Below are 140,840 nucleotides of genomic sequence, written 5' to 3' on the forward strand. Positions count from 1 at the left end.
AACCCCAACCCCAACCCCAACCCCAACCCCAACCCCAACCCCAACCCCAACCCCAACCCCAACCCCAACCCCAACCCCAACCCCAACCCCAACCCCAACCCCAACCCCAACCCCAACCCCAACCCCAACCCCAACCCCAACCCCAACCCCAACCCCAACCCCAACCCCAACCCCAACCCCAACCCCAACCCCAACCCCAACCCCAACCCCAACCCCAACCCCAACCCCAACCCCAACCCCAACCCCAACCCCCATTAATTTTTATAAAAAATAAACTTATAATTTTTAGATTTATATTAAATAAAAATGGTAATCTCATAAAATAGTAGCTAGGTATATGAGATTTAATCTAATATACTACAAACAAAAGATCCATAGAAATATTTAGAAATTCAGAAGATTTATTTTTTATTTATGAATTTAGAAAAATAATTTTAAATTTACAGTGGTATTTTTAAAAAAAAGTTTAAAAAATTAAAAACAATTCTTAAACGTAAATTTTAATTCTAACTTTTTTATTAGCAACGAAATATCTGAAAATAAATTTAGTAAATAAAAATTTTAATGGTATTTTATTCAAGTTTAAGATACTTCTTATTTATTTTATTTGTATTTTTCAATTTTATTAATTATATTATTTCTCTATTAGTAAAACTCCAAAATACACATACATACATGTAAAAAATTTTATGTGATTTTATGATAATTATTTTTTTAGGCATATCTATTTTTTTTAAAGTAATAGGAATCTTCACCTTTTTTGATTATATAACAATTTTCTTCAATTATTTAAATAAACAGTATTTAATTTAATGTAAAATTTATATTGATTGTGGTGAGATTGATATCTACCTAATAACTCTATCTAATATCTTTAAAACTCTACTGATTTTATTTATCTTCGCCAAAATGTATAATAATTATAATAATAATACATTTCAGAATTACCTAAAACATCAAAAACTAAAAATAAGCATTAGTAATGTCTGAAGTTAATTAACCTTTACTCAATTAAGATCGTGGTTAGATATCTTCTTCCCATAGATATCCCATTAAAAAGGAGGAATTAAGCGATTTTTTCTAATTTGATAACATTAGAGATGGGTCATCACTTTAAAAGATTGAAAAGCTTGGATCAATTAATGGTCTTAGTTAAGCTTTAAAAACTGACTTAAAACAAGGTATAGCTAATGAATCTATTGTAGAAAGAATCTAAACCTATGGAGCAAACGAAAGAATTGAAAAGCAGCCAAAAACATTTTTCGAGTTAGTAGTTGAGTGCTTAGAAGATGATACTTTAAGACTCTTATGCGGAGCTTCCTTTGTATCCTTAGTGATTGGCTGCATCAGGGAAGGCTTAGCTGAAGGATGGATTGATGGTATAGGCATATTTATAGCTGTGTTTATTATTGTTACAATTACATCAGTAAACAATTACATGAAAGAATAGTAATTTAGGAGATTAAATTAAATTGTTGCGTAAAGGAGCGTGGCTGTTATCAGAAATGGAGAGATTTCCCATATATCTATATATTCTCTGCTGGTAGGTGATATAATGCTCTTTGAAACAGGAGAAGTGTTTCCTGTTGATGGAATTCTCGTAAAAAGCAATAATTTAGTATGTGATGAATCAAGCATCACAGGAGAATCAGATCCAATCAAAAAGTATCCCATAGGAATATAAGATTGCAATCCTGCTCCTTTCCTCATTTCTGGATCATAAGTAACAGAAGGTAGTGGAGAAATGATAGTCCTTGCAGTCGGATAGTCGAGTACAATTGGCAAGCAATAAGCTTTGATGAATGAAGAGGAAGAAGAAGAAAAGAGGACACCATTGCAATATAAATTAGATGTTTTTGTAGAATAATTAGGTAGTATTGGTTTTAAATGGGCTATTCTAACTTTCTTTGTAATGTTTGCTAATTTGATGTACACCATTTATTCTAGCAACGACCCAAATGTTAAACTATTCTCTCTTGATACTGTGTCAGAAATATTAGACTATTTTATTGTTGGTATTACAGTTGTCGTTATAGCTGTCCCTGAAGGCCTACCATTAGCAGTTACTTTATCACTTGCTTATGCTGTTAGCAGAATGATGGTAGAAAATAATTTAGTAAGAAATCTCATTTCTTGTGAAATTATGGGAGGAGCTGATACCATTTGTAGTGATAAAACAGGAACTTTAACAGAAAATTAAATGAAAGTCAAAAAACTGTATGCTTTAGACTAAACCTACACAGATTTTGAGAGACAGTAATTTGATTCTAAATTCCTTAATTTATTAACAGAAGGCATATGTGTTAATACTAATGCTCATATTTCATATGAAAAATATGGTATAGTTTAGAATGGAAATAAGACTGAATGTGCTCTCCTTGAGCTAGCTATGGATTTGAATGTCTCTTATACTGATTTCAGACCTTCAGATAACATCATTAAAATTATTCCATTTTCATCAAGTAGGAAAAGAATGAGTACAGTCTATATCCCAAAAGATAATAATAACATAGTACGTGTATACTCGAAAGGTGCACCAGAAATTATGTTTTAATACTGTAATAGATACATGACTAAAAATGGGTAAGTTGAACAGATTGATTAAACCTTCTTAAAAAAGTTGTCAGAAGTATAAAACCAATTTGCAAACGATTGCTTGAGAACACTACTTCTTACTTATAATGAATTACCTTCTTTAAATGCAAATTAATTATCAAAAGAAGAGGAGTTAGAAAAGAATTTGATTGTTTTGGGTATGATTGGAATTTAAGATCCTCTAAGGAAAGGTATTCGCTAATCTGTAGCTGTTTGCACTGAGGCAGGAGTAACTGTGAGAATGGTTACTGGAGATAATTTAAATACAGCAGTCGCTATTGCTAAGGAAGCTGGTATAATAAGCTAAGATTATGTTCCTAGAGCTAATGACTATACTGTTATGGAAGGAAAGTAATTTAGAGAAAAAGTAGGAGGATTATAGTAAATTAAAGGAGATTAAGGATAAATAGTGAGATATGAGGTAGGTAATATGCCAGCTTTCAAAGAAGTTAGCAAGTAATTGAGAGTATTAGCAAGAAGTGCTCCTGAAGATAAATTCTTGTTAGTTACAGGACTTTAAAAGTGTGATTCTATTGTTGCAGTTACTGGAGATGGTACTAATGATGCTCCTGCTCTCAAAAAAGCAGATATTGGCTTTGCTATGGGTATTACAGGTACTGAGGTTGCAAAAGAAGCTGCTGGTATTATATTGCTTGATGATAACTTCTCAAGTACTGTTACAGCAATTAAATGGGGTAGAAATATTTTTGACTGTATCAGAAAATTCTTATGTTTCTAATTAACTATAAATGTTGTTGCCTTGTTTATGGCCTTTTTGGGAGGTGCTACTGTGAGAGAATCTCCATTGAATACAATTCAAATTTTATGGGTAAACTTAATGTAAGATACTATGGCTGCCTTAGCACTTGCTACCGAACCTCCTTCTGAAGAATTGCTTAAAAGAAAACCTGTTAAGCGTACTGAAGTTGTTATTACTCCATCAATGTGGAAGTTCATTTTACTTCAAAGTATCTATTAAATATTTGTCTTGATAATTGTTTTGTTCTATGGAGATTTGATATTTGGAGTTGAATATGGTATTAACAATAAGACCTGGACTGAATAAAATGGTATTCATCTTACTATGTTCTTTAACATATTTGTTTTCTTGTCTGTTTTTAATGAAGTTAATTGTAGAAAACTCAAGGCATCAGAAGTAAATGTATTTGAAAATTTCTTCAATAATCCTCTTTTCATTTTTATTATTGTTTCTACAATTGGAATCTAAATGCTTATGGTAGAATATGGCGGCAGAGCTGCTAAATGTTCCCCTTTAACTTTGTAACAAAACCTCATTTGTGTTGCCATCGGAGCTTCTTCTGTAGCTGCAGGTATTTTGATTAAACTTTTACCTCCTTCTGTTGATGAATTCTTAAGCTGCACAAACCCATTCAAAGAGAGAACTTAAGCTGTTGAAGAAGAAGAACCTCAAGGTGATTAGAAAAAAACATAATGATTATTATTGAACGTTATTTTCATTTCTAAACAAGAAACTCTTATTTAAACATTTTTGAAAAAAAAATATATAGGTGAAAGTATAATTTGAAAGATAATGTATTTAATTGGTATTTTATGTTAGTTAATACCAAACAAAATATTCATTTAATATCTTGTATTTTCTTCATCAATATTTGTTTTGATTACTTTTTAGGATATAATTATACTATGAAATACAAATTTAATTTTACATAAAATCTAAATAGCTTGTTTGTATACATAAAAACTTAAAATTGTAATTAATAAAAATTAAAAAATTTTGAGCAATATATTTATAAAATTATAAATATTTTAATACTAAAAAAAGCCTGTTTTAGATATATTTTAATTTCAAAATGTTATCAAAATAAAAATAGCAATTTTTATTCCCTATCTTTTATCTTTTAATAGTTAACAAAAAAAAAATAATATTTTTTGTAAAATTTAAAAAAATAAATTTTTAAATTAAATTATTTTATTTAAAAAAATAATATAAAAAAATGATTTTACATTACATCATATTTATTACTTTTTTATTAAGTATTTAATTGTAAATTTGTTTTTGAATTAAAAAATAAAATTTTCAATCACAAATATTTATTTCAAGTTGTTTTTATTAAATCATTTAATATTTTGGTTATTTTTATTTAAGTAAAAAATAAGCTTTTATGCCTGAAATTAGATTTTTACATGTAAAGTTTGAAGCGATTTTTTCTTTATTTATTCTAAATTCTTTTAAAATAATCAAATTTTTTACAGTTTTAATAAATAAAATTTATACAAAATTATAATTTTTTAAACATAATTCACCATTAATTAGCAATCTATTCAGCTGTATTTTATGTATTTATAATTCATAATGCAAAAACTTCTTCATGTACATCTAAGCGTACTTTAGAGTTAGATACTGAACTAGATTTTTCTTAAACTGATCTAATAAGAGCAGAAGGACCACATACCATAACTCCAACTCTACTTTCATCATTTTGTTTTGCTATTTCCTGAATAGTTTTCAAATATTGTTTAATATCAGGTCTTTACAAAATAAACTTTCCATCTTCAGTATTCAATTTTACTTCAGTTTAATTTTCTGAGGTATCATTAACATTATTTTATTCTTTCTTATTATTACTACTGGTAGATAAATGATAGAATCTTTCTACCAGATTTTTTTGTTTGTCTTCTAAAGATAAAATAGATTCAATATATTATTCTGATAAGAGATCTTCGTGCCTTTCTTTGCTTCTAGTAGTCCATATTAAGTAAATTTTAGTAATAGGTCTACCTTTTGTTCTTTCTTCAAGGAGTTATTTACAAACACTAATAATAGGAGTGATTCCAATACCTCCTCCAATTAAAACAAAAGTCTTGTAGTAATCACTTGCAATATCTATACTAGGAAATCCATAAGGACCACATAAATAAGCTTTAGTTTACTCACCATTAAGCTTTTCAGCAAGAACTAGCAAATCTCTTGTCCAATTACCAGATTTTTTAATAAATATTTCTATCTTTTTCTCACCAAAAGAAGATTATATGCTAAAGGGATGCCACTAAAAATATGATAATTTAGGTATACATATACATAAATATTATCCACCTTAATAATTAATTTTATTGTCTAGTATAGTAATCTTTGCCATATCAGAGGTCACTTTTTCAATTTTAATTTAGTGGGCATTCTTTAAGTGGCGATATATTACTGCTTATCTATTTATTAATAATTTATAAAGAATAGTTATTTCATCTTAAATATTTCAATTTTAAAGGAATATCCTTAATTAATTATAAATATTTATTACTTTATTAAAAAGTCTAGTCCCCAGTAACCTAGACCATATATAGCAATATCAACTCCATGGAGAATAATTCCAACAATTACAACTATAAAACCTATCCAATGAAGTCTAATAAATATTTCATAAAGAAAATATCGAATAGGCCAAAGACTTACGCCTAACATTCCAAATAAACTTCCTAGCATAAACCATCCATCCCATTGGTAATCAGTACTCAAAAAATGAAGTACTCCACCTAAAACAGCTAACCAACCAAATACTTTATGCCAAAATATTCCTCTTTCGTATGAAAGCCCACAAAGGAAAGTTAAAATAGAATTTTTTACTGTAAAAACTATGCAAACCACTAATTGTTATTAAATAATACTAAATTATTAATTAATTAATTTGTTTGTAAATATTTACAAAGATTTATCCCTGCAGCACTACCAGAATTATTTTTATTGCCATAGCTAAGACCCATATTAACACCAAGACCTGCAAGAGCACCTAGAAAAACTATTATTTCTCCAATAGACATAGAAAAATTAAATATAGCATATGTCCTTCTGTTAAATATTTATTAAAATTTCCCTCTGAAAACTTTAATGAATCTTGGTAAAGCTATGTACGTAGCAAAGTATTCTTCTTCTGAATAACTTAGCCACTGCTTAGTTACAATACTTTCTAAATCTTAGTTTTCTTCTGTTGTCATTTTAGTCGAAGTTAAATCTTTAAATAATTAATTAATTTATGAATTATTTGATAATAATAGTTACTAATTTAAAATTTATAGATACACCAAGGTTTAGATATTTTTTTTACCTTACATTATTTTTTAATTATTGCGTAATTAAATCAACACCTCAGATTTATTTAATGGTTTTATTTGATTTTAATAACAATCAAGTTACAATTAAGCAAGTCAAATCAACTTCAATTTCACTTGAATCATATTAGGATTGATTAGATCAGGGAAAAATTAAATAGGCAGAACTCAAATTTTAAATTTCAAAAAATTCTTTTACAAATAAAGAGTATTAATTATTAATTGACATCATAATAAATGGTATCTGTAATAACTTTGTATTAAATAAAAACATATTATTAATCAAATTAATATAAACGGCTATTAGTTTTCTTAATTCAACACAAATTAATAATACTATTTAATTAAGTTTTATGATGAATTTGTTTAAGTAAATAAATAAAAAATAAATAATTTCTTTTTAGATATATTAATTATGGATTAAATAAATAATTATTTTATTTATCAGTATGTGTAAATATTAGGAATAATCTATGATAATTTTTGATTTAACTTTTTATTTATACTATAAATATAACTATTCTTTTTGTTTTATCATTTGTTTTAGTAATTAAACATAAATTGAAAATACTTTTTAATTTAGTTTTGTAATTAATTTATTTATTAAATGTATAATTTTATTATTGAAAGATATGTATAAAAACTATGGATAATTTATGATAATTTTTGACTTAATTAACAATTTTTTAAATTTAATTGACTTTTTAATTCCAAAATAAATTAATTTTTGTAAAAAAAATAAATTTAAGCTTTTTTTTTGAAGAAAAATTTTTAAAAAAGGCTAAATTTAAAAATTTAATAGAAAAATCATAAAGATTGATATAAATTAAAATTATTAATATTATTAATTAAATTCTATTATAAAATTATTTATTTTTATATAAATCATATTCAAAGGCATCAACCATTCAAAAAAATAGTGATCTCAATTCACTAAATTTTTGAATGGCATTTTGCTATACTTAAATGTATATGACTAATTTTATTTTTATTTAACATTAATAATTAACAAGTAATATATATTTCTAAGAAATAAGTTATTTTATAAATATTTTATAGCCTAATAAATATAATTATTAATTTAATAACCTAATATAAATAAATATTTTCACAATTTAGTAAAATAAGTAATAATTGAGGAAAAATAATATTTGTTATTCTTTCATAATTACTTCATTGATAAGGTTTTTTATGAATGAGTTACTTATTTATAAGAAAGTTAAGATTTTAATTAAATATGAACAGGATTTCTTTTAAATTGGATATTTGGATACACTGCATCTCTCTTTCTTTTGGAAACAGTATAGTTAGTTTATTTATCATAGAAAAGACCTATTTAATAGAAAAGAAATTCAACAAGTAAATCTACAGCTATAAGTATTATTTCCATTAATTCAGGAATAAACCCAAAAACAGATTAGTATTCACCAGTTCCAAGTGTAGCAGCAATAAAAGAATCATTATCATAACTATATGTGGGTTAGAATATAAGGAAACCTCCAATTCTGCACATTATCCAGCATCCAAAAATGTAAGATGATCCTCGTATTATTGCATGATAGTAGTTCATAAAGAGCTCTGAATTTTTTAGAGGAAAAATTATGTAATAAATAATAAACAAAATATGAATTGTCCCAAAGAGAGCATTAGTGCATACAATTTTTGTAAAGTAGTCTCCAAGCATGCCTGATAGCTAATACTTAGAACTATCTGATAGTATTGGGGTGTTATTGTTTATAACTGTCACACCCAAGCATGGGCTTAGGACGCAATAGTAAAAAAAATTAAACAGTTAATAATGACTATAATAAATAAAGCTGAATTCTAAGTAACTTATTATTTAACAGTGGAAAAGATATCTATTATATGGTTTTAACAATCCATTTTAATAATTTTAGTATATTGTGTACAAATCTAATCTCCATACATGAATAATGCGAATAATTAATATAAAGATCATGCTTAGAAAGCTTAAAAAGGCAAAAAAGAAAAAGGCAGTCGATCTCAAAACTTCAATTATTTATAGTTAATTAGTTGTACTCATAAATTAAAGATTGTCTAAACAACCATAGACTTAAATAGTTTGCAAATAATTAATATCATAATTCAGCAATTATTGTTAATTGGTTGTTATTATACTTGCAAGTTGGTTTTAATTGCTTCCATTTTAATAACTCATTTAAATTATCTTCATGTTACCTCTTACAAATATAGCACTCCATGAATTAGCCATATTGTTCCTATAAAATCTTTTAATTTATTTGTTAAAATTTAAATATATTTAAAGGATTTAATAATTTATGAAATTAAAAAAATCAATATTTTTTTCTTTTTTGAAGTTTTAAAATATTAATTTGAATTTATTAAAAATAGCTATCAAGATATTAAATAATAATTTTAAATAATGTTTTAATTAATTACACTGTCAGAAATAGTAAAATAAATAGTAGGGCTTTTATCAATTTTCTGAGCAAGCTAAGCTTGTTTCCTCCAGTTGTTTTACTTGGGACTAATCTTATAACTTCTTCTTCTTATTTTTCGTTGTATCGGAGAAGTATGTTTGGTTGTGGTTTTATTGTGCCTTACTCTTATTGAGAAATAACTTATTTATTTTCTCTAAATTTTTTATTATCAGTTAACTAAATTTAATCTATATAATCATAATCGTCCTCTTATTTTAAAATTCTACTGTTGTTGTTGAAGTTTGCTTTTGAAGGACTACGTGATTAGCTTTTATCGTACAAATTATTTGATTTATTTTCAACTTATTCAGTTTTTATCTAAATAAGGTTCTCATTATCTGCATTTGTATTGTTAACTTAATACATCTGCGTATGTTAGGATGTATTTTCAACATTTTATTCAATATTATTCAGCTAATTGTTATTATTTTCCAAATCTTCATTATGATGATATTTATTGTTTTCATAATCAATTATTTTGTACTTGCTATCATTTAGCATCGAATTATTTACAGATTAGTTTACTTAATGATAATCCAAGTTATTTGTTGTTCCATGTATATCGTCTTCCTCGTTTTCTACATTTGTCTTTATGCCAGTTTGATCAAGTCTATTTTTTTCTATTGTATTATCATCGTTGTCATAGAAACTTCCTTTTTTCTATTAAAATTAATTAGAACTCTCATTATCATCAACAGCTTTCTCTTGCTGTGATTTTTAAAAAAATCTTCCTTTTTTTTATTAGTTGTTATTATTCAAATTAGATTCTACATTCACTTTTGAGAGCATGTTTTTCATTTTGTATTTTTCACTTAAACCTTTATGCTCATACGGCACTATATCATCATTAATCTAATTTTCAAGTTTCAGTGACTCATTTGTTAAAGGTAAAGGCTTAATAGTTAAATCATATTATTATTCAATTTATTCCTCCTACATAGACTAAGTAATATCTGGCCATTCAGCCCTTTAATCTACATTTATAAGTAAGCAAAGTCGAATAATATTTCTAACACGCTCGCTGATATACTAATTACTAGATTAAGAGAATATGGGCTTTTGATTTAAGTCAAAAATAGGAATATCTCCAAACACCATCTTATAAAAAATCATACCGAAACTCCAAATATCTACCTTATGTAAATCTGCTCTTGGATCATAAATTCCAACATCTTACTTGTATTCTGGAGCAAAGTAATCAAATATTTCTCTATTTTCTTAAAATTTTTATTCTGTAATACTGCTTATAATTAAAGGTTCACCAATTTTTATCATTCCCTAATCTAAGTACAAATTTTTCATATGAAAAGCTCCATGAAAGTTAAGGACTCTGCATATTTTAGTCATAGTATTGAGAAGACGGTGCATAACTAATGTAGCATCGATTTCATAAACACTTTTTTAATTTGTGTTTTTACGTTTAATAAAATATTCATTTAAGTTTCCTTGATTACAGTAATCCTATGCTATAATCACTTATCCTAAAGGATTATTCAATTAACCAGGAAGAAGATAAACAATTTCATAAATTCTAACGATTTCACTTCTTCCAGCTGCATCAAATAATTCTAATTGTTAAAACTTTTCAACATTTTCAAGAAATCTATCAACTTTCTAATGGGGAAAGTTTCCAACAACTTTAAGTCTGATCAAAGACTTGTCATATTGCTTAATGTTTGAAGTTTAATTTTAATGTGGCTTTAGCATTACACCAAAATATAGATCTTCAACCATATAGCCATCGATATCATTTCTAATTCTACTTTCTCTAAAAAATGTGTATTGTGCTCCTATTTAAGAATTTTGTAAATTAGGAGGAAGGTTCATAAGTAAGTCACCTCCGTATTTTTTTATATTTGAAATGCTCGATTAATCATTTTTTCCTATTATTTTTACTACTTCTAATAAAGAGTTGTTAAGAACTTCAGAAATAGTAGGACGATCATCTGGATTCTTAGCAAGCATCTTTCCCAAAAAAAACTAGCACTATCTTGAAATTTAAATAGGGAAATCCCCTTCACGCTTATCAAATTCATCAAGCCAACTTTTCATTATAGTTTTATGAGCAGTGATCTAATTGTATATTTCTTCTCTAGTTTTACCCCCATAAAAATATCTTCCTCTTAAAAGCCTAAAAAATAATATACCAAGAGCCCAAATATCAGATTTCATAGTTTTTTATGCTGTAATATTAGCTAATATCTCTGGTGATAAATAATAATTGCTCTCAACTTCCTATTATTGAGTTTAATGAGTAATTTTGCTAAATTAACCTCCAGGTATTGATAAGCACGTTAAAGAAAAAGCCATTTCATCAACCTAAATATTATCAAGACATATTGCTCCATGAACTATTTGTTAATTGTGAAGCTCTTATAAGCCTAATGCTACCTATTTAAAGATAAGAAGAGCATCATATTCCTCTAAGTAGTTATTTCTCTATAAATACTCATTCAAAGTACCAAATTTGCTACCTTAAAGTATCACAGCAATTTAACTGGATTAAATTTCTAATACATCTAGCACTTATGGTGAGAACTAGCGACTTTAGTTTGTATTTGCTAGCTGAGTAAACATTTCAATTTGTTACTTTTTAATCTCAATGCCTGTCTTAAAAATGATATCCTTTTCTTACTAATTCGTTTGCCTATCGAACATATTAAAGGCTTTTTCGTCTACTATTTTAACATATATAGGCTGTTAATTTCTCATGTCTAAGCCCTCATAGACCTAAATATGATTTGATTCGTGTATCAAATTGTTGTTTGAATAAACAAATCTATCATCTAACTAGCAATTATACATTTCTGTTAAAACTATTTTAGGTTATTCTAAATTTTATATAACTTTAAATAGCTAAAAAATATTCTATTTTTATTTGGTAAGTCCCTATTTCTAAATTTGGTCTCAACTACTTTAGAATTTCCTATATAATTTTAGAGAAGAAAAGTAGTTATTTCCTTTCTATTATTATGTACTCTTTGATTGTATTTTATATTTTAATAAAGTGGAATTTATTAATAAAGAATATAAGCTTTTACAGAATTAAATTTTCTTACTTCAAAATTTGTAAATAAATGGCTGTAGAAAAATACTTTTTTTTTAAGTTAATATTAATTGACTTAACAAGCTCTAATTTTATTTACATATGATATTCAATTATAATTATAGTTTTTACCAATAAAAGTATATGAAATAAATAATTCAGGTTGATAATTTAATATATATTAAGAATTCTTTGATTTATGAAGATGCAGTATAAAATTAAAAATCTTTTCTTTAACTGTATTGTATTTGAGCCATCAATTCAATAATTAACTATATTCAAAAATTGAGAAAAGATTTGATGCTATTTAGATTACACTTCTTAAAAAATCTATTTTTAATCTTTGTAGACATTTCAGATAGATTTAATTTTATTTACATGATAGATTTATTTTATGAAATTCATAAACAAATAAAAAATATTTGCCAACTACTTTTTTTTTGAAATTTATTTTTTAAAGTCAAATACATTTTTCATCATTTAATCACAATGTAAATTAAACTGAAAAGCGAAATTCTTCTTAAAATTTATTTATGAGAAGAACTAATTCGAATTAATTTCGAGACTAGAATAAATTTAATTTTTCTATTTCATAAAACCACAAATCTAAAAGTGGTAAATATTAAAAGTGGCCTATTGATAAAAAAAGGATGCCATCTTTAACAAATATAAAATAAATATTATTATTTTTTATATATAAATATTTTAGTAAAATAAAAATACTCATTAAGTGTAATAAACTTTAGCCAAATCTACAACTTCTTAAATATTCTTGAACTAATTTCTATTAACCATAAGAGATCTAGCAAACTTTATAGCTGCTATTTCGCATTTAGAACGAACATCAAGATCTGATATGGAATCTAAATCTTCTACGTGTGCTATTCCAATGATTCTTCTGATCATCTTTGCAGCAGCAAATCCTAGTGTGTCTTAGAAAATATTTTTTAAGTATTTTATTTAAATTGCTATCTTGATGTTATTATTTTTGTTAATTAAGTTTGGAGGGAAATCACCACCATTTTAAACATTTGATTTGGTATTCCAGATATTTAAGAACTCTTCTTCGTATTAAGTATAGAAACTAACTGTAGTATCTAAAAGCCATTGAGAGTATTCTGAAATTTAATTTACTTCATTTTCATGTTATTTTTAACTAAAGAAATTCAAGAATAGATTAGCAACAAAAGCGCCAGTGTCGAATCCTATTGGACCATAAAAAGCAAATTCAGGGTCAATAACTCTAGTTTCATTCTCTGTGACCATTATACTTCCTGTATGTAGATCACCGTGAATAAGAGCTTCCTTAGATGTTATAAATTTATGACGAAGCTCAGAAATAGCTACTATTAATTCATCATCTGCAATTTTTATAGTTTTAACTATATCGTCTAATTGAGGTGTTGTCCATTTGTTATAGTGAGAGTCTACATAAGGATCTGAGAAGATAACTTATTCTGTCAAAGCACACAATTCTGTATTTTCACTCCAAAAACTAACCTTTTCACGATAAGTTTTGTTATCTAAATGTAATGGGCTACTGTAAAAATGTGTTTTAGCAGAGAACATAGCTATATCTTTTGCTAATTTTGGATATTTTATGCGTTGAATTAAACCTTTTCTAAGAATAATATAAGGAGGAGCTAAATATTCCATAACTATTAAGGAGTTATCTTTGTCGAAAAAGAGAGGCTTTGGAATCAATTCAGGAGCTACTTAGTTATGGAATTTTAGTGCTTCGTATTCAAAGAAAGCTCTATTGAGAGGAAAAGGCCAAGTAGGTCCTACACAACGAACATAAGGTAAAGCTTGCTTGACTATTACTTGCTTAAGATCAGTAGAAACAATAAAAACTAAATTCAAGTTTCCATCTCCAATTTCAGAAACCTAAAGAGAACTCTCTTCAGCTTATGAAAATACATTATATTTGTTAATTAGGTTACTTTTTAAAGATTATGCATCCATCTATTTCCAATTTCCTTAACTTCTATCACACTCATATTCGCCACCCTCATGGAAAATACGTTTGATGAGAGAGCTTGGAGTTACATCAAATGATGGATTCCAAACTTCAATTTCTGTAGGGGCAATTTAAACTCCCATCACATGAGTTAGTTCATTCTTAGGGCGCTATTCAATATGGATATCTGCTCCACATAAAGTATTTTCATCAATAGTTTGGGTGGGAAGGGCAACATAGAAATTAACATCATGGTGCTTTGCTAAAACTGCAAAAGTGTATGTTCCTAAAATAAAAGAAATTATTAATACGTTTTTAATTAAATATAAAATAAGTGTTTTTTATAATTAAACAGAAGCAATAAATAAATATCTTTTTGTCTCTTTTTAAATTTGTTTAGTAATTCATTTTACTTTGTATAAAATCAAGGTTATAAAAACTGTTGTATTTATAAAAATAATTTTCAATTTTACCTATCTTATTAGCAGTATCTCCATTTTTAGCTACTCTGTCAGCTCCTGCAACAACAAAATCGATGTTACCTTATTGCATCAAAAAACCTGCCATGCTGTCTGTAATTAAAGTTGCTGGAAGTTTATCTAAAACAGCTTCAGATGCTGTTAAACGAGCTCCTTGGTTATAAGGTCTAGTCTCAGCTATGTAAAGCCTCTCTAAACGCCCACGTCTATGTAACTCTCTAACAATACCTAATGCTGTACCATCACCAGGAGTAGCAAGCTTACCAGTATTGCAAATGGTTAAAACTTTTAGCTTTGCATTTTAACCTGCTTATTCAGGGTGCTTTTCTTCAAAGTCTTTGATTATAGCATCAACTCCAAGAATAGACATTTGTCTACATGCATCGATGTATTGCTAATTGAAAGAGTCTATCAACTAAAATAATTGTTACTTTAATTATTACAATTATGAAATTTCTTCAACACTTTGCTGTAAGCTGAAATCTATGACAGTTTACCTTACTCTTTCTGTATCGTTCTACAAATTGACTGCAGTTGGGCGAGAAGTACGGAGATACTCAACTGCTTATAAAACATATTTTCTTAGCTCTTCGACACTCTTGAAGTCTCTATTAAATAGTTCGTTACGTAAACCCTAAGTAGCAACTACAGCAATCAGAGGAGCACCACGAACATTCATATCTTTAATAACCTTCCAAGCATCTTCGATTGTGTTAATACGGATCTCTTCAATTGTTAAAGGTAATTTAAGCTAATCAAGAACATAAAAGTGGTCATCTACCTCTCTTCTAAATGTTTGGAATTTTTCCATTTTTAAAAATTTAAACCTATTGATAATATATTTTGATGTGATGATTCTTTTTAATATAAATCAGAAAAGGAATTAGCAATTATTTATTTATTTAGAAATAAATTATAAATCCAAAAATTAATTGATTGATTTATAGCTTGGTAGAGGTAACTTGGTATTTAATAATTAATTTAATATATTTGCAAAGATATTTGTTTATTTTGTTTGGCATATTTTTTATTTTCCTAATTTTTTTGAAAATCCTAAATAATAAGAAGAAGTATTATTAAAAAGAATATCTAAAGAATTTTTAAAGAAATATCATGGAAAAATTATGTTTTTAGTTTATCTATGGATTTTAGATAAGTCAAATTTATTTATTATTTTTAAAGAACAAATTTCGTCAAAAATAATAAATTGTGACAGAAATTTTGTTTTCTTTGTTAAATGCACGCAGTAAAATAATAAGTTTAATCTTTTATTATAATTTTAATTAAAAATAATCATTTTATAAAAGTAAAAGATTTAAATTAAAATATCTGTTTTTAACTTTTATAAATATATATATCAATTTAACTTCTTAATAAAACAAAATTTGATATTATTTAAAATTACAACTAAAATTTTAAATAATATTTAAAGAGTTTTTCAATTAGTGTTAGATTAAAATAGTTTTTCTCTTAACATAATAATTAAAGAGAGAAAAATAATAAATAAATTCTAGCTTTAAATTTATTATATATATCAATATATTAACTGTTTAAACTGAAAAACATTAATTTTTGTAAATCTTTTATTGAAATTAATTGTATAACTATGGTATAAAATAAATTAAATTAAATTTGTTTGTTGATATTTACTATTATAAGTTTGAATTGTTATTTTGTTGAATAAGAATTTAATTTTATATTTTTTTAATGAATGAATAGTCGTTATGTTAATTCTATAAAACTAAATTAAAAGAATTTATTATTTTATTCAATCTCATAACTGTTATTGAAGTATTTCGTTTATTTTCTCAGTAACATAAGAAGGGTGAGGACGATTTTCATAAGAAGTGCATTTTTCAATTAGCTTAATTATTTCGGGATTTATATGTTGCGTTTCTTGCTATGATACTTAGCTTTAATAATGAAGCCATAGGCTTTGCTTATTCTCAAGCGCTTTTCTTACATCTTATAGATTTTTAATACCCTTCCATGGTTCATTTCCAGTTATCATTTCAAAAAGAAGACACCCAAAGCTCCATACATCAGTAGTGGGTGTTAATCTTTCCATATCAAAGTGCTCAAGAGGGCAATATCGAGGTGTAAAACCAAGTATATTTGTATCATGCGTGTATGGTTTGTTGTTAAACTTAGAAGTACCAAAATCAATAATTTTAATGTTTTAATTTGAGTCTAACAATATATTTTAAGGCTTCAAATCTGAATGGATAATATTATTATTGTATAATGTTTCTATGCCTTCAGCAATTTATAATGATAACTCAATACATTTTTTTATGTAATTAGGTTTTGTTCTTGTTGAATTTATGAATTTTTTTAAGTCACATGTTATAAATCTATTTTTATCGTAAGTTCCTATTAATTCCATAAATATTGCAAATATAAATTGGTCTCTTCCTGACATTTCATTACGACGAATATCAAATGAGATACCAAACAAACGAATAAATTATTAGTTACTAAAAGTGTTGACTTTAAGCAAAATTTTAATTTCGTTAAAAATACCTTCTAGAGTTTCTGCCATTATTGAAGAACACTCATCTAAATCATATTCGAATACCTTTTATGCCATCTCTTTTTCACCAACTTTCGACTTAAAAACAGCACAAAATCCTCCTTTTCCCAACCGTTGAGAATGGTCAAATTTAATTAAGTGAGGAGGATAAAATCTAATCGGTGGTTACAGCTGATATTAAATTCCCTTTTAGCTGTTATTGTAAGTGGTAGATTCTCTAATACTTTCAATATGTTGCTTCATATTTTTGAATTGATTTTCTATTTCTTCAACTTAGCTTTCAAAAGAGTTGGCTCTTGAATTCTTCATCAATCTTTCACACAAAGCGTCAAATTACATGTATAATTCATCATACTATAAGTTAATATTTTGAATAAGAATACCTTATAGTTCTTATTTATCTACAAAAGGGTTTTAATTCATTTTTTCTTATTCCATTCTTTTTATTTTATTTAAAAGATCTTATTTTTCTTGCCTAAGCTACTAAATATCCTCTTTAAATCTTTAAATGTTCTTGATATAACTGTCTTATTGTATTTCCTTTTCAATTATTAAATTTGTATAGTTCTGTAGTAATTTAGAATCATTGTTTTCACTCTTATCTTATTAAACCATAGGATCGATACTACTCTTAGTCTTTTTTGACCCAGTTCTTAACAAAAATTTTCTATTTTAGTTTTAAAAGAAATAATTCTAATTTGGAGGTTATTATTATGATTGAGATTAAGTCTGAGTAGAAAACGGGACCTTTATTTTAGGTTAAAATGGGGATGAAGCAATATTATTTAATATAATGTTTTCTGAAATATAGCTCGTTTTTTTGGCAATATTGTCTTGAGGTAAATTATCTTTTTCTTCAAATATTGGTTAAAGTTATCTTGCTGTCATTATATTTTTTGAAGAAATCTTTTTATTTAATTCTGGAGTTTCTGGATTTCCCGAAGACAAAGAAGAAAATTGCATAAGTTAAATCTATGATAATTCGCTTAGTTGTTCATTATCTTATAAATAATATTGTGATGCGCTTGTGCTAAAATTAATATTCTTTGTTGAAGAGTTATTCAAATTCATATTCTATTTAGATGATGGTCTCACAGATAACAATTGATAAGAAGATGTTGGTGAAATTTATGTATTTTAATTTTATTGAAGCTATTGGTATTATAGTGGTGTCAGAACTGGTATCCTATCCTATCTTTGAGAAAGAGCCTAGTTGGGCATATTTATGAAATTGCTATTTAAAAAATTTAATTTTGGAATCTATTGAGAATTGTATTCACTTAACTTTCTTTACTTTGACCCACTTTAAAGGTTCCTATTAAGCTAGGCACTCTTCATAGAATGTTTAAATCTTTTATTAGGAAATTATTCAAATCCGCTATTGTTAAACTAGCCTTTGCTACTATTCATATTTTATGAAAATAACTAAAGAGAAGTTTTTAATAAACTATCTTGCGAAGTTTTTATTCTCCGATGCTCTAACATTGGTGAAAGACTTCTTGGGTTTCTGGCTACCTTTTAATCACTATCTTAAAGCTTAGGAAGGACAATGGCAGGCTTATTCTTTTCAGGAAAGTTGTATCCACTGGCTTAAATTATAAGTTTTGGTTAATTTAATTTAGATTTTTGAATTGCACTCATTTTTAAAGTGTTATTCCGAATAGGTATGAACAATATTCACTTAAATTAAATTTTTTTTACCTACTCTATTATCTATTTGGTATAGACAAAATTTTTGTTTTTAATTAATATTTAAAAACTTGATAAAAGCTAAATACGAGTTAATCCGTCCATATAAACAAACATTAAATCTCCAAATACATTAATAAACAAAAAATTTTGATTATTATTTGGTATTCATCACCACCAATCATCAAAAATTGATAATAAAAAAATATATATGATATGATATCTATTTGCAATTATCATTTTGAGTGAGTTTTTATTTAAACTTAAAAAATATTTATAAAACAACTTGAAATGACTTGTAATTATTTAAAATGTTGTGGATTTTATACAACTATTATAAACACTAAAAAGTTGATACTTTAAATAAGTTAAATTTGAAATATATCAAAAAAAAAGTGAAAAAAAAAAAAATTTCTATTTAAAAAAAGTCTAATAATACTTCTACCTTTAAATAAATTAAAAAAATTAATTTTTTGATAAATTAAAAATGTGTTTTTTCTATTTTTTTATAATTATCATTTAAATAAATAAATTATTCTTTAGAGTGTTTGACATATTTGAAAGTTAATTTATTTTTAAAAATATTAACTAACTTATTAAAAAATTTATTTGTCTATACTATTAATATTAAACTCAAATTTTTTTAGAAAATTCAATTTAATTGTTGATTTTTATTTTTCTTTTAAATTATTATTAGATTTTTATTTAATTTTAATTATTTTTTCTAATAAAATATTCTATTTTTAAAATATTTAATTTATTGAAGATACTATTGAGAATCATTAGAAATAGATCTCCAAATTACAATTTGAAGAATAGCCTTTAAAAAATTTAAGATATTTATATCATAATTATTTTGAAAATGTTACCATTTATTGCAATTTTTGAGTTAAAAAATTTCTGTAATTTAAAAAAAAATGTGAATAAACTATTATAGAAATTATTTAATCAATATAATATCTTATAATATATTTTAAATATAAAGATCTTAGAAACCTACAAACATACACTTTAATAGGCCATATTTACTAACAAAAGATATTTATATTTGATCCATTAAAGAAAAAATAAGTTGTGATTACAATATTTTTATTTCAAATTTTACTTCAATAAAAAATGATTTAAAAACATAAAATATTTATTTAATTTGATTGTCCCTCTTTATATCTACTTGTGAAGCTCTATTACTTCAAAAAAAAATAAATTTAGATTACTATTTTGATATTTAATTTTAAGCTCTTAAATTAAGCAGTATGTAGTATGTGTGAATGAAAAGATAAACTCAAATAAAAGGTTAAATATATATTAATAATTTTTTTTACTTTATTTTTTATTTATATTTTTAATTTAAATTAATATTATAAAATTATTTTTATTAATAAATTTTAAGATTTAAAAATACTTTATCATTATAAAAATAATATTCTAATTTTGTTTTTTATTTTATAAATTAAAATTTTGGTTTATCTACTAATTGGTTGTTATATTATTATCTATTCTATTAATTATTTTTTGTACAAAAAGTCTTAAGAATAGATAAAAATATTTACTTGAAAAATCTATAAATAGTAAAATATTACTTTTTTTGTTTATTAATTTATTTGTTGTAGTTGCATAGTTTATTACTTAATTTAAAATAGATAATCATTTTTTTCTGATCATTAGAAATTAAAAATACATTATTTTTAATGTAATAGACTACTTCTAAGATTTTCTTTAAAAAAGATATTCTGTTTTCTATCTTTTTTCAATAATTTAATTTTATTCATTTTAAATCACAAAATATTTTTAAAAATGACCGAAATTTAGCAGGTAAAAGCTTGATAAATTTAGATTAAATTGATTTAATTTTTAGATTATATTAGAAATCTCATCTTTTGAGGATATCCATAAGATATAAAATGATAAACCTTCATCTTTATCAGTTTATTTTGAGTAAAATTATATTGAAATAATATGATCTTAAAAATGTGTTAAGTACTCAATATTTAGGGCCTGAAAAGGTAACTGAGTTAAGCGGATTGATATAAGAATAAACATAGCTGAAAGATTTGACTTTAATTTTGAAGTAATTAAATATTTATTTACTTTTTTTATTTATTTATCTATCATTTTTAGTTATAATTAAATGGAAGACATAGGTGCAATTAAATTAGGGTAAAGTCTATCAAATTTAAAGGAACTACAAAATTTAAATTTACAACTAAGGTAAAAGTTAATATAAAGAAAATTAAAGATTTAAAGAAATAACTAATGTTTATAATTTAGAGGAAACCATATAGGAAATTAAGGAGCTATAGGTTTATCTGAAGGATTCAGTGAGTTGAAAAATCTTTAAAAATTAAATTTGAATATTGTGTAAACATCATTCATTCATTACATATAAAATTCTTTGCTAAATTAAATCTTTTAAAAATGCAGATAAAATGAAATTTAATAGGAGCAGTATTTTTGTTTGCTTTCAAGCTTATCAAAAATGATGAGATTAACAGAAATCAAAATTGTTTTATAGTATGCATTATAAGGTTTACATTCTTTAATTTAATCAATTTAATAAAAGAGAAATCAAAAGTGAAGGATGCAAAATTTTGTGCGAAGCTTTATAAAAGTGTAATCTTTTATAATCTCTTAATTTTGATCTTGTGTAAGCTCTTTGACAATAATTTTACTTTAATTTCATTATCATTTTGAAAAAAGATTTAATGGAATCGATTAAACTGGAGCTGCTTATATCGGATAAATGTTGACTCAGCTGCACTAACTGAAAAAAATTCAACTAAATTTGTTGTAATTATTATAAATAAATTAAATTTCAGCTTTTGTTTGCAATAGAAGAGATTTAATTTCCAAATTTTGTTAATAAAATTTGATTCTCAAATAGAAAGCAAAATTATTGCTAACATTACTTTATATTATGCTTCTTCCAATCACAATTATTTTCAAACTACTTTAACATAATAAAATAGCTTCAATCCAATAGCTAAGCAAGGTATGGAGCATATATTTGCTGGCTTGTCTGAATGCAAAGATTTAGAATATTTGTATTTGAATTTGTGGTAATTAGTTTATTTAACTCTATATTAATAATAATAAAATAAATTTTTAGTAACACTGGGGAAAAAGGAGAGGAAGGTGGAATAATTCTAGCAAAATATATAAATTTGTTTAGCAAATTAAAAATTTTATTTCTCTTAATATCGTAAAATTTTTTCTATTTTGATTGTTTTTTATTATTTTATTTAATTTTTAGAAGTTCTTTCATAAGAGACAAAGGCTATGAGGCACTCTAAGGGGCTATTTTAAATTTGAAATGTTTAAATAAATTGTATCTAGCTTTAGAGTAAATTTATTCACTTATTTAACTCTTTAAGAATATAATTTCTTGATAAAATATAGCAATAACCAAATAAATTAAAACAAAAAGAACAGCATTTTAAGTATATTCAAAAGAAAAAGCACAAAGTTAATAAAATTTGATGTATATATTTGATTCATAAATTATATAAAATATGTGTTTGCTTTTTGTTTGCTTGTTTAGTGTAAGACTTGTTTGATAAATGTAGTGCACTTATTAAAAACAACCTAATTTTATTTATTTATTTTTAACAAAATACTGTTCTGCCTCTTCAGTATTTTGATAGAAATTTTCTTTATTAGAAAGATTCAATTTTGAGAATTGTATTTTATTTTAATTTGTAAAAATTTTAGGTGAAATAATCTATTTATTTACTATTTAAAATTAGTAATCTATACTATTTTTAATAAGGATATATTTTAATTAAAAAACTTCATACAATAACTTACCTTTAATTTCTGATAAGTGTATTACTAATTTTTTTTGATGTGGATATAGATAAATCATCTTCAAAATAACACTTTTTATTGTGCAAATAAATGTATATATTTTTAAGTAAGTGTATTATTAAAACAAAAATAATTAGTATATAAACATTTAATTTTTGAATTTAATAAAAAATAAGATTTTCAAAACATTCAAATAAAATAAATACATAAAAATGAAAATTGAAAACTAATTTAAGTTATTTGACCTTGTTAAATTTAATGAGCTTAAGTCTTCTCTTCCTGAAGCGAAGTTAAGCTATTGTGAAAAACATAACAAAAGAATTTCTATAGTCAGTTTCTAAACAAACGAAAGTTAATCTCTGGAACTAAAACTTTGCTGCTAAGATTGTGACTTTGATGCTAAAAAATCGTACAATTTAAAAAAATATTTATCGAAATTGCTCGATGAAAGTGTTCAAGTAAATAAACTTCATAAAGAAGATCAATAGATAATATAAAAAGCTGAATAGCTTTAATCATAACTTACTAAAATGATGAATGACATAGATGAGGCAATGAACCATTTAATTTAATTGAAATAAAAAGCTTACAATTTAGCTTCTATAACTGAGAAAAAATTGTAATTAGCCAGCGCACCTCTAAAAAATACTTTATAAAATATTGAAAAAATTATAAATGAAAATTTTAATTTTCAAGAGTTATCTTAAAGTATTTCTCTATTAAACGAGAGATTTGTTTTTGATATAAGATCTTAAACAATTTAAACAAAATAAGTATGTGAGTTTTTAAATATTCAAGAACTTAGATCAATGTTCGAAACATGTAGGAATCAAGTCGAACTAATTAACTCTTTGGAATCTAAGTCAATAGGTATTCTTTATGTTTAATAATTTACTTTTTTTTAGAAATATATTTTTAAAGATTAAAAAGTCTTTTAAACAACTTTTGTTGTTACAGATAGAAACTAAATAGAAATTTATTTTTCTGATTTATAAAAATTAATTAAAGTTTTTTTTTACTGTTTTAAAAACTTTTATAAATGTTATTTACATATTAAAGGTTAATTTTATAAATTAAAAAGTTTATTCAAATAAATTACTCAAAGAAATTAGTACAAAATCATCTATTAGTACTGTCTAATCTTTAGAAGATCTTACCGTTGAGAGCATGACTACTAGCTGGGAAGCTGCAAACTCATTTCAACCTGTTAAGTAATTTGATGTAATTATCTTTATTAAATAATGTAAATAAAGCTAAATTTAATTTTATTAATAGGAAATTTGGAGGTGGGGGGAGCAGGAGTCTCTGTAACATTGTGTGGAAAAATCTCTTGTTGTAGGTTGCGTAAGATTTTCTTTTATTGCTTACATGGAATTAAAATTTAAATAACTAAAAATAGCTGAAAGAATTTAATCTGAAAAGACAATACTTAGAAAATCACATCCCATCTTAGAAATTGCTTGTAATTTATTTAATTCACATAAAGTAACCTAAAAATTATTATTTAAATATTAGTGTCATAGATGTTCTATTATTTATGAAAGGATTAAACAATCAATCAAACATTCTCTCTAAAGCAATTAAAAAAACCAATGATTCTCATATAACTTCAAAGAAAGTTATTCATAGACTTAGTTAAATAAGATTTCCATAAACAATAAATGTCTTTGAAATAAATATACTTTCAAAAAATCAAAAGAAAGCAAAGTAAACATATACCAGAAATAATTACCATTTACTAATTTATATTTAAAAAAAATCTAAAATCATATTCATTTAAACAATTTAAGAAACTCCTATAAAAAAATAGTAACCAATTATGACTAAATAATTTATAAAATATTCTATTAACAAAAGAAATTATATTTAAATAACAAAATTTTATTTATCATTATTAAAACTTACATATTCAATTTTATAATTTTAAATACATAAACATTTATATCAATTGTTAAGTATTCAAATAAATGACTTTTGTCAAATTATTAATTTTCTCTTTCAATTAAATATTTTATTTTTAAAAACAATTTCATTAAACCAAAACGTAAACCCAAAATAAATAATATTAAAAATAAAAGTTAAAATTAAATTTATATAAGAATTTTTAAATATTTTTTGAATTCTAGTTAAAATTCTAATTAATTTTGTCTTTTTAATTATCTTTTAAAAAATAATAGATATGATAAATTATAATTATTATTAATTCAGTAATAAAAACTAGAATTTATATAAAATAAGGAGTAATTAATAAAATCAAAAATTAAAATAAAAACATCCTCAAATTATAAAAATTAGAAGCATTTTCCAAATATAAAAGAAGAAATTTAAAATTGTATTCTATTGTTAAAGATATTTACTAGATTCTTGAAATAATGATATTTTTTTTAAATTAAGGATAGAATTTTTTTAAATTTCATAAAATGAACAAAATAAGATTAAAATGATAATAATTTAATATTTTAATTTCAGGATCTGCAATATATTATAAATAGTTTTTTAATTTTTTTAATTAATGTTAATTATTATAAAATGTTTAATAAAATTAAAAATTTATTAAGATAGTTATAAATATTATGTTCTTGGAATAAAGCTAATGGGTTTGATAATAATTAGAGATATTTTTAAAAAAAATAATAACTTGAATAAGTATTAAAATACCTTTTGGTTTATGCAAACCAGAATAAAAATAAAAAATGTTTATTTATTCATTTTTTTTGCATTAGATTCTAAATTTATTTTAATAAATATAAATATTCCTCCCCTCATTAGAGTTGAAAAATCTACTAAATAAAATTAATTTTTATCAAAATTAGTTTAATTACTACATTTTTTCAACATCTTAATCTATCATTCTTACTAAATTTTAAAGTATAGGTTTTAAAAAGAAATATTAAGATTTAATAAAGAGCGTTACACTAACTTTTTTGTGATATTTATTCATAAAAGTAAATTTGTAAATTGAAATTTGATAATAATTATAATTTTTTTTATTCTTTTTACCCAAATTAATTTGAAATAAAAGTAAATTAATTTTTTAATATACTTATAATTTATAAAATTTCCATAAATTAATAGCTATTAAATAATTTTGAAAAATAAATAATAAATGATATCCTAGTATTTTGACAATCTAGAAGAAGTAAATATTTATTTTTTTATAGGTTTTATTTAAATTTATTTATTAATAAAAAAAAGTTTATAAAATCTTCTCTTTAATCTCATTAGGTTCTCCACATTGCTCTGAGGTATATTAAATTATTAATAATATTATTAATTACTATTATTAATGTTTATTTAAATTTAATTTCAAATTATTTTTTAAAAAATTTTTTTTATAAATTCTCATTTAAATTCATTTTTATTAAAATCAATATTTTTTTTATTTAAACTTAATTTTCACTCAAATTTTATTTTGATTTTTAATTATTAATTTTTTATTATTTGATATTTTTTCTTCATTTTTTCCTTCTAACTAAATAATTAGCTATATTTTCTTGAATATTTAAAAAGGTATAGTTAAATGGGTGATGATAATGCTTCACGTTTAGGTTCTGGTTTAGGAAAGTGCATTAATCTCTCAAATGTGACTCTTGATCTTAGGTAAAAACAGTTTATTTTTTTGGGTTGTGATATTTTTTAGTAGAAAAATGAATTTAAAACATTATTACTCTTTAAATTTATTTATTAGCTTTTTATCTGGTTTATTTTTTTTATTTATTCTGTTGTGTGTGTGTGTATGTTTTTTTTGTTTTTTAATTTAATTCATTTTTTCTTTTTAAAATTTTTTTTTTATTTCATTTATTCTTCTTCCATATTTTGTCTTCATTTTTTCCTTTTAATAAAAAAAATATTTTTATATATATTTTCTTTAATATTTAAAAAGTCACAATTAAATTGGTGCAATTGGCACATTAGACTTAAGTTCTGCTTTAGTAAAATGCACTAATCTCTCAAATTTGACTCTTGATCTTAGGTAAAAACAATTTATTTGTTTTGGATTGTGATATTTTTTAATATAAAGTTAAATTTAAAACATTATAATTCTTTAAATATATTTATTAGACTATTATTAGCTTTTTATTTGGTTTATTATTATTTTTTTTTCTGCTTGTACTTTTTTTCTTTGTTAATTTAATTCATTTTTCATTTAAACTTTTGCTTTTATTATTAAATTAATTGATTTCTTTTTTTTATATTGCTAAATAATTAACTCTTTATTTTTTCATCAATATTAAAAAAGATCTAATCAAATTAATAATGAAGGTGCTTTAGGCTTAAGTTCTGATATAGGAAAGTGTACTAATCTATTAAATTTGACACTTGATATTGGGTATAAAATTTCATTTGTTTTGGATTGTGATATTTTTAATATAAAAATGAATTTAAAACTTCTTCTTTTTTATTAATTTAATTCATTATCTCATTTTCAACTTTTACTTTTATAATTAATTTCTTATTATTCCATATTTTGCCTTCATTTTTTTACTTCTAACTAAATAATTAATTATATACAATACTTAAAAAGGTATAATTAAATTGGTGATGAAAGTGCATCAGGCTTAGGTTCTGGTTTAGGAAAGTGTATTAATCTCTCAAATTTAACGCTTTTTCTTGAGTAGAAACAATTTATTTGTTTTTGATTGTGATATTTTTGAATATAAAAATAAATTTAAAACAAAATATCTTATTTATTTAATTTATTAGATTATTATTTGATTTATTTTTCTTTTAATTAAATATATTTTTTCTTTAAAATTTAAATAAGTTGGAATACTATTGGTGATGAAGGTATTATAGGCCTAGGTTCGGATTTTGAAAAGTACACTAAACTCTAAAATTTGACACTTGATCTTGGGTAAAAATAGTTTATTTATTTATTTTGGATTATGATATTTTTTAATAAAAATGAATTTATAACATTTACTAACTATTTTAATTTATTTATAAGCTTTTTATTTGAAAATTTTTTCTTTTTTTATTCTGCTTGCTTTTTATTAATCTATTTCTTATTATTTCATACATTTTCTTAGTTATTTCCTTCTAACTAAATAAATATGTAAATATTTTTTCTTCAATATTTAATAGGTCTAATTATATTGGCGATGAGGGTGCTTCTGGCTTAGTTTATGGTTTAGGAAAATGCACTAATCTCTCAAAATTAACGCTTTATCTTTGGTAATATCAGTTTGTTTGTTTTGTGTTATGAAAATATAAAAATGAATTCAAACAAAATAATTTTTGAATTTATTTGGTTTATTTTTCTTTTCATTTTTATTATGCAAATATTTTTATTTCTTTAAAATATAATATTTTTTTTAAAACTTTCTTTCTTTTAATTTTTTTAGTAATTTAAATTAATTTAAATTAAAAGTGGTAACGAAATTAATTAAGAATAATAATTGAAAGTAAAGTGTCTCAAATCAAAAAGATTAGTTGCCTTACAATTAGAAATTTGGTGATTAAAAAATGAATAAAAAAGAACGAATAAATATAAAAATATTTTAATATTATATAATATGTTTTATTTTATAATACTCTGTAATCAGATAATTTAACTTAAAAAAAGAGATAGTTTTATTATTATTCTTACATTTATAAATATCATATTTGGTAAGTTAATAGATCGCTTCTTAAATAAAGAAAATATAAAAACTAAATATACTTAAATATAGTAATTCCTCTAAACTCTACCCTGAGCTTTCACCCAAAATAATCAAAGCTTTTATTAATTGCTAGTATTTTGTGGTTTGGGTATTATTTATATTTGATATAAAAGCAAAAATAAATAAGTTATAGTAAATATTTATTTTATCAAGCCTTGATAATTTATTAGTAATAAATAAATAATAAATGTTACATAAATTACTAAAATATTAAATTGAAATATTTACCAACTTAATAACATTTTTAAATAAAAGAGTTTTGTTAATTTTCAGTTTTATACTTTCAATAAAGTAAGTTTTAAAACTTTAGTTTTTTTACTCCACTTTGGTTAAACTTGTTCTGTATCTATTTTGCAAGGAAGAGGCAAATCAAGTTTATATACTAAAGGAACTTCTAATTTAATTTTCTTTTCAGAAATATCAAGAATCATATCATCTATTGAGTTAGCTTTAAACAGTAAAAACTCCAAATAAATAGACTCAGTAAGCTCTTTGAGAGTATAAGAAGGTTTTTCAACTTATTCTTCTAATATCTATTTTGCAGTTTTTGGTACTTCTTTAGTTTCAATTTCTTAAATCAGTACTTTTTTAGGTTTTTATTTTTCATTTTTTTTTTCTTTATCTTCTTTACTTACTATTTTTAATCCGTCTAGAACTTATTCTTTTATCATCTCTTTTGATTTCTCATCTTCTAATTATCTTTTCTTTAAGTCATCAACATTTTAAATAGAATTGGCCTATGATTATTGTAAATTTTCGGATTAAGCTCCCTACTGCATTTATGACAAAGCAGCATTTTTTTTCATTTATATTTCTTGCTTGACCTTTTATAAATCAAATTATCTATCAGCTTCTGGCTCTAGCAAAATTGGAGGTATTTACCTCTATTTTTTATCAGCTAATTTAAATTTTTTAGACTTGTGTCTAACTACAGACATTTTAGATATTTAATAATGAATGATTTCATTATCTTCCATATAATTATATAGTTTTAATAATGGATTTCTATGTTCTTTTAAGCAGTTATTCATTTTTTCAATGACAAAAGTGACAAGCTATTCAGTCAAAGGAGGAGCTCCACTCATCATCTTGCATACTTCATCATTAATTACAAAATTATAAAAATAAACCATATTTCCTAAAGACTCGCTTTTCCTTTGCTCTGGTTCTTAAACTGAATAAGGAATTACTTTCCATTCCTCCATTTATTTGATAGATTCTATTTCTTTTCCTTAATCATTAATGGGAGCTCTAACTCTGTTACTCATTAAAACATTAATATAAATTTTAACTTCTTTATCTATTGATTTTTTTATGTCAGCAAGCTTCTTTTTTGAATCCTATCCTACAACTCTTAAAGACTATAGTTACAAATAATTAAGAAGAATATAAATATTTTTATCAATATATAAAAATAAAATTTTACTTCATAAAGAGGATGTTCTTCTTTTTTAAGCTTAAACGATTAGAGAGTAGCTTACATCTTGAGTAAAAAAGCAGGATCTGCATTAACCTTTAACTCTTTAATTTTCTCATCCTTTTCTTTTTTTATCTCTTCAAAACCATTTTGTAAATTATTTTTAACAAAGTTTTTATATCCCTCAGGATTACTTTCGCTTAAATCATCCAACATTTTCCAAATATTCTCTGCTTGCTTTAATTGATCGTTATTTAATCCTCCCATAGATCCTGCAATCTAATTAAGCAATCCTTTTCCTAAAGAACCGTCCATTTATTTATTGTTAGTTACTAAGCTAATTTATTTGTATAACTTGATCTTTATTTAATAATATCCAAATTCTAAATTTTTAAAATTATCAATTAATTAATTAATTTTTAAATTTATGCAAATTTAATTCTAAGTAAATTTTTAATTTAAATGCTTTAAATACAAAATTATTAATTTTTTAATGTAATAGTTTTATTTACGAATATTCTATAAAAAGTATGAATAATTTATACATTATTAAATACTAATATGAAAACCAAAAACTTCCGAATCAAATGATAAATTGATTTTTAGAAATAAATAATTAACATTAACATAATAATTTTTAATTATTTTATTAACTAAATGGTTTTATAATATTAATTTTTTTTTGAAGTTATTAAATTAAAAAAATAATGGCTATAAAAACTTCAATTTAAAAACATATTGAAATAGTAAAAATTTAGATTTACTAAAATAAATAGCTTAAAATATATTATAAAACTAAAATCAGTAAATTAATTTACATTAATCAGATGAAAACAAAAAAAGAAAAATTAAATAATATTAGCTAAGAAGTTTTTTTATTTTTTATTTTATTGAGACATTGACATAATACAGTTTATTAAACTCTAAAATAATAACTTTGTTTAAATAATAATAATCTAACATAAAATAATTAATTCAATAGTGCAAAAAATTTATTTATTTATTATTTTTTTATAAAATATCAAAGTTAATGACATTTTTTGATTGAGGATATAATTCTCTAATCAATTTTGCTTAAATTTGATTCACTAGAACATCTAGATAGAAATTCCTAGACAAAATCATTTTGGAATTTTTCTGATTATAAGATTGCCGTTTGTATTTCATAATAACTTAAATTTTTGCTTTATACTTAATTCAAAAAAAATTAAAATTAATTTTTATTTTATTTAAAAAATATAATAATTTACCATATTAATTGATATTACAATTAATGCTACTCAAATTTAATTCAAGAAAACTCGAAGAGCATCCTACTAGGTGAAGAGCTGCTAGTTAATCTTTTGTTAGTAGCATCATTATAGCTTTTTTTATCAATATTATATCTTTTATAAAATTAAAGATGTTCAAGTCTTTCCTTATTTAGTAATCAACTTTTTACACTTAATATTCTTTTGATGCTTGCATTTATTTTCTAAAAAATAATTATATTTATGAGTATTAAATATATTGAAATAACTTACTTTATTTTGTTTAAGTTTTATTGTATCTTGCTAAATGAATTAGAATCTTAAATGGCTTTTAAATTTTTCATAAGTTTCACATGCTCCTCACCCCCATCTAAAGCATTTTTATCTTTAGATAGAAAAATATTTTTTTCTTTAATTTTATTTGTTGCTGACTACTTCAAGGTTGCATTTAAAGTAACACTAAGAGGTAAATTCAGCTTTTATAGATCATTTTATTAATTAATCTATGATACTTAAATCATAGATTTTGGTTCTTAAAATTCAATATTCTTTGAATTTTACTTATTTTAGCTGTTTTGATTAAATATACTTTCTTCGTTAAAATCTTAAGGAATTGAATTATTAGATGTCTTAGTATTGCTTTAGAGAAATAATAAATTTTCTATATTTTCCTAGTTTGTATTATTAAATTATTCTAATTCAATAGCTGTTTTTTGCTTACTGTAAAATAGTGGAAGCGAAATTTTTTATTAATTCTATTATTATTTTTCATTATTTATTTCTTACAGATTTCTTTTAGGAGTTTGATCTTCAATTATAAATTAATCTTAATTTATTACAATTTCTTAATTTTCATTATTGAAGAAATAATTATTTGCCTTTAAAATTTACAAATAATTGTCTTGGTAAATATATTTAAGGAAGAGTATGAAAAAATCTTTATTAATGGAATTTTGTGAAACCATTCTACCAAAAGTTCCTATCAGCATTAATAAGGTAAAAATTCCACTTACAAGTGCAAGGATTTATGGTAAAGTAGGATATTGAATTTGGATATGCTAAATTATTTCATCTAACATTAATATTACTAAAGTGTATCCCCCAGCCCCAATTTACTAAAGAGCATATTATCTGTCAATATTTTAATCTGATTAAGAGTATTAAATTGGAGAAAAAAAGGTTGATTCTGATTGCACTATTAAACCTTATTTAATAGAAGTATTTTAATTTTATGTTTTCAGTTGAGTTACTATCTATTGGTTAGCTACTGTATAGACATAAGCATTCCTATAATTAATTTCTCTCCTTTAAGTAACTGTGTTATACTGAGAAGTATAGAGTTTAAGCCTTAATAAAGAGTTTATTCCATTCACCATTTTGTCAATTTCTGCTTGGCTTGCACAATTATCAGGGACATATGTCTTTAGTTTATCAATATCTAAACAACCATATGTCATTATCTGTATTGTAGATTTCCTATTCTAATTTGTATTGAGAAGCAGTGTATAATTTTACACACTTGTAAAATCTAAACATTTGAATCCTTAAAGATTAGAATTCGTGCAGTCAATCACATTTAGAGGTATGAATAAATTGAGATCAGAAGAAATATACTCAAAGAAGGCTAAATAAACAAAATAGGTCTTGTCTTAAGAGATTTACTGCTTAGAAGAATTATCCATCTCAAACCTAAATCCAACTAAATCACTGCTTAGGGGAGTCTCAATCAAAGTACGATTGATTAGGCTTTGTGATCTAAACACAGGATCTATTTAATTAGTAGCATATTACTAAATTATGTAAATAAAATATGACAATGTAGCAATTAAAACACCAAATGTAGTGATTGTCCCAAATAGAGTTCCTCTCTTCATTTATTAATTACCTGTGTTAAATGAGAACGGAGAAGAAAATAAATCTAATTTTGAAAAAATCATGTTTTAACTTAAATTGTTCTTCTTCTTCTTTATATTTTTTATTTGTATTTTTTTACTCTTTTTTATTGATGTTCTACCAAATTAATTAAGAATTTAAAATCAATTATTTCTTAATTACACTTTTACTCACTCAACATTAATTTTAAAAGCTTTTAACAATCAAAACAAAGATTTCAATTTTATAATTTATTTTATTAAATACTTTTCCAACATTCAAGCTATTCTTTGATCTTATTTAATTAATACTCATAAAATTGAATGGTAAATAATAAAAATAATTCCAAGACAACTAATACATAAAAATAGATAAATAAACAAATTCATAAAATATAGACTTCTTAATTAATATTATCAATTAATTATTATTCATAATCATTAAAGTGATAATTTTGATAAAAATAGAAGAACCTAATAAGTTTTTTAGAGTGTAAAAAATTTTTTTCTTTCTTCATTTACTGAGTATTTTTAATGAATATTTTAAAGTTAAATTAGCAATTACATGTGTGTTTTAAATTAGAATGAAGAGGAAGAAAGTTATATTAACTTTAAAAATTATTTCTAATTTTAAAGAATTGTATTTTTACATTTCTTATGTGATTACACTTTTTTACAAAGACTTTTTCAAACTAAAAATTTTTTATTAATTATTTCTAAATTACACTTTTTCTCATCCAATCTTAAAAAGCCTTAATAAATAAAATAAATATTTAAATTTCATAATTGAATTTATCAAATATTTATTCCAGCTTTCTAGTTTTTCTTTTATTTTTATCATTTAAACATCACTAAAGTTAATTATTAAATAGCAAAAATAATAAAAAAAATTTAAATCTATTGATGCATTAATCAAATAAATGTATTTAAGTTATTTAGACTTATAGATTGATATAAAAACCTATACTATTCTTAGAATAATAAATATTATTTTATAAATTAAAAGAAAATTTAAAAATAATAAAAAAATGTTTCGAAATTAGTTTCAAGCCTAAATAAACAAAAAAAATAAAAAAGTTTTAATCAAAGATTTAATTTTTTGAAGAGAAATCTAAATTTTTATAATTAAGCATTTAATCTTGAATTAAAAACATTTTTCATACATTTTAGTGAAAAAAATTAAATTCAAGAATAAATTAATTGATCATCTTTTTGAATATATAGGAAATATAAATAAAATTTAATAGATGGAGATCTTTTTTCCAACTGGTTAATTAGTTTGAAGATATCTAAAAGTTTTTTGATAATTACAACTAAATAATAATTAAGATGCTGACAAAATTGAGTTTATTTAAAATTTAGTAGCTTAATTAATTTTGAAATTAATCATTAAAAAAGAAATATATTTGATTTAAAAAATTAATTTTTTGTCTTTATAAATTTAAATTTTGATTGTTATCTTAAATATACGTTTGCTCTATTAAAATAAGGTCTAATTAATTAGTTATTTTGAAATATATTTTGGCTTTCAATTTTAAAAAATTAATTTTATTAATCATAACATATTATAAAAAAAAAGAATGGAATTTGATTTAAATTGTAAAATCTTAAGAAACCCAATAATTCATCAAAAACAAGTATTATTTTTATTTTATTAGTTAATTGATTAAAGAAAGCTTATTTTGTTAAGCAACTTTATTTTTTGATCACCAGATGGTCCCCTTAAATAAAAATAAATGAATTCTATAATTTTTATAGATTATTTCTCACTAAATATTTAATAATTTAAATATTATTTGGAAAATATTTGTTAAATACTAGAATAAATATACTTTTTCAGGTAATATTAATGATAGAATAATTTTATTGGGTAAATTTATTTTATTTAACCTACAAATTTTGAAGAGAGTGAAGGATATATATAAATTTCCAAATATAAATAGTTGAAAAATAATCAATCAATTAAGATTTATTAACATGTCAATTGCTTTTGTATTGAAATTATAAATTATAAAATTGTATTTTATCAGATAGATAATTAAGTAAAATATTGTTTATAAATAGTTATTTGCTTATAGATTTTATGAAATATATTTTTATAAAGCAAATCATTATTACAATTTATTTATTTAATTAATTTATAAATATTTGAAAAGAAATTATTTAGGATTTTATTAAGTCATTTTTGAAGATTCAAATGAACAATCATTAGTCTAGTTCATCTAACACAAAGATTATTATAGTTGGAGCAGGAGGAATTGGCAAATCAACTTTCATTTAGTATTATGTTAATGGAAAGTACCTTGTCCCAAACTCAACAGTTTGTAATCCATAATTCATTAATAGTTTCTAATAGCTAATATTAATCACTTTTTTTTATATTTGAAAGTATGCGATTTCTTTGTGAAATAAGTTAAATACAAAAGCGAGTAGATAAGATTAGAAATATGGGATACAGCTGGATAGCCATAATTTTAAAATTTAATTAGTCAGTTTTATAGAAATACAAGTGCTGCAATACTTGCTTTTGATATTAATAACATTGAGTCATTACGTAAACTTGATTTTTACTTTAATGATCTCAATAACTAACTAGGTTAGGATGTCATTAAGGTAATTATATCAACCAGATGTGATTTAAAGGGTATGAAATATGATGAAAAAAACAACCCAATTAAAGCTGTAAGTGATGAAGAAATAAATTAATATGTGAAGGAAAAGGGTCTAAAATATTTTGAAACATCTTCTAAAGCAGATATAGGAGTAAAAGATACCTTCAATTATATAATCGAAGAAATCTTAAAAAAGCAATCAATCGTAGGAACTGATAATACTCCAAACAATAATATTTCTCTTATAGAATAAAATTAATCACAAAAACCTCAGTAAAAAAAAGAGGGATGCTGCTCAAGTTGAAGAATTTTGGTATAATAAAAAAAATATTGATTCAATTAATCCCAGTAGAGATAATAGAATTAAAAACAAGATTATAAACAAAACTAAAAAACAAAAAATAATGAATGATTCCTTATAATATTAATGTTTCTCTTATAATAAATAAATAATAATTTTCTCTCTTTTAGTATTAAATTTGCGTATATAGTTAATTATTAAATATTAAATCTTATTAATTCAAATATATCCATATGTTGAAATTTATTTGCTTTCTTAATAAGCAATCTAAAATCCGTCCTTTATGACAAAATATTTATTATATCACTGATCAAGAATTTTCCTTACACCATTAAAATTCTTTTATAAATAGTCAAAGATTTATTGACTTGATGATGATTTATAAATAATTTGAAATGATCCTAACATAAAAAATCATATAACTTGTTACTGTCTATCATTTATTTTATAATTATTTTTGCTAAGTTTGAAATGAAGAAGTAAAAATTAAATATGAGGTTTAATATAATTTTTTATTGCTATTAACTTTTTTTTGAATTAAATTAGTACTTTTACATTATTTATTTCTGATAATGTAATTTTATTCTTTTATAAGCTTTATAAATAAAAGAATAAATATAATTTAAAGTACTAAAAATTATATTTAACTCTTATTTTTTAAATCCCTAATAAAAATTTAAAATACATTCATTTATTAATTTTAAATTATAATTTGAAAAATAAAGAGCAAAAAAAATATTATAAATACCAATTATGTTTGATTTTTTGATAAATTAAAAAAATTATAAAATTAATTGCTTTTAATTAAGATAAATATTTATATTAAGAATTAAGTATTTATTTCAAAGATTGGCCATATTAGATTTATAAATAAAGAAAAACAAAAATTATATCATAATAAATTGTTATTAAAAAAATAATAATCAATTAAAGTTAATTTTATCAATATTAATTATTTAAAAAACTAAAATCATGAAAAGGAATTGTTAAAATCTTTAATGGTAATCTAACAAATTAATAATATTAATTTGATAAAATAATAATAATTTAATTAGAATATAGTTCACATAATTCCTAATTGATAGTATCTATTTAGAGGTGGATCAAGTTAAATTAAATATGTTCATTAAAAAATAGATTTATTTTAATATAAATTATAAAAATAATAAAAGGAATCTTTAATTGAATATAAAAAACAAACTATTTGAATTGAAAATAATGTCATACATACTTGCAACGTATTAAATATACTCAATAAAAATTAATTAAAAATAATAATGTCTTATTATATACACTTTATATAATTTTTAGCAAAGTGCTACTTTGAATGATTTAAAATGATTAAAAACTTTATTTATTACTATTATTGTGTTTATTTTGATGGCATGAAAGTATTTATGATTTGTAAAAATATTATAAACTGCCTATGATTATAATAAATTTCGTTGAAAATAAAAGAAAAGATTAGCCAATTATTATTGAAGTATAATTTTTCAAAGTAATCAAAAATCACAAACAAATATTCTTAAATTATAAATCAAATATTGACAATATTTATTGATCACTAGTGCCTAACTAATTAATAAAATCAAATTTATTTTTTCAGATAAAGATACAAATGGCTTTTGTTTTTAAAGCACCTAGAAAAGATAACAGAAGCTAAACTGCAGATATAGTAGGACCTGGCGCATATATTGATTTATTTCCTCCTTAAACCAACATTTAGAAGAATTTAAGGCCTTTTAATAGTACTTCTATTAAGGGAGTGAATTTAGAAGTTAAAGTTAAAGAATAACTTCCTGGACCTGGCTACTATAATGTTTAGTCAAATAATCATGAAAAAGTTGTTATATCCAGCCCAGATGAGGAAATTAAAGTTATTGAAATTCCTAAGCCGTCTTCGTTTTTTAAAAATAGGCAACACAGATTTCAAAACGAAGATAAAATAGAAGTTCCTGGGCCTGGTGCATATGAAATAGAAAAGGCTAACAGAAGGAAAGTAAAAGGAGGTATAAAATTGCAAGGAAAACCTAAAAGTGTTATTGATCATTTAATGTAGATAAATAGATACAGTAGCATTCCTTCTATACCAGGAAAATAACAATAATATGGATATACTGAAAATGAAAGTATTTATTTATTCATTCATTCAATAAATGTTGTCTTAAATATTTAATCATCTTATTTATTAACATAAAGATAATTAGCTTGAATTAAACTAATTGAATAATAGCATGGCTGATGCAGATAAAAAAGTAATTAGTATTTTTTTATTCCTTTTAATTACTAAATTATGCAAACAAAGATGGTTTTTAAAGAGTTTTAGCAATTAAATTTTGATTGAGATTTGCAATCGTTAAAAATTAATATTTGTCCCTAATAAATATTAAATCCTAAATCAAATATATAATTTTGATAAAAAATGTTTTCTATTGTAATATAAATTTGTTTTAAATCACTAATTATTAGTTGGGACCAGGATGCTACGATGTTAAGGGAACATTCGATAAACCTTCTAGAATTAGAGGAGTATCATGGCATAATTAAAATCTTAATAAAACTGGAATTTCTGAAAAATTAGATACAAGTTGTTATGTTGGACCTGGAAGTTACGAAACAAATTATTTTTCATAAGGGCCTTTGTATAAACTTAAATAGTCACACGTTTTTAGCTCTAAAAGTAATAGAGATCAAAGGAGGGGAGAAAGAGCTAACTCATTTTTATCATCAAAAAATAAATCGATAATGAGCACAAGTTATTAAGTATAGAATGATTCTGAGCCAGATGACAGCGATTCAGAATTCGAGTATATTGAGGTAAGTTATTATATTAGTTAAAGTATTAAAAATATTAAAATTTATTCTAAAAATTAGGATGCTACTCCAGGTCCTGGATATTATCACAACGAATCTACTATGAGTTCTATCAAAACTGTTGGAAAACCAGAAAAATTTTAATATTTTGGAACAAGATCAGAAAGATTCAAGCAAGTTAAAAATGAAATAATTGTAGGCCCAGGATAATATAATCCAATTATGGTAGAAAAACTTGGAAAAGTTGTAATAAATTATAATTAAAAAAATAAATATTAGTTTCTAAATTGTTTATTTTAATAAAAGGAAAATGTAGCCATTTAAAATAAAACAGTCCCATTTGGTTCATCGAATACAAGATTTGAAACTAAAATATTTTAAGAAATTAAGCCTTGTCCTGGCTAATATGAACCTAGAAATACTGTAATTATATTTATTTAAATCAAGTTTTCAATATCATACAAATAGTATTTATAGTAAATTATTTTAATGGTAATTTAATTAATTTAACCTAGTTTGAAGATAGATTGATATATAGAATTTAAAGAGGTTATAGAGGTAATTTCGGTTCAACCGAAAGAAGATTTAAAAACCAAAGCTTTTAACAAGAAGTAAACTACTTTCTTTTTCAATAATATATAAATTAATAAATTAAATTCAAAAGGAAATACCAGGACCAGGTTAATATTTAGATCCCATCATAGAAAAAGAAAACGAAGATGTCAAACCCAATTCAATATTTATATCAAAAACAAAAAGAGATGGCTTAGCAGAAAAGAAAAAAGGTAAATTATTAAAATAATTTATTTTGTAAGTTATAACATATTTTTAATAATTACTTAGTTGTTCCTCCTCCAGGTTAATACAATATAGATGCTTATGATATCAAAAAGAAAGTTTAAAAAGATGATGAAGACGATCCTGAGTTAGCTGTCAAAAAGCCTGGTTTCCTTTCAGGAGAAGTAAGATTTAAAGAACCTAAAGTTGTTAAAAGTAATTTTATCTAAATCAAATAAAAATGTTTTGTTTATTTCTTTATTAATTAATTTAGAAGACGATGATGATGATTTTGATGATGGAGTTCCAATAACAAGTAATAAGCATATCTCAGATTTATATAAAAAGAAACCTAAATAAGTTGCTCCTTTTGGAAGCAAAGTAAATTACTTAAAATTGAAATTTCTACATAATTTATTCAAATTTAATTAACAAATCTAAATAAATTTAATTAAAATAATTTTCATAAAATTTACTGTTTGTTTTTTAAAAAAAAGCAAAAAAGATTTATTGCTTCAAAACAAAATAGTAAAGTTGCTCCTGGACAATATTACGATTAACTTCAATAGAGTTGGAATAAAAGAACATTTAATATATTATTTGCAGAAATCTGATATCTAAAATTAGATTATCTTATTACTAAATTAGAAAAATTAAAAATTATATTTATTAGAAATTACCAAAGAGCCTAAAGCAAAACATAAAATAATTAAAACTCTTTTAATACAAAACCTTTCAAAATAAAGAGATAATTAGTTAGTTTTTAATTAAACATACAGAAAATGTTATCAACTTCAAAGAAGAAATTAATACTAAGATTTTAAATATAAAAATTCAAAGCTTTATTAAAAATATATTTATTGCATATTATTTTTTAGAATTGTTGTTTTATATTTTATAAAGTTTCATCTTTTGTTCATACCATTTTTAATAATTTCTCTATCGGCACGCACACTTCCTAAAAGTGTTGATAAAACTAACCCACATTTTACACCAAATCTTTTTTCATAGTTTTTATAATCATATTCTTTAATTACTCTAATTAATTCTTTGTCTTCTAACTATTTTAGTTACTTTTCTTTTTCTCTCAAACGCTTTGAAAGCAGCTCATATTCTTATATAAATTGCTCTCTGCTATCATATTTATTTAGCATTGTGCTATTTTCATAAAGTACTATTTTATGATTTAGCTTAATCTGTTCATGCTCTAAATTCTATAAATAAAATATTTAATAAATTGATGAAAAATATTATTTTTAATTACGTCCAAGAAATTAGTAATATTAGCAGAAGGCTGCTAATTTTATGTTTACGAGTTGAATGAATTTTAGTTCTTTTTATTTAAGTCAGGCATACTTGTATTAAGAAGTGTTTTTATTTTCTTTTTTGTCTTTTTAATTAAATTTTAAAAATTATTTTGATAACTAACTAAAAATAATTTATTACTTCATTATAAATAATATCATTTGTAGTAAGCTTAGTAGCATGAAGTTAGTCAATTGTCTTTTCAAGAGATCCTAACTCTTCTGAGCTTAATCCCTCAAACATTTAATGCAAGTTAGTCATTATTTTCTTTCTTAAATCTAATGTTTCTTCATGTTTAATTTTCTCTACATTAACTTAACTAAAACTTTGATTGAATTTAGAGTTATCATTTTGCTTAATCGATGGAAGAGTTACTGTTATTATATAATTAAAATTATAAACAAAGTATATTATAAAATAATTTACAGTTATTTTGCTATGATTTGTTAAGCCCTGAAAGAATTGAGATGTTATTTTGGTTTCCTATCATAGAAACATCTCCAATCGTTTAATCAGGCATATCGACAGTCTTCATATGGTCATTAATTGACATGTTTGTCTTATAAATATCAAGAGATACGTTTTAAAGAGTTTATATTTCCTAAATCTCCTATATTTTCTAAGATTTCTAATCATTTAATTTTTTTAAAATTAATTGTCATTTTCTTAATTAATAACTTAAATACCTAAAGTAAGAAATCCTTAGCCTTACTATCTAGAAAATCAGGTAAATGTGTGTCAAATACTTTTTCTCCTAAATTTTAGATAGCCCTAATAATCCAAGATAGTCCTTCATTTCTATTAAATATGATAAATGTATATTTAAATTTTATATATAAAAGTGAATTAATCTCAAAAAAAGCTATTCTTTTATATTATAAAATGATATGATATTTTTATATATTTAAAAAATATAATTTTTTTGATAATTTGATAAAAAATATTATTTAAATAGATATAAATAACTTTACTATTTTTGATACTGATATGGTATATTATATCAATATTTAATTTATTAGAAAATTTTTTAATTATATTTTTAAGTTATGAAAATACTCATTTTTTTGAAAATTATTTAATTTTAAATGCAGGTTTTTATTTTAAGAAATTAAAAAATTTAATAAAATGTAAATAATAAGTCTCTATATTTTTTTATTCATTAAAAATTAATTAGACTTTTAAACATTTTTTTAGATCAAACTTACATTTTGACCAAAATATTTTGTTTTAAAGTTTAAACATAATAAAATTGATTTTAGAAATTTAATACTTTTTTCTAGTATTTTTTAATAAGCATTTATATACCTTTATGTTGCAAAATTTATTATAAATTACTAAAATAATAAATTACCTACTGTCTTTTCCATATTTTAAGATTTCATACAAGAAAGTTCTTTTTGCTTTAGTGAGCTACTTAAAATCTTTTCTTTTTTGATTTATTTAATCTTCAATACTTTAAATTATTTCCTAATTAAATTATTTTTAAATAAATAAATAATTTATAAATTTGTTTAAGTTTTTTTTATGTACAGAGTTATAGTGTTATTTTAATTCAAATTTTTAATAAGATTCTTTGAGAATCTAGTTTTCTCTTTCTATTTCATGTATTCTACTTGTATGAGCCATGACACTTTCAATTAAAGCTGATCTATTAGATGTAGTCATATTGCTTAAATTCATCCCTTTTTTATTTGGGAGCATTGGTGTATTAGGTTAAGAATCTAATGATATCTTTTTTATATCTGGTGCTTTTTAAACTGTAGGGTCTAATAATTGTTCTTCTTTATTTTAGTTAGGTACAGTAATTTCTTTAATATCTGCTTGTAATTTTGCTGACTATTTGTTAAAAAAATTATTCAGTTTTATTTAAATAGAAAGAAGCAATAGCAAAAAATATTTACTAACTCCTTAATTTATCTCATTTTCTTCATAATTGTATGATTCTCTAAGCGGAGAATTCTGACTGTATTTGATTTGTTAGTTATGAGTGCTTCAGAGTCTCTTAAATTTTCAAGCAGTTTTTGCTCAACTAGATTAGATATTTTTTCATAATTTTTAGCTTTTTCAACCATATTCATTGTACTTTCATTATCAGGATCTATCGAATAAAAAGTTTGTAGAATACGTTTTATACCTTCAGGTGTTAAATCTTCTTTTTTAAATGCACTGTCCTCTTTTGTATGGAGATTAGGTACATCATTTACGTATTTTAAAACAGTATTTTTTATATCTCTTATGTTGGAAGGTATGTCATCAACTTTAGTTTATTCGTTTATTTCTTTAACTACATTAGAAAAAATATCTTTTATGCTATCGCTTCTTTATCTAAAATTTTAGCTATTTTTTCTTGTATCTTCATCTGAACTCTTTATAAAGAATTTAATAATTATTCGATATATTTATTTATTTAAAAAATAATAACCATACTGGATTATTTTTAAGCAAGTTGACTAAATTTATCCTGCTGTTATTTAAAGCAGAGTTGCTAATTTTTTTACTTTCAGGAGTCATTGGTTAAGAAGATGAAAATTCTCTTGAGTTTTGGAGTTCAGCAAACTGTTTTTTTGCAATTAAAAGAACACTATCTTTATTCTTTTATGTAAAATTCTTCATTCTTTCATTAATCTTTTTGGGGCTTAGGAGTTCTTCTTTATCATCTTCTTCTTGCTGTTGCTGCTATTCTTCTCTTGTGAGTTTCTTAAAATTTAATAAGAAATATAAGTTATAAAATAAAGATATTACAATTTTTTAATTAAAATGCTAAGTATTAATTACTCTAGATTTTGATCTAGGAAAAAATCTACTTTGTTTTTATTTGCTTTATTCAATTGTTCCTGTTTGCAACGTTTACTGATCCTATTATTATTTTTCCTATTACTTTTTCCATTACTTAACTCCTTTATACCAATGATCAAGACCCTCGATTTCCTTTTCTAATTTAGTGTCTTTCTTTTTTAATAATTAAATTAAAACATTTAGCTTGATAATTATCATGTACTATGTTATTTTACATGTTATACTCCATCTATTGTTAAACTCGATTAATTTATGCTTGGTAAAAAGGTAGCATTCCTTCCTTTTATTACACTTATGTTAGAAAAATCTTATATTTTAGATGCATCTTAATTAGCATTTTATCCATCATACTCTTCATCTTCATTTTCAAAATTTTCTTCTAGCTACGAATAGCTTATTAAAAAGAATTGAATTAAAATTTCTATTTATAAACCAATAAGTTGTACATTTCACTCATAAGCAGAAGCTTTCCTGGACTATTTTTTAACTGCTTAAGCTGGCTTTACTCAAAATTACTGTAATTAGGTTTAGAAAAAAATTTTGTGCCTCTAATAAGAGCAAGATCTGAAGGATATCTCCTTGATTTAAAATTTCCCTTGCCCTTCTTTTTGCCTAAATTATCAACTTGCATTATGTCATAGAATTTGATTGTGTTCATTTCATTATTTTCAATTTTATTAATGACATCCCTTTTTGCTTCCTATTCTACATCTATCCTACTATTGACAGATCTAAGGATTTCTCTTATATTGTTTGGAATTTCAATTTTTTTGGAATTTAGAGAAGTAGTAGTCATGCTTTTCATGACTCTTTCTTATCTCTTGTGCTTTATAGTATCTACCGTAATCATTGTATCTTTAAAGGCATAAATAAATTTTTCAAAATCGGTTGAAGACTTAAATAGTGTTTTAATTGTATGAGTGAGTGAGTAATAAATAATATTAAATTTAGATGGTTTTTAAAGTTATATGAATATTTAATTAATAGGTAAAATATAAAAAATAAAATAACTATATCAAATTCAATTCATAACAATCAATGAATATTTGTTAATTAATTAATTAATTTATTTATTTATTTTTGATAGTAATAAAAGCTTAAAGCGCAATTTTATAACTTTCAGGTATTCAAATCCTTTTATTATATGCTCAAACAAAAGAGTTCAGCTCAATTATTCCTTAATCATTTTCAATATAATATTCTTAAGTTTGGTTTTGATTCAAAAATTGATAATGCAATTTCTTATATTAGAAAAAGTAATTTTAGAATAGATTTTACAATAAATTTTTAAATCATTTTAATTAATCAGATGATTTGATATTAAGTTAGTTGAATTGGGTTTAGGAATAAAAGGTAAAAAATTAAGTGGCTAAAAGAGTTAATTTCAAGGCTATTAAAGTTTAAAGAGATATCTATTAGATGGAATACTTACTCTAAGTAAATATCTGCTTTTGATAATAATAAATCATCTCTTTTTTATTAGCAATAAATAATATAATCAATCTAAACTATATTTTATGAATTTATTTATTGATTTCAAAATTAATTAAAATTTTAACGCTAAGAAAGTAATCGTTTATTTCAAGCTCAAAAAGTATCCCTGTTTAAAAGAAAAGGAATTTGAAAAAGGGTGTGAAAACCCTATCGTAGACTTAATTAAGACCAGACAAATTAATAGCAAAAAATAAAAGTAGCAAAATATTAGCAAATATATTATGGAGTTAACAGAAGGAGACTCAGACATCGCCAATGATTTTAATTTAAAAAATGCATAGGGTGTCAATACACCGAAATAAGTAGCAACTGTTTACGAGTAAACATAAAAATAGCAAACAAGTTATCAAAAGACAGAAAAAACTATAGGCACTAAACAGTTCAAGCAAGCAAACACATTATGGACCAATCCGATGAATATTAACGATGAAAATTTGCCAGATTTAATGCAGGATAGCGAAGATGTAGGAACTCAAGCATAAACAAATTCTAATTTAAATAATATAAATAACAGAATAAATACTATTGAACGAGGAGGAATAGCCTAATAAAACTAGTAAAGAAACCAATAATAATTCTACGTTAGTAATTCCTCACTTTAAACAGGATAATTTAGACAGCTAATTCCTTATAATGGCTCAAGTTTAATGAATGTAATGCCTCAAACTGCTAGTTTTAGCCCAAATGATGATAACAATTACTCTGGCCATCATCAATATTAGAAAAGCAGATATTCTGACGATCAAGTTATATGTAATTAATATCTTATTAAAATAAATATAGGCATTTAATATATATTAATATGCTAAGAAAAGTTTTTCCAACAATGAAATAATTTTATGTCCTTGTTAAAATTAATTAAGCTTGGAGATTAATTATAAAAATCACTTTATTCGTTGCTGTTAAATTTAAGCAATTTTTAATAACAAAAGTATACAATGAAGGTATTACAGGCAGGATGCCTGCAAAGGTTAGATGCAAAAACTGCGATTAACTTGTTCAAACAATAGTAAAATTTGAACCAGGGTAATTTATTTAGTTTATTAAATTTAATATAAAAGTGAAATTATAATTTATTTAAAAAAATCTATCAGATAATCTACCAGTATTTGTTCTCTAGTTCTTTGTCTTTTAACTTGCACGCTTTGTTGTTTTCCATACTTACTTGACTAATGCAAAGATGCAGTTCACTACTGTCCAAATTGTATATTAAATTTCATATAAAAAAATTAATATCACATTTATTTATTATTGTTGGTAGAATCTAAATATTTATAATAAATTATTGTTAAAAAGGTGGCTTTGTGATTGGCGTGAAAAAATTTTGAACTCAAAATCAATCAACTTTTTCAAGTCTGTAACTATATCAAGATATTCATAAAATAGAAAAAAATTCTTTAAATTTAGAAATACAAATTAAATAAAATTAAAATAGATAAAAAAATAAATAATTGTATTTAGAATGATTAATTATACTCTTTAAAATAGATAAAAAATAAAATTTAATTTTGTCTCTCTCAAATAAAGCAAGCAAGCAGCAGAAAAAATAGATTTGCAAATTATACAATATAATGAATGAATGTATCTTTTTTGCTACTAGTAATATCTCACACTTTTTATTTAAATAAATAAATGAGTCTAAGTTAAAACCAAAAAATTTAATTAAGCAAGTGCCACTAAAAATATAAAATGTAAAAATTGTTAATAAATGGTAAATGAAATTATATTAAAATTTATAAATGAATTTTAAAGTTCTTTTTTTTAAAAAAATCGTTAATGTATTAATAATAAATTAATTAATGACTTTTAAATAATTATATTATTTTGAAGTATTTATTTATTTCATTATGTTTGTTTAGTTCAAATGCTTTTATGTATCTATTATTTTTAAAATCATGATAATAATTAATTCTCTCTATTTATGAAAAAGTAAACACAATTTGCTATTTTATTTATTTAAGAAAAAATCATCTCATTATTTGCTGATAAATCCTAAATAAAAAGGGATTAAATAAAAGAACAAATAAGAGTTTTTTAAAATATTATTAAAAATGAAAGTGATATCTAAACAAATTATTAATAAATTTAATCTATTACATATTGTAAATACAATTTTTCTTATGAGAAAATTTATTTTTTATCTATTTTAATTAAATACAAGATCTCTTTTAAAACTATTTGTAAATTTATTTAAAATGAATAAATATATTTAATTATTAAAAACATCTTATTTATTTTTTGTTAAAAGATAAAAGAATTTTTCTTCAATGAGTAATATTGACTCTATCCTACAATAAGTTACAGATGAATATATTTTCTCTAAGGAATCTTTAAAAGAATTATTGCTAAAAATCTAAACTACTAAATCTGAATGGACTTAGCTTGAATATGAAAATAATGATAATTACTCAGTAGACTTATTTGCTAAAGATCTGAATAAAAAATAAAACCTAATACTTTCAATCTACAAGAAGACTAAAAAATTTAGTTAAAACAAGAAAGCTAATGGTATTTTGATATAAGGATAGGATTTCTTTTCTTTGTCTGATATTTCTAATTGTTTCTAAACTTTTGATTATATAATTTAAGCAACAGAATACAATCAATGTAATCATTTATTAATATAATTTAGAATTTATCTTTTTTAAACCAACAATAAATAAATAAATTTATTTATTTAAATAATTAGATTTCAAATCACTAAGATCATATATTTCAGAAGAAGTAATTCTTATTCAAATTATTATTTGTCTCTTAAATTTTTTAATTTAAAAGATAAATGAAAGAACTATTCCTTACATAAAAACACTAAACATTAATAAAAGGTAAAAAATTAATTTTTGATTAAAACTTCATTAATTAAAATTATTAATTTTAATAGTTATCTAAACATAAGAAGTTAAAAGGCAAAAACAATTGCAGAAAATATATCTAAATGCTATAATTTATCCTAGTTAATAATAGATTTAAGGTAATATTTACTAAGTAAAATTTTATTTAACTTTACTTTAGTTTAAATTACTTAGGTTCTTTGGGTGCTGCTAGTTTTTCAATTCCTTTAAAAAGCTGTTTAAATTTACAAAAAGTTTATTTTAATTTTAAATTCTAGAATACATTTGATTAGTAAGTTTGTTTATTACTTATATCACTAATTAAATGTTTTTTTAGTAAATTAATGATAGGTGAAGAAGGTATTTAAGGATTAAGCGAAGGTCTTCGCAATCATCCTAGCATTCAAAGCTTTAGTCTTATTTTGGAGTATTATTATAAAAATTTATATGCTAATTATTTTAATATATTTAATAATAAATTATAGTAACAATGAAATTGGATTTGGTCTTAAATATTTAATTTAAAACCTAAATACTTGCTAAAATTTAATGAAACTTCATCTTTCTTTAAAGTAACACATAGATTATTTTTTAAAAACTAAAAGATTAAATTTTTTTTAATGATAGTAATTGCATGGTGTAGTATTCTAGTTATCATACCTACTCTTTAAATGGATGCTAAAATTTGACACAATTTTCGTTAAATCTATTGTAATAATATTTTAAATATAGTAAATAAATTTTAAATATCCTTTTAATTTAGCAATGGTAATATTACTCCTCAAATTGTTAAAGGTTTAACTTCTAGCCTCAGTCTCCAATATTTTAGCTTAGATTTAAGGTAAACTTAATTTTAATTATTCTTTTCTCCTATTATCTATTTTTTACTGAAATGCAATAAATAATTTATTTTATTATTTTATCTAAACAGATAAGATGGATAAATTTAATCTGAAACAAAAAAAATTAAAAAATTATTTTTTAAAAATAAATAAATGGTTTAAATTAAGTTAATTAACTGACAGTAACAGTAAATGATCATAATTTAATTATTTAAAAAAATTTTAATTTATAAAATACATTTTAAATTAAGCATTTTATTGAAAAATTAATTTTCTAATCTTCATATTTGCACTTTAATTTATTTCAAAATTTTATTAAAAAAAAATGAATTATATAAATTAAGAAATAAATTTTGAAATATAATAATTTAACACCACAAATTGAAAAAACTATTATTTTAAATAAAATTTTTTTTTTTAAAATATTATTTATTGCTTTTTACTTTATTGAGTTTTTTATTTTATCAATTTTTTTCAATAGTATCATTTCCTTATTCTTGCTATTAAAGTTCTATTTAGGTTTTATCTTGAATTTAACTAGGATCGTCTTATTCATCCATATCATATTATTAATAAACTTATTATTGTTTTAAGCATTTCTTTAATAATTTAAGTGCTTATAGAATTATAATTATTAAATAAACAGTAAAATTAAATATAAGTAAAGATAGATAAAAAACTTTAGAATTTATTTATTTTTAATCAGTTTTTTGATTTTGTTATTAATCTTCTTATTTTAGGATATTTATTTAGATAATTTATTAAATAAAGTATTATTTTTAGTTTTTGTTTACAAAGTGCTCATAACCTAAATATACATTTTTCCAATCTATTGCTCTCAATTCTAAAGTCAAATTTCCTTTCAGTTCTTTATCAAAATTTATTTCAATTTATATTTATGAGGGATAGAAGTTGTTGTATGAGAAATCATTTATTTCCAATAATCTATTGTTCTCCTCGATAACATAAATTTAAATGGGAATCAAAAAAAAGTTTTTTATTTTCTCTGAGTTATCATTTAAAGATATCTAAATCTTAGCTTTCAAAGATGAATATAGTTTTAAAGCTATTGATTAATTGCTACAAAAAATAAAATTTTCGCAACTAACTGACATAATAGAATTTAAAACAGAGTTGCCTCTTTCCAATTACCCTTAGTTAATTTCATATTTTTAAATTTAATTTAAATTAGCAAAGCTCAATGATTGAACAAGAATTATTTGAGACATAAAGTCAATATTTAACTTGATAGTTTTCTTTAACAAACTATTATTGTAAATTTATAAATAGAAAGTACAAGTTCTAATTGAGCATTTATTTTAATATTTTTATGTGATTTATGATATTAAAATTTAACATTCTATCGTATATTGAAAATTAGAATATTTATCAATTTTAAAATCTTTAAATTAAAGTTTCAACAATTCTTCTTAAAATTTAGGATCTACTCTCAACTAAAAATCATAGCACTCCTTTGGTGTTTGTAAAATAGTAATTATCATTTTAACACTCTGAATATAACTTGTAGAATGACTATTTTAAAAATGAAAAGTAATATATTTCTCTAAGTTTATCAAATTTTATTCACAATATTTAGAATTTTGGCCATTGAAATGACTCTCACATCTCTCAAAGATTCCATCATCATCAAAAACTGGGAAAGAATTATGATCAGGACAGTATTATTCGCAAATTCGATCATTGTTTTTTTGAATTTTTGTAAATCTTGGACAATCACGGTAGCATCTATTTTAAAAGAAAACTTTTTGATTAGCACATCTACATTTATGATCTGATTCAACCATATACCTTGATAAAGTACAGCTTAAACAATCATTTGATGATTTACTAGTGCAATTTGCACACAAAGGATGACATTATTCGCATTCATTATTTTCGTTTGAATAAGTTCCTTCTGGACAACTCTCTAAGCATGTGTTTAAATGAAGATAAGGATATTTCTTATTGCATTTTTAGCAAATGTTAATATTTTATTCACACTTAAAGCAATTTTTTATCTAACAACATTCATTTTAAAGAAGATACAATTATGGTCCTGATTATAGTTTACATTCTTTACTTTCGCATTTACAAAATAATTTATTATTGCATTAGTATTCTTTAAAATAATAATTGCATTCAGTGCAACTGGATTCATTTGTGCAAGAAAAGCAGTTATTAGGACATTATAAACATTCCTTGTAATCGACATTTCCTTATTTTATTGAAGGGAAATAACCAATAGGACACTCATCAATACAGTAACTAAATCCATATAATGTACCAATTATTAAATATTTATTAGGTTTACATCTTAAACATGATTCATTAGTTTTAGAACAAATTAAGCAATTTTCATCACATATTTTTATGCACGTATTAAGTAAACTCGATAATTGATATTGTTAAAAGCATTAACACTCGTTTATATTTAATTAATAATTTGAATTCGGAATACATTTTATACATTGGTTTTATTTTTACTCCAAACACAATTTAATTTACACATTTTAATCACAATCTTTAAAATCATAAACACTTAGATTATTTACACAATTAAAAATGCATTTGCCATCAAAAAGATTATATTCTAGATGGCATTAAATGCATATATTTTGCTAATTTTTACTGCATTTTAAACAATTATCAATTTTGCACTTTCTACACAAAAGTTACTGTTCATCTATTGAATAATTTAATTCACATTTAGATGTGCACCATTAAGGGTTATCTTCATATCTATATTATCCCTCACATGACTCAAGACATAGTTTCTAATCATTTTCAATTTTATAAAACTTTGGACATTTTTTAACACAAATATTGCCTAATAAAAAATCCTTACATTTACTTATGCATTCACCATCATTTTATTATTAAAGAACGCAAATACTTTTACATTATAACGATTCAATATAAAAAAAATAATTATGGTAGCAAGATAAGCATGGTAATTATTTTTATTAAATAAAATAATCATAATCCAAATAGCAACTTTTACAACCAGTAGGACAATTAAAACAATAGTTACCCTCTTCAGAAATAATAATTTACTAGGCAGAATCACATTTTAGATAGCATTTTAAATCATTCATCAAAAAATAATTTGGCTGACATTAAATACAGTTTTTCTCATCTTTTGATAAAATAAGACAATTTTTAATCTTTTCTATTTGGTCAATTTGAATTTCTTTTTTGCCAGCTATGCATGCTGAATTATCTTAATCTTTAAAAAAGCCATATTTACATTTTAAACAAATATTACCTTCATGGCATACTAAGCAGTCTTGGATTTAGCAATCAAGGACTTTATAATAATTACCATATTTTTCTAAGTATTATTTATGACCTAAATTTAATTATCCAAAAAACTAACTCCTAAATTTATTCAAACACTTTTTTTCATTACAATAAATGTAGTTCATACATTTTTAAGTTTGACAAAAGCATAATCCTTGAAATAAGACATATCCTTTTTCACATAAAATACATTATTTACCTTAATAAATATAGCTTATTTATCCTATCTAAAAGTTGTTTTAGTTAATTTTATCTACAATTTTACAGTCTGGAAATTATGAATCAATAAAACAATTATTATCTGAAGAATAATCTATATAGTATCCTTCAAAGCATTCTATGCATTTATCATTTATAAATTACTTACAAGGTATTTTGGTTTCTTTGCAAATTGTAAAATCAGAATCAAGGTTTTTATAAGTAAAAAATGAATGAAAACGATTTACACTCCCAGGTATACTAATTCCACATATAGCTTCGCAACGTGATCCTTTTACTAAATTATAACCACTTTAACATAAGATACAAGTATTTTATATGCTATGGATAATGCAATTTTAAATATTTTACTCGCACTTCATAGTTTTCGAGCTGAAATAAAATCCTTATTCACACTCCAAACAAAAAGAATGTTCATTATTGTATTTCGTACATTTTTCAAATGAAATATCCTTGATTTCTAGGTTAGAATTGTTATAAAGACATTTATAAATTAAGTAAGGGAAATCTTATCTACTTATAATATTTTTTTCACATTCAAAATAGTTATAATTATTAAAAATTTTCTCATTTTTTTCAAGCTTATAAAAAAAGTTTACACATATTTAATCTTGCTTGCCAAAATCAATACCATAAAACTAATATTATTTATTTTTTTTTTCTTTTTCAGTATCTGTCATTATATTTTCTGAACCTAAAAATATTTCTGATAAATGTTTTAAATAATTTAAAACCATTACATTTTTTAAATCAAAGTTTTCTATTAAATTTTAATTTATGGCTGAATTAATTTAGCACTACAAGCTTAAGCAAGCATCAATATTATATGCTTAATGCTCACAGTAAATAGATAGTATCCTAATAGAGCATTCGTTTCTTTACTCATTAACATAATAACTTCCATAATCAATGCAGTATATGCATTTCTTTTCATTGTTGAATATGCACTAATTATTCATTTTAGTTTAATCAAACTATTCTGAAGGCTGCTTTAAAAGAATAGGTTAACTAAAAGCTTTAATTTAATTATTTTAAAAGTCCTCTTCATTTTATAACTATTTTTTTTTAAACTCTATTAATCTTTGCTTCAAAAATAGCTAATTATATGAATTCTAAATTATTTTATTTTAATTAATCCTTATACCAAGAGATGTATAATTAAATAAGTTTTGTGAGTCATTTTGGTGATTTTATTAGATTTTTAAAAGCTTTTAACGTTTATCGTGAAGATTCTATTAACTAAAAAGGTGTCTTTAATTTTACATAATACATTCACCATTGATAAGTATGCTTTCAATGTTACAGCTTAAACATTGATTGGGATTCTTTCTGCTTATAATTAAGCATCCAGACATTTTAATACAACTTTAAAGATGAAGCTTATAGAAAGGAAAACATTTTGAACATAGTTCTTTTCCTTATATTTCAAAATACTCTTAACAAAAAGGTATAATTACTTAACACTTAGATTTATCATCTTTTAATGCATATGAATATGAACACCTAAAATTTTCTTTTTCAAGTATTTATTCTTATTTAAAGCATCCTACTAATTTGTCATAATATCTTTCAATATAAATATAGTTATCTTTACATTATATTAAATGAGAAAACATTGAAATTTAGTCTGGGTTGACAAAATTTTCTCCTAAATATATTCCTTATTAAGTTTAAAAATATGAATAAAATCCCTACTAAAACTACTAACATTTCTAAAATTATGAATCAAACAAAGCACAAAAAGTTTTAAATGTATCTTTGAATATATTTTTTGTAATAGTATCTAAAATAAACCCAAACCTTGGAAATAAGCATTCTGTTTCACTTTCATTTACTATAGCACATCTCTCCAAAAATTTTTAATCTTTGACCATAGTATACTAGTTATTTGGGAGCAACTGAATACCATCTAAAGCCTCTGCACATAAGCCATCCTACGCTAACCTCTTGCAGTTTGCATATTAAAGATGAGACAACTAAAATCTAAATTCAATGCATGATTTATAATTTTTTGAAACAATGTAACCTAATTCACATTCAATACAAAGCTATTAGTCATAAAGATATCTACTAAATGTACTTGGAGCATAGACATATTCAACACACATATCAATTTAATCAATCTCCTAACAGTTCAATATAAAAAATACTTTTAAAATATTCAATATTTAAAATGTGTTTATTTATCTATTTCGCTTCATTTTTTTACTCTAAAATTTTTATCAAATTGAATATAAAATATCCTTTATTAGGTATATTGTAATCACTTCATATATTTATTTATGCCTTTCAAAGTAATATATGAAGCGCAAAATTAATTTTTTTGGAATCTAATTTTTATTTTAATTCTAAATTGGATTAGTTTTATATATATTTCAAGACAAAAATAATAAATTAATTAATTAAGAAATAATTAAATTAGGATTTTCCATTTTAAGAACTTTGAGAATTTGAAAAAAAAGACACCAAATCTAAAAAACCTTTATATGAAAAAATAAATAAATAAATTATTTGATTAAAATATATTTTAATTCAAAAAAAAAAATTAATGAATTAGAGAGTCATTTATTGTTTGAATTTGCATTGTAAATTTTAGCATTTAGAGAAAAGAAAAAATAGTATTTAGATAGCTCAATATATTTGATAAATTAAAGTAATATATTTTATTTTTGATTAAACATTCTTTTGGAAATATATTGAAATAGATTATTACATTACCATTAAGTATCAAAAGCAAAAAAATAATAAAATTATTTTGTAATTTAATTTTAGTAAAATGCTAGATAATTTCATAATTTTTAAGTTATTATTGTAAACCTATCGAATTACATATTCTTCTTTTTTTGTTTTTAAAAATCAGCCAAAAATTAAAAATAAGTTTTGATTATAATTATTTTATATATTTTGAGCAAATGCTTTTATGGGTAGTTAATATAAAAAAAATTTGAAAGTATAAATGTTTGCTTAGATAATCAAATCTTTTAAATTGATATTATTAATTTATAAGATATTGTTAATTAATTCACAAAAAATATTAAAGTTTTATAGGTTCAAACAAAAATGAATAGTTTTCAAATGAGCAGCAATTCCTAATAAGTTTAAGCTGATCCTGAAATAGAGGAGAGAATAAAAAAAATAGTAGATGAGTTTGAAGATAATTTTATTTTTGATAGCTAATATGTTTAGGCCAATGAGTTCTTAAATTAGATTACAGATAAAACAATTAGAGAAGATATTAGGATACTTAGCATTGAAGCAAGAGTATTAATTTATGATGACCCGCTTAAATCAGAATAAATTTACCAAGCATTATTTGAAAAACATCCAACTTATTTTAAAAATACATTTGAATATTTAACACTCTTATTTGACTGTTATGAAGGAAAAGCTTAGGAAGTTAAAAAAAAAGTTCTTTAAATTGTCTAAAATTACTAAGGAAACTAAGAAAATGATGCTTACTTTTTAGCTTGCAAAAGTGTTGCAATGAAATCCAAAAAAAACATGGAATTATCTAGAAAGTTAATGAAATAAGCTATAGAAAAAGCTAATAAAGCTTACCAGATATCGGATATGTACGCATAATTAGGAAACACTTATTTAGAATTAGAATAATATTAAAAAGCAATAAAATACTACTTAGAGGGCTTGAAAATACAACCAAAAAATGATGAATGTTTAAATAACATAAGTTTTTGTTATTTAGAAATGCATGAACTAGAAAAATCTATTTAATTTGGGGAACTTGCTCTCTTGAATTACCCCTATAACTCTACTGTCCTTTGTAATTTAGCAATTGTATACGAAGAGCTGGACGATATAGATAAAGCAGAGTAAGCTTATCTTGCCTTGTTTTAAAACAAAACAAGTGGTTGTGTTTAACATGCAAATTACATGCAGTTTCTATATGAACACAGATTTAATGATCCTAATAAAAGACTTTTAATCATCGAACATTTAAAAAAAGGATTTATTTATGAGCCAACTGCATAAAATTCCATTTTTGAACCCTTTTACGTTTTTTTAAAGGAAACTGAGAAATTTGGTAAAGCTCTTTACTCCTATAAAATAATTGTATGTTTTATGGATTTTTTAGAGACAATAAGATAGCAAGCTCCTAATTTATTAGAAAATATAGCTTTAAAAGTTAATAAAATTATATAATCTCTTTAATAAATTGAAATCGACGAAGAATTCGAAGATATTTCAGATGATGAATATGAATATGAAGATGGCTATGAAGTAGAAGAAGATTATAGTAGTAATTAAGTGTAAGTTTAAGATAGTTAAGATAATTAGGAGGTTGATTAACAATAAAATCTTAACATAAAAACTGATGGATAATTTTTAGAAAATTTGATTTTAGGAAATTAAATTTATCAAGATCCTACTTTAGTAAAGCCAATTAGTACTCATTAGTAAATAGCTATATATAAGCTAATTTATGATATGATCTTATTAAAATCTAGAGAAAATTCAATTTTGTATAGTTTAATAATATATAATAGACACATATCTGAGAATTTGCATTTTTAAAGCAATATATAATTTTGGGATTTATATTTTGATTGATATTATTTTATATGTTTTTAAATTAGTATACCAATTTTAAAAAATAAGCATTTAACAACTCTATTAATTTCAATTAAATTTTAGCATTTTTTAAAATATCTTTATCTATCGCAAGTAAGGTTTTGACAGAAACAAAAGCAAATAAAATGAACCTTTAAATTTCATAAAATTATTCATTTTATGAAATGTACATATGATTTTTTAAATTTATTCTTTTTTTATTTTGAAAAAGCACAAAACCAGTAAATTAATTATAAATATTATCCTATACTTTAACAAAATAATTCTAAAATTAATTGATGAAAGAAGAATAATTAAAATTTTAAAAACGGAAGAGGAAATATTTGAATTGAGACTATAAAAACTATACATAGATTAAAATGAATATGGGTTAAATTAGAAATTATTTATGTAATTTTACAATTAAATTAAATAAGAATTAAATCCATTGAATATTCTTATAAATTTTAAGTTGATATTCATATAATTATTTATTATTATTATTATAAATAAATCAAACTTTGAGTTATATATCAACGGCATCTAAAAATTAACTTTATTGATTGCTTTTACTTTATAATTAATTTAAATCTTTTAGTTAGTAATCATTGTTGCCATTAAATTTTTCTTTATTATCTCTGTTTCTGTCATTTAAATAGTTTAAGATGTTAGGGTTTTAAGGTTGGATCATATTCATAATGTTTCCAAATTAATCGTCTTGTCTTTCTAAGTCTCCTAAGCTTTCATTTGTGTTCAAGCGAAGATAGTTATAATTAAGACTTTTTCTTTGATTTTTTTATGCTGTGTTGTTTAAAGAAATTTCATCTTCAAAGTTATAATTATTGAAGTCAATATCTCCAACTGCTGATGTAAAATTACGAGCGAATTAAGCTGTAAGTTAATCGAAATCTTATTCAGGATTCAAGCCTAAGGATTTCATTGTTTTCTAAATATTATCTTAGATTTAGGTGTTATTGAATATTTCATTATGAATATAAGGAGTTTCCGAGAGTTATTAGCATAACTTTTACAATTTAAGTTTATGTTCTTAAAGTGTTTAGATTATATCATCTTATGATTGGTATTATCCTGATGGGGAATTAGACTTTAAAGAAAAACTTTTCTGTTAAGATAAGGCTTTCGAGTAGTTTTCTACTTAGTAATTTAATTTTTTATTTAAATTTGATATTTCAATGTGCATTGTGAATATTTCTTGATAAATTTTATTAATGTGATTGTACTCTTTTGAGGCAATATTAGTTATTATGTGTTCTATTTCAGCAAATGAGTTTGTAGTATTATTAATAATTTATAGCTCGATAACTTTTAGTATCTAGCCTATTGCAAGCTGTGTGATATTGAAACAAGCAGGGTGTTTTTATACAGGCTATTAACCATTTCCTACTCCATTCTTTTGGATGGACTGAAGAACAAATTAGTTATTAGTTGAATTAAATAAATTGGCATCCAGATTAGAATTACCAACACCATTAACAGAAATACAATCTCTTTATGATTGATAATTTATGGTCTCTTTAATAAGCTTCATTAAATAAGCAACCACAGCTCTTATTTAGAAAACATTATTTCTTTTAGTGATCTCTTAAATAATTAAAAATGTATATTAGAAAATAACTACAGCAGTATTAATAGAATTTATGTCTTGCTACATATTTAAGTTAAATACACATTTTATCGTTTAATGGAAAATATGTAACAGAGAGTTCTAAGAAATTTATTAAAACATCTATGAAATGGAATTAAGTTAATTATTTTGACTATTACCGTTGCTTATACTGTATCCAACATTATCAGTTTAACTCCTCATATTTTACTGGGGGAGTGTTATTTGATGATTGAGTGATTATAAATTATAATTGGAGGCGCTTTCAGTTATAGGTTTCATTTTGAGTAATATCAATTTGCAAGTAACCTCATAAACCATTAAAGAAACATATTTTTGATTGCAAATGAAAATCAAATTGATTATGACTTCGTCTGTGATCATTGGAGAAGAAGTAAAATAGCTACTACAGTCTAAAGCAAGAAGCATCAAGTTGAGTCCTTCAATGATATATTTTGTTTGATCATTACCGTAGTACTGGTTAATTAAATTTATGGAGTTAGAGTGTTCAGATGGGGATTTGATCATATACATTTAATTATTAATACCATTTGTATTTGGAGATTGGAGAGGAGTGTGAGATCCTTGTTGCATACCCTTTGAGTAGCTAGAAGAAGACATATATTCACATATTTCATTCGAAAGGGCTGTCAATAAAGAGAGTAATGCACTTGAATCAGGAGCTAATTGTAGAGTATAGTGCACAAAACTTTATTAGATAGCTCTTTTAACTTCAAAAAGTTCATTGTATTCTTTCAAGTTGTCTAAATAACATCTAACAATTTTATTTGTGGAATGCATCAACAGAGGAATTTCTTTATCTTTCTAAGAAGTGAGCATGTTAAATATTTTAAAGGCGCGAATTTTAACTTTTGGGTCTGCAAAGTTTTCTAATTTAAGTAGTCCTTATGGTATGATTTCATCCTTATCTTTATTTTATTCTTTTTGGGCTGAGTTTTACTGAATTTTGCTATTTTTTTACGATTACGGTACATTATTATCTGCCCCTCCTATTCCTAAAGAAATTTCATTTTAGCTTTATGCATGAGCTTAGTTGCCAAAGACATTCACTTGCTTAAAATTGTTATTAAAATATAGAGAAGGCAAACCTGAAAGCTGCTTGCTAAGAGAGAGATATTCAATCAGCTGTTCCATCAAAAAGACTTTATAATTCAACTATACTGATTCAACCCTTGACACAGAAATGGTTTCATTTATGATGTTTTCAATTAGTAGCAAGGTATCCCATTTTACTTAATCAAAGAATTAGAATAAGTTAGAGAGAACTGAATTGTAATTTTTCAACATAAAGCCTCTTCTTGAAAAAACAGCTAAGATACCTAGGCAATTACTAGTGATTTCTGCTATCGTAAGATGCACAGACTTTTCAGAGCTTTTCATAGCTTATAAAAGGTTATCGTTGGCTCCGTTAAGAGGAGATTGAGGAACAGCATTATTGTTATTATTATTATTATTATCTGGCCTTATTTTTTATGAGTAATTTCGGAGAATTCTATTGAAATCAATAATAGTTTGAAGAGAGAAGAAAAAGAAATTTAGCTATTACTTTGTTCCAAATACGCTTTACAGTGTTTTTAATTTAGAAAGAGTTGCTTGGTAAGTAATCTAAAGATTAGATAAAGTTTGTACCTTTTACTTGTTGATAGCTTCCCATTAAGGAAGCTGATCTTCATTAGAAGTAGGTATGATTTCTTTTGTGAGATTAAATAAATCAGTCTCTAATTAATCTACCAATACATAAATTTTATCAGAAGTATAAGGATCTTTGTGAAGCTAAGAAAACTTAAGCAGTATTTTCATGAACTGGTTTTGAGATTAAAAATAAAAAGGATTGTACTTCTCATTCAAAATAAATAATGCTATATCAATAAAATCTATTTCGAATCTAATAAAATTATCACTAAAAAATGTAATCTAATCCTAAACATTATTCTAGTTTTAAATCCCATTAGCATTTTGCTGCCTCTCTTCCTTAGTTGAGTTGTTGGCTTCGTTGTTTTCTGTTAAAACGTCTAATTTTGAGACCAAATTCGAATCTTCGACTTAGCCGTGTTTTAGTGAAATATGCTTTTGGGTATAATTCTTTAAGTTTTACACTAAGACTTCTAAAATCATTAGAGTAACCCACTGCACTCCATAATCTGTTTAAAAGTTTTTTAATTGCGCCTTGAGATATTTAACAGTATCAATAAGACGAATATGTGTATCTTAAATATGGTCAGAGAGATTTTTTGCTTATAATTTGACTTAACCCTCTAACTTAGGAATATCGTATGACATAAATTCCTTATATGAAGCAGTAGCTTGAGCTTTTATAGATTCCGAAGTAAGTTCTTCGAAATGAGAAATAAAATCTTCATTTTCTTAGTTTTAGCCTGGCTCCATGTAACTCTTGTTATATCGTTTTTTTTACACTAGCTTGGTGTTTTATGTATTTACTTAAAATAAAATATTATAACATTCATCCAAAATGCTTTAGTAAACTAACACTGGTTTTCTCATACAACTACTACAGCCTCCCATCCTTAAAAATTTGTTCTTTTTTTTTTAAATATTGTGTATAAATTCTTTCTAACTAAATTAACTACTATTATTTATTTTCTATAGCTTACGAATTCTTATTTGCGTTCAATAATCTGGATTTGCTAGAAAGGAGTTGTTCAAAGAAATTTCTACTTGAATACAAGACAGGGTTTCCTATTTTAATATGTTTGTTTGCTTGTTTATTTGCTAAAGCTAGATTAATGTCTAACCTGATTATAAAAAATAGATAGATCCTTAGATTTTATTTAAATTGAAACAATAATTGATAAAGAAAGACTATTTACTTTTTAATAAATTAATTATCGATATACAAATCATTGAATTAATTTATTATTAATATTATATGATTTATTTCAATTTTTTTCAATACTTCCAACTAAAATCAAGATAAATAGATAGATTGAATGAATGATTCAAAGAAAGAAACTCACTCCACATGCGCATCAAGTAGTTACTAATTCCTTTTTTTTTTTTTTCTGTTTCATTAAAATCCATCACTCAACTTACCAAGATTTAAAAGTTTTAATTAACAAATAAAAATGGATAACCAGGTAAGATAAATAAACATTCATTTTTAATTAAAATTAAAATGTCATTTTTCAATAAAATGTTTTATCATTTCCATTCGATTATAACTGCATTTGGTTTGTATATTTACTTTGCTTTGAAGAATTTTATAAAGTTAACTTCCCTAGCAATATTACCATAAAAACAAATTTATTAAACATAATTTACTTTACAAGTAATGAATGATAATCAATATTTAAATAATCTTCTATTATCAATTCAAATTTTGATAGGGTCTTTCTTTATTTTATCTAAAATCGAATATACTTATTAACTTTTCATATATTATTTAGTTTACCATTCATTAAGAATTGGTCTATTTTATTTTCTATCATTTTTAATTTTTTGATTATATTTAATCTTTACATCAAGTGCATAAAAAGAGCCAAATTTAAATTTGATAAATACTTTTAAAAGTCATTTCATTTTTTTTGTTCAGTTAATAACAAATGAAGTATTTATTGTTTTTGTAAATAATTTTTCGATTTATACACGCAATTGAAACTTTAGTTTGCTTTAGCTTTTATTTTAATTCATAAATTATGTGACTGAAATTCATTTTAATCATGCAAAATCTTTTAAACATCATAAATTATCTTAGATTTAAAAAGAAGAAGAAATTTACTTATGAATATATCCATCCATGTATATATCTATCACTGACCAATTTAATTTAAAAAGTGTAAATTTTAATATAATTAGCGTTTGAAAGTAATTAGAATTTTATTAAGGGAGTATGTTTGTGACTTTGTATAATTGAAATAGAAAGATAAATATATTAATAAATTAATATTTGATGTACATTAAATTCTGTTATTTAGTAAGTATGAGAGAAACTATTTTTAATTTAAATTTTAAAATAAATCTTAAACTAGATTATTAATTTTTATTAAATATTTTGCTTTATTTTATTTCAAAATAAAAAACTGTTTTATTTTTAAATTTACCAATTTTCTAAAAATACCATATTAATTTAATTTTTTCCTTTGTAATTTAATAAATTAGCAATGCGCACCCTTATTTATAAAAGATATATTTATAAAATAAAATTAATAAAATCATTTATTTATTTTTTTGGAGTAATTTTTAGGAATTCTGATGAAATTAAATTTAAAATTGCAGGTTATTTTTCTATCCTTTTTTTTTATCAAAAATAGGTAATTATATTAAATGTTAAATACAAATAATAATAGTAGTCTATAATAAAAAGATACTGTCTATTGCAAATTGATAGAATAATTCAATACGTTGTATCAACAATTAAATATCATAGATTTAACTTAAATTTAACCTCAGCGCTAATTGTATGCAATGGGCCAAATTTAAGCTAAATTAAAAGTATTATTACTTAATCAATAATAACTTACATTTGTTGACAAATTAATCTTGTTTATTGTATTCAATATGAAATATTTAATTAAATTTATTTTGCTAAAATTAGAGCTGCCAATCAATCAATCAAATTTAATTCTTTGTCAATTCATAAGTCAATCAAAGTGTGCTTGAAGCTTACAAAATTAAATATTATTAAAATTTTATTGAGAAAGTGGGATAATCCACAATCTGAGGTGACATACAATATGACGCTATAATTATAAATAAAAGAAAAAGGGTTTTTTGATATAAGTTATTGATTTAAATAATATTATGTTGAGTTTTAAATATTATTACTACAGGAGGAAAATAGTACTTTCTCTATTGAAATAAAAATAAAGAATATTATTAAAAATATATGTTATGCATTATTTAGTTTGAATTTTCTTCTATTTTATTTTTCCTAGATTGAAGCTATATATTTCAAACATCCAACAATTAATAATATTATAATAAATTTTAATTAAAACTATATCTTAAAAAAAGTATTGGATTAAAGTAAGAGCAAAAATTTGAAAATAACTAGCATCCAACAAACAAGCTATTAATCAATCAAAAAGCTATCCTCAAACATATTATAAGCAACTAAAATATTATGAGTGACCCTATTCTAGCATAATTTAAAGAGGCGCTTAGGATATCTCTACTATATTTTATTCATTTTGCAGTTTTCATCCAGTGTTTCCTCATGTCCACTCTTCTTTATATCTTAAGAATAATTCTACACCTTTTCACAGCAATCCCTCAATTAAAACACTTGAGAAAATCTTTGATGAGATTTTTACCTTAAATCAATCCTGATGTTTATGCTAAAGCAGGTATATAACTTAATACATATTTTTTAACGAGTTCGCAGCTTCAAATTAGCGACTCAAAAATTTTTTTGGAATTTAATCAAACTATTTTTCTATTTTATAGAGGATTTAATTATGAGTCACATTGAATACAACATTGAAACTCATAAAATTCTCACTGAAGATGGTTACTATTTAACAGCCTGGCGTATTCTTTCTTCAGATAAGAAGAAATCTTAAGAAGCTCGCAGCAAAGCTCCCGTCATTTTGATGCATGGACTTTTAGATTGCAGTTTTTCTTGGTTTGTTAATAAAGAAAGATAGATGTGCTTGCCTTATATTTTGGCAGACTAGGGCTATGACGTTTGGTGCATGAATAACCGCGGTAATAGATACTCCTTAGGTCATAAGTACTTCAAACATATTAAATCAAATCCTCATTATTGGAACTATGGCTTTGATGAGCTAGCAAAATATGACGTTAAAGCTAATGTCTAATATGTTTTAGACACTACAAGCCACTCAAAAGTGTTTTATGTAGGCCACTCTTAAGGCTCTACTTAAATGTTTGCAAAATTAATGGAAGATCCTTAATTCTAAGAAAAAATTAAAGCTTTCATTGCTCTCGGTCCAGCTATTTATATTTAAAACTTGGTAATTATTTATTTCTCAACATTTTTGAACATCTTAATAAAAAAAAATATTAATACAAAATGAATACTTTGCTTGCTTTAGAAAAAGCAAAATTTAGAGCAATAAAAAACTAAATATAATTAATTACTATTAAAATAAAATTAATCAATTTATATTAAATTTTATTATGAACTTTAATACAGCTAAAATTCTTTTTTAAAAGAATTTAAAATTGAATTAATTAGAGAGAGTCATTTTTAATAAGAAATAATACTTTTAATCAAATGAAATATGATATAATTAATAATAGCAAGCATTAATTCATTACATTAAACTATATTTATTGAGAAAATATTAAATTAATATTTATTTTTTTATGAATAGGCAAGCAATTTCGTAAAGAAAATGTTTGGATGTGGTTTCTATCAACTTTTAGATAAATTGGGATACAGAAACTTCTTAGTGCTACCTAAATCCATTTCTAGAAGAGTTGGAGCACTGTGCCACTATTTACCATTTTTATATGATATCGGTCTATTTAAAGTTATGAATTTACTTTGCGGCTTCCCTGTTGAAAATAAAATTCCTCGTGACAAAATTTCAGTTATTGTAACACACGAACCTGGTGGTGCTTCAGTTAGAAATATTTTATAATGGTAATTTACTTACTCTTATATTTGAAATAATAAATTTATTTAATATTGAATATTCTAAAATTTAATTTTAATCATTAGGGAACAATTCATGAAATCTGGAGAGTTTAAAAAGTTTGATTTTGGAGCTTAAAAGAATATGAAGGTATATGGATAAACAAAACCTCCTTGCTATAATACAGAGAATCTTAAAAAGATAACAATTCCTCAACACTTGTTTATTGGTACTTCAGATATTGTTGGAAATAAAATAGATACTGATCGCTTACTATAACTAGTTAATCCTGATTCTTCCAAGATATATACGCTAAATGACTATGCCCATCTTGACTATGTATGGGGAACTGATGCTAACACTGTACTTTACCCCTAAATAATAAAAATATTAAAAGCTCACCAAACAACATGAAAAAAAAATGTTAAATTATTATTCTATTTATTTATCAATATTAAAATAAAATATAAATTATAATTTCCTTCTCTATATCTTCATATACATTAACCTTATTATCTATACATTAATTCTGTATTAAAATATCCATTTAAAGTATTCCATAGCTAAATTTCTCATATCAACATCACATTTTTATAAATTTACTTTCAATAATAATCAATGAATGAATTAGCATTTTTATGTTGTGAATTTAATATATTTATATTGTGTGTTAGAATATTATAGCTAAGAAAAAATTATAAATAATTTGCTTATTATTCGAAGTTTGAAAAGTTAATAACTTTAGTTATAGTGAAAAAAATTATTATTTGTTTTAATTTATTAAGGAAGAATTTTTAAAGAAAATGAAACAACATTTTTAAAATAAAATTTAACTATTAAGTTATATTGAATAATCCTTTTAGATGGATGCCTCTTAAATGATGATACATTTTGGCTAAAAGCCTTTAGGAAATGAATTTTATTGCTAATTAAAAGAAAATCATGTTCCTGAATAATATGCATAATATTTAATGGAAATCAAAACTTAGAAACCCCAAGATTTTTATATTATTTTGAAAGCCTTTAAGACAGGAGGTAGATTGAAACCGTTAGAGCAACTTTTAATACATAACAACAGTTATTTTAAACCTGAAGAGGCTTATGAAAGTAAAAAATAAAACAAATTTTTAAACAGAAATAGAAGTTAAGAAAATGTTGAAGTTTATAATGATGAATATTATAAAATGATCATAGAGAATCCATACTTTGAAAATTGCAATTTAATTGAAGAGAAAAAAGTTGCAGATATTCTAACTCAAGGATTTATACCTTAACAAGATAATTTTATTTGGGCTCTTGTAGTTGAGAAGTCATAGTTACTTAAGAAAGAAGTAAATTTTTTGGCACAAAACTAATTCAAAGAATAATTACAAATAAACGTCTATGGATAAGATATTTCTGATTAAAAAAAAGAATTTATATCTGGTTGGACAGAGCAAGATATTAATAAAAGAATATCTGCTCTTTTAAATGTTGAACCAGGTGATATAATTGGTTTGATTAACCCTGAAAAGTCACTTGATCGTTAAGCGTATGCTACTCTTGCGGTTAAATGTAATTAAATATTTTTTATTAAGTCTGGTATCGATTTGGATTAGTTCTTGGATAAATAGATACTAAATAAACCTATGAACTAGCTTCAATAGGAAAAGAGAAAAATATTTGTGTAAAAATACTTGAAAACGAGAAAAGCTATCTGGTCTGAAAAAAATATTGTAGATTTAATTTAAATTTTAACTAAAGCTTGTTATTACGACGAAGTAGATAAGTTCTGCAATATATTTAATAATATTAATATGGTTTTATCAAATTTAAGTAATTAGACCAAGCAAGAAATTAATAAAAGTTTATTTTTATGCAATATGAAAAGAGGGCTTCATTAAGAAGCTCTTAGTTATTATCAAAAAGCTTAGAATGAGGGATTAATTATGGACTAATACAAGGAAGAAATCATTCAAATCCTATTTAATTTTAGAAAATTCGATGAAGTATAAAAAGAATGGTAAACATTAGATAATAGATAGTAAAATAAATTAAAGCATATAATAGCTTAAACAAATCTTATCTTAGACTTTAAAAATGAAGGGAAAAACTTCGATAAAATAGTTGAATTAATGAAATAAAAAAAAAATTTTCATTAACTTATTTAGAACTACTATGGCCCAATAGAAATAAGAAAGGCTACAATTCAGTTAGGGAGAGATGATAGGGTTTAAGATATAGGCAGAGGAATTTTTTTAACTAAAAAAGTGAACAAAAGGCAGTTACTTTGGGCAGAAAGAGATCTGACATATAAGCCTAATTAAAGAAATAATGTCAAAACAATGTTTGAAACTTTAAAAGATATGCTTTCAAATAATTTACTAAGAGCTAGACTAAGGCATTTGTACTAAGATGGAATGACCAATTTTACATTTCCAGAGGTTTCTTTGTATAGCAATGATAATTATGACTTATAAAAGTAAGGCTGTGTTCCTTAAATTACAGATGAGGACCTATGGAATATAGTTAATAGCTCTTCTCATACAATTTATCCTAAGCTATATTAATCTGAGTAAACTAAAGAAGAAGAAGGATTATGGCCAATTTTCTCATTTGTAAATCATTCAATTTCTAACAGAAACATTGAAGTTATAGTGTAGCAAGGCTTTTTATTTGTTTTTTCGACAATGAGTCTTCCAGAAAACACTTAAATTTTTTACAACTATGTATTAAATATAGATAATGAGGATGTAATTAAATCTGTAAAATCAAAATATGGGCTGTAAGAGCTATGAAATAAAATATTTAAATATTAATTAACTAATCTAATAAAAGTTGCTTGTTAATAAAATACTTTAACATACTATAAAATTATATAATTTATTAAAAACTTTCTTAATTATATTAACTAAATAAATCTTTATATATTTCCTTTGAATTTGAGTTTTTTACTATGATTTACATTAACATTTGAATAATTATTTTGGTTTTTGGATTGTTTTATAAATTTAGGATTTTGGATTATTAAAATATTCTGAGCAAATGATTTTAATATACTGTCTAACGAAACAAATAAATTTTTTTTTTTTGATAATACTAAATTATTATTATTCTTAAATTTGTTGCTTTATTTTATTTATTAATTACTCGAATGTAAAAACAAATAAAATTGTTTTTTATTTCCAAAATAAAATAAAAAGTAAGTCAACATTTTAACATATTTTACACTTGTAAATTTTAAGCTAAAATACTTCGAATATAAAAAATGTAACTAAATTTAATTAGTATTTATTTATTATATTTGAAATTTAATGTATCAATACAAAAATATTTTATAAAATATAAGTTCTCCTAATTTAAATTATTTCTTTTTCTGATAGATCTATTGACAGACAGAATGAATATTCAACACGTTTCTTTAATTGATTAGTTTATATTTATATTTTATCATTTGATATATTTGGAAAGAATAAAAGAGAAGAAAATCTTTCTTTATAAAATAGAGAGCATTCAATCAAATTTAAATGAAAGTATTTGTAAAAATCATCAGTATTGATTGATTGATAATATCTATAAATATTGCTAATTTATTTTAATATCAGATTAAATTGATTGATAAAAATTAATTTTTCATATAAATAAATATCTTAATTAAAAAGATTCTTGAAAAAATGAAATTGTTCAAATTTCTATTAGCATTAGCAATAGCGACTACAGCTGTTACATGTTATTCAATACCAGGAGTTTCTAGTTAAGTAAACTATAAGCATTTATTATATTAAGTATCTATATCACATATTTTAATATTGCTTCTTTTAAAGCAATACAAGGAAAATTAGGAAATACAAGTTTATGCATTACAATTAGAATCTTTATAAAGCATGATTCCATATGCTTTTGAAGATTATTATCGCTTTTTTTAGACATAAGAATAAGATTAAAGTTTAACAGAGCAGCTTTTAGGTTAGAAAAAATTGCTACTTCCAACTATTGAATTCAAAGTAATTAATTTCTTTGAAAGTTAATAAGTAGCATTTTTAAAAATTTATAAAGTTTTTGAAGGATCAAAAATGCACAAAGTTCGGAGAAGGAAAATTTAAACGCTCAGATGTCAAAAAGTTTTAATACTTGATTGATAACGCTTATACCTATGATCTGTAAAATATTCTTTTTATTTAAGTTAACTCTTTTTTACTTAAAATGCACTTAAATGTCAACAAATAATAATTAAATTTTCATTAATATTAAACAGGATCATAGACAATCTGCCTGCTATAGTAGAAAATTAGAATTCAATTCCAGTAGGAGAAAAGGTGATTATTTATTTTAAATATTTTAAAAGTTGAATCATAGGTGTTAGATTGATAAAAAGACTAAATATTAAATAAAAGCAATTATTGCTTAGAATATTGATGGATTTTGGTTTTAAAAATACAAAAAATAAATATTAATATATGAATTCAATCAATAACATGCTTTAATTCAAATTTAAAAAAAAAGATTACAATTGGTGGCTCTTATAGGTATGAGATATACAATCACTTCAAGTTTGTAGTTGAATATAATAATAACAATATTGTTGGCTTCAATCTTACATAAGGTGTAAGTGGATACTTATTAAACACTTCAAGTAATCAGACTTTCCCTTCATGCGGACTAGAATCTGAAAATCTTATTGAATCTATTGAGTCTAGAGATTAAAATTTGGCAGAAGATATGCCTATTCACTTTACATATGAAGTTCTTTATGTTAAAAATGAATTAAAAACTTAAGCTTCAAGATGGGACAGGTATAAATAATAAGAAGGAGAAACTGTTCATTGGAATAACATTCTCTGCTCTTTTGGTGTAAATGTCTCTCTCTCAGCTCTAATTTACTTTATCCTCAAGCGTATTCTTAACAAGGACTTTGCCAATTATGAAAAAGTAAAAATTATTTTTATTTTCTTTTTCAAAGGATTATAAATTTTCAGTTATAATATACTTACTTACGAAAATATTATATTTATTTATAAAGGTTAATCAGAGTGATGAAGATGATATGGGTTGGAAATAGTTAAAATCTGATGTCTTTAGACCTCCTGGTAACCCAATCGTTTTAGCCTCAATGGTTGGAGTTGGCTTATAATTAGCAATTATGCTAATTTTAACAGTTTTCTTTATTGCTCTTTACTATTTAGCAGAGTAATACAGAACTGAAAAATTCTTGGAAGCTTTAATCATTCTGTATGTTATTACTGGACTTATTTCAGGTATATTTTTATTAAATTAAACAATAAAAAGCTCAACTTAAATTTTTATTTTTTAAATACAGGCTACTACAGTGCAAGATATTACAAGATGATGAGTGTAAAAAAATAATTATTTTATATGGCATTTTTAATTCTATTTTTATTGTAAAAGGGTGTTTATTGGATTAGATCTACCTTGTTAACTTCAGTCTTACTTCCAGGATTAGGAACACTTATTTTCTTTGAAATCGAATTCAGTTATTTGATCGAAGATTCCACAAATGCTTATGGCTTTGGAACAATCTTTAAGTTATTCTTTATTTGGTTTGCTGTTTAAATTCCTCTAACATTCCTTGGATCAGTTATAGGATTTAAAAGACCTAAAATGGAAGGAGGCTGCACTGTCAATCCTGTACCCTAATTTATTCCCCCTCAACCTAAATTTTTGAGCAGACATTTCTTATGTGTTTTAGGTGGAATTCTTCCTTTCGGGTAATTTAAAAATTATTTTTCTTTTTTAAATTAAAATTAAAATTTAGAACAATCTTGATGGAACTATAATATATTATGAACTCTGTTTGGACACACTCATTCTATCATCTCTTCGGTTTCATTCTTCTAGCCTTAATTTTACTCGTTATTACATGCGCTGAAATATCTATCCTCCTTACTTATCTCTAATTAAATAAGTATTTTTATTTATTTATTTACTTATTAATTTTTCAGATATATATCATATTAAATTAATATATATTTTTAAAAGTGGTAATCATAAATGGTGGTGGAATGCATTTTATAGTTCTGGTTTTTGTGGGGTCTATGTATTTGCCTATGGATTCTTTTATTGGCTTTTCTATTTACAAATTACTTAAGTATCTTCAACTATCATGTACTTTGGTATTATGGGTATGGCAAGCTTTGGTATGTTCCTTATTTGTGGTTCTGTTGGGTTTATAGCTTCTTACACTTTTGTCAAATTCATATATTCTCAAATCAAGGCTGATTGATTGATTTTTAATTATAATTTTTATAAATTACTGAACTTAATAATAAATTTTTTGTAATTTTAAAATTATTTTTATTTACAATTTTTTATATATTATTTTGTTTATAATACTCTTTTCTTTTTAAATTATTAATTCATTTTCTAAAACTTTTATCAACTTTCTTTTGATTATCATTAAATCAAATTCAACAAACAAAATTCCTTTAATATCAAGAATAATAATTAAATTTCAAAATTATTATCTCAAAAATAAATTATGAATAAATTTAAAAAAAATGTTTTTAACAATGTAAAAAAATGAAACAAAAATTGTTAATATAAAGTTAGAATTATTATTTTTTCTAAGCAGTTACTATAAATAAATATTGCTAATAGTTAAAACAAAATATAACCAATAGTGTTGCTACAAATTGAGATATTTAACATAATTTTTATTAATTTTGTCAGTGTAAAGCTTCTTTTATTTTATCAAATTTTAATAATTAATTATTTGGTTTATAAGAAGAAAAAATAAAAAACGAAAAAGTAAGCATAAGAAAAGTTAAGGTCTTTAAAATATTTAATTTTTTTAAATCATAAAATAAAATAAAAAAATTTTAATTTTATTTATTAAGTGAAAATTTTAATAAAAAAAATAACAAAAACAAAATGAATATTTATAGAGATTTATTAATTTTAATTTCCACTAAATAATACTTTATTAAAAAAATTTAACAATCTTCACATCACAAAGATTTTTATTATTTCTTTAACTTTGCTGGTTATTTATCATGCATACATAGGTTAAAGAGGTGTAATTTTATCATTAAATAATATTACAGCGATAAGATCTTATTATGTTAGTCTTTGAGTAAATTGACTAATGCATGTACGCAACTAGTTCCACCTTGGTCCACTCATAGAACCGGATATGTCTAAATTAAATATTACGATAAATTTTTTTACAGATAAATTTATAAACCCTCTCTATCTCTCCTAATATCTTAAAAAACCTGCATTATTTGTTAAGAGAGCTTATAAGTTAAATTAAGTTATTATTCCACATTAAGCTTGAATTCTGTTGAAAATTTCTTTTATACTCTAACTTGAAGCTAAATGAAAATAAGAAGTATCCCCTCCTAAAATCGAAAGAGCAAGTAATTCAGCAGCCTCTTTTGAATTCCTATTCATATCTATCCCTATAAAATGATTTGAAATCATTTATTTTGGGATTTTTTACCCTAACACTCGCATCAATTAACCTAAATCTTCAAGTGAATTTTTAGAACTAGTATCCTCTCCATCTGTAATTATAATATGTAAAAAGTGCCTATCTGTAACTCCGTAGTTGGTTATTAGATCTCCATTCATTTTTAAAATAGTAGCAATTCCTCCAGTAATTGAGTCTCTAAGGCGGGTACTCCCATTAGGGTTAACTTTGGATAAGGATGCTGTAAGGTTATTATGGTTATTAAAAAGTCCATATCTTGACTTAAATGAATTCAACATTATCTTTGTAAGAAGTGTTATTTTTTTTTATTTTACTATTTTTAGAGTTTGTTATCAATTGTTTGCTAATTATTATAAAATACTTCATCGAAGTATTCTAAATTTAAATAGGCGAACTTATTTCTCTTTTTATATGATTTAAAATAGACTAAATTATTTTTTAAATAAAGACTTAAATTATATTTAATAACTTTATGTGAAAAAATATAAAATCGGTTAATTATTTTGTATACAAATTTTAATATTAATTTAAAATTCCCCATACAAATGACAACTTGGAAAAGCTTTCTAAAAGCTATAATTGAATTAAATGAAAAATATTTAAAAGAAAGCTTTATTATGTCTTAGGAAAAATTGTTAATACTTTGAATTTACCTTACAATAGATTAAAAGTTTATATAAAATATAATTTTAATATTTACTTTTTTTACATAATATTTTTTAAAAACAGAAAAGTTATGAACACTCTTAAAAAATTATACTCAAAAACTGAAAAAATAATGAATGAAATAATTAAAATAATAGCTAATCATTACCCACAAAAATATATACAAATTACTTTTTAATCGATTTAAAATAGATTAAATTATTTTTTTAAATAAAGATTCAATTTATAATTAATAATACTTTTTGATTAAATATAATATCGATTAATTATTTTGTTTTTATTAATTTAAAATTCCTAAAACATAGGATGAGTTGGTAAAGCTTTTAAAAAATTATAATACAAGTAAATGATAATTATTTAAAACAAATCTTTTTATGTTTTAGAAATAATTGTTTATGTTTGAAAACTCCCTTACAATAGATTAAAATTAAATACGTAAACTATAATTATAATTATTTATTTTTTTACGTGATATTTTAAAAAGAGAAAAAAGATAAAGACTCTTAAAAAAATTACACTCAAAAAAAGAAACATGAATGATATAATAAAAATAATAGCAAGCTTACTACCCAAAAAAAAGTTTAAAAATGTAAACCATCTACTTTTTATCTGATTTAAAATATATTAAAGGTTAAATTTGTACTTAATAACACTTTTTGACTAAATATAAAATTGGTTTATTAATTTGTTTAAAATTTTAATATTAATTTAAAATTCCTCAAACATAGGATGAGTTGGTAAAGCTTTTTAAAAACTATAATTCAATTTAATGGTAAAAATTTAAAAGAAAGTTTTATTCTATCTTAGAAATAATTATTAATATTTTGAATTTACCTTACAATAGATTAAAATTAAATACGTAAAATATAATTCTAATTTTTTTTTTTTTACGTGATATTTTTAAAAAGTGCAAAAAGGTATTCAGAACACTCTTAAAAATAATTACACTTAAAAACAGAAACATTAAAGATATTTTTATACACAATAATACTTTTTGATAACATATAAAATTGGTTAATTATTTTGTATAAATATTTTAATATTAATTTAAAATTCGGCAAACATACGATGAGTTGGAAATTTTTTTAAAAAATACAATTGAATTAAATGGTAAAAATTTTATGAAAGCTTTTTTTATCTTAAAAAGATTATTAACATTTTGAATCTCCCTGACAATAGACTTAAATTAATATGCACGATTTTATTATCATTATTATTTTTTTTACGTAATATTTTTTATAATGGGAAAAATGATGAGCATTCTTAAAAAATTACACTAAAAATCAGAAAAACATGAATGTTTTAATAAAATAATAGCTAATCACTATTCCCCCTAAAAAAAAGCAGTCTATAAATGTATACCAACTACTTTTTAATTGATTTAAAATAGACTAAATTATTTTTTTAAATAAAGATTTAATTTATGTTTAATAGCACTTTTTGATTAAATATAAAATATCTTAATATTGATTTAAAATTCCTCAAACATAGGATGAGTTGTTAAAGCTTTTTAAAAACTAATATTGAAGTAAATGGTAAAAATTTAAAAGAAAGCTTTTTCTTTCTTAAAAATAATATTTAAAAATTTAAATCTCCCTTACTATAGATTCAAATTGATACACACAATATTCTTACAATTATTAATTTTTTTACGTAATATTTTAAAAAAGAGAAATAAAGATGAACATTCTTAAAAAATTTCTCTCAAAACACAAAAGAAATGAATAATATAATAAAAATTACAGCTAACTCAATACCCCTAAAAAAAATAATTTAAAAATGTAAGCTAACTACTTTTAATTTAATTTAACATAGATTAAATTATTCATTTCTCAACAAAGATTTTATTTGTATTAATACCTCTTAGTTTTTAAATATAAAAAGTAAATTATTTTATATAAAAATATATTGATTTTAAAATTACAATATAATTATAATTTAAAACTTAACATTTTTAAATATGAGAAAAGATAAAAAAACTTTATTAAAAAATTTGTCATAAAAGCAGAAAAAATAAAGTTAATAAAAATAATAACTAACTCTCTACCAAACAAAAAACTGTCTAAAAATTAAATCCTACTAATTATTAAAAATAAATTATTTTAAATGATATTATTTGATTTTTTGTTCTAAACTAATAATTTGAACCAAATGAATGAGTAGTCAACTTGTTTATATCAAATGATATATAATTAAAAAATCAAATTTTTATTATAATTTGAAAAAATACAATTATTTATTGTTGTAAAAGAAATTTTAATTTAAAAGTATAAATCTAATTTTTATCGCCACAGCAATTTAATAATTAAGTATTGTATATTAGAAAGCATTATTGATTATGAATTATTTTATTAAAAATAATAAGAAATAACATCTTCCAAAATGATTAATCAAAAAACCTTTAAAAAGTATTTGAAAAAATAAAATAATAGATTAAAGCTGAAAAAAAAGGTAAATAATGTCTAATTTGTAAATTATTTTTAAAGAGATTTTTTCTTAAAATTAAAAAATTTTAAATAAAATGAGTGTTGGTTGAAATAGTCAATCAAGCTTTGAATATCATAAGAATATTTTGTAAAAGAAATAAATTATTTAATTTTCATATCTGTAAAAAAGCATTTTTCTTTTATCATACATCAAAAAATGTCAATTTGAATTTTCTATATTTTGATTTAAATTGTTTGGTTTTTTAATTAAAATTTTTTTCATAAAATTAATGATTAACAATCATATGCAGCAATACATATATTTTACATATATTATTTATAATTAAATTTAAATTGAGTTATAAATACACTCACTCTTAAACATTTTATAAAAGTGTTTACAATAAATACAAGAGCGAGTTAATTACTTTCTTTGTATTTTCATAGTAAGAAATTTAAAATTAAGATGAGTTTTTTAACAATATAAAATCCTAACTTTCACTTTCAAAAACTAAGTTATAATTAATTAATAATTTAATAATAAAATTGATTATATTTTTTCAATAATATTTTTTTGAAAATATTTACAATTTTTAAAAATTTATATATCATCAATTATTTTATTTTTTTATCTGTTAAAAAAGGGCATTTCTATAACCAAATCACTAATTATTATAAATAATAAATTTGAATATTATTAGATCCTTATTAGAAGACATGTATGTGAATATACAAAATGTATAACAAAAAGTTTAAGTCAAAATAGAAGATTTTATATTAATTGAATAAGATTATTTTAATAAATTTATATATTATTTTTTTTCTCAACTTTAATATGATTGTTTTATTTGTTAAAAAAACTTTTTTTAAATTATTTATTTATTGAGAAAAATTATTTTTTTAAAGATTTGTTTAAGTTTTTTGTTTGGTGGAAAATCAGATAGGGTGGTAATTAAATAATTTAGTCAGTTGTTAAAGGTCAGACTATGAGATAGGGAATATTTATTAAAGCTGTTATAATTTTCAAAATGCATACTTTCAGATAAGGTATTTATCTTTTTTATCAAAGATTTATCCTTTTAATTACTTAAAAATAAAATTGATATTAATTTTAGATTTATGATTTAATTAAATTACATTATAAATTTTATATCACCTTCTTCTGGTACTCTGTGGAAATCATCATCGTATTCTATGCTATTAACTCTATGGTGAAATTTTTTTGTTTCGGTTAGAGATTTTTTAAAAAGTGAAGATCCAAGCTATTTCACTAATTTTATTATAATATTTTAAGTTTTTATGTAATCTTTGTATTCAATTATAATTAATTACTGCTCTTTTTTTATTAGTTTTCGTCTTTCTGATTTACATTGATTTTTTGATTAAATATTGGATCATTAGAACTTTACTTTTGTGATGATGGTTATGAAAATATTGTGCCAGTACAGTAGCGCTCTTCATTTTGTGATCGCTCACTGATTTCAGATAACTTATTTTGCTTTTGTAATTGCATACCTTTTATTAGATTTTATATTTTTACTCCAATTACCTTAATAAAAATGGTTTAAAGTTAGTATTTTTATTAAGTTACTTGGTGTCATTTCTTAGTGCTCACATACGCTGGGAAGACTGTTTAATGTGTATCTGAACCCGTTTTTAATCTTGGTGAAATGACTGTCTTCAACATCTCTATCCATTTCCATTATGACTTATAGATTTGGTAGTTTTTGCATTTAGACTATGACACCAGACATAGTTCCTTTTCATTAGAAAAATTAATTAAAAACATATTTAAAAATAGATAGATAGGTATCTACTATTTTTTTAGTAAGGTGTTAGAAGTTTTATTTTATTTTCTAAATAGAGCAAGTAGGTCCATAGATCAATAGTATCCTTCTCATTTGTGACTAAAAGTATATTTTTTTTCTTTATTTTCTAATTTTCTTTAAATTTTATTAACAATGTATGAACCCAATCTCCTAATGGCTTTTTAGTTTGGACACTAATATTTGGAACAGCGTAATCAATTTGCTTTTTTTGTAACATAATATTAGAATTTTAAAAGTAATAATTTATTTTTACATCAAATTTGAATGTTTTTTTCTTAGTAAATATTGAAGAATAGCTTATCTTTTATTCAGTCATATTTATAACAAAAGTGCGAGTATTATAGTTTCCATCAATATTTTACAAGTCATCTGATTATTTAATTTTTCTGAAAGTAGAAACTAACTTTTTAGGTGCCTGATTTTTTAACAAAATAATAAATACTACTGAGCTGAAATTATCAAAATTTTTTTAATATAAAAGTACATTTTTGAGAGCCTCTTTATTATTTAGCATTCTTTCAAATATTTTCAAACAATTTATTTAAACAAAGTGTTTTTTGTTTTAATTATAGAATAACTTTTAATCAATTTATTTACAGAGAGTAAGCAACAAATTAATCTATGTTTTCACCAAATAGAATTTTACAATAAAATATTGTTTTTATTTAGTTTTATTTTGATAATTATGTGCTTTGATTAAGTTTTTACAAATAAAATATTATGAATAATTTATTAATAATCAATCTAGCTTTTGTCCTACCAAATATTACTTAAGCTTGTCCTATAAAAATTCTACTAAATTAATTAATAAATTTGTTAGATTTATCAATATTCACCAGAAATTTTAATATTAGTTGATTAAATTATTTATTTGCTTTCAAAGCAAATACATGTACTTGAAAATGATAAAATTATATATTTTTTATTTAGACTTTAATTTTTATTTTTTTAAATTTAAATATTTTTCTTTTTCATTGATTACAAAATATTTATAAATAGTATTAAGATTTTTATAAATACTGAATTAAAATGAAAAAATAGTTTTTTTAAACATTTTTAATCATAATAAAACTTTAAAAGAAAATTTGAAATAATAATAATGATAAAATTCTTTTTTTAATAAGAAAAAATAAATTAAGTCTTTTTTAATAATCAAAATTTGTATTTTTTAATATTTAAAACGCAATAAATGAAACATGTTAAAAAAGTATCAAAATAAAAATATTATAAAAATTGAAAGTTAAATTGATCATTAATATTGATAAAAATTAAAAAAATGATTCAGTAAATCAATTATCATGAGGGAATTTTTAATTAGAAATATGCAGAATACTGAAGAATTAAAGCACAAAAGAAAAGTTAAGATAATGCTAAATTTATATTATTTTTTTTATTGATGTATAAAAAAATAATAAATATGTTTTTCTAATATAAAATATTTATATCCTTTCTATTCAGATTTTTTCATAAGATAAATAATTACTATATTCTTAAATTAGACACAATAATAAAAGATTATTATAATTTAAATTTTATCTAAGATTAAAAATCATTAAATATAAATGAAAATAGTTAATCTTCAAATTTTATGATAAAATTGTGATTTCTATTTTTATTTTAATTTTTATTAATTATGAGTCTAAAAAATGTTTTAAAATAGTCTTTTATATAGCATCAATTATACATTTTCTCACATTTTAAAGATTTAACTGCAAACTTTTCATAGAATTTAAAATATCTAGATCAACTTTTTGGTCTGGTAAATAATCAAAGAATTTACTGAAACAATAATTATATTTTAAATTTATTTAATTATTTTTATGAGTTTAATTATCTATTAAATAAGCAATTATCTCTTAGTTTAAAAATCTATACATTGCATTAATTATAATTTATGAAATATGAATAAAAATTAGGTTTTAGTTATTTAGATTTTTAGATTGATTATTTTAGATTTTAAAAATTATTTAGATTATCATATTAATAGATAGATTTTAGTATTTTTAATTTTAGTTAATAAATAATATATTAAAATAAATGAATTTTTTTTTAAATTAATAAAAGTAAAATAAGAATTTAATATTAAAATAATTAAATTAAATAATTCTAAATAAAAATATTCAAATAAAATTTAAATAATTAAGAGCATACAAAAATTATCACATAAAATTTATAATCTAAATTAAACAAATAATTAAAGAATATTATCTGTAAAAAAAGTTTTCGTGCGTGACCCTTATAAGATCCATTAATCTTGCTTTGAGATTATTTTTAATAAGATATAAAGACAGTACATAAATTATAATCTATTATCACACATTATAATTTGTTTTGATAATTATATTCAATATAATAAGCAAACAATTTATTTTTATTTTACTACCAAAATATGAAGGAAAATCAAAAACAAATTAAATATTCTAATACAATAAGAATCTTTTTTCTTTTAAAATCAAAAATAGATAGATTTTCATTTCTCTTCCCATGTTGTTTGCTGTAAGCTGAGGAGCTGAATTTTTAGGATGTATGGTATAAAATTCATATATTCATTTAGATAATATTGTTTTATTTTTGTTTATAATTAATGCTACATAAATATTTTTTTAAGATAGTTTAGAATAATCAATTATTTTATCTTTTTTACAAATTTAAAATAAATGGATTTTTTATTTAATAGTTTTGTTTGATAACAAGTTCTAAAACAAAATCTTTAGGAAGTTCTGGCTGTTAATACTTTTTTATAAATTCTATCAGAACTATCTTTGCTTATAAATTAGCAAGATGTTATCCTATACAATTCCTCATACCTCCAGAGAATGGCAAATAAACAAAAGGATTTTCTTTTATTACATTTTCAGTTGATTAATCGAACCATCTATTAGGATTAAATGTAAGAGGATCTTTAAAGTATCTTTCGTTCAGTTAATTACTTATTAAGCCTACATTAACAAAAGTACCTTTTTAAATCTTATAATTTCCGATTTTGTGATCAACCTTAGCTTCACGCATCAATATGATAGGTGCACTTGTATTTATCCTAATTGTTTCCTTAAAGCAAGCCTACAGAAAATCCAATTTCTAAATATCTGAGAAGGTGTAATTTTAAGGTAAGCTCAATATTTCTTTTTCTACAGTTTAAAAACAATCAGGGTTTTTTAGTAAGTAGTAAAGCATGATAGTTAATACACTTGCTAAAGTATCTCTAGATGCAAAATAAAGGCTAAATGTAAGCTCTAAAACATCAATAATATCTTTTTCTTCTTGTATTTAATGTCCTTATTTTAGCAATAGAGCAATTATACTAATATTTTCAGACTCTTTATTCTGCTAAATATTAATTTTTTCTCTATTAATTGTATCTAAAATAATATTTTTCATTTATTGGCGCACATATTAAACCTTATCGCAGATCACTTTATCAGATTACCTTAACTTTAGTTTTACAAATTTCTCACCTAAAAAGGCTGTTGTTATGTTCTGATAGTGATAGAAAATATCTGAGCACATCTAATCTATGGCATCGTATGAGTTTTTATCATCTATTTTGTACTCGTCTATATTAGCTCCCATAAAAATTTAAACAGAGATTGCACTATTAAGAGCTTCAAACTACTTTTAAACCTAAAAGTTTGAGTCTTCAACTCTATTTAACATCATTTAGGTAACTTTTCGTATACTGCTTAGGTAGTTTACCACTACATCAAATTTAAACAATTATGAAACAAATCTTCTTTTACTTTTCCATTTTTCTCCTTCTTCAAAAGCAATACCGTTTCCAAGAAATTATTTAAATCCAGTTAAAGCATTCTCAAATTTAACGTAATTCTATTGATTCTACAAAAATTCATTTATAAGATTAGGATTGATAAATATTAATAAAGCTTTATCCAGAAAATTCGATAAAATAGCGTCTTGTGATTTAAACTTATCATCAAAATAGATATACTTAATTGTTTTCAAACTGTCATCCAATGATTAATCAATCCACTCACTAGCTATTCCTGTAAAAGGATAGTATTTATACTCCTTGATTCCTTATTTAGAATAGTATCTCATAGCAATTTTTGTTAAGACATAATATTTTAGGAATAATAGGATTATAAAAACCAGACAAACTAGAACTAGTAGTTGCAGTAAACCCATAGTTATTTATTAATTAATTTATTTTTAAATTTTATTTAATTATTCTTTTTCATTTTTATTTCTCAAATCTATTTAAATATATCAAATATCTTATTTACAAGTAACAAGTTTCTGATCATAACTAGATTTAGTAAAATCTAATTTTCTCAAAATTAATTCAGGCTTAGAAATTCCGAAAACGCTGTAATTACAATATAAATATGATATTTTCTGTTGCTATATTATTTATTATGTTTATAATACTATATAAGTTTATCTATTCTGGAATAAACTTCTTCTATTTGAAAGTTTTGTTTTGCTCATGTTTATTTTTTTAATTAAGCTTGTTAAATAATAAATATTTTTAAATAATTTTAACCAAAATTAATAAAAATTTACTTTCAATATTAGAATTTTTTAATTTATTTTGGCTTTAAAATCTTCTTTTATAATTTTTAAATTAAATTTGTAATTTACGACATAGTTTTTTATTTTTAAATAATAATTAAAAAAAATATTTATAAAATTTACTTAATTTAAAATTTGCTGTTTATATGATTTGTTTTTCTATTAATTCTTGTTGTGCTTATGTGTTTTCTTCTTAATTTATTCATTTTATTTTTGATTTTCAGCTTTTGTTTAAATTTTTATTTTATTTATTACTTATTATTTCTATTTCAAATTTTTTCTTCATTCTTTTCTTCAATTAAATAATTAATTATAAATTTTTTTCTTCAATATTTAAATTGTTCCAATAATATTGGCATAATTTCTATCAGATAAAGGCTCTGCTTTAGAAAACTGCCCTAATCTCTCAAATTTGATATTTTATCTCTTTTAAAAATAGTTTATTTGTTTTTGATTGTGATATTATTTAATTTCAAAAATGAATTTAAAAAAATACAACTGTTTACATTATTTGTTAGCTTTTTATTTATTTATTTTTTTTATTCTAATTGTTTTTTGTTTTTCATATGAATTTAAATCATTTTTTATATTAAATTTTTGGTTTATTAAAAATTAATTTAATTCTATTAAAAAAATAATAAAAAAAATATTTTTAAAATTAATTTAAAATTTTACAAAAATTATAATATTTATCAGCACTTTATTTTTCTTTTTAAGCTTGTATTAAAATGTGACTTAAATTATTGTTGATTGAATATTTTTTTATTTTATATATGATAACTGAGCAAGTTTATAATGAGTGATGCCCTATTAATTAAGAGTTATTTTTTTATTTTTACATCATAATTCAAAATACATTTAAGTAAATTAAATATAAATAATAATTAAAGGGGGAAAAAATTAATTAAAGTATTTTTTGTATCTTAATTGATAATGTTTTATATTAATTAAATATGATTATCACTATTAATGAAATAGTTTTACATTATAAATAAGTATTAAATTTGTTAGAAATGATGCATAAAATATTTTATATTTAAAAAAAAATATCATAACGATAAGCTAAAATTTTCTAATGTAAGCAGAAAGATTTTTAGGTTAAAAATGAAAATAGTTCTACATAAAATAGTACATGATCTGTAATCAGGTTTATTTATACTAAGCTTAAAAGATAAGATAATCAAAAATGTGAGTAAGAAAAGAAAAAAGTTATTATAGATAAAAAAAATAGTTTGTTGTAAAGAAAATTTGCATTAGAAATTTAATTTTAATAAAAAAAGAATATATTTATTCCTAAAAGAAATTAATTAATTAATTATCACTTTTACATCTTAAGATATATTAACATTTTAAGCAATTTTAAAAGTAACCTATATTTTAAGTCATTTTACCTAAGGGATAATGAACGCAATATCAAGGAAAGAAAGTAGTGATCAGGGTTCACGAAATTAAGTGTAAATCAAAGCATGGAGGAAGAAAAATTCAAGCTAAATTAGTGATTTTTAATCTTTGTATGGATCATTAAACTAATCATTAAATGATGAATAAATTAATGATTTTAGATTAAACCGTAATACAAATAGTGGATCTAATCCAAACAATTCATCTAGTATAAATAGAAACAGTAGTGGAGATGAATCATTTTATAGTGTAAACTCTAATCTTTAAGATAATATTATGGGTTCAGTCAGTGAAAAAGATAAAGAAGATTTGAGAGATGAGGATTTTAAAAGTATTAAAGATAATAATTCTATGATTAGTTTTAACTAAGTTAACTTTTATCAAGCTGCAAACAATAACTTTTCTGGGAAAACTAATTAAGATGAAGATAAAGAGCTGAACAATTCTATTCTATATTAGGGTTTCCACACTCCTAAAAATCAAAGTTCTTTAGAAAATGAAAATGATAATTTTAAATTGAGCTAAGAAATTAAGCATAAATAAAATATTTATAAAATCAGCAATACCAGTTAAAGGCACTCAGATGTACATTCAAACTATCAGTAGCAAAATTATTAAATTTATGGAAAAAGTGGGAGATATAGCTAATAGCCAATAAATAGACCTCATAACTATCACATAAATGGTGCTTGTGTAAATTAAAAAAAAAGTGATACTTCTTCCTAGGATGATTATTCTCATAGGTCAAGTGTTTATAATACAAATCATCCTTTTATGTAAACTTCAAAAAATTAACAAGAAGAATCTAGGAGATCTATAGGTTAGCCACTTCTGGCTGAGAATAGCTAAAGAAAATAGAAAAACTCTGTTTAATTCAATGAGCAAACTACTCAAAATTCAAAGATGCAAAATAAATATTAATCTCCTTCAATTTAAGGTAAAATAAATGATTTAAAAGGAAATTAATCAGAAAGTTAGAGGCAATTGTTAGAAAGAAAAAATAAAGTGAATAGAGGAAAATCACTTTCAACTTTGAAAAAGATGATGTAATAAGATAATAGCTAATAACAAAATTAAGAAGATGTTGATGCAAATTAATTTAATTATTATTAATAAAACAATTAATAAGAAAATATAAATTTAGGACAGAATAATTACTATTAAAATGTAAATAAAATTTAAAATTCAAATTACTCAAACCAAGATTATTACATAATGAGTAGACAAAACACAATATAATCTCATTAAAGAATTAAAAGTTAATCTAGATCGACATAATAAAATTTCTCTGAAGAACATATTACAGACTAAATACTATAAAAGAATTCTTCAAGCAACTTTAAGCTTAGCTTAGATCGCTCAGAAAATTCCAACTATGAAAAGTAGCTGCAGCAATTTTTATATTATGAAAGGTTAAGAAAGAAATAGAAATTTAGACTTGCCCATAATAATAGATTAATTGAAAGAAAAAAGAATGATAACCAGTCTAAGCCTTTATAAGAATAAAAATAGAGTAGAATTACGATGAATTTAACTTTTCTCATTTACATAATTTTGGAAAAACATCCTAAACTAAAATATCTCCTTTTTTTAAACCACATCATAGGTGCTATCTCTAGAGGTTTTGTTTATGCGATCTTGATCTTAATTAGTATGAGAGCTAGTTAGTATTTTATTATTTTTGGTTCTGCAATTATGTTGACTCGTTTATACTATGTTGTTAGCATGTACTATGTCCTATTTTATTTTGAATAAAAATCTGTATCTTTCCGCAAAATCAGCAAAATATTTAACAGTTTTTTCTAGCTACCTTCTGAATATAAAAAACCTGTCATGTCTGAAATGATCGATATGATTAATTTTAATTAAAGAGATCAAGAAGAAAAGTAGATGAAAAGAAAATTTATATTCTGTCCAGTTGAAATAAATTATCTCTGTTTGAATAATTATGACAGTCGTAAAAAGTGGAATCTATTTTATTTAAGCAATTTTATTTACTAAGGCATAGAATCAATATTTCTGTTTCCAATAGTAATTGCTATATCAGTCCACTACTATGAACAAAGTTAAGTCCTACTAAAAATCGACTTTCTAGTTTTCTCTAGATATATCATAGTAGGATCTGTATCTATATTTTTCATATTTTGCCTCTTCATTTTAATTTACGGAAACAGAAACTTCAAGGTTTTATGATAACATTAATTTGAGACAGAATCTATGAGTAGTAAATTAATTGTAAGCAATTTTAAAAAAAATCTACAAAAATAAAAGCTATTTATTACCTCTATTCCAATAAAAAAATATAATTGTATATAAAGAAATGCATTTGTAACAAATTAAATATTATATTATTTTTGCAATCATTTATAACTAAGAATCTATTTATAATTTGACAGTCATAAAATAAATACTCATAATATTTGTAAAAATCCATCATATAATTTTCATTATTTTTAAAAAATTTCTTTATTCAAGTTTTTGGCAAAATATTTATTTATTATTTAATAATTAATATCAATCTTTCACCATATTTTTTTATTTTTATTTTTTGAAATTTGATAAAATTTTAATTTTTATACTTGCTCTTAATATGCTAAATATAGTTAAATAACTAAAAAATATTAAGGTTATTTATTTATATTTATTAATAATTTAGATTATAAAATTATTAAAAATTTTTTTGTAAAATAAATAAAATACTTCATCACGATATTTCAAAATAAAATTAATACATTTGATTCAAATAGAAATAAAAAAATAACATATCTTATTGTATCAGATAGGAGGTAGTAGATAAGAAATTTAGTCTCAAACAAAAATGATAAATTTGTTTATTAAATTAGATTAATATTACATTTTCTAAAGAAATTTGTTAGCATAAACTGATTAATTTTACATTTTTAAAAAGATATTTCGTAAATGTAAACTAAACTGGGTTAGAATCCTTTATTATACCCAGTTGTAATTTAAAAGGGTTTATTTCTAGCATCATTAATTAAAGTTAAATTTTTTTGTATTTGAATGAATGGCCATGAAAATATTAAATTATTAGGAGAGATTAGCATGGTTATATTAATGGATAAGGATTTTAAAATATTTACTTTATTAATTCTTTTACCTATTAAAAATGTTAAATAATTGTATTGATTTTTAATAGCTTATCAGGGTTTTTATTGTAAATGAAAAACAAAATAGATATATTCATATCTATAGTTTTGCAATCAATTAATCAATTAATTAAATAAAAAAATCTGATTAAACTCACAACTTAGCAGCTTTGATAGAAACTAATTTTTAGAAATGGCAGCATTATAAAAAAAGCAATCCATAAACTGTAAAGTGTTAGTTTTAGGTAAATCAGGAGTTGGAAAGAGTTATATTCTTCTTTAATATACAGCTCCTCCTCAAGAAATAGTCTAGATGCCAAAATTAACAAGTAAAATTTGAAAATTTAAAATGATTATTTATAAAATGGAAATCTGAGATAATCAGATTAAACTGTAAAATAATAATTTTTAATTTCTTTTTTCCATAATTAAAAAAATTACCATCTAATTGAAAAATTAAGCTATTTTTATAATAAGCAGTTGGTGTAGATTATAAATATGGGACTGAAAAGATTGAAGATACAGAAGTTAAAATGTCAATATGGGATACTGCTGGCCAAGAGAAATATCGCCCTATTATTTAGACTTATTTTAAGAATTCAAAGGCAGCAATTCTTGTGTTTGATTTAACAGATAAGTAATCCTTGTAAGATGTGAGATACTGGCTAAGAGAAGTAAAATTGTAATGTGGTAAGGATGTAGCAAAAATTTTAGTAGGAAATAAATGTGATTTGCCTCACGAATAGCCTGATTAAGCTTTGATATAAGAATATTGCGAAGAATTTCAAATGGAATATATAGAATCAAGTGCTTTATAAAAGATTAATATTTAAGAAATATTTGTAAAGTTAGCTAAAAAGATATATTAATAGCACAAAGCAAGTATTCCATAAAATCAATTAAAATAAAATAGTTTACCAGCAAATGAAGCTTAAAATTAAAATTCTACATCATCAAATAAATAAATAAGTTTAAAAAATTCTAAACCAAAATAGAAAAAAGAAAATGATGGGTGTTGCTGATGAAATATGTTCATTTATTCAACCATATTTATTCAGAGCAAATCTAAGCAAATATTTCTGTGAGATAAAAAAATTAATAAAAGCAAATTCTTTAATTTGTAAAAATATTTCTAAATTATATTCTAAAATAATATTTTACTAACAAAAATAATTTTTAATAAACTAAATTTAACTATCACGAAAGTGTGTAAATAATTTATATTAATTTCAGAATGTTTAATATTTACATAGAATAATTGTCTATTAAAAATGCATTTTTATCAAATAAATAATTTAAATTAAAAAAAATTTATCTTCTAAAAATTAAAAGTAAAATCATATTTTAAGATTTTTCATAATTTTTACAACATTTTGATAAATCGTTATTAAAATTCAATTTATTTTTGCGATCTTTGTTAATTAAATTTTAAATTTATTAATTAAACGTTTTTAAAAATTGATGAAAATAAATTTTAAAAGCTTTTTTGTTTTTTAAATTCATTTCACTCAAGTATTTCTATAAATAAAATGCATTTTTAAAATTAAATTTATAAGATTTTTTAAAATTTAACAGATTGATTTTTATTCTTTCAATTGTACACTACTTAGAATTAAATAATAACAGCTTTTTAGATCTTAAATATAAATAAATTCTAAGTTTTTGCAAATAAATTGGTTGACTTTCAAATAATAATAAATTTTGACAAGAAAGTTACAAAATGTTTTAACTAGATTTAGAATGCTGTAAATACATAGTTAAATAGTTTTAGTATTATAGAGTTATTACAAATTATTTTATTAATTTTAGTTCAAATCATTCTTATTTCTTTTGCTCTGTTTGAGGGATTTATTATTATTGCTAAGGAATTTGCTATTGCTCTTAAGTTTGGTTTTCATTTTTAGGTTAACTATCTTAATTTGCTTTTTATTATTATTATTATTATTATTACTGCTTTTATATTTTATTTATTTTTTATTCTTCCATTTTTTCTACAATAATTTTGAATTCTTTTTCGATAATACCTGCCCAGTTAACGACATCTCCTAATTCCTATGTTAAAAATTAAATCTTTAAGAAAGTTTATTAACTTTTAACAATACTTTCAATGCTCCATTCAAATCATCATATAATGCAGTCCATGATTAAACTTCCTTATAAAATTTACTAACTTCTGACTTTAACTCTTTAGTTTCTTTTTCTATAATTTTTTGATTGCTGTGTAGAACTTAAACATCCTATCATGTTATATTATCAAATTTATTTTTGTTAACAAGATAAATCTTCTATAAAATAAAATAATCTACGCTATTCACTCCAATTAGAACTTTTTTAGTTATGTTTTCAGACAATAATTTTATTTCCTTCTTTAAAAGTTCTTTTTTTATAAAAATAAGCCATCATTTTTAATAATCATGCAAACTAAATTAAAAAAAAAAGCTTCTTATTGCTTTTAAAAAGCTAAATTATATTTGATTTTCGCTTAAAAATACTTATCATAATTTTGATTTGAATAAAAATTTATTTATTTAAAATAGCATTTACCATTTTCCTTTTCAACAGTCTTTTTAGACTTTTCGTATTCTTTGAGAATTCCGTCAAACATAAAATAATATCTTAACTAAAAATTTTGATAAAATTGTGATAAAAAAATAATATGCTTTACTTTAATTGAAAATATCTTTCTAAAATGCGTTTTATATATTATTTGACTTTATTTACATAGTAATATTTAAGTAATTATTGCAGTACATTAAAATTTTGAGCTGTTTGATTATTTATTAGATTACCTCAGTGGAATTTGTTGAAACATTTTAAATATTATTTCATTTTGTTTTAAAATGAACTTACTTATTTTTAGACTATCAATAAAAATGCAATAAGTATATATTTTTTTGATGAAATAAAAGGATAGATCTGATCCCTTTTGTGTATAAATAGTGTAATTTTTTAAACAAGAATCAAATATCTTAGAAAAAATCAAGAGAAAATAGATATGTACTTAAAACAGAAAAGTTGAAATAATCTAAATAAAATGATCTAATATAGCAGCGATATGCACTAAAGTTAATTCTTTTATTAATTAATTCTTTTAGAATTGAATAATAGGCAAAATATAAACAAAAATCAAATTAAATTTTTAATCTGCTTTTCTTCATAGAAAAATTTTCATCAAATCAAATCAAATCAATTTGCAAAATGCATAGTTTTGTATCTGACCAATTTATTTTTTTTATTGAATTGAATGATGAGAATAGCTATGAATTTTTGGAAATTAAATTCTCAAATAAACTTACTAAAATATATTTTATTACTCTGTTTGTACTTTTTATTTAGAGTTTTAAAAGTTAAGCAAGTAAAATACAACAAAGTAAATAAGTAGAAAATTTCTAATTCTTTTATTTTATAAGTAAACAAAAATGAAATTTAACTTGGAATAATAGCTAATTTTTTACTCTAATCGGTATCAAATGTAAGTAAATTATCTTGTTTTAAGTATGGGATTATAAATTAAAGATAAGCGGCGCAGTGAGGCTTTAATTAATATTGACAGTGGAAAAGGCGATATTAAAAATAAATAAATGAATGAATAAGTTCAAACAGAAATAATTTAATAAACCAGTCTATCTATTTATTTATTAATGCAGTGAATGAGCGAGTATTTGTTTATTTATTTAATTAATATTGTGAGTGTGCATTGATGCATGATGAATGTGTTTGTTTGTTTGTTTATCTTAATATCTATTTATCTTTCTTTGTTTATTTGTTAAGTTATGCATATTTAGATATAAATAAATTAGAAATTATATATTTATTTTTTCTTGAAATTTTTACAAGTCAAAAACTATCTATCTATCTAACTAAATAAATAAATAAGCAAGAACGGCAATATAGAGATAGAATACACATTACTAATTTAGATTAACAAATAAATAGAAGAAACAACAATATTTGATTTATGAGAATCATTATTTAGTATTATTATGATTTTCTGAGAAAGAAAACAGCTGCCATAGATATTGAGGATGAAGAATCAGACTGTAGCGTTCTTCTGAAGGCAATTTCAGTCAAAATTGATAGATAAATCCATGATTTCATAGCTACTGTTAAAAAAGATAATATTTCGGTAAGCATATGTTTCATACTTTAAGACATTAATTTATCAAAAGGGCTTACACATTTTCATTAAAAAAATTCGTTTCAATATTCCAATAGTCTATAATCATTATATTTATATCTGCAAATAAGAAAAGAAGAGCTCTATAAACTTTAACTTTATATATTTTATAAATTAGGTCAGAATCATTTAGGGATGGCCACTATCTTTTTATGAGATCAAAGAAAAATAAATCTTAAATGTAGAATTTAAAGAATTCGAAAGCCAAGAATCAGTAAGAATCTTAATTTTATTTTAAGAATGCTCCATAACTGATTATAGAAGAGAATTTAAAATATCTTTTTTGTATTCAACAGAAAAAGCAAGGATAAGTCCTCAACTAGCGTTACTTGATGAAATTAGGTTTCAATAAAATGCAGGATAGAAATCTAAGTGTAATTAAAGACTACGAAGAAGAAGAAGGTGATGAAGAAAACGAAGCAGATAACTCGTTTGGCAGAAAGAAAAGCTATTTCTAATAAAAAGATAGAACTTCCCAAAACAAAAAAGTGGGAAGTCAATATTCAAATAGCTCGTCAAGCGATGAAGAGAGTGGAAGAACAAAAAATATAGACCTTAAGAAGATATTAGAAAATTTTTTAGAATAATTGATAATAGAAACATAAAACAATCGTTTAGAGGAAGTTAAAAAGTTGTTTAACGAAGTCTCTGATAGATTGACTTAAGAGCAAAAGGATGAGTTATAAAAATAAAAACTTGTAATTATTAATAATCTCGGAAAACGTGGCTCTAATCCACTTCATGTTGCAGTTTATAATTAGTTTTATGAGTTAACCAAAGAGTTGGTAGAAAGGGGTGCAAATGTCAATGTTCCAAGCAACTAAGGATGGACTAGTGTACAAATCGCTATTTTCAAAAATAATATAAAAAGTAAATATTTAAATTCATCTATTTCAAATACATAAATGTAAAATATAATAAGATCTCTATTTCGCACTTATTTTTTTCACTCGAAAAATATCCAAAAATATCCTCCTGCCTATCATACATTAAAAGCCATCCGTGCAACTACAATTCAGCCTTTAATAATATTCTTAAACATCATCATAAATTTAATTTTATAAAGATAGGTGTCAATATTTAAATAAATTTTAAATTTATTTAAAAGCAAATTGAGAAATGAAATTCTTTTATAAAAATAATTAAAATTACTTTAATTTCATTCAAATTTGTTAAGAAAATTAACTCAATTTAAATTTATAGTTTTAAAGCTTCTTTTGGATTCACAATCTCTAGACTTAAATTATGTTTCTAGTGTAGGAACTCCTCTTACAGTTTGTTGCTAATTTTCAAAAGCTCAAGCACTTGATTTAGTTCTTAAAAAGAACCCAGATTTAAGGTATAAAATTAATCCTCTTAAAGATTCTGAAACCATAATAAATTACTTTAATAATCCAAAAGCATCTTAGACTAATCAGGTAAATCTTGCTTTGACCATTGCCAAAATGAGGAATGTAAAAATATACTGAAATCCTTCAAGCAGAAAGAAGCCATAGAAGAGCAAAAATAAAATGAATTAAAATCTGAAATAAAATCAAATTAGTAAAATCAACAACCTGGAGTATTTTTACCTCCTAAACCTCCAATTGTAACAGGAACTTTGTTTAAAGTAAAATTTTTATTAGCTCATTGAATTAATCAGGTTTTATAGATTAAATCTAAATATGTATATATTATTTAGGGATAATAATATTACAATAATATATTTTCTATCTAATGAACATATATTAAATTTATCTTATTTCTCTTTTTATTTTAAAAATTAGATTGGAGCTTTTTTGTTTAACATGCGTGAAAGATTTTTTGTTATTAATCCTGATGAAGGAACTTTAATTAGATATAAGAATAAATCTCACTACCCATTAAAACCATTAGAAGTTATACCACTAAAAGATATTAATTTAATCCAAACAATTAAAAAATCTTGGTTCATGTCAAGTGATTATACTTATTTTGAAATTAACTACCCTAACAGATAAGTGCTAGCTTGTAAGCACGAGTAAGCTGCAAAAAAATGGGTCGAGTATTTATTCTCTGCTTGTGTTTATTCCCTCTACATTGAAACCAGGTAATAAACGTTAATAAATTTACTTAACTCTTTAATAATTAATAGGCTAAAATAGTTAATTTTTTACTTATTTATTTATCAAATAAATAATAAGATATTCAATTAATCTGCCTTAATTTTAAATTTTAAATATAAAAAATATAGTTTAAATATTGAATGAGAGTATTTTTTATTTAAAAATATGACAAATGAATAAATAAATTTATTTATTGGGAATTAAAGTAATTAATGTTATTTAAATATTATAGGAATGCTTTCAATTAAATACAAATGCAAGATAACACTGTTATAGAATTATAAGACTCACCTAATTAGTAAAATATTTTAGACACTGTTGGAGGAAATATTAAGGAAGCAGTTAAAAAGTTTGAAAATTAAAATAAGAGAGATACTAAAAATAAAAGTAACGAAAATGCAAACGAGTAATAAAGTATTAGCAAAACCTAATAAGATAGCAAAATATCTACAAATAGTAAAATAGCATCTAAAAATACAAATGCAAAACCCGATTCTAGCAACAATTTAGAACTACCTTCTCCTGGATCATCAAAAATGAACTAAGGTCCTAAAATTGATATACCTTCTGATGCTAGAAAAAATGATAGATCTCAATCTCCTTCCTCATAAGATAATTCCACTAGAAGTACTTCCGTTTCTCCTGAAGATCCTAATGTTGATCTTGGATCATTACAAGATGAAAAAGTTACATTTGAATCCTTCTAGATTCTTAAGGTATTAGGTGCAGGTTCGTTTGGTAAAGTATTTTTGGCCAAAAAGAAGGACTCAGGAAACATATATGCTATTAAAGCACTCAAAAAAAGACCTCTCATCATGAAGAGATAGCTGAGATATGCTGTTACAGAAGCTAACGTTCTTAAAATGTGCAACCATCCATTTATTTTAGGTCTTCACTATGCTTTATAAGTAATCAAATAATATCATTTGTGTAAATATTAACTAACTTTTTCTCTTAAAAAAAGACTCCAAATTACTTGTATTTAGTCTTGGATTACTGCAGTGGAGGTGATATTTCTTCACATCTTGCTTACAAGAGAAGATTTAGTGAAGAAGAAGCCTTGTTTTATATTGCTGAATTAGTCCTTGCTATCTAACATATTCACGAAAAAGATGTAGTTTATAGAGATTTAAAACCAGAAAATATTTTGATTGCTTCAGATGGACATATTAAATTAGCTGACTTTGGGTTGTCAAAGGATAATGTCACAGATTAATCTAAAACCAAATCATTTTGTGGTACTCCTGCATATTTGTCTCCAGAAATGTTAAATAATAAAGGTGCTACTAAAGCCTCTGATCTCTATGGTATTGGTGCAGTTTTATATGAAATGCTAACTGGTGATCCTCCTTATTATAATGATGATATTCCAACAATGTATAAAAAAATAAAAGAAGGAAATCTCACATATCCATCTTATGTTAGCTAGAAAGCAAGAAATATAATTAATGTAACTAATTTATTTTAAATAAATTTATATTTCATAAAAAAATAAATATATTATACTAAAGGGTTTACTTGATAGAAATCCAAAAACACGTCTTGGAGCCTAAGATAGAGAATAACTCAAAAGAGATCCTTTCTTTGAAGGAATAGATTGGGAAAAACTTTATAACAAGCAATACAAACCTCCTATTACAGAATTTGAAAATAGTGATATAGAAGATGATTTTGAAGATGCTTCTGACAAGGTAAAATTTTATTAAAAATAATTTAAAAAAACACTAATAAATGAATTTATCTTTAATAGAAAATATTCCATGATTTTGATTACGAATAGCACAATCATAACATTAATAGAGTTAAGTAGTTCAGTTTTGTAAGAAAGTGATCTGCCTAAATTGGAACCTTTATCAGGCGACTGCATTATTAAAATCCATTTTTCATTTAGAAAAAAAACAATAAACTTTTAATCAATAAATTCTCAAAATAAAAAAAATCTTCCAATTAACTCAAGCTATCAATAAATAAATAAATAAATAAAAATTACCAATCATCAAATCCAACAATCAACCAAAAATACAATTTACTTCTAATTCTTTTTGTTACATATTAATATACATAATTAAAATATTAAATTTATATTTATCTATTATCATTAATTAATTTATTTATGTGTATGATTACCTTTTAAAATCTTCCTTTCTTCTTTTAGTTATCAATCAGTTCATTCTTACTTTCATTGATTCATTTGTTGGTTTTATAATTTTCAAAAATATATATCAAAAATGAAAAAATTGCAAATATATTTTATTAAATAGCTATTAATAGAAATCTTTAATATTCTAAGTTTTATTTAGAAAATACAAAAAAAAAAAAATCAATTATAACTTAATTTCATATTATATATAGTTATTATAATGTAGTGTTTTAAAAAAAATATATTGCACATTGATTTACTGAAAATTCTCATTAATTTAGCCCTCAACCCCTCCTAATTTTTAAATATTTTTTTGTAATGAATTTAAAAAAATAAAAAATAATTTTAAAAATAAATGCCATAATTTATTAGAATTTATAGCGTATGAGTTTAGAAAGTTCTTTATCAAATTGAATAAGTAATAGATATAATTCAGAAAATTTTAGAAAATAAAAGGAAATAAAATCATTGGTGTGTTTGAAATTAAACAAAGTTATCAATTAAATATATCTAATTCTGTCAAAATTTAAGTATTAAAAACAAAAGATATTTATAAATTTAATAAAATACAATGAGTTTTAGATAATTTTTAGGGTTAGGTAAAAACATTTTTAGAAGTGGAGAATTCAAAAAAAAAGCAATTTTAGGAGCTGGAGTTTGTTTAACAGCAGGAGGATTTATCTATTAATCTATTTTAGCAAATGAATACCCTGAAACAATAGTTTATTCATGGGGTTATGGAGGATTTGGATAACTAGGATTATAAAATGAAAATAATTACTATACTCCTACTGAAATAGAGGTATTAACTGATAAAAAAATCAAGAAAGTAGAGGCAGGAAAATCAATATCTATGGCATTAACACATAATGGTACACTATTTTAAAACATTTAAGCTTATAAAAAGTTAGAAATGCTTGTTTTTCAACAAATATTTTTCAAAAAAGACTATTAAACTCGTAATAGTTATTGTTTCATTTAAAATTAACTTTTATTATGTAGGAGAAGTATACTCTTGGGGTAAAAATAAAGGAGGTATTCTAGGACATGAAGATCGTTTAAGCTTTAATATGACTCAACCAGAGAGAATTGAAAAATTATTAGGAAAAAAGATAAAGTAGATTTCTTGTGGATAATTCCATATGGCTGCAGTGACAGAAGATGGAGAGGTTTATACATGGGGAAACAAAGAATTTGGCAAATTAGGTCATGAAGAAGAATTAAAATAAGAATAAAAGATTAAAATTAAACGTGGCAATCTCTCTCATGATTACTTGTAAGATAGCATGCTTCCTTAAAAAATTGAGTCTTTGGGTAATATCAAAGCCAAATAAGTTGCTTGTGGAATTTAATTTACAGTCGTACTTAGTGAAGATGGAAAAGTAAATATTTTAAGCTAATCATATAGAAGAAAATTATTAATTTAATAAAAGGTATACACTTTTGGATATAATTAATATGGATCATTAGGTTATGTTTCTGATTAAAATAGTGTTACAACTCCATAACTCATTAAGGATTTAAATGATATTGTTAAAATTAGTGCTGGCTATAGCTTTTGTGCAGCTATCACAAAATAGGGAAAGTAAATGCATCTCATTTTATAATAGAAATTTAAATTAAAAAAATTATATTATATTATATCAACAGGCTTTACACTTGGGGAAACAATAGAAATGGTTAGTTGGGTAATAGTTAAAGCTTATATTAAACAAAACCCTCCATAGTTACTGGTTTTGGCAGTTAAAACTCTATTGTTGATGTTTCTTGTGGTGATAATTTCATTGCAGCTCTTACTTAATAGGGATAATTATATACGTATAGCAATGTTTTTTTAACTAATACATTAATTTATAATTAAATTGATTTTCAATATTATAAACAGTTGGGGTTTCGGAGGTGATGGATAGCTAGGTCATGGTAACAAAAGCGATTTATATGCACCAAGACATGTTGAATTTAAATAAAAAATTATTAAAATTGCTTGTGGAGGTTCACATGCAGCATTCATTACTGAAGATAATTAGCTTTATTAGTTTGGTAGAGGAAGTGAAGTAATACATTTAATCATTTTAATTTGATATAATTATAACTATACTATTTTTCAAGGGTTAATTGGGTATTGGATAAAACGTAGCAAGTGAAGCATCTATTAGATCAACACCAAATTTAGTTCAATATTTTAAGGGTAAATAAGTTGTTGATGTTACTTGCGGAGGAGAACACACAATAGCTATAACTTAAGAATTTTAGAAGCCAAATAAAAAATGAAATAGCAAATTTAATTGATATTTTCATTAAAATAAATTTTAAATTAATTTTAATATGTAATTCTGTTTTTGTAATTCTAAAAAGTATTCAAAGGTTATTTTTTAAAATTGAATATGTATCAAATAGATTTTTGTTTCAATTTAATCAAAAAGATAAAAAGGGATGTAACTTCTTACAATAAATCACTTGAGCTATTTTTTTTTAATTTTTGCACAAAATTTATAAATAAATATTTTGATGATATACTCACTCACTATTTTTCATTTAATATTTCAAAATATATCAGAAAATAAATTTTTTATATATACATTATCTTTAATTTAATTATGTTTATATCTAAATATTATTTAAATCATTGCTAATAAACAGGGATGATTACTTTTTAGTATTGCAAAGAGCTTTATTTACTTTAAATTTCTTGATAAAATTCTAAAGTTTTAAATATTTATTATATTACGCTTTCAGAAAATTAAAAGTGTATATAAATAATATAAAATAAAAATATGTTTTTTATTTATAAAATTGTTTATAAATAATACAATAAAATTTATTAATTTCCTTAACGTATCTTTCTATTCAATAAAAGTAGATGAAAGTGAAAATTTTAATTAATTAGTTTAAAATTTCAAAATTAACAATTTATTTTATAGTAAAAATTTTGAGTTTGAAAAACCAATAAAATATAACACGAAAAATTCGAATACATAAATTTTGTGATTTACATGAACTTAGCTTGATTTTGTATGTTAGAGTGAATTACTTGTTTGTAATTTATAATTTATCTTAGTTGTTAAATGATAAACAACTATTTTATATTTACTAAAACCTTCCTAAAAGTAAGAGCAGCTCTTTTTTCAAGAACAAATTAACATTCCTGAAGTTTTTTATATTAATAAGCTAACTTTTATCATGAGATTTAAAATAGAAGTAATTTTATATGAGTGGACTTAAGCTATCAAGATCTTGTGTAGGAGACAATAGCAATCTTGGAAATCATGTTGGCTAAACGGAGGAAAAGAGTAAATAAATTTAAGAAGAAAGCAATAGAGCCAACAACTGGATCTTCACGTGACCACTCTGTTTTAGCTCCACTGATAACAGTTTCGTTTTCCCAAATGACGTAATAACCGAAAAGGATTGCTAAAGTGCTAAGGACGTATATAGTTTGCATTCCAATTTGAGTAAAGATTTCCATTTTAAGAGTGACTAATAGAACGCTTCCTATAATGAATATAGAAGCATTTTAGAAGGTGATAATACCAAAACAAAGCAAAGCATGAAGGAAAAGGCCGAAAGTTAAATAAGCCAATACTACAAAAGTATGATGGAAATTGCTTGAATATTTAGCATCAAAATAAGAGAAAAGAACACCAAAAGCAAGAGTGTATAAAATATAGGATACGTAGTTAACAATTGGGCGTGAAAGTTAAGATTTTTACAAGAATGCACCCAAACTCAAAACAATTGTTACGATTAAACAGAAAACGAAGGTGAATCCAGTGGTGTTTAAAACCCATGAGCGGTAATTGACTGAATATTCTGCTTGGTGGGTGAAGAAGGTGGTTACCAAAATCTAGAAAAATACTGCGAGATACAACTTTCTGAGATAAGTAACTCTGCTTTGTGGTTCGTTTGGAATAAATTGTTCCTCCTCATATGGCTTAGCACTAACCATTTAGGAATTCTTGACAGGGCTGTTTTGCTAAAAGTTTCTATCTGGTTAACTTGCTTGGTAGCTGTTTCCGTAATAGCCACCGCCTCCATATTGGCTTTGTACAAACTACATAGGTTGATTAAAGGTTGACATTTCTCTTTCTAATTTTGTTGTTGAAATACTTTCTAAAATCTGTTATAATAAATTTTATAATTGATTGATTGAATATTCTTGTTTTTTATTCCTTTCTAATATAAATGCAAAATTTATTTATTTATTTTGTTGTTATATATAAAATTCTTAATTTATTTATTTATCTATTTACTTGTTTTTCTTATAATTTTGTTTGCATGCATGCTTGTTAGCTTGTTTTCTTTCAGTGCCTTATCTATCTATCTATCGTTTTTTTTTTCAAAAATCGTAAGATCATTCTATGTATATTATAGATTGAATGAACTACTAAAAATATTAATAGTTTTTATTTTTATTTTATTTTTATTGAACATTGTAATATATCTTAATACTTTAACTGCACCAAAATATAATAATAGTTAGATACTCCTTTTTTATAAATGTATATTAAATAAAAATATAAAATAATATTTTTGTGATGATTTCATTTATTTTTTCTAAACTAAATTTTATTAAATATTATAAGCATAAATTTTACTTAAGAAAGAAATTTAATATTTTATTTTATTGCTGCTCAATAAAAAATATTATTTTGAATTGTATAAAAATTCCAAGAAAGTGCTTTTTATAAATAATTCAAATTGTTTGAGTATATTTTTGTTATTTTAAATTTTTGATAAAAATATTTTATTTGAAAATACATTTTTTAAAAATAGAAAAAACATTGTAATTGAATAAATTAAAAAATCATGTAATTTAATTGAATTTAGTTCTTGAAAATTATCTTTTTAAAATCAAAGCCTGAAGGCATTATTTAGAATATAAAATGTATCTTTGTTTGCCTCTAAATAATTAATTAAAGTTTTATTTTAAAAAGAAGAAGACATTAAAAATAAACATTTTATGAAAGATAAATGTGTAATTATTGCATTTTAAAAGAACAAATCCTACATGTGAGAGCAAATAAATGATTGAATTGTTTTTGATTTTTGGTTGGAAGCGTATAGACATTTAATTTGATATAAAACACCCATACGTACTTGCTAAAGATTTTATTACAAAGAAGCATTTATTTATTTATTTGCTATCTTTTGTGTATACTTTTGAAAGTGTTAATTTGTATTTATTTAATATTGGATATTATTATATAAATAAATCAATCGTCACCACCTTCATCACCACCTTCTTCTAAATCACCATAAGCAGGGACCTAATGCTTTGGTTCTTAGGTATCTTACCTATTTATTAAATAAAACATGTGAATTAAAACATTTTCTTATATAGCTTTGCAATTTATTATAGCTAATTTTGCTTGCTTATTTTATAATATTTTAAATTGTGCTGCTATCTTTTGTACAAAAAAGTTTAAGATTAATAAAATATATTTTACCAGTCGTAAGTCTTAGGTAATTCGTAAAATTGGTAGAAGAGAGCCCAACCGAGTAAGAAGGAAACGGTTCTAAATAAGAATTCTATTTTATAAAAATAATTGCTATTGCTTAATTCCTAAAGATGTTTTTTTCGATCTAATTTTATGCTAATTAATAAATGAATTAATTACAGCGAGAATTTTGGTAATTAAGTTCGTTGTGGAGAGCTTCTAATTCGTTTACGTATTCAAGGTTCTTGGCTTCATGAGGAGAATTGCTAATATACCACATTCTCAAATCGTAAGCCTTGGTAAGATTATCGAAATTTTGCTTGAAAGGCAAATTTTCAAACTTTCTATGTTATAAACCAGCTTAAATAATATTGCCTCTGTTGGTTCTTTACAAATATTTCCAAATCATTCTTCCTTTATTTTTCTCTTTCCCTTGTTTAATTTTTTGATTTATTAATAAATTATCATTAATGTTTCCTTTTATTTTCAATATTCTCTATTAAGTAATTAGTTAGTGAGTGAGTGCAATTTATTTATTTAATTCTTTTCTTCTGTTTGTTTGTTGCAGTATCTTACTTGTCTCTCTTTCTTTATGAATTTTATTATTTTCATTGTAAACAATATCTTTTCCATCACCTTGTTGTTTCTTAATATTATTTATATAAATAAATAAACATATCTCATAAAATCTATTATTTAATCCATTCAATATGATCACTTAGAAATATTTTAATTTTCTCTACTGCAATATTTGACATTAGAAGCATTCAATAGATTTTAAATTTTAATTTTATGAAAATAACTAGGTAGAATTAACACTTTCAAATAATTGATAAGCAAATATAAAAACATGTACAATATAGATAATTTAATATTTAGTTATATTCTACTATTTCTGATGCTAACTCAACGCTTTACTTTCTCAAATACTGGTTCTTTGTCATTCTTTAGGTAAGGGTTCATTTCTCTCTCACCAGGTGCATATAAATTCTCTTCCTCAATAATACTTTTAGGACGACCTTTACCTTACCATACAGGCCCGCCAAAGTGTTGTCTGTCCATCAACTCTTTGTGTCTTTTTAAATCTTCGGGATCGACATTTGCTGCAAACCAGTTCGACCAATCAACAAATTCCCTTTTTATTGCTTCTCCTTTAACTAATTTACCATCTTTCATGATATATGTACCTAAGTATAATTTTTAAAAAGTAATTGCTAAATATTAAGAGCATTTAAAAGACAACAAAAATAAAAAAATAAATACCTGCTCCTATTTTTTGATTTTTTTCTTCATCAGTTTATTCAATTAAATTTTCAATTTCTGAATTATGAAGCATTTTGTCTGCTTCTTTATTGGAAATTTCTTTATCAGAAGACTACTCTTAATTTTGTTATTCTACTTGGTTAATTATATTAGGATATGCTAATTTAAAGAAGTTTATTTTATACTAAAGATCTTTCTAAAGTTTCAACAAATCATCTTTGCTATTTGGATTATATTTCTTGATTAACTCCTGCATTTACAATTTGTTTAAATCCTATTTTGTTGCAGGAAGCTTGTTAATTATTTAATGCACTGAACTAAGCAATACCCTAACTTGAGTTTTTAGAATTTAGCACATGTTTATAAATATTTATATTAATAAATTCTATTTTTAGATCTTTCTCGTAAATGAAAAAAATATTTATTTAATTAATTTGCATGAATATCTTTTATCAATAGTCTTAAAATTTAATATAAAAAATCATTCAAATTAAAAATATTAAACTAAAATCTTGTTTGATTGATTGAGAATTAAAAATTAAGTACTAAAACACATACAAATTAAAATAAATCAGCAATTAGAAATAGTATTTAGCATCTAATTGTAAGATTGATAAACATTTATTAGATCTTAAGTTAAAGCCAATTGCTACTAGAACAGCTCTGGTGTATACTCCTCAGTAATCTTTTTGCACATTTTTAATTCTTATTAAGGTTATTAATTCGCTTGAATTATTTCATTTTGATCCTTTTATTCTTCTTCTTAATTAGCATTTAAGTTTATATTTCTATCTTCTAAGCCATCTATTATACCCAAAGCAATAACTTTGTCTCCTTCATTTAGCTAAGTATAAAATGGTGGAGGATTTAGCAATAAACAGTCTGCATTAAGCTTAAGAATGTCAACTTATTCTTACAAGAGATGTCCCTTGATCTTTTTATTTTGGTCTTTTTTATTTATTTAATTTGTTAAAAAATAACATTTTTTTAATTAAAATAATTATTTTTCAATCTTTTAAACAAGTTTATTATTTTTATAAAAACAAACTAATTTTGATTCTTTAAAAGGAATAATTAATTGACTTAAAAGTTAATAAAATGAATAAAATTCAAATTTATTTACGTTCAAAATAGAAATTATCATTCTATTGATCTAATTTTTGTTTCTGATTATCTTTTTCTGAGATATTATCTTCATCTTCTTAGTGAATATCATACATTTATTAGAGACTTGGCTACTAGATTTATTAAGCCTTCTTCTAAATACACAATGCAATAAAAGGTCTTTTTCTGTTTAAAAAGTGGTATTGCAAATCACCAAAATACTTAATCTCCTAGATTATTTATATTCAATTTATAAAAGTGTTTAGAATAAATTTTTTTTTACTTTTGCACACCTTTTTGTAATGGTGAAAGTATAGAGTCCTCCTTTGTATTTCTCGTTTCCTCCAAGGAAGGATTAAGATGGCATGGCTGATTAAGGTTCAAATTATTTGTTGGCTACATTTTCATTTAGTGCTGATAAATTTGAGTTTTGTTCTTAATTATTCTGATTAGATCTAACAGATATACTTGCTATTTACATTATCAAACTAGAAACTGATTTTTCATAATATATCAACGTGTTCATAGAATGGAAGAGAATAGGTTCTAATATGGTATTGCCACTTGTTATTTATGGCCAATACATCCATGTTAGCTTTTATTAAAATGGTCTTCTGTCTAATATATCCAAATACTTTTCATCATTTAATGTAAGTAAAATCTTTTAACTAGGATAAAATTCTTAAACTAATCTATAAAATTTAAATAGCTTAATATCATCAAGATTTGTTAAGTCAGAAGTTAAACGGATAACAACCTTTTCTGAAGATTAAATATTAAGCATTCTTAGGTGTTGCTCTAGCTTCAAGCTGCATTAAATAAAGAATAAATTTCTTTGGTCCTTAAGTCTTGTTGGCATTGACTTTAATATGAAAATGAATAATGAAATTTTTAAATAGAAAAATTTTGTATTACATGGAAAGGTTCTTCTTAGAGGAATACAAGTACTCTATTTTAATTTGCTTTACGAATATTATAATAAATATCAATAATATCTTCTTCAGTGACTCCAGCCAGTATCACATGATTTGTAAGATTTAAAATTCTAGGGTTATCATACAAATTAACATATGTTGTATCTTAGTCAACATCAGTACTTCTAGCCTAAGTTATTTGAGCATGTATCATTTCGTTTAAAATCTCGTTAGCAATAGTAATTTATAATGAAGGCTATTCAAAGTTTTAGTCAAAAAATTATTTTGCCTAAATATTTAAATTCTTGAAGAAATTAACAGATGCTTCATTTTGTGCTATAAATAGCCCCTTTTATTTATAAAAGAATTTTATAAGATAAATAATAAAATTATTTTTTTTACCTTATCTCCTTCTTTAATCCTATAGTGGCCAGGATTCGGATAAACTTTCTTCATATATTCATAGAAAATTATTATAGATATTTATTACATTAATTAATTTACCTTTGACTATTTTGACTTCACTCCCAATAGAATTATTCTGATTTCATTTTGACCAGTGTGATTATTTTGGTTTTGTTCGTTTGATTAAGAGTTTGTGTATTAAAATCTTTTCATTTTTTAATATTAATTTAAGTTTTAAATATTAATTTAATATTTTACAGGTATAAGAACTTGGCTACGTTCACAAAACTCTCACCAATCAAAAATGGAGGGAAAGGAAAACAGTAAAATTAGTTCTTTGAGCCTTAATAATAATCTATTAAAGTATTTTTAATAACAGGCTGAATCTCTTAATCTTCTCCTAATCCCTCAAAAAAGTTAAGAGAATACTAATTAATTTTATCTTTGTTAAACAAGAGCATTTAAAGTAATGAGCCTACACCATCATTTTCTATTGATTATGTTAAACAGTAATTCATGTATTTTTTTCTGCAGTTAATTCTTTATATAAAATTTTTAGAGGAGTCAAGTAACTTTGTTTCATTTAGAATTAAATCTGTAGTAAAATAAACATAAATTTTGAGATCAGGAAATCTATTTATTTTAAAAATAAATTCATATTATTTAGATAGTCTTAATTTTAATTTACTATTTTTTTATTAAGCTTAGAGAAAAAATCATATTTCTCTCTGAATTTTAAGCATCACTTTCTTTGTCTTCATAGTTAAAGCACATTAAACAGCTTGCCTTAATTTATTTTTATAATTAAATATTTCGAAATCCTTCAACAAAATTAAATTTATAATTACTGTACTAAGTCCAGCTTTTTTTATCCATTACAAATTATTTTCCAAAGATTAAACAATGATGTATCTAATTTTGTGTATTTTGTAGCTAATTTTTAAGCTTTCGAATTTTATATATGAATTAGGGTCATGCTTTGGTGGTGTGGTTGACACAAATACAATCTTTTTGTTGAATTTACTTTTCTATTTGTTATTTTTATTAATAAAATTAGTTTTTTCTCTCTTTTTTAATTCTATCTAAAAACATTACTTTTTCAGCATAAATTTTGGAGTAGTGATTTTTTAAGAACTTTTCTATATGGTTTGAGCTTGAAAAAATATTTCCTATGATTACGATATTATCAAAAGACTTATTTTTGAGCAAAGATTCTGTTTTATCTTGCTTAGCAACTAAGCTTAGGATTTTCCCCAGCCATTTAGTGAATAAAACAGCACAAATTAATATAAATATTGTGGTAATTATTCTTCCAGAAGTCTAAATTGGAGTGACATCTCCGTATCCTTTAAAATATATTTTGAAAAGTTAATATTATAAAAATTTATTGTTATTTTTTTACCAATTGTTGTCATAGTTATAATTTAGAAGTAAAGTGCATTATGAAATCTTAAATTGTGATTGTGGAAGGGCTGAATCAGCTCTCCTCCTGAGGCTTCATCAACAAACAGAATAACAGAAGTGTTAATAAGACACAGTGCAAAGATATTAATAACAGTAGCAAATATTGCTTGTTTGAGCTATTCATGTTATGGAAGTATTTTAGGCATTTTATCTGGATTAGGTTATATATGAGTTTTGAAAACAAGTTGCTAAATTAAGGTTTTGACCTTCAAAAACTTCAAACAAAGCAAAGCCCATACAAATTTATCTTCTAGCAAATTATTTTTTTTCATCAAATTTCCATATAAATCGTGTGATAAAATCACAATTGTAGTTAAATCTAACATCATAGTAAATTTCTAAAATTCCTACAATTTGTTTGATGAATTAAACAAATGCTCTATATATTCCAAAGTAAAGCAAGTGAGAAGAATTGATTTTATTATTATGCGATACGAAGTAGCAACATTAATCTGTTTTTTAATTATTTTGCATTAAAAAATATTTTAGTAGATGGAAAAATATTTTCATTATGAATTAATATAAATAACCAATAAAAAGTGGAAAAACTAATCCTTAAATGCCAATTAAAAGATGAATTTACCTCACTGGCTATTAAATAAGAATTCACTATAAATAATAAAACTGCTAATCCATTATATGAAAGAGAGAGAAGAATGTATGCTATTTTTGACTTCAAAAATGTTAGAATTTTTATTGACAATTTCTATTAGTTCTATACTTTTTGGAGATATTGGCTATGAGTCGATTTATAATAAGGAACTTAATCCGTAAGGTGGCTTCCTCCTTACTAGATAGAAGCTTGATAAATTTAAATCTTATTTTAATCGTGAAGCTTTATCCTTCCACCTTTTTCTCCCTAAGATCTCTATATATTATTCATAGATCCTAACTAAGTTAATAATTTTTACCTTTTGAAATAAAAATATTTATTAATCAAGCTGGCAATCAATCAATCAATTAGCAAGCAAGCAAACAAGTAAGCAACCAAGTACTACTATAAAAATCTAAAATTATAAGATTTTGTGATTTCTAATATCAAAATATTTACAATCATCAAATCTTTAAGTTTTAAAACAAATAAAAAAATTACTGCAAATAGTGAGGATCGAGAGTAGCCTCATTACCTTTTTCCATTTGACTAAAGATGAATACAAATTTTTTTTGAAAGAGCTAAATTAGATCTATATAGATTTTTATTTACTTTATTAGAATTAATTAATTTTTAGTTGTAATAATTTGTTTCTAATATTTGAATTATAGGCTAAGATTACTACTAATTTATTTAACAGTATATGCTAACAATTTTATGTTATTCATAATTGAATTTATTTTTTTTAATTAATTTAAATTTCTGATATGAAAAAAAGCCAAACAACAAATGATACTATAAATTATAATCCTAAATCCCTTGAAGAAAGATTAGACTTATTTGAAATATAAAAGAAGGAAATGAGAGAAGAATTTTCCTTTTAAATTAGATGTCTCAGTGAGCATTACGATGAATAATTCGAATTATATTCTTTAGATATGGAAAGATTTAATCAATAGCTTAAGAAATAATTTATGGATATGTTTCACTAAAAGTATGAGTAATCACAGATAAAAACCTATCAGTCTATCTTAAAAGAGGAATATGAAAAGAAAATTAAACATTATAATCAAAAGCTGAGATTTTTTCAAGAAAAATTTGAAAGCTTTTAAAAAGTAATTGAACCACTTTTAGATCTATTTAAAAAAAATCAGAATAGTTATTCAGATGAAGTAATTAAACTTATGTTTGAGTATCAAGACAAAGTTAAAGACTATCTCAGTGATAAGAAGGAATAATCTGATATAATTAAATTTTTAAAAGAAGAAAATAACTAGTTAGAGAGTACAGTTAAAAATTTGACTTATTCTAGTCGTTCTCAGTTGCAAAAATAAAAGCAGTATTCAAATTAAATTCTAGTTGAAAATAATAGGCTTAAGCAAATTGTTTAAAATCTTGAATTAGAAAAAATAAATCTTATTGCTTTGAACTCAAATTATTAGCAAAAAAATACTATTTTTCAATCAGAGTTAGATAGAAAAAAAAATTTATAGAAAAACGCTAGTGACCTAGGAAATATATCAGCTTGCTTAAAAATAGAATTAATAGGGAAAGAAGATAAAATTACAGAACTTAAAAATACTTTAGAAACTGAAAAAATAACTAACTAAAAAACTTTAAAAGAACTTGAAGAAATAAATTAAAGTTGCATTAGAGAAATAGAATTATTAAAAAATTAGTTAAAAATCGAAATTTAAACCAAATAAAAGTATTTATTTATAATTAAAAATTTATTTTATTTCTAATATAGATTATTTTGACTTATAAATAATAATTTTTAGATAAAACTAAGAAATTTTATTATATTTTGTAAAGTTTAGTTTAAAGCAAAGATAAAGAAATAGAAAGATTAGAGTAGAGGTATTAAAAAGATATTGCAGCAATAGAAGAAAAGAGACTTATATTTTAAGAAAGCCTGACTAAAAATGAAAATGATTATTTCTAGCTAAAGAATAAATATAAAGATTTAAGTGAAGATCATATCTTATTATAATAAAAAATTAAATAATTGAATAAAGAATATGAAGAAGGCTATGAAATGTAATAACAAAAATTTGAAAAAGATGTAAAATTAATTTAAGAACAGTAATACAAGAAAATTATGGAAGTAAAATATGATTACGAAAACTAACTTGGGAAATTAAAATAAGATCACCTTTAAAAAATATTTAACTTAAATACTTAGATAAACTCACTAGAGAGTTTATTAAAACATGAAGAAGAAACAGTAAAATAAAAGTGTAATTAGATTATGCAAATAGAATCAGATCACAAAAACTATGTAGATGAATTATTAAGTAAAATATCACAGCTCAACTTGTAGTTATATTAATAGAATGATCTGATAAATGAAACAAATACTACTAATACTAGATCAATTTAGTAATTAGAAGCTGTATAGCAAGAAAATGATAATTTTAGGAATAAATTAGCATCCTTGCAAATAGAAATAACACAATTGAATGATACGATTTAAAAACAAGATTAAATTATCTATCAAAACATAGAAGAAAAACAAGCTTTAATAAATAAAAGAGATGCAGATTTTCAAGAATAGATTTAAAATATTTTGGCTTTAGAAAAACAAAAATATTATGAAAAAATTGCTGAATTTGTAAATAAATATGAAAAAGTTACTACCGAAGCTGAAATATAAACAGAATTTGACTTAGAAAAATTCATACATGAAACTGAAAAAAAATAGGCACAAGAAATAAAATAAATAAATTGCTAAAAGAATTAAGAGTTTTTATAAAAGGAGGAATAAATTATTTTGAAAATGTAAGCTTTAGAAGAATAAATTACCTCCTTGAATACATAAGTAGCAAGTGAGAAATAAAACACCCAAAATATCATAGAAAAATATAAAAAGTAAATGACTGAGCTTGAAGAAAGGAATAAACAAGAAATTAATCAAATTAAAAATAATGTAAGGAAGGACAAAAATGAGAAGTTTATCAATTAAATAAAATTATTAGAAAAAGAAAAATAGGAAATGAAAGTGGAATTAGATAATTTTAAAGAATTAAATAAAATACACTTCGAAAGACTCTTTAAAAACTAGAAAGAAGATTTCGAAAAAAAAGTATTTGAGCTAGAGCAAGTTATAAAAAATGAAAAGCATAAGTAACATTTAATTTAAACCGAGTCTCTTTTAGTTTAGTAAAATTTAAAATCTAAATATGAACAATCATTACAAGCAAATTAAAAAGATCTCAAAGATATCTAAGAAAAATTAAATAAAAAGAATAGTAAACAAATTAATACTTACGTTCAAACTTGTCAAACTGAGCAAGCTATTATATTAAACTCTAAGATTTCATAAACCGATTCAGATCTAATTTAAGAACTCTACATTTAAGAAAAATAAGTAATATTTTATTTTTTAATATTAAATATAAATCCTCATTAAAAAAAATGCAAATTGCTTGATTTATCTGTTTCAGAAATAAATAATAAAAATTTTTAAATTTCTAATAATTTTTTTCTAGGTTTCATTTAAAAAATGAGGATGTTTGGTATTATTATTTTTAATTTATTTTTTTTAAAAAAGAGAGAAATGGAATTAAAGATGGTTAATTTTTAAGAAAAATGCAATTAAGAAAGAGAAAGCCTATTAAGAGAATAAGAAGATTACTTGAAAAAAATGATGTTGGAGATTTAAACTTTATAAGATTTGTTTAATAAAAAATATAATGATTTGAATGCTTAATATTAGAAATTAGAGTTGGAATATGAGTCAAGACCTTCAAGATTTGAAGATATTGAGCTTATAGATAAATTAAATAAAAAAATTTTATAAATTTAAAAACAAAATAAAGATCTTGTTTTGGATATTTAAAACAGAGAAGTAAATTACAATAAAGTATTTAAGTCTAATCCGATTGTAGGGGTGTATGCTCCTGTAAATAACTTAAAATCTTTTGTTGATAGTGAAAAATCAACTTAATTTAATAAACAATTAATTAGCTTTGATTAGTAAAACTCTTAATCTATAGATTTAGATTCTTAAATGAAAAGCACTTTTTAGAATAAGTTTGTTTAATCGTCATTATAAAATATTTTAGAAGATAGTTCTTGCAAAATCGATGAAGAAAGGAAATTGGAGTCTGATCGTAAGGTATAAAATGAGGAATTGTATTTACATAAAAAGAATTCTTCAAATAATAATGCTTAATCAATACAAAATAGCTATGAAGATATTGACAACTAAATTGAAAATAGACCTGGCCTGATAAATTTACCTCCAAAATACCTTAATTAGAATGGAAAAGAAAATTATAGCTTAAATTAGCCATTAATAAATATCATTTTATCTAAAACTTAAAATAGGAGATATAAAAAGAATTCACTTGATATCAATCAATCTTAAGAATCTATAGTTGATGCTATCAAAATATAAAGAAGAGATATTAAAACAAGTATTTCACCAATTATAGTTAACAAGGAAGAAAATTAAAGAATTATCAGAAACAATTCTTAACCTGAATAACTTTTAGGTGATTTTTTAGACAGTGATTTACCTGTGTCTTTCAGTTGCGAAGCTAACAAAAGAACTCCAGAAGTTGGCAGTAAGAATGATAGAAATGAAAAGCAAATGAACGTGATTCAAGAAGATACTCAAGAGTCAGATAAGACTCCTTTCAGAAAAAAAAAAAAGTTAATAGTAAAAGGAATAAATATGAAAAAGGTAGACAATTCATAAATCCAATATGTTATTGAGTCAAATAGATCTATGATAAAAAAAAATATAGAAGGTTTTAAAAATTCTAATTAGATTTTCCCTCCTAAATCTTCCTCTTCATAATCCTAGAATTAAGCTAATACATTTCAATACCCTGTCAATAATTAAAAAACAGGAATTGTACAGTAATTTAATAGGAAAATAAAATCATAAAACAGTAATTACACTTCTATTGATGCTCAATATCATCAATAAAGCTCCAGCATTGATAATTACTCAAATAAAAAAATAAATTTATCATTATAATCTGATTCAATCAATATAAATAGATGCTCTACAGCGATTACAGCATAATATAAACCTATAGAAAACGATGCCAGCTAATCTAAGTCTCTAGAAAGATCAACACTTGATTTGGAAGTTAGTTTTTCAAAGCAAATGAAAAGGAAATATTTAAACTAAAGTATTGATTTACCTTCAACAACAGCTAATTTAAAATACTTTGATAAATTTTTTTCGCTTTCTAAAAATACCAACTAAAATATTCATGTAAACTCATCAACAAATGCAAGTCTTATATCAGGATAATAGAATAATTTATATTTAGAAAGCTGCACAAACAAGTATTTAGATTAGATATAAATTAATGACGTGCTTTCATCAAATAGTGGAAATGCTCTCCCATAAACATCTTTTACTAAACATAGTTTTAAACAAAAGCAAGTTCCTTTAAACAAATTATACAAGACTATTTCAAACAATTGAATGATAGTATCTAAAATATTTATAAAGCTTTAAACTAATTTAAAAATAATATTTGTAAATAGCTACTGTAATTACTTTAATTTAAAGTGTTTCTAATTTAAGATGGTGCTCTATTTTAAGCAGTTTCAAAAAATAAATGAAGTACCCTAATGTTAGATTTTAGCAATTCGGTTTAGATTAAAGTAATTATGGTATTATTAATTAAATAACTTACTAATTTTTTCACATTTTCTATATCTGAATTACTCCAAATAAGATAAATAATAGAGTAATTTTAATAAAGCATAAAATAACTGATAAAGAAGACACTTTATATCAAGCTAAGCTTAAAAAAAATGGTTTTTTAAAATTAAACTTATTAAAATTTAAATTGAAAATAATTTTTTTAGATGAAAATATGAAAATTATGTTTAAAAAATGCATGAAATTAAAATTAAATTAAAAAAAACACTAACTATGTTGAATGTAATTGTGATTTATTAGCTTAATTTTATACAAAATAAAAAGATTTAACATTTAATTATACTCATTTATTTATTGAATGTAAATAATAGATTTTATTTTTAGTAATAATATTTTAGTATGTATGTATTAATGTATATTCTACGTAAATTACTTTTTATAAATAATTTCTCTAAATCAATTTTAATTTTTACAAATTTTTTATTTTTTTATTTGTCTCATTTGAATGAGAGAGAGTTAATAATTTAATTATTTTCTTAATAAACAGAAATCAAGTTTAGGATTTTTGATTTAAGCTAATTTGCTTAAAAGTTTACAACTTCTTATTATCCTGGTATTTAGGTTGATGAAGGAATGCTTGTCTGGCTGCTTAAAGTATATTTTATGTTAGATCTTTAACTCTATACACCTGTTAGATTATTCAAATCTTATATTCTATCGTTTGTTGCCTAGGTTGATAGTATTTATTCAGTAGTGCTTCCACTTTTTACTTTTGCGTCTGATTCAGTTTTCATTCTATAAGAGGTTTTCCCATAATTAGAATCAGCATTAACTCCTCTACCATTCAAACTTTGTATACTGATTGTTGGACTTTAGAATAAATGCTTAGTGTTAAATGACTTTGATTATTATTATCCTTTAATAGGAGAGATGCAATTTTCAAAATTTTATTTTTAGCCATATTAGGAAGGTACTTAGTAGGAATTTAAGTTAATTACTTTGCTTTAAGATGACTTTTAATAGACTTTTCCTGCAGATTAATTAATTTTTGTAGATTCAAAAAATTTGTTGTCTAAATTTTCTTTAGATATTTCGTTTTCCTTAGATACATAATAGGCATATCTGTCATTCTCTTTAGTAGATTCTTCTTAACTTGAATGCAAATTAGTATAGGTATTTTAGGAATTATTAACTATTGTTTTACTATTTGATTAGTTTAATTGTGCTCTTTGTGATGATTATAACTGTTAATTGAGTGAATTATTAGCTAATAAAGTAATACCTTATAAAGGTTTATTCTAAATATTTTAATGAGTACTGCTAGTTATTGCTGATATTTGTTACTGCTATAAAATTTAATTAAATGCCTTTTAAGATAAGCTAGAAGAAGAGTGAACTGAAATTCCTTAATTTTGTTAACTCTGATTGATGGGGTTAGTCAAAAAATTAATTGAGCTAAAATTACTATTTAAATTCTGATTACTTGTCAAAGATTATTAGGATAATTATTACAATTATTATTTTTTAATTTGCTTTGGAGAAATCTAATTATTATTTTAAACCTTTTATTAATTGAATTCATTTATTTATAAATTTTATCTATGTGAATCACTGCTATTGACCTACACTAACGTTTAAGATTTGCTATCATACATCAACTTAGTAATACTGGATTTCTCTTATGATTGTGATGTTTATCTAGCAAGAGACTCTCTTTATTGCTACAAGAAAGTGTGATGTTGTTAGAAATTTGTTTATGAAGACTACATTCTTTTTTCATACTAAGAATTACCACGTTTGAAAGTAGAATTTGGCTAATTTTGTGTTACAGGAGTTTATGATAAGTCAGATACTTACTATTGCAGTTCATTTTCATTACACACTATACTTGTTTATGATTAGATACCTTAGCTATTATTCTAAGAGTTTTAATGCATGTGTTTGTTCATTCTTGGTACATCTAATTTAAAAGTTGAAATAGGGACAGCTTTATACTGAGACCAATTACCATCCTTTTTACTTCTTGAGGTAATTGAAATAGTTTACTACTAGAGTAATGGTTATCCTTGCATATTTTCTTTTTTAACTTCATTCTAAAACTAGTTATTTTATATAGATGTGCAGGTGTTGGTATCGTTGTTTTAATTAATATTATTAAATGCAGTGCTTATTTCGAAGTTAGATACTTATGGATAATTAGTAGTGGTGAAGCTGTTACATCTAGAAACACTTGTTATTGTGTATGAAGGTGAAATAGCATCATCTCTGCAACCTTAGTTGTATTGCAAAAGATTGCTAATTAGTGGTTGAGAGCTAACACTTTTGACGCAGTTTTATGATTAAATCTAATACTAGCTGGTGTTAACTGGAGGTGGAGTGTGAGAAGAAATTGTTTGAGGGATTAAAGAAGGAGCAGATGGACTCTAACAATTGTTCAAAAATAAATTTGGTTTATGAGAAGTATTAGTATTTTGAACTGTTATAAAAGCTTTAGCCATTTCATTAGGATTGCTGACATTTTCTTGAGGATTTTAAGTGTTAGCAGACTATTGCTTATTTCTGGTAGAAGTAGGCATAGACTTTGGAGGTATAGCTGTATCTAACGAAGTGTCATTATTATAATTCATAAGATTCAAATTGCTATCAATATTGCTAACCTATTCAGATAGATTTCTGTAGCTGCTGTGATAAGATTGATTTCTGCTGCTATTGTTTGTCTGCTTGAAATATTCAGTAATTTTTTGCTGATTAAAAGGCTGTAAATGTGTTTTTAACATATTCCATTAGGATTTGATGAAATCAAAATCCACACTCGTCCCTGTGCTAGAAATATGATCAATAAATTATGAAAAAATATAAATCAATGTGTCACCAATGCTTTTAGCACTTTACTTAAGGTCCAAAATAGCTCCAATAGCTTGCTAAGAATTAACTTCTGAAGCAATCAATATTGATGGTTTTTCATAATTTTTCTGTTGAGAGCCAACTTGCTAATAAGACTAAGTCGTTTATTTAGAAGTGTTAAAAAACGAAGGCTCGCTATTTGAATTAGAGGTTAAGTTGCTGTTTGAAGAATTAGTGTATAATTGATTTTTTGTCAGAAGCGGTTAAGGAGATATCATTGTATTATTATCCTATATATTTTTAAGCATTTATAAAATTTTAAGTATTTTATTATTAATTAATTATTAGCTATATTTTTTAACTATCTGATTGATTCTATGTAGCTGTTGAATATGTTAATAAGATAAATAGCGATATATTTATTGATTTATCAAATGACTGGGCAATCTTTTTTAAGACTATATTTTGATTAAAGATAAATTCCCAAGCAAATTTCATCTGATTTTCTTAATTTTTATTTTTAACTGGAATAATATTAACTCATACAAAACATAATGCAGAAAATGATAAATTAATTAATCTTACCATTAATTTTATAAATTTTTAGTTTGAAATTTTATTTTCAAAATATAAAAAACAATAAACTAAAGATTTCTTTGTTATCTGATATAATTTAAAAATGTTTTATACTCATCTTAAATATTTCTAGAAAAATAAAAATGTTTATATAATTTGTAAATAATTAAAATGTTATTTTATTCTAAAAAATTTAATTTGAAAAATAAATTAGCTGCTTATTCAAATAATAAATGCATAAAATATAATTAATTAAAAAAAATAAATATAATTCAAACATTAACATTTTATTTTAAATTTCTTGTCACTTAAATTTGAAGTCTTACTTTAATTATTAATCTTTTTTAAATAAAATAAATGAAAAAATTAAATATTTTAAAAATTAAACATTTTTTTTATTTATTTCAAATAATATTTTTATGAAATGATTTTTTAGATGAATAAAAAAAGTAGTAAATTTTATTAAATAAAAATAATTTTAAAAATATAAATAAACTTTTTTACTCTTAGTTGTTGGTTGAGTTGCTAGAATTCTATTTAAAGTTATTTATTATTATGAGATTTGTTAAAAAAATAGTGAAGATAATTTAAAATAAAGTTTGTTTGTTAATTTTTATTTAAATTTGTTCGTATACTTTAAATTAAGGACTTACTTGCTTATGTAATTTAATCACTTTAAGCTTTAGAAAACTTAATTAAAAATTAGTAGAAGTAAAAAAAAATAGAATGCATAATAAAATAAACATGATTGATGATTAAGTATCGGAAAGTGATGTGCTTAAATAAAGAGAAAAATAAAGTCATTTATTTGCAGAAAAAAATGATAGTAATATAGACTTTAAAGCAATTAATTATAGGAGGGATGATTCTATCATAGAAAAATTAGATGAAAATACAAAAGATAATGAATGTGATTTGAAATTAGTTGAATAAAATAATCTCACCTTTGTCTCAAAAGAACATATCTAAGTAGTAAATAACTCCCTAAAACTTACAGAAAGAGAAATTTCTTCTAGAGAACCTTTTCAAAACCATAATTCACATAATCCACGGTCAAAAATATACGGTAAAATGGACATTTAGATTAAAAGTCAATTAGTTTATTAAGATGGTAAGGAGAGTATAGTATAATTAATTCATTTTATTTATTTATTTTTTTAAATAAATTGGAAGGTTCACCATCCAAAATTAGAAAAACTCAATAAACAGCTCAACAACAAGATCCTAGATTGCAAGTAGTTATGAGAATAAAAAAATAAATAAATAAATTTTTCTTTAACTTTACATACAATGGAAGAAAGATTAATTTGTAGAATTAATAATGTAGGAAAATGATTAATGATCTAAGTGACTATACAGAAGTTAACACTCGATTTAGCACAAGCTAGGTAAAATATCAGATTAGTTTAAGCATACAAAAACTATTTACAAAATGTAAATTGAGTATGTTTAAAGTGTTTACTCTACAAAATAAATACGTTTTGTTGTTTAAGATGTTTACAACAATCACTACTAATATTTTTTTGATATTTCAGTCTATCGTTATACTATTTAATCTAAGATACGATATACCCTACACCGAGTCGATAGTTTAAAACTACTTTTTCATATAATGGATTGTAGAAATTTTACTTAGATTGAACTGTGCAACCTATCTTAATAATCAATATATAGAAGAAAGAAGTCAAATCATCAGTATATACTTTAAAAATTTATTTATTTATGATATTATACCTCTCATCGCAATTTAGATGTAATTCTAGGACACATTTTCATGGTAGTACATATTCGTAAAATCTCTGATTTTTTTAAAGGTTTTTATAACAGATTAAGACCATAAGGAAATTTAGAAACAATTGATTATTATAATCAGAAAATATTTTATAGTTTAAATAATAAATCTAATCATAAAGCTATTTATGGTTGGGCATTACATAGCCTGTTTATGGCAATTAGTAGGTGTAATAGATTCAAAATACTTTGAGAGCAAAAACTCTTGGATAGTAACAACCTATGATTTTAATGAAGGAATTTGGTGGAAAGTGTATGTCTAAGCTTTTTCTTGGGCATTTACCCTCATGGCAACAGGTTCGAACATAGCATCTTCAGTCCTTGAATTGTACTTCCTGTCTATCGTGATGCCTTTTACAACTATTATTTTTGGCTACATGATAAATACAATAGGTATAATTCTCTCTGAGATAGATTTACAAGAGGAGTTTCGAAGAAAAGATATAAACATAATTAACAAATACATGGATAGGAAATAGATTTCATAGTATATTAATTAATATTCATTCATTTGTAAATGGTGTTTATTCAAATTTTAAAATAATATAGAGACTTATAGGCAAGAGTAAACCTTGACTTAGAATATTTTTATTAGAAGAATTTTAAGAAAATGTAAGAAGAGGAAGAGGGAGTTCTAAGTAAAATTTCAGAATAGCTTTACAGATCATTGTAATATGAATATAACATGGGTATATTTAAAAAAATGAAAAACCTCTATGACAACTTCAGTTATCAATCTCTTACTCAGCTTTGTTACAAAGCACAGGAAATTACTTTTTCTCCCAATTAAATTATTTTTGTAGAAAACTAAATTTCTGATTCTTGTCTTATGTACATTATATCAGGATAAGGTAAATTTGATCAAGAAGTATTATGTCTTTTATATGTTAGCTAAAAAAATAAATTTTTTATATTTTTTATTCTTTGGTACCTTTAACATATGAGAATTTACTTTATTTAATTTTAAATAATTAATTTTTGGTTTATAAAAGTGTAAATCACACAGTAAGTGCTAGTAAAAATGAGCGAAGATAAGGAAGAATCATCTTCTTAGTAATTTTTAGAATTAAAAAATTACATAAAAATCTTTAAATCATCTTTAAAATTTAGAATAAAAGACGAAGAACCTAATAAAATACGTTAAGAGAACTATACACAAAGAGTACTTGGTTACTTGAAAGAAGGATAAACATTTGGAGATTTAAATTTTTTCACAGGTTTTGGTAGAAATGCGACAATTAAATCAAGTGCTTTTACTAGAATTTTAAAAATTCCTAGAGATTAATTTATGGAAATAATATAGAATAACTCAAAAGATTTAGAGAGATATTGCGAAATTAGAGATTAAATATCTTTGTATTCCAATTACGCTGATTTAAAATTTTTTTGTTCAATTTGTAAGAAGCATGATCATTTAAACAACTTTTGTCCATTAGCTCATTTTGATAAAAAAAATCCTTTTATTTATGCAAGAATCAACTTTTCAGATACCTAAAAGCGAGATCATACATTTTAAAGGAAGAGATAATATTATAGGTAATTTTTTAATAATCTAGAGGAGGTACAATCTTAAGCAAGAGAAGCATAAGAATTTTTTGCTTAGATTCCTGAAGATGAAGATGAAGATTACAGTAATGAGTATGAAGAAGACGAAGAAAGCAATCAATCAGATCATAATCCCTCTTAGAGAAGTATACCGGTATCTCAAAAGAATCAGTCAAAAATAATTGAAAAAAATGATTTAGATTCTGAAAAACAAAAAAGTAGCATTATGGATATTTCATAATTGCCTATGAAATAGCAGGTATTATTATCAACCTAATTATTTGCTATAAATATATTTTATTGAAGGGCAGATTTTGTTTTAATAGGTTATTTCTTTTTTACTAAAAATAATTTTTAGAAAGAAATTATTAATAAATAAATAAAGAAATAATTTTGTAAAATAAAAAATATTATTTTCTCATTAGTTTTAAAAATTAAATTAAATATTAAGAAAAATAATTTAATTTAAATTAAAGGATGATTCCAATAGGAAAAGTATGATGCATTAAAAAGAGGAAAATTAATCTTTAGTAAAAATTGATACTCGATCAGAAATAAAAAAGAAAAGCTCAAGGATAAGTATAGTGGTAAAATTAAACATTTTATAAATATTTTTTAAAAGAAATTAAAAATAGGCCAAAGAAGATCTAAAAGAAGACCATGGACATTAGAGAAAAAAGTCTTAGCGTTAGAGTCATGGAATTTCGATACTGCACCCTGATGAAAAAAATACTGGGTATTCCAACAACTAATAAGTATTTATTCATAACCAGACTATGCATTCAAATTTCTCTGGATAAAAACCTAAAGATATTTCATATTGTAACTACAATAAATCAGATGAGATTATAAAGGACATATTGTTATGGAACCTAGATAAAATTAAATAATATAATTATTACTTCTCAAATGGAAATTTTAAAGCTATTATGAGTAAAATACAAACAATAAGAAAGAGGTAACAATCATTAAAGGCAAAAGAAAAGATGTAAAGCTTGTAAGGACAATAACAGAATCCTCGGCCTTCTAAAAATTTTATCTCCAAAAAATATATATAACAATGAATGAGTCAAGAATAAAATTTAAAATTAAATATGAACCAAAAATATAATCGAAATTTAAAAATGAGTTAATAAATATCTATGTTTCGAAGAGATTATAATATTTTTTATATTATTAATGTCATTTAAAGTGTTTAAATATTATTTATTTAATTTATTTTAGTAATTTATTATTTTTGACATTAAAAAATTGAATATTTCTTTATTTGGATTAAATATCTTCATTCAGTTTAATTTTTATTTCAATTACTATAATTGTTTATTTATAGCTTTTTATTGTTAACAATTAAAATATTTAAATTTGATAAAATTGAAAATAATTTTATTTATGAAATTTGCTCTTACTTTTGTAAATAGGATCAAATTCTTAGTAAAGAAAAAGTTTTATTTTTTTAGTTTTAGATTTAAAATCTTCATTTGATTAAAATTTTATTCTTATTATGAAAATTATTTAATTTTAGCTTTTTTTGTAAACTTTTTATTAAAAATTTAAATATAAAAAAATAAATTACAAAATTTTTTATTTGTCAAATTTTCTATTATAAAATTCTTACAACAGAAATTAAGATAATTATATTTATAATTTATTTATTTTTATTTAATTAAAATAATGTAACATGAAATAATTAATAATGAACAAGAGTAAATTAAATTCGATAACCACAAAAATATCTTTACTTTCTTATTAGCTTTTAAAAAGGTAACATTAAATTTGGCATCAAAAATAATTAATGAACTATATTAATGTTTACTCTTTCTCTCCAATCTTTAAAGCCTTTAAAAATTACAGCCAGATAATATAAAATAAATAAATAGAACCAAAAATTGTTTTGTGCAATAATTTTTAAAAAAAACTTAGTTTGTGAAGTGAATGACACTAAATTTTTTTGTTAAAATGAGACTAAAAACCCACCTCAATATTGAATTTTGACAGTTTCTGAACAAATAAACAAATTAATTAGATTACAGTAATTAGAGGAAAATTGAAAAAATTATGCGATCCTTAAGAAAATTATTTGTTATTTTTAAAAATTTAGAAGAGACTAAAGACGCTTCAAAAAATTTCAATATTTGCATGAAGAATTTTTTCAAAAAAATTTAAGAAAAAAACAATATTCTCTATCAAAAAACTTAAATCAAAATAATATTTAAATTTCTTGGAAAAGAATATCTTGAATTGACATTTATTGTATGCATGCGAATTGCATCTCTAAAAAAAGCTTTTAAAATTACTTTAAGATTAAAAAATTTAATATTTATTAATGATAAGCTGACTAAATTTTAGCCACAAACAGATGCTAAAGTTGGATAAAAATAAGGAAAAAAAAATAATGAATCGATTCATTAAAAATTATTAAATAATAAAATTTACTAGACTTGAAAGTGAGAGAGAGAATAATCATCTTGCACTTTTGAAAAATCTTAAATTTTGATTTGAAATAAAGTAAAAGCAAGTCATCTAAACAAAAGAAATAAAAAATAAAAACCTAATTTACACTTAACTCTTAATCTTTCTATCTTCAAAAAATACAAAAAGTAGTTAAGATTTCTTTAAAGTAAAATTATTATTATTTCAATTCTCTTATTACTTCATCATAAATTTGTTTTAACTATGCCTTAATTGCAGCTCAAATAAGATTATTAGCAGTAAAAAAATAATTTTACTCATTTTTAAACTATAAATTTTGATAGTTCTGTCATTAGTTATTCTTCTATCTTTAAAAAATATATAAAACACTCAATTTTGTATTATATATATATACTTAATATCAACTAAATAAAAAAGTAGGAATATTAAAAATCTTAAATTCAAAGAATAAGTATAAGTTTATAATTTTAAGTTATGTCTTTATAAAACCCTGATCAGGATACTTTGAAATAAGCGGAGTTTAGACAAAGCCCTACCCTAGTATAGAATGACTAAAGTAATTTTAAAAGGCAGTGCTCTCCTAGTTCAGGTTAATTTGAAGAAAGTGTGGTAAAGGAGCAAAAATAGCAAGTTTAGACTTCTACGATTAGAAACAGCTAAAGTCCAAATAGAAAGTAATCATAAGAAAAAAGCAAGAGCAATTCTAGAAAGCAGTCAATAGAAGATAATAATAATAATAATCATGATGTATAAGTTGATAAAGTATTAGAGAACTAGGATGAAGAAGTAGAGGATGATTATGAAGAGGAAGATGCTGTTGAAGAAGATGATCGAAACACACTCCAAAAAAGCATTCATAATCCTGAATTTTTGAAATAGCAATAAAAAAAATCTGATGCGTTTTATGCATAACTACAAAAAAAATACGAAGAATAAAAATAGTTGATGGAAACAGGATTAGGTAACCAAATTTATGATAACCAATTGATTAAAATTAAAACTTCATTTGTATCGAATGAAATAAAAGACTAGAAATAGTAAGAAACAGAGAAATAAAATTAGAATTCTACTCAATAGCTATATGCAGATAATTCTGAAGAAAGTAAGCATAATTAGCAAAGCATCCTTATTTAGGCAAATTCGTAGCTCTTAGATGGAAGGAATATTGTCAGTTCCGTGGGAATGGTAATTTATACCTTTGCATTAAAAATTTGTATAAAAAAAGCATGTTTACATACAATAAAAAAACTTAAAATAGTCTAAATTCTAAATAAAAACAATTAGATAAATAGATATAAAAAGGACTTAATTAATTTATTAATTAATTAGAGTTATGTAATTTTTGTTATTATTAAAATTTATAAGAAAACAAAAAGCTTGATTGATTTCCATGCATTTAATTTAGTCATTTTAAAAAAAATAAAAATTACTGTCTATTCAAAAAATAATCCTTACAATTATCTGCATTTGAATTTTTAGCTTAATCAAATAATCAGCATTAAAAGCAAGCAAACAAGCAAGCGCATCTTAGATTACTATTCTATAATTCAAAGTTTTCTTTTTACTCATAATATATTTCATTAATACCAAAAAAAGCTTATTTTTTATTGTTTTAAATTAATTTTAGGTATTTTTACATTCTTTATTATTTTTAAATATATTTTTATTTTTTTAAATAAAAATGTTCCTTTAATGATTAGAGCAATATCAACTAGCCACTGCAAGGTAAAAAAAAAAAAAAATTAGTTATTAAATATTATTAAAGTAGCAACAAACTTTATTTAAAATTAATAAATTTAGATTCAAGTAAATGGGAATGGATGACTTGCAATTTTTTGATTAAGCAAATCTAGGCTGAAAGCACAATAGTCTGGTCTCTCCAACCAACTGTCACTTTTGGTAATCCCAGGAATGATGTAATTTCAAATAAGCATTAAAATAATAAATTATCAATAATAAAACAATTTTATTTCTTCCTTAACAATAAATTATAATTTAAAATAAAAATTGATTAAGATCTAAGAAAATGTTTAATTTTACTTTTTTATATTTATTTCAATCAGATCTTAAAAAATTTTCTCAAATATTTCTTTCGTATTAAAAGCAAAATATTCAGGTACCAAAAATGAGTTTGATAATGGAAAGAAATTTCACTTATGATAGTGAACTTGGATGGAACTGGCATAAAAGTTGGATTTTACCAACTATTTGCCTGAAGTTGGAAGTAAATTAAATTATTTTAAAGCCGAAAAATTTATCATTCATTTTTTATAATTACTATAAAATTAAGATTATAGATCCAGAAACTAAAGAAGTATTCAGTCCTCCTAAAAACACATATGCCTAAATTTACGCTGTCAAGGCAAATACTAAAGAAATTTCTAAATTTCATATAATAGATGTTGGTTTAAAAGGAACAGATAGACTACCTTTAGAAAATGGCACTGTGACTTTTCAGGCTTTGAAATTTACTTCTACCTCTTATAACAACGAAGGTAGTAAATTCAACTTAGTAGTTGCTATAATCGTATAAAATGATAATGATCCTCACCCAAAGGTTATTGAAGCTATGATATCTCCTCCTGTTTTTGTTGATTCTCGTAAGAGTGCAAGAGAAACTCAAATTATTAAGGTAAAAATTAGTTAAAAGAAGCAAAAGAAATTTTTTACATAAACTCAAAATCGTAATTTAATAAAAATTAAATTTTTTTTTAATAAAGCATGTAAAACTGTCAAGTTTCTATGATTTATTTACGCCAGACAACTTCTAAAAGCATTTGATAAAGAGGAAGAAAAAAGAAAATGAGCCAAGCCAAGAAGAAATCTAAAATGATATTGGAGGTTTTACTGGATATTTTACTGCTCCTAATATCAGAAATAAAGTATAATTAAAATTTAATTAATTAACTAAATATAATTTATTACTTACTTACTTACTTACTTACTTAATAGGTTAAACACCCATTTTTCTTGGCATATAAATTTTCTAATTGCATGCAACTATATTATAATAGTGATGAATTTAAAGGAAATCTAAATTATGAAAAATTTGTAGAAAGAGTTGTTGAAAGTCTTTTAGAAAAGGGTAGAATTCACTGCTCATAAAATGGAAAATCAAAGAAAGTAGTAAATGGGATAGATAAAATTAATTAGCAAGCACTCATGACAATTGTATTGACTACTTAAAAGTAAAATATATTCTTCATGAATAAAAAAATAGCAGAACTGCTTGGACCAGTTGATAATAGTGTTGTCAATATCATATTTGACAAGAGTTACTTGCCTGAAAAATATGTTTTGATTCCAAATATCGAAAAAATTCGTAAAGCATATGAAGATATTTATCAAAAAATACTAAAGAAACAACCACTAACTAAGAGATCTCCAAGTAATTAATAAATTAAATTATTCAAATAATTAAAAATAAATAAAATTAATAATATTATCTAACAAAAAAGGTGAAGAAGACATGAATTATGCCAAACACGAAGATATCACTTACAAAAAATTGAAAATTGATGAAGATGACAAAATGAACTCCGACGAAAGTAGTCCTTAACCACCTCAAATTACCTAAGCTTAAAAATTATAGTTTTAAATGAATTCTAAACCACCTGATGTTGTTCCAAAGCTTTAAGCCTATATTGCTCCTCAGACAAAATTATAACAAGCCTCTCCATAAGTTAAAGAAGAAAAGTCAGCTAAATAACCAAAATAAGTAAATGTAGCAACTCCTGCTTTATAAGAACAATCTGCAATCCCATAAGTGAAAGTTTAATCAAGTCCTGGAAAAAACAATATAATTTTACAATAACAATAGTAAAATCAGTAATAAGTTTTATTATAATAGCAATTTGATTAGAATAATTTATAGCAACAGCAATAGTAAGCTTAATAAAAAATATTAATTGCAGGAAATAGCTTAGCAGCGAATCAATAGCAAGTTCCCTAATAAATTTTACCTATGCATTAATAGTTAGTTGGAAATTAAATAAATGGGCTGATGTAGTAACAGTAACTATAATAACCAATTCAGTAAAACTAGTAATTAAGCTAAGTTTAGCAATAGTAATAGTAATAATAACAACAACAAATAATTCAATAAAATATGATGATCTAATAGCATTAATAGCAATAGCCATAGCAACAGCATTAAAATCTATCTCAATAACTTTTGTTAGTGTAAGATCCTTAGGCTTTTAATCTAATCTAATTGTAAATGTTATAGCAATAAGCTCAACCTTAATAAAACCAATAATTAATAGGGTAAATAGGAAATTAAGCATATACAATTCCTTCAACTGCAGATATTAACCAAATATAACTAAATTAATTACTGCAGTAATAACAAAATTAAAATTTGCAAATGCTTAATAATTAAATAAATTAAAATGCATAAAACTTGATTCAACTACAAAACCAACCAGGCAGTTAAATACAAGTAATCAATGGATAAATAATACCAAAATAAATGGAAGTATAAATGGGTTAGTTTGCACTTCAAAACTAATAAGGAATCGGGTAAATAAATGCAAATTAAAATATTTTTGTAGGATAATAAATGAACTAAAAATAACAATAGAACTTAATTCAATAGTAGCATCAACAATAATAAGCTAGACTAATCTAGCAATAATAGCAATAGCCCTTCATGACTCAGTAGCTAGTATATAATAGTTAAGGTATTTTAGACCCTAATTATTAGCTTTAATTAGCCAACTAACAAATTTAATCAGCTAATTAATAAATTCAGTAAATATAAGGCATCAAAACCATAAATCAAAATGATAATGCACTCTTGTTGCAGCAGCTTGGCATGTAGCAACAGCCTCAAACACAATAACAAGCTAATGGTATAAATCAGATATTTTAGTAACAGGCTTAGCCAAATCGTTAAATTCAACAACCTCAATTTAACCCAGCATAGTAACAGTAATAATAGCAGTACTAAATGTTTAATAACATGATATTAAATCCTAATGACCCTTCATCTTTCAAATAAATTAATGGAAATATTTAAGATTTTATAAATAACACTCAACTTTAGCAGATTATGGGTGGTAAAAATACTAAAATAGAATGAAATTATATTTTTATTGATTGAATTAAATTAATAAACAACTAAAAAAAAAATATTTTGAAATTAATTGCTTATAACCGTTTTATTAATATTTTAAATCTTCTTATGTCAACTTCATCTCCTCAAATAATATGTCATTACATACTTTCAATTATAAATTAATTATTTTTGTTTTTCATATAATTTAATCAGTTTTTATTATTGACTAATCACTTTTTAAATTTTTCTTTTCAGCAAATATAAAACGCGAAATTTAAATAAATCATTTAATGATAAAAATAAAATCAGAATTTACTTTATTTGTCCTGCCATATTTTGGGAATGATCTAGGCAAGTTTTATTATATTTAATTATTATTTTTCGATTAAATAAGAGTAAAGTAGATTTAATCAATCTTTTTATCAAAGAAATTAGTGAAATAAAGAATTTAAAAATCCTTGTAAATGCTTCTTCTTTTATCCTGTTAGCATTTATTTTATATAAATTTCAATTTATAATTTAAAACATTTATCAGACAGTTTATGTTTTAATTAAATTATAGCTTATTAAATGTATACATAATTCATTTATTTATTACCTAAAAAATTTAAATATATTTTAGAATTATCATTTTTCTAGCTTTTACTTAATTTTTAAAGCAAGTTAGGAATTAATTTATTTACTAATTAAACGATTATTTATTTTTTTAATAGAAAATATACATCTTAATCTAAATAAATAAATAAGCTCTATTTCTAAAGTAAATGCTACCTTCTATAAAAAAACCTAAAAAATAAATTAGAAAAGATAAATTCATTGACAATTTATTTAAAAGTTTTGAAGAGAAGGCACCTAAAACAAAAGAAGATTTTAATTATGAAATATTATAAAATTTAGAGCCTGTGCATATTGAAGTAATTTTTGGGTTTTATAATTTAAATTAAAAAAGTAATTAGTTTGTGCAATTTATTTTAATAGGGAATATATTTTGAAAAGAAGAATTCAAGCTAACCTTATTATAGTAGGTAGATAGGGATTAATAATCCTTATTATTCTTCTTCTTCTAAAAATCATATGCGTAATAGCTCTATGCAAGAATTATACAATACAAAAGAATTAGATGCTAATATATTGCAAAATGCATTCACTCCAAGAGGCAATAATCTCAACTTTCTTGAAAATTATAAAAACGCATTTAACAAAATAGTCTCACCAAGAAGTTCAAGGAGCCCAAGGAGTCCACGTAGTCCCAGGGAACTTGAAAACTCTGGGAATCTTTCGTAGAGAGGATTTATGAAATCAAAATCATAACAAGCTATTCAAGTAGATTAAATTGAAGAGTAGATAGATAGATTAATTTATTTGTTTATTATTTGTTACATTTAATTTAAAGCATTAATGAATTAATTAATAGTTTTTAAATCAGTTACTAAGAAAGACTTTTTTTGATTGTTTATAAAACTGATTCTTACCAATTATTTAAAAAATAATATATTTTAATTTAAATAGGACCAATTACTTTGAGGAAGTGTTTCAAAAAAAGTAGTAATAGATTGAAGAAAATGAAAATTTGGCAAATGAGAATTTACCTCCTCATATTTTAAAAGAATACACTAAAAGATGGGGTGAAGTAGATATTTCTATGAAAAAAACAGATAGACTTCTTCAACAAGAAGTCTCTCAGACAATGAATACGATAAACTCAAACTTAAAGCAAATAGTTGTTGAGTAAAAATTTATTAAAATTGGATAATTGCTTGTAACTTAACAATTTTTTAACAAAAATAGATAAGACAAAAAAAGAATCATTCGAAACTTAACATCTTTGGATTCAATATTTTAAGTTGCCAAAAACGAAGTTTTAGAACTTAAGGTGATTGACCTTACAAATGAGAAAGAAAAAAAGTAGATTAGGCCAAGATAATCAATGCAGGATTCAATTAATAATCTTCCAGCCATACCTAAAGTATTTACCATAAAAACTGAGCCAAGTTAATATGATTTTTAAAATAAAAATTCTCATAAATTCAAAAAAATCACAAATATCAATCCTAAATTTTCCTTAATGTACTCAAGATTTATAAAAAAATTGCATTATCCTCATCTTAAGTCAGATACACATTTAGAAAAAAAGAAGTTCTTAACCAAATTTAGATAGTAGCAATTAGAATATAAACCCAAAACTAATCTAATTCTTTATTAAGGCTTACAAGACATTCTTTAAGAGAATACATTTTAATAGTAAAATTAAGAAAATTCGTACACTACTTAAAACATAAGCAAAGTAAATTACTTTAATTTATCATTAGTCAAAAATTGTTTAAAAAATTCAATAGGATAACAGCTAATACTTACCTATCTTGCAAATAAACAAAAGCATAAAGAATAAAGTTACAAACAAAAGTGTTGAATAAACGTTGAATGGATCAAGTGTGTTTGATAAATCTAAGCTTAGTACCACAATTGACACTTACTATGGTAAATAAATGGATAGGACTTTATCTCTTCATAAAACATATGATAGTTCTGCTAAAAAGACAACTTAGATTTAACCTAATAAATTGTTAAACAAATCTCAGTCTTCAAAAAACATATATCACAAAAAGCAAAAGAATTTACCTAAATTTTTGGTTCCATTTAAAGACCTTGTGCTCAATACATGGAAAGGTAAAATAGGTCCTACATAAGAAGAGAATGTGCTATTTTCTAATTGCTTGGGAATGCTTTCACTCCACAAAGAAATGAAAGAAGATATACATGATATAAAAGAATACTAATTCGATTTGAAATCTTAATACACAGCAGTGCCTTCTAAGTCTACAAGATGTATTTTAATTTCTTTTAAACTTTTAGTTTGAAAATTTTTTTAATTTTTGATAATTAAAAATAAAAGTGCAAAAGAATGCAGAAAAGAAATTCAAAAAAGTAATTAAACAGAATGTAGATACAAAATAAATGTTAATTAACATGAATATTCAGCAACTTGATTAAATAGTTGAGTTAGATGATCCTATTGATTACTTAATATCTGACAATTATTGAATGTGTATCTTCTTTTTTAAAGAATTTTAATCATTAAAATAATCATTAAATATATAATTTGTTATGTATTTTTAAATTAATTTTAATTATTGAAAAATCTATGTATTAATTTTTTTTAATAATTAGCAAGATAAAAAATAACTTATTTTTGAAAAAATAAACTGGTTTAAAGTTTTTAATTTAATTATAAAATTTTTAATTATCGTTTTTTACTAATAAAGTTTTTATATTATGCACATTTTATCAAATAATAGTGTAAAGGTAATTAAATGTCTTATATCAAATAAATCTTTTATATTTTGATATTAAATAATAAAATTAAAAATAAATTTTAATAAAATAAATGATTTTTGATATTAAAATACAAAGAAATAGCATAATTATACTAAATATCTAACTAAATAAATATCAAATTAGGAAATAATTTTAAACTGTTATTATTTAATTAAGTTTATAATTTTAAAAAGATGTTGCCAACTTGATTACAATTAGAAGCATTTTGTTATTTGTTATATTCATTCATTAAATAAAAATCTTACTTTATTTGTATGATTGATTAGATTATTTTTGATGATTTTAATTATTTTAGTTAATTATTTTATTCTTAAAAATTTTAATTAATTAAAAATTGGTGGGTTTTTTTATAAGAAAAATGATAGACACAAATTTATTTTTATTTATTAAAGTAATAGAGTTGACTAGACTTTAAATTTTTTTTAAATATCTTTAAATTCAATCAAATTTAAGTAATTAATTATATTTTTATTGGAATTTATTTAACTATTGGTAATTATGTTTTGAAAAATGAGCTTATGTTTTAATCATTATACATCTATCTATCTATCAATCTATCTTTTTATTTATTTAATTAGAAATATATTAAGGGAAGATACAACTTAATTTTAAAGAGCTGATAGAAAGCAAAAATCAAAAGGATATTTATATATTCTGAAAAGAATTAATTAAAGAAAAACAGAAAAAGTAAATAAACACAAGGTATGGCAAACCGTAGCAAATTTATGCAATGGATTGACTACCGTGTCCGTGTTACTATTTAAGACGGGCGTATGTTAGTTGGTACCTTCCTTGCATTTGATAAACACTTAAATCTTGTTTTAAGTGAAACTGAAGAATTCAGACCCATCAAGCCTAAGACTAAGGGTAATTAATTAAAATTCAATTTATTTCATGTTTTTTTTCAGGTTAAATGTTCTTTAAAACAAATCATCAATTACCAAGAAATGCATAGCTCAATTAGGAAACAAAAGAAATGATATTAGTGTTCTAGTTATTGGGTTTAAATTTAAAATAAATAAAGCAATAGATGTTAAAATAATAATTATTATTAGTATCTTTCACTAAATTAGTGTTAGACAGTGATAATTTAATAATTGTCTTCATAATATGAAAAATAAATCTCAACAAATGAGTTTTTTGATAAATTTTAAAAAGCTTATAAATAGTTTGAAAAAAAAAAACTTAAACTTTCTCTAAATGTTTTAAATAACCTGCATTTTTGAAAATTATTATTAAATAAGCTCTGTGAAAGAGTATTTGTGAATGATAATAATATAATTTATCAATTAATTATTAGGTGAACCTGAGAGACAAACTAAGCGTATTCTTGGATTGGTTATCATCAGAGGTGAAAATATAGTATCTATAAATGCAGAAGCTCCTCCTTCTCAGCAGGTAAATAATTTTTATGTTATTTAAGAACGAAAATTTGAATTCTATTATGCATAATTGAATAAAGATAAACTATAAAATTTATTTTTTATAACCTAAAATTAGGCAAAAAAGATAGATACAAGTGCCACTGGGCCAGGTACTGCCCAGCCTATTAATAGAGTTGGCACAGTTCCCCCAATGATGGATAGACCTCCTTAGATGCCTCCAGGTCAACCCCCAATGGGCATGATGCCTCCTCCTATGCCCGGAATGCCTCCTATGCATCCTGGTATGCTACCTCCTAATCTTAGACCTCCTGGTACTCTTCCTCCAAGCTATTGAAATATATAAAAAGATAATAAAGGAATGTAACAGCTGTAATAAGTAGTAAAATAGATAAAAACAAACTCACTTAAGATAAATATAATACAAAAATCAATAAAAATCTAATTAAATTCATTTAGAGGTATTTTGCAACACAAAATAGGAGTTTTTTTATATAAAATTAAAGGATGAAAGGTATAGCAAAATTAGCTAAAAATATAATGCTTTCTTAAATATAATATAAATATCTTTTAACTGTATATTAAATGCATCTTTTATATTTGAGCTTTTTCTTAGCACTTCTTCCTTTTCCTTACCTTCCTTCAATCATTTCAAAAATATTTTTTTCAAATAAAAATGATAAAAAATACTTTTATATTTATCAGTATTTATTCATAAAAAAAAATATTAATAAAAGTATAAATAAAGCTATAGCTTTATCTGTTATTATTTATTATAGAATTAATTTTCTAAAATAAAATATAATTATTATAAAATCTTTATATTTAGATGATCATAAATTATATAAAAATAGAAAAACTTTTAAATCCAACAATTTAAATAATTGTTTGTGTTTAAAAAAGATAAAATCCTATAAAAAAACAAAAACAAACTGTAAAGATAACGTAGTTGTCTTTAGTTTGATTCTATTTAAAGTAATTAAAGTAGAACTTTTTAATAACAACTCAACTTATTTAATTAGAAGCAAAGAATATTTTTTTATTCTTAGTAAAATGAATTTAAGTGAAATTAAGAATTAATTTAAAGATGTAAAATCTCCTCGATTTAGAGAATCTAATGCTTTTAGTTAATAAGTAAAGGGTACTAAAAAAAAATCTATCCCAAATAGCTTACCTAGAAGTCCAGAATTATTTGGTAGCACTAATAACTCTTTTTACTAAAATGGTTTGCCTTTGTCGCCTAAAATTTAATTAAGTTAGAACGAAAAGGTTATTAATATACTCGATTAAAGTGGCATTCTATTATCTAAACCAGCTTGGATGCTATCAGGAACAGTAACTAATAAAAGGACTAAAAACTATAAAAATAATATCAATCTAAATATTGTAAGTAAATTCAACTTAGATGATAAGAAAAAGATTCCAAAATTAACTCCAGTCTTGATAACTCATTAAACTTAAACAGAGCCAGATGAAAAAGCGAAAAATGAAAGTGTACATAAATACTCTGAAGGTAAAGAGCTGCCTGATTATAAATAATATGGTGGGCCGTTTAATATCGCTCATATCCCAGAAGAAGGGGTTTAAGTTGAATTAGATCAATCGGAAATTGAAATAATTGATAAAATTGCTAATTTTGAAACATAGGACGATGATCCTCTCAAGGTTAAAATGTCTTGTTTCACAGAAATTAAATAAAATTTAGTAAAAAATGAAGCAGATTATTATGATTAATTCAAAAATTTAAATCACATAATTGAAGCAGAGAAGTTTTTTTAAGGAAATAAAGTTTCAAGCTATTCGGAAATGCTTCAAAAAATTCAAAACAATAAATTATTTCCTAAAACGTTAGGTTTAGTAAAAAGTAATATTTAAAGTTAGTACTAATCAAATGCTTCTTCTAGGAGAAATAGCGAAATTTTAAATAAATATGATTAAAATCAAAAGCTTCAAACCTAGGGAGCAATTGAATCTTCTCGGTCAATAGCATTATCTATAAATACTCCAAAAAATAAAAATAATTTAAGTAGAATGACATCTATTTCTTTCAGCTAAAAGCCAAGCAGCAAAAATATTTAACAACCTCTAGAAAGAACAAATTCATAATACTTTAATTTGATTTCATCAGCAATTAACAAAATCTAAGCATAGTAAATAGGGTCTTTAGGTAATTTGAAAAGAAGTGAAAGCTATATGAACTTTTAGAGTCGATAAGATTCTCCTATTAACTCTCCTATGAATATTGATAAAATTATAAAAACTTCTAAATTTCGCAAAGGAAGTTTTTCTATTGCCAAAAATAATTTTACTGCTGAGATTTAAAATATGAATTTAGGTTCAAATAAATTTATTGAAAATGAAAAGCAGCAAGAAGAAATCGATGCCTCTTTAGATAAAAAATAAGAAACTCAGTCAAAAAAAAAGATTCCTTTTTTCATGAAATTAAAAAGTTAAAATAAAAATAAATAAGGGAATTTTTCATAAGATTTTAGTAAAGAATTTTATTAAAAATAGCAAATACTCACTGAAGCTAGTGAAAGATTTATTCCCATTAATAGATAAAATACCCAGCAATCTATATCTTCTCGCTCAGAGATTATTATGAATAATTATAAAAAAAATAATAGTAATTCACGTTATCCTATGAATTCAGAGTATATGGAAGAAGAATAACTAAATTTAAACTACTTTTCTATTAATGATAAATAAGTGGATGTAGTGAGCACAGTAGTAAGTGAAGGAAAAAAGTATAAAGTTATTAAGCTAAGCAAAAATAGGATAACTAATGAAGGGCTATCTAATTTTTTACAAAATTTACCTTCAAATATTAAGAAAATTGATATAAGTTATAACTCCTTTAGTCATGTTGGAATAATACCTTTAATAAACAGAATTAGTAAGTCAGAATTTACATAATTATAAGAAATCAATATAGAAGGCAATAACTTAGGAGATAAATCAATATCTAAGCTTCTAACATCACTTTATGATTATACCAAACTGTTAAAATTAAATATATCAAAAAATTCTTTAACAATTGATTCCATCCCATATCTAGTAAATTTAATTACTTAAAGCTCCTGTATTTAAGAGCTCTATCTAAAATGGAATAAGTTTAAATCAGAATCTGGTTAAAAAATAGCTGAAGCTCTTATGGAAAATGACACTATAAAAGTACTTGATTTATCATATAATTCTTTGGGAATTTCAAATAACTAGAAATGCTAATTTTCAAAAACATTTGCAAAGCTAATTGAAAAAGACTCTGACTGTAGCATTATTCATATCGATATATCTTATAATTAAATTAATTTTTAAGAATCTTCTATCATCTCTGAAGCACTCAAAAAAAATTTTACAATACTTGGGTTCCACTTTAACGGAAATTGTGGTTTTATAGATAAATCTGGATTTCTAATTCCTACAAAAGACGTTTCAAATTTATTAAGCCCACTTGAATCAAAAATATAAGGGGTTAGAGTAAAATTAATTAACATTCCTTTGTAAATTTTAAAATATAATAAAAACATTAAATAAAAAATAGAGGCTTGAGTAATCAAGTCTTATGATTGAAGCTACTTAAGATAATTGCTGGATATGCTAAGGATGGGAAGAAAAAAAGTTTATTTGGAGACCTATGATTTCAGGGTAAGTATAGGTAGAACCAATATTTGTCCACATTAGTACAGAACAATATACTCCTAAAAAATTGGAAAAAGAGATAAATGGTAACTTAGTTTATTATGTCTATAGAGGAATGTTCCCTCCTAATACAAAGATTAACTATTTTTTTACTTCAAATGGTCATTGTTTGTTTGCCAAAGAACAAACAAACGAGGAAATAAACTTAACAAACATTTAAATCAGCTACAGTGATGAAACCACTTTAATCCCATAAATACAGATAGTAAATACTTTTACTACCAACAAAAATAACTAAATAATTGATGAATCAAACTATCAAATTAAAATAAAATCAAAACCGAGAGTATAAATTTTCAAATATCCAAAACCAGAGCTCAAAGAGCTTTAAATTATTTGGAACTTAAGCTAATCATTATTTTATGAGTATTAAAATGAAAACGATGAATAATTGATTGAATAATGCTTTGAATTTGATATTAGATATAGCTAGATAGAACACTATATTATGAATGATTTCTTGAGCTTTAAAAGGACTATCAGGAAATATTATAAGTAAATTAAAGATGTCTTCAAATACTATTCTTCTTACAAACCATTTCTTGGTGAGAAATGGACAATCCCAATAGAAGTGTTTATCTAGTTGCTTAGTTCTGGACCAATAGAGATCATTGATGAAAAATACCTTAAAAAATGCTCAATAGCAGTTATATTTGACTAAACTAATTAGAACGAAAAAAAAAACAACAACATACCTCCGAAATAATTGGCGAGGTAAATAAATTCATTGTCTTTTAAAAACTAAAAATTATTTTTTATTATTAAAAAATAGGCATAACTTTTTACTTGCAATTTTAAGGTAAATAATTTTAAATTTTAGCTTTTTTTAAATTAATTATTATTAAAGAGTTGCTGAAATTAAATATTTGCAGTCTGGTTTAGCTTAAGACCATAAGACAGCCTTTGAAATGCTATTTGAAAAAGGATTTTAGCAAGTTTGTAATTAAGTTTAATGTGAACATCTTTGGAGGATAAATAATTTATGGAATTAAGAAGTAGATTTAGTCCTTTAGTATTATAAGCCGTTAATTAACTACTTATTTAATAAGGTAAATAGAAATTATTTAAATATTATTGTTGAAAAATAATAAATAACATACCATAAATTTAAATTATTAAACAAATCAAAATATTTAAAAATTCAAATTTTTATTAATATTTTTGTTAAACCCATTATTTTTTAATTAAAAATTTTTTAACTAACTACACCAAAAATTAACAGTATTTAAATCTTAGTTGACCAAATATTTTTAATTTCAATTAATATATTTTAGAAAACCAATTAAATATTCAATAAATTAAAATAAAGTGTATTTTTTATTGAAAAATATTTTTATTTTTAAAATATAAATTTAGTACTCTTATAGGACTTAAGATAGCTAACTGTAGCTTTTTATTTAGTAACAGTAAATTTATTATTAAAACGCAAACTAGAGTTAAAACACTAATAATTTACCTAAATTTATGTGTTTAAATGACTTTAAAGCTTTTGTTTATGAGAATATAAAAGAATTTAGCTTTCTTTCATTAATAGATATTCAAAAATGCTTTAATTTAAGTATATAGACATAAGTTGACTGTATTAACAAATATAAACATTTATATTTGAATTTACTAGAATTCTATGAAGCTGTAGCTAGGCTTGCAAATTTACTTATAATATACCCAGTAGGCTTTGATTTTTTGGATGAGAGTACTCTTTGCTATTTTAAAGATATGGATATTTGTTGCAAGTTAGAATCAATGCTAGTAAAAATCTTTCAAAAAAGAAAAAATGAGACGAAAACTCTTTCTGAAATAACTGTTTCATAAACTTCTCTATTTGATTAAAAGATTAGACAATTCATATAATAAAAATAAATATTTAAACCAATAACTCAAAATAATTAAGAATAAGCCTAGACTATTACTACAAATATATAATTATAAGTTTCCTCTTTAAAAAGATAATCTATTGTATTACCAACACCGATAGATTATGCTTAGTCTACATTTTAGCATAGCAACCCTTAAATATTTAACACAGATGATAAATGTTCAGAAACTTTTGACTCTGTTAAAAGCAATTTTGTAAATGGTTAATTAGTACGTAGATCAGGTTCAATGACACAAAACTTTAAATCAATTTACTTTTAACCATCTCCTTAATAAGAAAAATATAGTATTGATATGCAAGATTCAATAAGAATGTCATAAAATATTAAATAAATTATATGAATTAACTATTTGATGCTTCAACTAAACTAACGGACTAAATTTGTATTTTATATTATAAGATATATTAATTCATTATTAAATTATAATTAATTTACATTTTTAATAATTAAAAATTACATTTTATAATATTTTAGAATAAATAATTATTAATTCTTTTATTATTATTTTATGTTTTAAATGTTAAAACTATAAATTTGTCAAATTAAAAACTCAAAATCTTTACAAAATATTTATCCCTCAAAAATTAATTTAAGAAACAAAACATTTTCAATCACAAAGTTATATTTAAAATATGGAGTAGATAGCACTAATACAAAATATTTATTTCATAGTCAAATAAATATTAGAGAATATTTGTTACATTTACAAAAATAAGCATTAAATAAATTATTTATTAGAAAAACAGATTTGTTTGTTATTTTTAAAATCATTAGGAAATATTTGGTTATGATAAACCAAGTTAGAATTCACATTCAGAACTAACCAATAGGACTAAAACTTAGAATTTAATTAGAGTTTAATTTTGATAAATTTATGAAGACATATAGTTCCTATAATGAAAGACAAACCAATAAAATTAGTTTTCTTAGTTGAACAAGCTAGATTATTAAATAAAAACTATTTATCATAATATTAAATTTCATAGTATAATCCCTTTAAGTTAATATTTGTTATATATTAGTGTATGAATATTTATTATGTATGAGAATATTACAATTTGTTTAGCTAAAAAAAAATATTTAAAATGATTTTGAATTAAAATTTGGTTTTTATTTTTGTTTATTTATTTTGAAATAAAATGTAAATTAGAAAATAAAAAGAAATAATGATTGATAATTAAATTAAAAATCTAAAAGAATATGTTAGAATGTTTTAAATAATTTCTAAAGAAATTAGATTCAGCAAAAATTTCATACATTCATTTATAAATAAATAGATAGATATATCTTACTTAAAATAAAATTTGTATACATTTAATATATAAAAATAATATTTTCTAGAATGAAAAAATTAATCTTGCCATACGCATTTAGAGGAATAGCATTTGATCACTTGTAGTTATATTATCCTGGTAGGTTAGTAGATAGACCAAAGGCTATATAATACTTGGGTGAAGGCACTCATACTTAGTTTTCTAGAGTTTATTCAGACGTTTTATAAGCAATTGCAGAAGATGATAGAGAATATCTTGAATCTATCATGGAAAAAAGATTATATAAAAGAACTATCGAAGGAATAGAATAAATTTAAAAGAAAAATATGAAAATTAACTATTTAGAAGATTCTCGTGCTAACTTTGAAGAAATTTTTGATAAAGATGAAGATGGAGAAGATCTTAACATTAAAAACTAATAGGTTTCTTAGTTTGTTTAAAATTAAATTATAAATGCAACTCAATACAAAGAAATAGATATGAAAATTATGCTTGAAGCTCATGGCGTTTTTGGCGCTCGTATTAATAGAGAAGAGAATGTGGGAAAAGTAATGGAATTAAGAGGAAGATTATCTTCAAGATCCTACTTTGTCAACTTTTCTAATTTAATGAATCTCTATCACAATTAGATTTTATCATTAAATGTTTACTTCTAAACAACTAGAAGACTTTATGTAACTGATGAAGATGGTGATCTCATCCATGGTGAAGATACTTTGAATAAAGAAATAAGTCATGTATGGAGATTTGAAACATACACTCCTAATTTCGATTGGGTTTTAACTGACATGGATACATTTTTAGAAGGAAATCCTTATTATAGATAGCCACCTAACAAAGGACAAAACGAAGAATAAACTAATTCAAATTGATGCTTTTTATTTAATTTTATTATTAATTCTAAGAAATCTCTAAATCTTTTTAAGTGAATTTTGTTCTTATGTATTTATGCTGTAGTCTATGTTATTTCTTATATTTTGCCTATTAAATATATTAATAACTTTTACGCACAGTAATCCATTATAAAATATTTTAAACTGCATTCTATAATATTATTTGTATATAAAAAAATTTTATGGCTAAGTTTTATCCACTTAAAGAAAATAATTTTTTATATAATTGATTGTTAAAACTTGAAATAGGACAAATTTGACATAAGCCTTTTAAATTTTATATTTAATTTAGAATAAGTAATTAATAGGTTGGTTAGGGATATTTTCATCTCTAAATACTAAGGCTGAAAAAAAAGTACTAGTTTCTATATCATGACTAGACGCAATTCTATCATTTTAAATAGCAAATTATTTATTTTCTGATATTTTTTATTGTAATTTACTAAATAGAAATAAATATGAATAAATTTTTAAACGTTTTATAAAAAAATTTATCATAAATGTATTTTTAGTAATAATTAGATAATTAATTAAAGAACAAAGAATACTACTTCTTAAATTAAAATAAATTTAATGCAAAATTTGTTGGCAAAAGTAAATTAAAATAAATTAAAAGTGTAATTAATTTTTAGATTTGTATGCTAAAATATTTAATTAGTTTTTTAATTAAATAATTAGGTAACTAAGTACTATTTAAGGATTTTTTTTACTTTAATTAAAAGTAAACTGTGGGTGAAGACTGTATCTTATTTACATTTATTTGTACATAAATTCGATGTTTTCAAATTGTAACATAATTGTTCTTTTTTTGGTTTAATTAATATGTGGTTTATTATTAAGTCTTGATCGAGCATATTTTCCAATTATTTCATATATAAGATTATAGTGAGTTTCATTCCAAAAATTTTATTTTTAAAATAACACTAAATTATTTATTGAATGCATTAGTTTGGTAAAAAGTTATTTACTTTTTGTAAGTTATAGAGTCTGTTTTTTTAAATAAAATACCATTACTTCAAAAATAGATGTGAGACTTTGTAGTTTAATTTATAATTATTGTACAGTAAATGAAAATGTAAAATTAAGAATTTTTTTTATCTTGATCATAATTAAATTAATAGATAAATGCTATGTGTTGTTTTTTTTGATCAGAAAAAAATTAAAAATATTCTTTGTTTTATTTTAGTGTTCAAGTAATTTATTATCATACTTTTAAAACAAAATAATATTTTTTTAGATATCTAAAGTGATTAAAATCAATGAGTTATCTTATTTTTAAATTTTGATTTACTGAAAGTCGTGAATCTGTATAAAAAACATACTCTAAAATTATTAATTAATTAATTATTTTTTTTAATTCATAATAACTAAATCAATTTTTGAAAATAAAGCCTAACTCTCATAAACAATCAAATAATTAATTATGATGGATGCAAAGAATGTAAATTTGTCTGCTACAAGCGACTACAATGAACAAGATACCTTTGATGATAGTAAAAATAACTTAATTTATTAATAACTTTTTGAAAATTTTCAGTTTTTTTTTAGAAGTTAGTTAATTTACTAACTCTCTTTTCAAGAGTTAGCAATTAACAAAAATATGCTAATAACTTTTTATGAATAGATAATGCTTTACAATAAAGAATTCTTTCTTAAGATGGAAGAGACTCAAAGTAGGAGAATCCATATATTCAATCAAAAAGAATTTGGATGCTACCTATGGTTGCAACTGTTTTGTTTGGCGCTTATTTTAGTGTTAATTTTTAATCTTTTGTTAAAGAACAACTAATGAGTTCAATGAATATGTCTAACAGTGATTACTCTCTATTCGTACTAATTCCAACTCTGCCAAATATTCCTCTGCCTTTATTAATTGGTCCTCTTTTAGATTCAATCGGACCTCGTTTGGGAGTTACTTTATTTACTTTCTTACTCTCAGTAGGAATGGCGATTTGTATGATTTCTATAAGCACTGGATCCTTTTTTACTCTTCTTATTGGCAAAACTATACTATAAACTGCAGTCGAATGCTAAGGCATCGCTCATGGTAAATACTTAAAAATTTTAGCTTGAATGATTTAATAATATTTAAAATCTTCTCTCAAAAAAAATTACCACTAATTTTTATAGTGTTACTATTACAGAAGTAAAATATGTATGTAAGTCAGCTAAATAAATTTGAGGTGATATTAAAAAATCCTTTTTTTAGTACTATATTATTTATCAAATAGAAGTTATCAAATAATTTAGCTAAAATTATTAATTGCATCATTTAAAATCTTTAATTACTTTCAATTGATGGTTTATTTATTAATTTTGCGTTTTCAAGCTTTTTGTTAATTTTTCTATTTCCTCTTTGGTTTGTTGAATAATATTTTTACATTATTAGGTGGTGTTGTTGGAAAGTGGTTTACAGCCAAGGGATTAGCTTTTGCTTTTACATTAACAAGTTTATTCTGTAAAATTGCCAGCTCTACTTCTGGAATTATTTATCCTTAACTCTATAATATTAATGATAATTTGATGGCTCCTATGTCTCTTGGTATAGCTTTGTGTGCTATTACTCTTATTTAGGCTTTTGTTATTTTCTATTTCGACAAGCATTCAGAAAAT

The 140,840-nt window shown here is 22.9% G+C and overlaps 44 protein-coding genes across 44 annotated transcripts in view; 24 read left to right on the plus strand and 20 right to left on the minus strand. All coding sequences in view use genetic code 6, as the record gives it.

Moving 5' to 3' along the window:
• Window positions 1–982: 982 nt before the first annotated feature.
• On the plus strand, window positions 983–4,051 carry TTHERM_00722920 (calcium-translocating P-type ATPase, PMCA-type protein; the record flags this gene model as incomplete). Its single annotated transcript, XM_001031770.3, has 1 exon — window positions 983–4,051. The coding sequence occupies one exon, from the start codon at window positions 983–985 to the stop codon at window positions 4,049–4,051; it is 3,069 nt and encodes a 1,022-aa protein (XP_001031770.2).
• Window positions 4,052–4,925: 874 nt separating this feature from the next.
• TTHERM_00722930 (ferric reductase-like transmembrane component) lies at window positions 4,926–6,564 on the minus strand (the record flags this gene model as incomplete). Its single annotated transcript, XM_001031771.2, has 3 exons — window positions 4,926–5,781; window positions 5,874–6,216; window positions 6,276–6,564. The coding sequence occupies 3 exons, from the start codon at window positions 6,562–6,564 to the stop codon at window positions 4,926–4,928; spliced, it is 1,488 nt and encodes a 495-aa protein (XP_001031771.2).
• Window positions 6,565–7,840: 1,276 nt separating this feature from the next.
• TTHERM_00722940 (kinase domain protein) lies at window positions 7,841–11,945 on the minus strand (the record flags this gene model as incomplete). The annotated part of the gene is made up of 2 exons (XM_001031772.2): window positions 7,841–8,927; window positions 9,100–11,945. The coding sequence occupies 2 exons, from the start codon at window positions 11,943–11,945 to the stop codon at window positions 7,841–7,843; spliced, it is 3,933 nt and encodes a 1,310-aa protein (XP_001031772.2).
• Window positions 11,946–12,909: 964 nt separating this feature from the next.
• On the minus strand, window positions 12,910–15,436 carry TTHERM_00722950 (methylthioribose kinase; the record flags this gene model as incomplete). The annotated part of the gene is made up of 2 exons (XM_001031773.1): window positions 12,910–14,432; window positions 14,620–15,436. The coding sequence occupies 2 exons, from the start codon at window positions 15,434–15,436 to the stop codon at window positions 12,910–12,912; spliced, it is 2,340 nt and encodes a 779-aa protein (XP_001031773.1).
• A 963-nt stretch (window positions 15,437–16,399) lies between these two features.
• TTHERM_00722960 (protein kinase) lies at window positions 16,400–18,799 on the minus strand (the record flags this gene model as incomplete). The annotated part of the gene is made up of 1 exon (XM_001031774.1): window positions 16,400–18,799. The coding sequence occupies one exon, from the start codon at window positions 18,797–18,799 to the stop codon at window positions 16,400–16,402; it is 2,400 nt and encodes a 799-aa protein (XP_001031774.1).
• Window positions 18,800–20,588: 1,789 nt separating this feature from the next.
• TTHERM_00722970 (hypothetical protein) lies at window positions 20,589–22,428 on the plus strand. Its single transcript, XM_001031775.2, has 12 exons — window positions 20,589–20,659; window positions 20,703–20,782; window positions 20,826–20,915; window positions 20,966–21,055; window positions 21,116–21,205; window positions 21,269–21,358; window positions 21,408–21,491; window positions 21,545–21,634; window positions 21,814–21,903; window positions 21,954–22,046; window positions 22,098–22,187; window positions 22,244–22,428. The coding sequence occupies exons 1-12, from the start codon at window positions 20,642–20,644 to the stop codon at window positions 22,335–22,337; spliced, it is 999 nt and encodes a 332-aa protein (XP_001031775.2). The 5' UTR covers window positions 20,589–20,641; the 3' UTR covers window positions 22,338–22,428.
• A 435-nt stretch (window positions 22,429–22,863) lies between these two features.
• TTHERM_00722980 (hypothetical protein) lies at window positions 22,864–24,247 on the plus strand (the record flags this gene model as incomplete). The annotated part of the gene is made up of 5 exons (XM_001031776.2): window positions 22,864–23,521; window positions 23,733–23,872; window positions 23,927–23,995; window positions 24,051–24,113; window positions 24,167–24,247. The coding sequence occupies 5 exons, from the start codon at window positions 22,864–22,866 to the stop codon at window positions 24,245–24,247; spliced, it is 1,011 nt and encodes a 336-aa protein (XP_001031776.2).
• A 1,510-nt stretch (window positions 24,248–25,757) lies between these two features.
• On the plus strand, window positions 25,758–28,110 carry TTHERM_000722981 (cyclic nucleotide-binding domain protein; the record flags this gene model as incomplete). The annotated part of the gene is made up of 9 exons (XM_012800325.1): window positions 25,758–25,790; window positions 25,847–25,896; window positions 26,162–26,251; window positions 26,535–26,624; window positions 26,892–26,981; window positions 27,177–27,266; window positions 27,417–27,506; window positions 27,737–27,826; window positions 28,023–28,110. The coding sequence occupies 9 exons, from the start codon at window positions 25,758–25,760 to the stop codon at window positions 28,108–28,110; spliced, it is 711 nt and encodes a 236-aa protein (XP_012655779.1).
• A 473-nt stretch (window positions 28,111–28,583) lies between these two features.
• TTHERM_00722990 (pre-RNA processing PIH1/Nop17 protein) lies at window positions 28,584–30,046 on the minus strand (the record flags this gene model as incomplete). Its single annotated transcript, XM_001031777.2, has 2 exons — window positions 28,584–29,675; window positions 29,741–30,046. 2 exons carry the CDS (start codon window positions 30,044–30,046, stop codon window positions 28,584–28,586), a joined length of 1,398 nt encoding a protein of 465 aa, XP_001031777.2.
• A 706-nt stretch (window positions 30,047–30,752) lies between these two features.
• Window positions 30,753–32,918, minus strand: TTHERM_00723000 (AMP-binding enzyme family protein; the record flags this gene model as incomplete). Its single annotated transcript, XM_001031778.3, has 3 exons — window positions 30,753–30,922; window positions 30,982–31,205; window positions 31,255–32,918. The coding sequence occupies 3 exons, from the start codon at window positions 32,916–32,918 to the stop codon at window positions 30,753–30,755; spliced, it is 2,058 nt and encodes a 685-aa protein (XP_001031778.3).
• Window positions 32,919–35,049: 2,131 nt separating this feature from the next.
• TTHERM_00723010 (small guanosine triphosphatase family Ras-related in brain (Rab) family protein) lies at window positions 35,050–35,768 on the plus strand (the record flags this gene model as incomplete). The annotated part of the gene is made up of 2 exons (XM_001031779.3): window positions 35,050–35,176; window positions 35,242–35,768. 2 exons carry the CDS (start codon window positions 35,050–35,052, stop codon window positions 35,766–35,768), a joined length of 654 nt encoding a protein of 217 aa, XP_001031779.1.
• A 1,615-nt stretch (window positions 35,769–37,383) lies between these two features.
• On the plus strand, window positions 37,384–39,970 carry TTHERM_00723020 (sperm-tail PG-rich repeat protein; the record flags this gene model as incomplete). Its single annotated transcript, XM_001031780.3, has 10 exons — window positions 37,384–37,894; window positions 37,965–38,020; window positions 38,235–38,582; window positions 38,640–38,825; window positions 38,886–39,002; window positions 39,095–39,190; window positions 39,244–39,364; window positions 39,423–39,572; window positions 39,631–39,737; window positions 39,854–39,970. The coding sequence occupies 10 exons, from the start codon at window positions 37,384–37,386 to the stop codon at window positions 39,968–39,970; spliced, it is 1,809 nt and encodes a 602-aa protein (XP_001031780.1).
• A 128-nt stretch (window positions 39,971–40,098) lies between these two features.
• Window positions 40,099–44,461, minus strand: TTHERM_00723030 (hypothetical protein). The gene is made up of 12 exons (XM_001031781.2): window positions 43,904–44,461; window positions 43,673–43,850; window positions 43,437–43,610; window positions 43,089–43,358; window positions 42,563–43,027; window positions 42,192–42,497; window positions 42,013–42,128; window positions 41,348–41,459; window positions 41,088–41,289; window positions 40,803–41,035; window positions 40,621–40,746; window positions 40,099–40,570 (listed from the first exon to the last, which is right to left on the minus strand). Exons 1-12 carry the CDS (start codon window positions 44,305–44,307, stop codon window positions 40,262–40,264), a joined length of 2,895 nt encoding a protein of 964 aa, XP_001031781.2. The 5' UTR covers window positions 44,308–44,461; the 3' UTR covers window positions 40,099–40,261.
• A 513-nt stretch (window positions 44,462–44,974) lies between these two features.
• TTHERM_00723040 (LITAF-like zinc ribbon domain protein) lies at window positions 44,975–46,279 on the plus strand (the record flags this gene model as incomplete). Its single annotated transcript, XM_001031782.3, has 4 exons — window positions 44,975–45,704; window positions 45,884–45,977; window positions 46,046–46,155; window positions 46,248–46,279. 4 exons carry the CDS (start codon window positions 44,975–44,977, stop codon window positions 46,277–46,279), a joined length of 966 nt encoding a protein of 321 aa, XP_001031782.3.
• A 47-nt stretch (window positions 46,280–46,326) lies between these two features.
• On the minus strand, window positions 46,327–46,848 carry TTHERM_00723049 (transmembrane protein, putative; the record flags this gene model as incomplete). The annotated part of the gene is made up of 1 exon (XM_001470571.2): window positions 46,327–46,848. The coding sequence occupies one exon, from the start codon at window positions 46,846–46,848 to the stop codon at window positions 46,327–46,329; it is 522 nt and encodes a 173-aa protein (XP_001470608.1).
• Window positions 46,849–47,218: 370 nt separating this feature from the next.
• TTHERM_00723050 (kinase domain protein, putative) lies at window positions 47,219–48,804 on the plus strand (the record flags this gene model as incomplete). Its single annotated transcript, XM_001031783.2, has 10 exons — window positions 47,219–47,558; window positions 47,641–47,675; window positions 47,727–47,776; window positions 47,833–47,922; window positions 47,964–48,074; window positions 48,120–48,209; window positions 48,268–48,354; window positions 48,410–48,493; window positions 48,546–48,623; window positions 48,714–48,804. The coding sequence occupies 10 exons, from the start codon at window positions 47,219–47,221 to the stop codon at window positions 48,802–48,804; spliced, it is 1,056 nt and encodes a 351-aa protein (XP_001031783.2).
• A 1,393-nt stretch (window positions 48,805–50,197) lies between these two features.
• Window positions 50,198–50,899, minus strand: TTHERM_000723051 (transmembrane protein, putative; the record flags this gene model as incomplete). Its single annotated transcript, XM_012800326.1, has 1 exon — window positions 50,198–50,899. The coding sequence occupies one exon, from the start codon at window positions 50,897–50,899 to the stop codon at window positions 50,198–50,200; it is 702 nt and encodes a 233-aa protein (XP_012655780.1).
• Window positions 50,900–52,045: 1,146 nt separating this feature from the next.
• On the minus strand, window positions 52,046–54,251 carry TTHERM_000723053 (DHHC zinc finger protein, putative; the record flags this gene model as incomplete). Its single annotated transcript, XM_012800327.1, has 2 exons — window positions 52,046–52,123; window positions 52,182–54,251. The coding sequence occupies 2 exons, from the start codon at window positions 54,249–54,251 to the stop codon at window positions 52,046–52,048; spliced, it is 2,148 nt and encodes a 715-aa protein (XP_012655781.1).
• Window positions 54,252–55,203: 952 nt separating this feature from the next.
• Window positions 55,204–56,712, plus strand: TTHERM_00723070 (tetratricopeptide repeat protein; the record flags this gene model as incomplete). The annotated part of the gene is made up of 1 exon (XM_001031785.2): window positions 55,204–56,712. The coding sequence occupies one exon, from the start codon at window positions 55,204–55,206 to the stop codon at window positions 56,710–56,712; it is 1,509 nt and encodes a 502-aa protein (XP_001031785.2).
• A 514-nt stretch (window positions 56,713–57,226) lies between these two features.
• On the minus strand, window positions 57,227–60,880 carry TTHERM_00723080 (hypothetical protein; the record flags this gene model as incomplete). Its single annotated transcript, XM_001031786.2, has 1 exon — window positions 57,227–60,880. The coding sequence occupies one exon, from the start codon at window positions 60,878–60,880 to the stop codon at window positions 57,227–57,229; it is 3,654 nt and encodes a 1,217-aa protein (XP_001031786.2).
• A 2,419-nt stretch (window positions 60,881–63,299) lies between these two features.
• On the plus strand, window positions 63,300–65,516 carry TTHERM_00723090 (Ab-hydrolase associated lipase region protein). The gene is made up of 4 exons (XM_001031787.3): window positions 63,300–63,660; window positions 63,761–64,290; window positions 64,654–64,925; window positions 65,004–65,516. Exons 1-4 carry the CDS (start codon window positions 63,438–63,440, stop codon window positions 65,329–65,331), a joined length of 1,353 nt encoding a protein of 450 aa, XP_001031787.1. The 5' UTR covers window positions 63,300–63,437; the 3' UTR covers window positions 65,332–65,516.
• Window positions 65,517–65,780: 264 nt separating this feature from the next.
• TTHERM_00723100 (hypothetical protein) lies at window positions 65,781–67,694 on the plus strand (the record flags this gene model as incomplete). Its single annotated transcript, XM_001031788.3, has 1 exon — window positions 65,781–67,694. One exon carries the CDS (start codon window positions 65,781–65,783, stop codon window positions 67,692–67,694), a length of 1,914 nt encoding a protein of 637 aa, XP_001031788.1.
• An 876-nt stretch (window positions 67,695–68,570) lies between these two features.
• TTHERM_00723110 (endomembrane protein) lies at window positions 68,571–71,137 on the plus strand (the record flags this gene model as incomplete). Its single annotated transcript, XM_001031789.3, has 10 exons — window positions 68,571–68,654; window positions 68,721–68,900; window positions 68,953–69,056; window positions 69,152–69,212; window positions 69,400–69,825; window positions 69,917–70,151; window positions 70,214–70,248; window positions 70,303–70,622; window positions 70,670–70,819; window positions 70,894–71,137. 10 exons carry the CDS (start codon window positions 68,571–68,573, stop codon window positions 71,135–71,137), a joined length of 1,839 nt encoding a protein of 612 aa, XP_001031789.3.
• A 767-nt stretch (window positions 71,138–71,904) lies between these two features.
• On the minus strand, window positions 71,905–72,624 carry TTHERM_00723120 (von willebrand factor type A domain protein; the record flags this gene model as incomplete). Its single annotated transcript, XM_001031790.2, has 1 exon — window positions 71,905–72,624. The coding sequence occupies one exon, from the start codon at window positions 72,622–72,624 to the stop codon at window positions 71,905–71,907; it is 720 nt and encodes a 239-aa protein (XP_001031790.2).
• A 3,779-nt stretch (window positions 72,625–76,403) lies between these two features.
• On the minus strand, window positions 76,404–77,781 carry TTHERM_00723140 (hypothetical protein; the record flags this gene model as incomplete). The annotated part of the gene is made up of 6 exons (XM_001031792.1): window positions 76,404–76,524; window positions 76,576–76,708; window positions 76,771–76,953; window positions 77,030–77,197; window positions 77,256–77,682; window positions 77,752–77,781. 6 exons carry the CDS (start codon window positions 77,779–77,781, stop codon window positions 76,404–76,406), a joined length of 1,062 nt encoding a protein of 353 aa, XP_001031792.1.
• Window positions 77,782–79,889: 2,108 nt separating this feature from the next.
• Window positions 79,890–81,323, minus strand: TTHERM_00723150 (cytochrome P450 family monooxygenase; the record flags this gene model as incomplete). Its single annotated transcript, XM_001031793.1, has 1 exon — window positions 79,890–81,323. One exon carries the CDS (start codon window positions 81,321–81,323, stop codon window positions 79,890–79,892), a length of 1,434 nt encoding a protein of 477 aa, XP_001031793.1.
• A 1,791-nt stretch (window positions 81,324–83,114) lies between these two features.
• TTHERM_00723160 (transmembrane protein, putative) lies at window positions 83,115–85,391 on the plus strand (the record flags this gene model as incomplete). The annotated part of the gene is made up of 1 exon (XM_001031794.2): window positions 83,115–85,391. Exon 1 carries the CDS (start codon window positions 83,199–83,201, stop codon window positions 85,389–85,391), a length of 2,193 nt encoding a protein of 730 aa, XP_001031794.1. The 5' UTR covers window positions 83,115–83,198.
• Window positions 85,392–86,498: 1,107 nt separating this feature from the next.
• TTHERM_00723170 (small guanosine triphosphatase family Ras family protein) lies at window positions 86,499–87,327 on the plus strand (the record flags this gene model as incomplete). Its single annotated transcript, XM_001031795.3, has 2 exons — window positions 86,499–86,634; window positions 86,783–87,327. 2 exons carry the CDS (start codon window positions 86,499–86,501, stop codon window positions 87,325–87,327), a joined length of 681 nt encoding a protein of 226 aa, XP_001031795.3.
• Window positions 87,328–88,120: 793 nt separating this feature from the next.
• On the minus strand, window positions 88,121–89,222 carry TTHERM_00723180 (GCN5-like 1 domain protein; the record flags this gene model as incomplete). The annotated part of the gene is made up of 4 exons (XM_001031796.2): window positions 88,850–89,222; window positions 88,612–88,682; window positions 88,408–88,542; window positions 88,121–88,357 (listed from the first exon to the last, which is right to left on the minus strand). Exons 1-4 carry the CDS (start codon window positions 89,115–89,117, stop codon window positions 88,121–88,123), a joined length of 711 nt encoding a protein of 236 aa, XP_001031796.2. The 5' UTR covers window positions 89,118–89,222.
• Window positions 89,223–90,263: 1,041 nt separating this feature from the next.
• Window positions 90,264–94,397, plus strand: TTHERM_00723190 (Serine/Threonine kinase domain protein; the record flags this gene model as incomplete). Its single annotated transcript, XM_001031797.2, has 10 exons — window positions 90,264–90,431; window positions 90,601–90,696; window positions 90,779–91,352; window positions 91,686–91,821; window positions 91,884–92,091; window positions 92,249–92,550; window positions 92,799–93,474; window positions 93,531–94,016; window positions 94,078–94,257; window positions 94,317–94,397. 10 exons carry the CDS (start codon window positions 90,264–90,266, stop codon window positions 94,395–94,397), a joined length of 2,907 nt encoding a protein of 968 aa, XP_001031797.2.
• An 880-nt stretch (window positions 94,398–95,277) lies between these two features.
• Window positions 95,278–96,977, plus strand: TTHERM_00723200 (chromosome condensation regulator RCC1 repeat protein; the record flags this gene model as incomplete). The annotated part of the gene is made up of 6 exons (XM_001031798.1): window positions 95,278–95,578; window positions 95,709–96,088; window positions 96,140–96,291; window positions 96,357–96,524; window positions 96,592–96,760; window positions 96,816–96,977. 6 exons carry the CDS (start codon window positions 95,278–95,280, stop codon window positions 96,975–96,977), a joined length of 1,332 nt encoding a protein of 443 aa, XP_001031798.1.
• A 955-nt stretch (window positions 96,978–97,932) lies between these two features.
• TTHERM_00723210 (transmembrane protein, putative) lies at window positions 97,933–98,784 on the minus strand (the record flags this gene model as incomplete). Its single annotated transcript, XM_001031799.3, has 1 exon — window positions 97,933–98,784. One exon carries the CDS (start codon window positions 98,782–98,784, stop codon window positions 97,933–97,935), a length of 852 nt encoding a protein of 283 aa, XP_001031799.1.
• Window positions 98,785–99,919: 1,135 nt separating this feature from the next.
• On the minus strand, window positions 99,920–100,814 carry TTHERM_000723218 (transmembrane protein, putative; the record flags this gene model as incomplete). Its single annotated transcript, XM_012800328.1, has 3 exons — window positions 100,325–100,814; window positions 100,154–100,235; window positions 99,920–100,001 (listed from the first exon to the last, which is right to left on the minus strand). The coding sequence occupies exons 1-3, from the start codon at window positions 100,551–100,553 to the stop codon at window positions 99,920–99,922; spliced, it is 393 nt and encodes a 130-aa protein (XP_012655782.1). The 5' UTR covers window positions 100,554–100,814.
• Window positions 100,815–100,947: 133 nt separating this feature from the next.
• TTHERM_000723219 (hypothetical protein) lies at window positions 100,948–101,877 on the minus strand. The gene is made up of 2 exons (XM_012800329.1): window positions 101,408–101,877; window positions 100,948–101,331 (listed from the first exon to the last, which is right to left on the minus strand). The coding sequence occupies exons 1-2, from the start codon at window positions 101,763–101,765 to the stop codon at window positions 101,051–101,053; spliced, it is 639 nt and encodes a 212-aa protein (XP_012655783.1). The 5' UTR covers window positions 101,766–101,877; the 3' UTR covers window positions 100,948–101,050.
• Window positions 101,878–101,978: 101 nt separating this feature from the next.
• TTHERM_00723220 (ion channel protein) lies at window positions 101,979–106,431 on the minus strand (the record flags this gene model as incomplete). The annotated part of the gene is made up of 13 exons (XM_001031800.3): window positions 101,979–102,355; window positions 102,531–102,741; window positions 102,795–103,373; window positions 103,427–103,774; window positions 103,828–103,875; window positions 103,930–104,035; window positions 104,089–104,463; window positions 104,519–104,616; window positions 104,679–104,858; window positions 104,926–105,176; window positions 105,233–105,746; window positions 105,878–106,205; window positions 106,388–106,431. 13 exons carry the CDS (start codon window positions 106,429–106,431, stop codon window positions 101,979–101,981), a joined length of 3,459 nt encoding a protein of 1,152 aa, XP_001031800.2.
• A 222-nt stretch (window positions 106,432–106,653) lies between these two features.
• Window positions 106,654–111,335, plus strand: TTHERM_00723230 (hypothetical protein; the record flags this gene model as incomplete). The annotated part of the gene is made up of 3 exons (XM_001031801.1): window positions 106,654–107,594; window positions 107,702–109,256; window positions 109,440–111,335. 3 exons carry the CDS (start codon window positions 106,654–106,656, stop codon window positions 111,333–111,335), a joined length of 4,392 nt encoding a protein of 1,463 aa, XP_001031801.1.
• Window positions 111,336–112,015: 680 nt separating this feature from the next.
• Window positions 112,016–114,670, minus strand: TTHERM_00723240 (hypothetical protein; the record flags this gene model as incomplete). Its single annotated transcript, XM_001031802.1, has 1 exon — window positions 112,016–114,670. One exon carries the CDS (start codon window positions 114,668–114,670, stop codon window positions 112,016–112,018), a length of 2,655 nt encoding a protein of 884 aa, XP_001031802.1.
• A 994-nt stretch (window positions 114,671–115,664) lies between these two features.
• TTHERM_00723270 (cyclic nucleotide-binding domain protein) lies at window positions 115,665–119,338 on the plus strand (the record flags this gene model as incomplete). The annotated part of the gene is made up of 9 exons (XM_001031805.2): window positions 115,665–116,049; window positions 116,112–116,326; window positions 116,613–116,633; window positions 116,753–117,216; window positions 117,279–117,580; window positions 117,722–117,782; window positions 117,840–118,533; window positions 118,751–118,861; window positions 118,910–119,338. 9 exons carry the CDS (start codon window positions 115,665–115,667, stop codon window positions 119,336–119,338), a joined length of 2,682 nt encoding a protein of 893 aa, XP_001031805.2.
• A 1,840-nt stretch (window positions 119,339–121,178) lies between these two features.
• Window positions 121,179–125,787, plus strand: TTHERM_00723280 (zinc finger transcription factor sma protein, putative; the record flags this gene model as incomplete). The annotated part of the gene is made up of 9 exons (XM_001031806.2): window positions 121,179–121,665; window positions 121,732–121,889; window positions 122,405–122,429; window positions 122,505–122,620; window positions 122,809–122,928; window positions 122,995–123,336; window positions 123,425–123,586; window positions 123,657–124,092; window positions 124,163–125,787. The coding sequence occupies 9 exons, from the start codon at window positions 121,179–121,181 to the stop codon at window positions 125,785–125,787; spliced, it is 3,471 nt and encodes a 1,156-aa protein (XP_001031806.2).
• A 740-nt stretch (window positions 125,788–126,527) lies between these two features.
• TTHERM_000723289 (hypothetical protein) lies at window positions 126,528–128,805 on the plus strand (the record flags this gene model as incomplete). Its single annotated transcript, XM_012800330.1, has 6 exons — window positions 126,528–126,677; window positions 126,742–127,103; window positions 127,273–127,491; window positions 127,552–128,047; window positions 128,100–128,589; window positions 128,657–128,805. 6 exons carry the CDS (start codon window positions 126,528–126,530, stop codon window positions 128,803–128,805), a joined length of 1,866 nt encoding a protein of 621 aa, XP_012655784.1.
• A 998-nt stretch (window positions 128,806–129,803) lies between these two features.
• TTHERM_00723290 (Sm protein B domain protein) lies at window positions 129,804–130,818 on the plus strand (the record flags this gene model as incomplete). The annotated part of the gene is made up of 3 exons (XM_001031807.3): window positions 129,804–129,966; window positions 130,400–130,497; window positions 130,600–130,818. The coding sequence occupies 3 exons, from the start codon at window positions 129,804–129,806 to the stop codon at window positions 130,816–130,818; spliced, it is 480 nt and encodes a 159-aa protein (XP_001031807.1).
• Window positions 130,819–131,534: 716 nt separating this feature from the next.
• TTHERM_00723300 (hypothetical protein) lies at window positions 131,535–136,400 on the plus strand (the record flags this gene model as incomplete). Its single annotated transcript, XM_001031808.2, has 6 exons — window positions 131,535–133,961; window positions 134,026–134,897; window positions 134,956–134,982; window positions 135,031–135,232; window positions 135,551–135,589; window positions 135,750–136,400. 6 exons carry the CDS (start codon window positions 131,535–131,537, stop codon window positions 136,398–136,400), a joined length of 4,218 nt encoding a protein of 1,405 aa, XP_001031808.2.
• A 1,002-nt stretch (window positions 136,401–137,402) lies between these two features.
• On the plus strand, window positions 137,403–138,206 carry TTHERM_00723310 (hypothetical protein; the record flags this gene model as incomplete). Its single annotated transcript, XM_001031809.3, has 1 exon — window positions 137,403–138,206. One exon carries the CDS (start codon window positions 137,403–137,405, stop codon window positions 138,204–138,206), a length of 804 nt encoding a protein of 267 aa, XP_001031809.1.
• Window positions 138,207–139,650: 1,444 nt separating this feature from the next.
• The window catches only part of TTHERM_00723320 (MFS transporter), a gene marked incomplete at both ends in the record, with an annotated part of 2,087 nt that continues 897 nt past the window's right edge, over window positions 139,651–140,840 (plus strand). Inside the window, 3 exons of the mRNA XM_001031810.3 lie at window positions 139,651–139,720; window positions 139,852–140,274; window positions 140,617–140,840. The exon at window positions 140,617–140,840 is cut by the window's right edge and continues 508 nt beyond it. Of these exons, the coding sequence (XP_001031810.2) occupies window positions 139,651–139,720; window positions 139,852–140,274; window positions 140,617–140,840 (717 nt within the window). The remainder of the gene's footprint in view (window positions 139,721–139,851; window positions 140,275–140,616) is intronic.

The sequence above is a fragment of the Tetrahymena thermophila genome (assembly GCF_000189635.1).
Source record: "Tetrahymena thermophila SB210 genomic scaffold scf_8254362, whole genome shotgun sequence".
Lineage (NCBI taxonomy): Eukaryota > Ciliophora > Oligohymenophorea > Hymenostomatida > Tetrahymenidae > Tetrahymena > Tetrahymena thermophila.